Below are 132,680 nucleotides of genomic sequence, written 5' to 3'. Positions count from 1 at the left end.
GATCGGCCGTTGTCTGTGCAGGTGCTACTTGAAGACCGTCTCCATCGCTCGTCGGCCCACAAAGCTGTGAAGGCACTTAGCTTTCTTGAGGGCGACTGGCCTATGTGAACGCCTCTGACTCGCTCAAGCCCTCCGCACGCGTGGGCGAGCTCACCGCGGCTTTCCTCCTCCTCCTCCCTTTTTCTCTCTGTCTTATCTTTCTATTCCCTTTTTTTCCCGTCTCTCAGAGTAGGGTAGCCAACCAGAAACATTTCTGGTTAACATCCCAGCCTTTTCTCTCTATTTTCTTCTCCTCCTCGGAAGAAGTGACGGTAGAGAGCATCTGCGTTTTCTGCTGTTCCACTTTTCTGTAGCTTTTTAATATTGTGTGTACACAGTGATCGCATCGTCCTTCGGGATGGCGGGCACACGTCCCGTGCAGCTTCCCGTCGACGCAGTTGACCCAGCTGCTGCTCGGCCGGTTGGTGCCCTCTGTGCTACGGCCGTCACCGACGTGGAGCTTCCAGATTCGGCAGATGACTCCACGGTGACTGAGATGGATTCCGACAGTAGCAGCTTCACGCCTGTTGAATCGCGCCGCCTGAAAAGGAAGTTGTGCCGGACATCAACAGCTGGTGAGTCGACTACAAAGACTGTTGACAAACTTGGCGCGTTACGCCGGACATCAGCAGCGAGGGAGTTGCCTGCAGAGAATGTTGACGCACCTGACGGGTTCTCTGTGGCTTTCGTAGCCACAACGGAGACGGCTAATTTGAATACCATCAACAGACAGCGGCTGTCCCAATTCTTCGACCAGCTGATTCCGGGACAAGTCCAAGAGGTCAGAATCAACGCTTGGAAGAATGTCCTTACGGTAGATGTGAAATCTCGGGCGTCCGTGGACAAACTGAAAGAAATTGGAGTGTTAGGCGGTATGCCGGTCCGCCCCTATCTCTCTCACGGAAAACGGACTTCCGCTGGAGTTATTACAGACGTAGACCCTGAAATAACGGACAGCGACCTGCGGACACTCATCAAATCTACGGCCAAGATAGTCGACATTCATCGTTTCGGCCGATCACAGTGTGTTAAAGTAGTTTTTGAAGCCGACTCTATCCCATCCCACGTCAAGGTGGGCTATGTGCGGCATCCTGTCCGTCTGTATGTTCCCAAGCCTGTTCAATGCCACAAATGCAACAGGATTGGCCATGTGAGTGCTGTTTGCAGAAACGAAATATCCTGCCTTCGATGCGGCGGATCACACCAGCATGACACTTGCAAGACGGAGACAGTCAAGTGCACCAACTGCTTCGGCGCTCATGAGGCGACGGCTAAAGACTGTCCTAGGATGAAGAACGAGAGGCTTATCCTGAAGAAGATGGCAAAAGACAACTCAAGTCACCAAGAAGCGGCCGCGTCTATTCGTCGCCGCAAACGTCGTTCCCGACACCGACGCCCAGAGTCACACGTCACTAGTCTGTCTCAGCCGCCGTCACAGCAACTCTCAGCTCCGTTGCCTCAACGTATTGAGCCGCAGAACGATAAGACGCCGCCTGCTGCAGCGCCCCATATTACCACGGTGGTTCAGAAAGATGCGGGTACATTATCCACCTCCTCTGATGTGGAATGGCCTGCTCTGTCATCCAAAGTCGTCGAACCAACGCGTCCATCATTCCATGCCGGTCCAGCGGACAATAAGGACAAGCCGGAAGGCCAGCAGGTGAACGTTCTTCTGAAACAACTTTTACATTCCATGCGCACGCTGCTTTCAGGCCTTAGTACGCCAACAGCAAGGGTTGTTGTTAAGTTTTTGGATGCAATTGAGCCGCTCTTGGCGACACTGCAGTGATTCATTATGGCGCTACCACACAACCCCTCCTCTGTGTCGATGCACATACGTCGCAGTGTAGTGATGCAGTGGAATGCCCGAGGCCTGCGTGGTCGCCTAAGTGACTTCCGACAGCGCGTCCAGAAATACCGCTTCCCCGTAATTGTTATACGTGAGCCCAACATGCCTTCTGCTTTCCGCCTTTCTGGATATGTATTGCTGTGGTCTCGAGAAGCTGATGAAACCAGCAAGGTATTAGTGTGCATACGCCGAGATATTCCACACTACCGCCTTGTCCTCCAGCACCACAACACGAACCACTACATTTGCTTGACGTTAACGCTTAAAGGGCGGGTCTTCTCGATACTCGGCGGCTATATTCCACCCAGAGATCACATTGATTTCTCGTACCTGTCCTCAGCAATCCAGAGTTGCACAGCTCCCCATATTATTGTGGGCGACTTCAATGCTCATCACCCCCAATGGGGAAGTACAGTAATGAATAACCGAGGCAAAGCCTTGTCCGACTTTATGCACTCACAGGATTTCGTCAATATTAACGATGGCTCTCCTACGTTTCTGCGTGGCACGTCCTATAGTAGCTGCTTGGACCTGACGTTTGTTTCCTCACGACTACAGTCTTCTATTAGCTGGTTCAGTGATGTGGAAACACATGGCAGTGATCACATACCAACGTATATCTGCGTCAAGTGGTTCGCACCTACCACTTCGTCTCATGTGCGGTGCACTGACTGGCCCACTTTTAAGACATTCGTGGAGAATTCCTGTGCGAATCTCGAGTCACCAACGCAAATAGAAGACTTGATCACGTCCGCCCTCGGTGAGGCCACGCGGACCATATGTGCACCTTCACCGGGGTCTCCTATCGACGTGGAATTCGAGAGGTTGCGCGCAGTCCGACGGCGTGCTGAAAGGAAATATAGAAGGACGAAATCCACGTACGATCTCGCCCTTTGTCGCCGAGCTCAACGACAAATAAAGCGCCATCTCGAGAAAATAGGAAGGAAGCGCTGGAGAAAGTTCTGTTCATCACTGGATCCTCGCAAGCCGCTGTCACGTATTTGGCATGTAGTCAGGAGCCTACGTTTTCCCCCACAAGAAAGGTACCCTTTCAGTGCTCTGGCCCTTTACCAACGCCGCAATAATGTAGAGGTAGCGGACGACTTCTGCAAAATGATTGTGGGCACAACTCAACCAGCCTCAATCCAATTCGAAGTTTTTGCGCCACCTTCCTCAAGTGACCACTACGACTTGCTCTTTACGATGCCCGAATAAGAGGCTGCTCTTGCGTCGTGTCGGCATTCATCTGCTCCTGGCCCTGACGGGATCTCGTACTCGTCTCTGTCTCACCTTGGCAGGGCAGTCGCACTGCACTGCTCAATTATTACAACGACACATGGGTCTCCGGTATTGTTCCGCAGCAGTGGAAGATCAGCCGCCTGGTTGCTCTCTTGAAGCCTGGAAAGACTCCTTATGAGCTTACCTCATACCGCCCAGTTGCATTAGCCAGCTGTGTTGGCAAAGTTATGGAACGACTGGTCCTGGCGAGGCTCGAATGGTTTCTGGAAAGAAATGATCTTTATCCGAACATGATGACCGGCTTTCGGCGGGGTCGTTCTTCAATTGACAGCGTCATTGACCTCGTTACTACAGTGGAACATGAAAAACGTCAACGCCGACTCGTCGCCGCTGTTTTCTTAGATATCAAAGGGGCCTACGACAACATCCTTCATGAAGCCATTCTCGATGCCCTAGATGACTTGGGTATTGGCGGCCGGCTCTACCTGTGGATTGTGAGCTACCTCAGCGGCCGTTTCGTTTATATGTCCACGCCTGACGGAGACACTAACCGTCATCAGGTATGCCGTGGAGTTCCTCAGGGAGGAGTTCTCAGCCCAACATTATTTAATGTGGCACTGATTGGCCTGGTGAGCGAGCTTCCACATCACATCCACATCAGTGCATATGCAGATGACATCTGCATCTGGGCTTCTGGTACAACACGCCCACAACTACGTGCGAAATTACAACGGGCTGTGTCATCTACTTCACGATACATACGGCGTCAGGGTTTGCGCTTAGCTGCCGAAAAATGTGCTGTGGTTGCATTCACGCGCAAATCCGTCTGCCGCTACCCGATCTCCATTAACGGTGTCATAATTACTTATGTCTCCCACCACAGATTCTTGGGCATTATCATCGACCGCGGTTTGTCATGGACGAGGCATGCTAATATGTTGAAGCAAAAACTTAATCTGTTTTGCCATGTTCTTCGCTTCGCAACAGGCATGAAATGGGGCCCCACGGAAGGCTCATTACTAAGACTTTATCAGTCTCTTTTCGTAGGCTACATTCGATACAGCCTTCCGATACTCTCAAACTTGAGCATTTCCTGCTTACGGACATTAGAGAGCGTTCAAGCGCAGGCACTCAAAATATGCCTCGGGTTGCCACGGCGTGCCTCCAACAAAGGCACAATTGAGGAAGCCCACGTATGCCCATTACCGATATACCTGTCCCACGAACCACTTCGTGTGTATTTACGCTTACTGACACGACACCATTGCCATCCATTGACGTCGGTTCTACATGAGCGACCGGACAGCAGTTTCACAAGTGCACTCCGCTGCCATCTACCCCACATAACATCAGGCTATGCCCTTCCATATCACCCCGTCAAACCACCATGGGTGATGGTTCAACCTTCCGTATGCGTACATGTCCCCGGCATACTAAAGAAATCATTGGTTCCCGTCAGTGGACTACAACAACTTGCTCTCGCGTACATCTGGTCAGAATACCAGACATATGTTCATGTTTACACAGACGGCTCCGCGTCACCTAAGGCATCGACAGCAGCTGTGGTGATACCAGCCCAACAGATGACTCGAGCTTTCATACTAGACCATAATTCAACATCAACCGCTGCAGAGCTTGTGGCTATTCGGGAAGTGATTCGCCACATTTGCGGGGAAAGACCTCAAGAGTGGTGCATTTTCACGGACTCAAAACCCGCGCTGCAAATTTTGGGATGCTTCCTGCGCCAAACCGCATATCAGGTTCTGGCCCTGCAGATCACCGAGCTACTTTCATACGCTCAAGAAAAACACCACCGCATAGTGTTCCAATGGATCCCGGGACACTGTGGGCTCAACGGTAATGAGATGGCCGATGCTGCAGCAAGGCGCGCCCTCAGCAATGGCCTGCGAACTGTAGTGCCATTCTCCAGACCGGACATCACATGCCTCTTGTCGGAATTAATGAGGAGTGCGACGAGAAGATACTGGGCCCAGTCAGACGCTCGTCACGTCCGCCTTAAAAGCCTGGATCCCGATATGAAATTTCCCATTCTGCGTGGAATTCCACGCCCTCATACATGCCTGATACACAGACTGCGATTAGGCGTCGCCTTCACGCGCAAATATTTGCACATTATTGGACGGACAGATTCCCCGGACTGTTCAGTGTGTGGCGTTGTAGAGACTATAGAACATGTGCTCGTGGTGTGCCCTGAGTATGCGCGAGAAAGACTGACATTGGCAGATACATTGAGACATCTACACAATGGACCACTTTCGGAGGACCTCTTGCTAGGCGCGTGGCCACAGAGTTGGCAGACGACAGAGACAATGCGTGCACTTTCACGTTTCCTAGGTGACACGGGCCTGGACTCACGCCTGTGATACCAGTTGTGTAATGTGTCATTCACCTCGTTCCTCCCATTATCATCCCCCATTGTGACCCTTTTTTTTCCCCTCTTCCACTTCCCTTACGTAGAGTAGCAGGCCAGATGCTCCATTATCCGGCCGACCTCTCTACATTTTCCAATCATTAAAATACTTCTTCTCCTCCTCCCTCCTAGCATGAAAGAAGCCCGCGAATACAGCAAAGTGCCTCGAGCGGCCAGTCGCGCGGCAATTTCTGCGAGCAATAAATAGGCAACTTGCCTACAGGCACGTCTCTTGTGGCCCGCTACGGTGCTCTTGACGGCTTGAGACTGCCGGCAGTTCACATCTACAGGGCCATCCACTCAAGGGAAACAACTCGTTGGTATCATACGACTTCAACATGTCTTCTACGTTGTGAGGTAAAAAGTGCATAGGACACATAACCATTTATTTCTTAATGAAACCTAATTCTGCAAATCTTCCTTTCAAATTTCAGCTGTTAGAAGCACCTAAATACTAATGAGTTGGTTCTGCTAAGGGCAAACGGTCCTGTACTTTGCACATTGTCGTCGGAGCCGGACCTGGCACCATCAAGGGCTGCAAAGCTCTTCGCAGTGGTTCTCCGAACCACTGCGAAGAGCTCTGCAGCTATGCGGCACTAATTATAATTATTATATTTATAATTATACTTATATACATAGTATAATTATACTTATAATTATATTATTATAATTATACGGCACTAATATAGACTGGCAAATCACAGTAGCACAATGATGCGTTTGTCAAGGCGCTAGTAAATTGCGATCAATTCTTTCGGTAGACCTTCTGCGGGAGAGAATTCTCTACGTGTAGCATGCTTTTGAGCGCGAGATAATTACTATGGTGTTGCTGAATGCAGTATACGTTATTACTGTATGTTGAATTCGAGGAAATTTGTAAAATAGTGATATGCGTCGACAGTTGATGCGTCGACGCATCAGTATGTTGATGCGACGTGTCAGCAAAACTTCTGTCTTTCTCGTATAATTTTTTCCTGATTGCGACAGGCTACATAACTTTCGATTATAACATCCAGGACTAGCAAAGCGCAAAATATTGAGCGTTGGAAATTTTTATCGGGATGCAAGCACCCGCCGCAGAGCTGGAACTGCCATGCTGAGGCTCAGCGAGCCAATTCGCGTTCAATATACAGGGTGTTCAAAATTAAACTTTATGGATTTCTTAACGTTAAGCACTAGGAGGCACGCGAAAACCACCTGTGCAAGTAAGTTATGTGGCCAGGGGGACACAAAGTGAGATGATAATTATCGCTGTCAGCAGCCCAATTAACTAAATTGAAGAATTAACTTTTTGTTGACTGCACTAAGTGGGTATGTTTGTATTGAAAAGTTAGAGGCAGGTGTGTTTCTACACAGTATCAGTTGAAAGAATTCTTCTAGCCTGTCTGTGCTCCGAGACATCGGACTCCAAATTTTAATTGTCGTTCTCATGATTACGCATGCAAGAGAAGATCGGCGCAACGCTCCTCCCTGATGTGACGTGGCTGTTGCGTGTGGCGTTTAGTCTGACAACGGGGCGGAGGCATTGGCAAATATGATAACTGTCTGCAGTTTCGTGCTTCAATGCATAAAGCAGTGTTTTCTTTAAAAAGTGGAACAACAGTGCAATTTTACCGCAAGTTTGACGGCGGATATCTCGAAACCGGTGCCATCCTCAGAATTCGTTCTAAGTCGATATGCAGTACATACTCACTAGCTGCAATTCGTAGAGTAAAAGACGTGGCGTAAAGCAAATAAATATAAAGTTACTTTACGTAACTATGGCAATTATTCAATTCAACATTTTGATTTTCCTGTGAGTAACGTGCAATGAGCCGGTGGCGCCACAGTGCGGCAGCAGCGAACGCGTCTCGCGTGCTCAGTGCAGCAGTCGGCCCATGAGTCGAGCCGTGTCAGGTTGTTAGTGGAGCTTTGCAATGTCGCGTATGAATTGCTGCGTCGTAAACTGTGCTAATAGCTACAAGAGCTGCCCACCTGGAACGAAGTTTTTCGGTTTTCCGGCGCGATCATGCTTCACAGACCAGCGGGAATGCTGGATTCGCAGTGTACGCCGTGTGAAGTGATCGCGGACATCTACAAACTGCATGCTGTCGCTAGTTCGCTGTGAATTTACGCTCCACGCAAGTTAATCGATATTTTTACAGTGCAGGTGGAACCGAATGGCAGCCGGCAAAGTGGTAACGAGTCTGCAGTCTACATTTCGTACGCGGAAATAAAACAATCGATGGATCCAACTTCTCCCTCGTACGATCCTGCTGTTTTTCCGCCGACCTACCGCAATACTGCACGTGTGTTGTTACGCATAGACCAATGACTACGTATGGGTGCCCTAGTGCAAACTGACAAGTTTACAGATACACAAAAAGAGCTAGCAGTCAGTTGGGCGCAATTCAGGAAAAAAATATGCTATACGCGCTATGTATCAGCGGACTGCACAGTTCGAAAACGCGAACGGTAAGTAAGGAGCCCCGGAAGCATGGCACAATGCATCAGGGACTGCGCGAATTTTAGCATTTACACCAGGCTTCTTGACAGCTTTGTGCGTGCAAGCGAAGCCGCGCCACTCTTGTGTAGCGCTACGTGACGGCTTAGATACCACGTGCAAAGCTGGCACGTAACGTTAACGCAATGGTAGCCGTGTGCTAAAAAATAGCGCAACGTAACGGTTTCAGCTGCTACACAGCCAGATGCGTGTTGAATCCGTTCGGAAGGCACAGATGACTCTTCACGAGGCCAGGCCAAGACCGAAACAGAAAATCGGAAACCGCATGCTTCACCTCGATTACTCAAGCACTCGCACCGCCCGAGCAACGTCCACAAACGGAACTAAACCACAGCACAGAACACTTAGCGCAACTGCTGCGGCATCATTAATTGCAACGCCATTCGGAGATCGTACGTTTTACTTGCACCTATCGCACTCAGAAGTCAGATAGTTTTAATATCAGGCCACACCCCAGGTCGGACGCAAGTGTCATCGTTTACTCGGTAATAAGCAGGAAAAATAAGTATGCATACTAACCTCGATTGTGACGGCGTATGCCTCCAGGTTTACATTGGCCTGCTGTGCGCATTGCCCGTTCAAAACACTCAGTCGTACTACGTCCGCGCTTTCTTCAGTCACGTCGAAAACATTATTGCTTCGGTATAATTTATGTCCTTGCTCATTGTTTGAGGCCCTAACAAATATTGCACTGTTAACTTTCTTGAAACCTATCCCTTTTATCACACCTGTCGCCATTGCGCACACGCACTTTCACGCAATCTGCCGGCGTACCAGACGGAGAGATGGCAGTTCGTGGCACGCGGGCGGAAGCTCAAGTGGCCGTTCGTGGCGCACTGAATTGTTGCGCCAGCTGCAGGTGTTGCGCGTTCCCTATAAGTAATGGCCCCCCTCACTGAGTAAGTTAGATCAGAGGTTAAAGTTCTGCTATCTGCCACAGGCAATTTTTAATAATTTGGTGCAGCTAAAAAAATATACCCTGCATACCATACCTTCGTTGTTCCATCGACGTCATTCCTTCTCCGCAATTCTAGCATAACCATGATATCACCATTCAATCGTGAGTGTGCCGCCGTTGTCCCGTCATCGACGTCATTGCGTCGTAGTCATGGTGTCGTAGCCGCAATTGTCGCCATACACTCGTCAGACATTCAGTTGTCATACCGTCATCGTGATGCTCCACTTTTCTGAGACCCATGAGGAATATACAATACCGAATTGCTACTCCTTGGCTTTTTTTGCGATGTCACTAGTTTTTACTGCGGATAGTTGTTAAATCATACCCAGGAATTAGGGACATTTCGTTCAGTTTCCTTTTTTGCCACCACGTGGCGTAGCGACCTTAACAAAATTCGATAATCGCGCCATGACGCAGGCCATGATGCACAGCTAAAGAAAACACAATAAAAAGAACCACACCCCGAGACTGTCGCTTCCCCCTCGGTGCATGGAAACGAGTGTGTTTATGTATCAGCGTTATCTCCAAGACGGCCAACTACTTGCTCTACTAGCAATGAATCGACGATTTTGCTAGACACCAGCCCTGGCCAGACAGCTGGTGGTATTTCCGAAAAGAAGTCTGGCCGAGATAACGGCTCGCGCGAAGGTTCCGTTGAATGCGTTTTTATTAAGTGGCTTTTTGTTTTTCTGCACCATGGTGGCCACGGGCTTTGCGGATACGTTAGGCTTGATTCATGGGTTTCATGTAGAACCGGCGTGACCCATTGTTCAAGAAGCTCGGTCCTATCTTCGATGCCGGCTACTCAAATACATGTCAAATGCGGGAATACATTTATGAGAAAACCGCTGAACCGATTTGGATGACATTTGTTGCATTTGAGAAAGTTAAATTCGTGACTGTAGCAATTAGAGTTTTGATTTATACAATGGAATGTTTTACAGGAAATGCAGGAAATCGGTAAACTTCAAAAAAAAAGGAGTAGAAGCATGAAGTTTCCAAATCCGCAAGTCAGCTATGCAAAACAAATACGCATTTCTATAAACAGCACCATTGGAGAATCAAAGGCGAACAAACTTTATGCATGAGTTTACAACTTATGTGAATTTAAACTTATGTGAATTTGAAAAGGGTTTTGCAGATGCAACATTCACAAATTTGTGGTATATTTCAGGATGGCGTATGATATATCATTGCTGTCCGCTTTATGTGTATTATCAAGTGCAGCTTACAGAATTGCGATATCGTGTTTAGTTGCTGAGGTACAGTTCTACACGCCAAGTCTTCTTGAAATTTTGCGATGTTTTTTTTTTAATTTACACAAAGGAAGTAGAAAGCGTAAATAAAATATAGCTTCTGAAATCACTACATTTTAACGTTTTCTTTTAAATTCAACATACCTCATAAGACTTGGTGCAGTGGTTGCTGTGAAAAACGATTGCCGATGTCGTACCTGGGGCACTATCATCATCATCAGACTGGTTACGCCCACTGCAGGGCAAAGGCCTCTCCCATACTTCTCCAACTACCCCGGTCATGTACTAATTGTGGCCATGTTGTCCCTGCAAACTTCTTAATCTCATCCGCCCACCTAACTTTCTGCCGCCCTCTACTACGCTTCCCTTCCCTTGGAATCCATTCCGTAACTCTTAATGACCATCGGTTATCTTCCCTCCTCATTACGTGTCCTGCCCATGCCCCCCCCCCATTTATTTTTCTTGATTTCAACTAAGATATCATTAACTCGCGTTTGTTCCCTCACCCAATCTGCCCTTTTCCTATCCCTTAACGTTACACCTATCATTCTTCTTTCCATAGCTCGTTGCGTCGTCCTCAATTTAAGTAGAACCCTTTTCGTAAGCCTCCAGGTTTCGGCCCCGTACGTGAGTACTGGTAAGACACAGCTGTTATAAACTTTTCTCTTGAGGGATAATGGCAATCTGCTGTTCATGATCTGAGAATGCCTGCCAAACGCGCCCCAGCCCATTCTTATTCTTCTGATTATTTCAGTATCATGATCCGGATCCGCAGTCACTACCTGTCCTAAGTAGATGTATTCCCTTACCACTTCCAGTGCCTCACTACCTATCGTAAACTGCTGTTTTCTTCCGAGACTGTTAAACATTACTTTAGTTTTCTGCAGATTAATCTTTAGACCCACCCTTCGGCTTTGCCTCTCCAGGTCAGTGAGCATGCATTGCAGTTGGTCCCCTGAGTTACTAAGCCAGACAATATCATCAGCGAATCGCAAGTTACTAAGGTATTCTCCATTAACTCTTATCCCAAATTCTTCCCAATCCAGGTCTCTGAATACCTCCTGTAAACACGCTGTAAATAGCATTGGAGAGATTGTATCTCCCTGCCTGACGCCTTTCTTTATTGGGATTCTGTTGCTTTCTTTATGGAGGACTACGGTGGCTGTGGAGCCGCTATAGATATCTTTCAGTATTTTTACATACGGCTCGTCTACACCCTGATTCCGCAATGCCTCCATGAGTGCAAAGTGCAGCGGTGGCGTAGAGGTAGAACACCCGCCTCGCGTGCAAGAGGCCCGTGGTTCGAATCCCGGTGCCGCGCAATTTTCCACCGGATGTTTTTTAAAAATCCGCGTGTTGATAAAATTTCATAAAACAGGCCTGGAGTGTGGCCTGATCCCGGTGACCAGAACCGGTAACGCACTCCCTCACCAGAGCAGGATTGGCCACCCTGGTGCAGTACTTGGCCACAACCTCCTATATAAAAACAACAATCAAACCCCGGTCCACAGCAGCTGCGAAGCAACTGACCACGGCGGCGGTCAGACCTGCGACGCAGCAGAGGGTGCTAAGAATCCCTGGCTCCGGACAGGCCGCCATTGGAATATGAACCTGGCAACGTTTAACGCTAGAACGTTATCTAGTGAGGGGAGTCTAGCAGTGCTATTGGAGGAATTAGAGGGCAGTAAATGGGATATAATAGGGCTCAGTGAAGTTAGGAGGCCAAAAGAAGCATATACAGTGCTAAATGGCGGGCACGTCCTGTGCTACCGGGGCTTAGCGGAGAGACGAGAACTAGGAGACGGATTCCTGATTAATAAGAATATAGCTGGTAACATACAGGAATTCTATAGCATTAATGAGAGGGTGGCAGGCCTTGTGAAACTCAATAAGAGGTACAAAATGAAGGTTGTACAGGTCTACGTCCCTACATCCAGTCATGATGACCAGGAAGTCGAAGGCTTCTATGAAGACGTGGAATCGGCTATGAGTAAAGTCAAAACAAAATACACTATACTGATGAGCGACTTTAATGCCAAGGTAGGCAAGAAGCAGGCTGGAGACAAGACAGTGGGGGAATATGGTATAGGCACTAGGAATAGCAGGTGAGAGTTATTAGTAGAGTTTGCAGAACATAATAATATGCGGATAGTGAATACCTTCTTCAGCAAGCGGGATAGCCGAGAGTGAACGTGGAGGAGCCCGAACGGCGAGACTAGAAATGAAATAGACCTCATACTCTGCGCTAAACCTGGCATCATACAAGATATCATCATACAACGACAAACCCTTGCGTTACACTTGGGCGACACTTCAAAAACATGTTGCTGACGCAGACTTCTTGCAACGTCGGCCCACTGTTGCTGGTGGCAGCGCGTGCCTGACTTCATGTACTGTTTTAAGGCGTGGTAACAATTGGTCTACATACGAGACCGACAAGACGCTGACGCCGACGATTGGCCGACTATTCAGCCCTGTGTCACTGAGACCATTTGATCGTAGTAGACCGACAACGACGCAACCGACGGGTGCGAGTTGTCATATAGCGCGACGGGCTTTCGTGTCGACAGCACCGACAAAATCAGCGTGACGACCGTGATAGCCTGACCGAACCCTACGTGATCAGCCGTCGAACCGACAACGCGATAGCTGCAACTCATTCACTTGTAAATATAATTATTCGCGCTCAAAATGCGTCGACATGCCTTCGAAGTTGAAATGCACGAGCTTCAGTCCTCTCAAGCCGTGCACGTGAAGTTTGAGTCAATGTTGATCCTGTTTAACGAAGTTTGGGTTAGGCCTGACCCCGTCGAGTTCGTGCACCCGCTACCGATGGAGCTGAACTTAAAAAATAAGCAGTCAGGACGTAGGAACCCGCTCTTATAGTTAGGTTTTGGCCGTATAGCGATTTGATAACTACTCTTCACTTCGCACGGCACGTACACAATAAGCGGCAAGCGGCGACACAACGCTGTGCCAACATCTTGTACTTTGGTCACCGTACCCGAACGCTGCCGGTCGCATTCCCGTAGATGGTGGGTCTGTGTGTGTTGTTATGCTGACATTTCTTAATTCCAAAGAAGCATTGTTTATCTCTGCGTGAAACAGGAAAGGAGAGACAGTGCATTCGATACAGCAGCATAAACGCGCTCAGTTGCCAACGGTGTCAGCGATGGCATCCGTTGCGAGAGAACTACACGGCATATAAGTGGGGACTTATGCCGAGCACAGTTGTCTCTAATAATACTTTATAGCATGTGCAAACTGTAAGTATGATGAAGTTAAACAAAAGCGAGAATCAGTAGTAGCAGCCCGTAATATATGTGTGTCTGGATCACAGTTGCAGTTGTTTAAGGGACTCGGCCGCTTATACCGACTCGCCTGTATGTTTCGCTACGTTTTGAGATTATTTCACATCAGCGATGCGCCGTTTCTACAATAACCGAAGCTTACAGCGATCTGAGGCTGTAGAGATAAACAAATGCACCGCTTTGCCAAATCCCACGTGGAAGGCTGCGCTCGAAGGGTTCTTGAATATGCGAAATGTTTAGTGAATGTGTGAAAGGAATACAAAAAGCGATGTGCAATCGCAGACATCAGCGACAACGAACTCAAGGCAGCCGCGTCGGCAGACGGAACTCAGCGTGCCTTTATCGGGCGCGCTGTTACCACAACAGCGCACTCGGGCCTGTTCACCCACTATACTCGATGGGTGAACGACATGCTGCCCCGGAGAAACCATTAATAATTAATCGCGATTCACGAACCGCACAATCGACGTACACTCAACATGGGCGCAGGTACACAAATCAACCGGCGAAATCCCCGACACCCTTCCAAAACGTTTCCAGCGGCGTGCATCAGTGGGCAGCACAGGAACATGAAAGAGGCGGATTGCCCCTTCCCACGCTTAAGCTCCATCGCAATACTTCGCGTATGCTTTACCGCGTAATGCTGCTGTGCTGAGGCGAACCTGCCTTTCGGGAACCGGCATTATGCAACGTGCCGTGCTTTCTAATGGCGTTTTTCACTGGTCGATCTGGAGCGGCCGCCGAAATCCTCGAGCGAGCGCTCGGGTTTCACAAATCCGAATCGGCCAGCGGAGCGCAAAAACGCTCCGCGGGGATCACACAGGAAGTCTGCGTACACGTCGCACAAACCGGTTCCGGAAACCATGCCCCACTTCCGCTCTGTACATTTCCACGGCAACCAAACTCGCCGTCCTCCGTGCGTAATTTGACAGCGGCCATAGAGTTAGTTAGTAGAACAATTCTAGAGGAAAAGCTGGGCCGGAAAAGTGGGAACCTCTAGGGCGCCGCCCTGTTGCTACTGGTCAATGTGGCCAGCGCAATTACTATTGAAAGAGCTGAAAGCAAGTACAGGTCACCTTATGCTTTCTCATCTAAAAACGCATACCTGATGGCTTTATGAAGGTGGTACGTTAATATTAAGTTTACAGAAAGCGATCGCTAAGTCCGCGACTTATGTAAATCACGATGTACGCATTCTTGCAATAAAGGATGACGCGAATTTCGGTTTCGAATCTGTTTTTTGGATGCGTAGTAGTTTCGTACAGTTTAGGTTTGACATGCGATCGCGCGTCGACATCGGACGCTATGGCACACACACTCGTGCCTTGTGTGCCACCGAAGTGCTCTGGCATATACCTTCACATGTAAGTAAACAAATGTATCTCCTTGTTGAGAATATCACGCGAGTAGGCAGCTCTTGTGGTGCATCACAATCGTTTGAGAAGCGTCACAGTAGAGCATTTTTCTACATGCGGAACGGTGTTTTTATTTGCAGGTTTCCCTTCAGTAGGAAATTGCTGGACAGGCGGACCAGCGCACCGGAATTGTACTGGCGAAGCCGCAAGCAACTCAAAGAATCTGTTTAATTGTTGCACTTTGAACAATCATGCTTCTACAAAGGCCACAGCAGACAAACAGCCTGATGCCGAGTATTTCTGTGCCACGAAGTAATCAAGAGGCGAGTGCCTAATGCGGACGAAATCGAGTGCATCGAGACTTAGAACGGCAGAAAGCTCAGCTACTTGGTAAGGATTCATTATGCAAAACAGAGGTGAGGCGTGCAGACAGGACACAAGAGCAGAGAAATGGGCGGCGCTCGTGTTGTTTGCTTGTAAATACTCTACTCTTGTGTCCTGTCTGCACGCCTCACCTCCGTTTTGCATAACGAGTGCATCAACCCACATATTAATATCGTAGGCGTTTTATTAAATGTGCAATATTTTCAACACTTCCTTGCATGCCATTTCATATGGAATATCTTTTCTGGTCACAAATTTGTGCAGCGAATCTATTTGCATGATTGACTCCGGGCCTGCGGGAACGTTCACTTGCACTTGATGCTGAGTCTTTTACATGTATCCATAAACTGAAGATATGCACATCAGATCCCTGCGAGCATTTTCAAAATTCAATTATTTTAGACAACAGGCACATATGCAATACTGACATAATCCCGAGTACCACTAAGCAGCTGGGACACATTTTTGTTGACCATACTCGCAGGTAAAATAAGTAGATCATGTGGACAGCTCCAGCTCATTCTCCTTAAATCAGTGTGTACAAGGGGTATGCAAAGATAATTTTTTTCTCGCGCACCGATTATTTTGCTGTATAAGCAAGAGAACCCACCACGTTAGTGTAACGTATCTTGCACATCACACTAATATGTGCTTTAATTTACCAAGTGAGATGAGTTACTTTTATGGCTCATTCAGTCATATCACACTGCAAGCTGCATTCATCAATCTTCAATTGGATTTTGCAAATGTTTAATGAAACATGTTTCCCTTTTATGCAGATATGCAATGGCAAGCCCTTCCGTGTGTTCCAAAGGTAAAATTTAAGCTCTAAATTAAAGAAGACATTTTTAGTCAGAAACAAGCAAAAATGGTGAATGCAGAGTATCGAAGCCCAAGGTGCAGAAATTATGAGAAGTGTCGAATGATTTTAAGGAAAGAGTCATATTTGAAAATGCAAGACTCTTTAGTGGAGGTCAAGTAAGTCAATATAGGTAGAATACTCTGCAAAATTATGCGAGTGAGGGGATGTCAAACAATGGGTCAGGAAATGCGTTGTTTTTCTGCAAAACAAAAGCTGATTGCCATTACATAAGTCATTTTAGCATCATGAGACTGGTGCTTGATAAATTCAGAAATAAACCAAAAAACAAGACAAGCAAAAATAAAAAAACTATTTAATGATGCTCTCTCCACAGTGGGATAAATAAAAACAAACACATCACATCTAATGTGGACATATCAGACGTCTTGTGAAACACTAAAGGAAAAATTCAGTTTCGAGTTATGGAACTTGCCGCATAGTTGTGGGGGGCCTTGCACTAATAGTGATAGTTACCACTGCATTTAGAAATTGAAAGCATTCGTGCAGACAAGGATGATTCTTTATATTTTTGGCTACCACTTCAAATGCCTCCACCAAGTGTTACAATGCTGCACGCAGCCATACTAAGGATCTCGCAGCAACACCTGCAGGTAAAAAGCAGAAGCAGTCAAAGTCCTGGTGTGTACTGGACACTATGTTTGAAAATTTTTGGGCAAGAAGAGTGCAAGAAGCAGACATAACTGCATTGATTTCAATAATTTCCCATTTGAATGGCCTTTTCTTTTTGCTTAGACAATGCCTACGCCTAGTCACAGCAGCTCCCTTATACAGACTCCGCAAGCCAAGAGGCCGTGGAGGCAAATGCAGGTAAAAGGCAAGAAGCAATAGCACTGGTATCGACATTCATCTAATTTCTTTCTTTTTCTTTCGTTTAGGCAGCCAGCACACCTCGAACAGCCACCTTGACTGCGGGTGTGTCACCCTAGTCGCCAAGGAAACATTTGAGGGAAAGCGGCAGGCAACGTGAACAGCCACTTCTCCATGTAAACGATACCCTTTCTCTTGGATGACTCCTTCGCCACGCCAGCACACTTGTGCACAAAGATGCCGTGGAGGCACGTGCAGGTCAGAGGCAAGAAGCAGTGGCACTGGTGTCGACATTCACCCAATTTCTTTTTCTTACACTGAGGCAGCCAGCACACCTCGAACAGCCACCTTGACTGCGGGTGTGTCAGTAGATTCATGTTGTACATATGCTCATAATAAACTTCAGTAAACTTGAACTTGATAATAAACTTGAAGGCAAATGGGACATTGATGCATTGTATTTTTGAACATTTATTGTACACATACAATATATGTTACACTTTGCAGTGCTACAGAGCGTATTTTGAAGCTTCCCCCTATATTTTGCACCTTTAATTACTTATGTGTTGTGTGGCCCTCAATGCAGTTCATGTTGTAGCAGCTGCTTTGTCTGTGTATCGCACATTGGCTTAAGCTCGTGATATCCACATACTTCTCTCACATATACAAAATAAAGTTCTATGTAGTCCTCAGTGTTACAACAAAAAATGAAAGTAAACAATCCAATCGTGGAATTGTGTATAGGATTAGGGCGGTACGAAAAAATGTACCAACACCGTCCTCTAGACCCATTGCGTTAAGGTACCGTAACAAAGCGTATTATGCATAAAGTTCACACAACCAACTCTGATATTACTGCACACGCCAGGCGACGCGAGCTACATTTGTCATGACGCATTCGCGACTGCACCGGATGCCCTCCATATTATTCTCTTTAATCGTGCACACTGCACCGAGGCAAAAGGAAAATGATGGGCGCAGGTGCCTTTAAGGTATCTCGACCTTGCGAGGCTCTGCTGCGCGTGCCAGGGGAGCTGTCCGTGCGAACACTTCCTGGCACACACCTGCCTCGGCGGCCCCAACCTACGTACCGTTCTGCTTCGAGCTTTGATCCCCCCACTGTCCCTTGGGTGCCCTGGAGTTCCTGCGCCGCCTGCTTTATTATAATCTCAGGTGCTCTCCTGAGACTTCCGTTTATAGGTTACATGTGCCCTACCCCAACTGGATCAGTGCTTATAATAATAAAAAAGCCCGATCTATCGTCGCGACGATAGATCGCGAAAGCGGCTTTTGCAACATACCGCGCCCGTGCGAAGAGAATTACGGAACGCCAACGAGGAATCTGACCACAGCTTCGAGCTCGTAACCTCGTCGAGTGACACTCCTGCAACAGGCGTGACCGCTGAAAACCGCATACCACCGGAAACTTCAACAGGATCATCCCTCAGTTGCATAACTGCCACCTATACGGCCAACATGGACCACACCCGCACCGTCCCGCAACATAGAATAAAGAACCAACTTATAAAGCCCAAACACACGGCTGCACGCACACATCACGACAGTACAAGCGAGACGCCATGCTGCTACGCTGCTACTGTTGCCGGATTAAAACTGACTACTGTCACCAAGTCTAGCAAGCGTCTCAGGAGCTGGCAACCTCGGCGCGTAGCAACATGGCGGCGCTCTTGCGGTTCCCGATTTCAATGCATGGGCCCTATGGGTAGCTTGTCCTCTAGAGTCAGTATAGTAACTCTGACAGCGGCAGTCGCAGAGTCCGTCATTTCCATGTCGCGCCCGCAAGGATTGTGCGTGGACAACGTGCATAGAAGGCTTCGTGCAGCACCTGCGTCACCTCGTAATCGCTGTCGTCCGAGCTCTCATCGCTAAACGCGAGCACTGCAGCAGCACCGAACGCAGCCATTTTGCGAAGCAACACTGGCAACACAATGTTGTGCCAATGCCTCCTTTACTAGATGCCCGCCGCGTTGCTCACTTTCCCATTGTAGCGGCCATGGAGGAAGGAAACTGAGGAGAGGCCCTACACCCTCCGCGCGCTGGGAGAAAAGTGTAGAGGAAATGACGTAGTAAGTTATCTTTTTTTGCTGTTTTTTTTTTTTTTATTTCTTTGCTGTAGCGGCCACGCCTTTCGGGCCACAATGGCGGCTTTGTTATGGTTCTGTGCGCTCACACGTGTTGCTCCGTAGGTTTCGTACCGTGGCAAAGGCGCCGTGCGGGCAGGTTTGCGTAGCTCTCCATGTTTCGTTGCGCTGCGTTATCTGGACCGTGCTCTACCGGATGTTGCTGTGGCCAGGTGGGACAGGAGGAACTTAAGTTCGTGAAATGAACGCGCATGCAACGCTGTACGCAATGTATCGCGCCACGGCAATGGCAACGGACGAAGGAATATACGCGGGAAATTTCGCCCTCTTTGGCGGAATCATGCTAACGTGCTAACGATTGTTTAGTATTGCTGCGGAGCGCGCGGGTCCGAGCAGCACGGTTATATATATAAATAAGTGTGTGTGTGTGCGTGTGTGTGAATTAGTCACTTAAACAAAGGATAAAAGAATGCAAACCTAATTCAATTTTTTTAACTTGTAAACCAACTGTACCTTTTCCTCACATGCAAGTGCAACGCAGCCGGCCACGTATGAAATTGGTGCTAACTCTATGTCAGCTACTAGCTCACTCCACATAGTGATGAATTCAAGTTCACTCGAGAGCTCACTGGCCGCAGATGAGATGGCAGCTGGCAAGACAAGTTTCACCATCCTGCATGGGAAGTTTAACGGCTGCTTTCGCCAACCATGGCGAAACCATGTTCTTCAACCATGCTGCCCGCCGTTTAGGATCGCACGGAAATTCATGATATCGGATCGTTGGATCTTTCCTTGCATTGGTGCTGCACAGCGGCACACAGCAGTTGCGCGGCATGGCACTGTCTGTGCTAAAACGTGTGTTCGCACCGTACACGATCACACACGTGCGCAGATCCAGTAGGGCAGTCGAATATCATAAAGAAACCCGCTGCGACGCGTGAGACCCACCGGCTCTGCGGCGCTCGGGCGCTCTTCCTCCTGCAAAGAGTCCCGGAGCAGTGGCGCCCCGACGGCGGAAACTGTAAACTCTCGCATCACGCCCTCGCCCAGTAAAACCCATAGTAAAACCGGCGCGACGCGACGGGCCGCACCAAGTGCGTTTCCAATGAGCGGCCGTGGCCGGAGCAACGCCATGAGCAACGCCAACTTCCGGCTTCACTTTCGCTTCTCAAGGAGTGATGTCAGGGCCTCTCCAGAGTTTCCTTCCTTTGTGGTAGCGGCGGTTCCCTTAGTTGAAGTTAGTTCAGCTAAAATTCCGTGAGGCGGCGCTTGTTGCCTTTTCAACTTCCGGCGGATGTGGCAGCGGCGGCTGAATGCATCCGCCGGCGTTATCGCAGGCCTCCGAGATGGTGACAGATGCCACGTTAATCTCAGAGGCCGCAGCAAGTGATTGAAAGTTGCAGGCGTTCGCCATGAGAGGCGCTCGTTGCCTTTTCGCGGAGGAGAGAAAAGGGAGAGGGCCCGGAATTGAGCTACCGGACAACGCGGCAGGCATCTAGTAAAGGAGGCACTGGTTGTGCGCACCAGTTTCCTACAAGGAAACACTATGGTGCGTACCAACCGGGTCACCGGGTGCCGATTTCGCTTGAAGACGGAAGTGACGCTAGCTATTTCCGCCCGAATCCACGCCTCGGCGGCGGAGCAAGTGAGAGCGACCCGGCGCGGAGCGAGTTGATCCGAAACGACCAGTGGAACGCGCGAACCCGCTCCAGATCGACCAGTGAAATTCGGATTCGTTGCCGCGCAGTAAGAAATCCTGCTCCGAATCGACCAGTGAAAAACGCCATAAGCTTCGAAGCCAATCGCGAGGATTACAGAGGCGGAGTCAGTGCCATTGCTGACAGCGGCGAATTCCTTCATTAAAAACACAGCACCGAAAGGCCAGAACCTTAATAGGGAACGTCGAAGCAGCTAGGCCTCGCTTTGTCGCGGTGGTGGCTACGGCTGCCAGCGGATCTGCGTGCGAGCGCCGGTTCGAGGCGGCGAGATAATCAAAACGGTGGTGTTGGCTTTGATTATTGCCGTTTCCGACTTGCGGTCGCGGAAAAAAGTCAGGAAAATAGGACGGCGAAGGGTTCTTGCGTCTGAAATTTCAGACGTTCTTATACATTGACTTCATGCGGTACGTGGTGGTGCCGCGAAGCCGCCCGCCTTATCAGGCATGTCGCAAAAATCGGGCGTCCGGAAAAACTGTCGTTGACACTGGCAACTCCTCCAGCCGACGACACGGCGTCAAAGACAATTCGGTACGATTCCTCTCTTTTACTCGAGCCAGCATTAGGGCGACTTTTCTTCCTTTTCAATAAAATGACAGCTAATTTTCCCAGACAGAAGCACAAATTCCCCTAGTTTTGCCTGAGTATTTCCAGACTATTCAAAATCCCTGATAATTCCCGATTTTACCGGTTAGCAGACACCCTGTGTAACAACACAGATATTAACCAGCCTGATGATGAAGACTGTGCTCATCCTTTCCATGATCTTCAGGATGAACACACCGGCAATGTCGATATTCACATGCCCGGGAGTCGAACAAGTCCTTCGCATGGCCACTCTCACAAAAGGAACAAACGTCACCCAACCAACACCCTCCAGAGGGCAAAACGTTCAGCCCTCTGGGCCTGACAGACCCATTACAACTCAAACTGATAACACCACCAAGTCATGAAAGAAGGGAATGTACAGCATTGAGTATAAATATGTTGCTAAATACCAACAAAAATAAAGCATTTTCCAAACATTACATGCTAAAGACCAATGCTCCAATGAAAACTTTCAGAGCTGCAGCTATGTGCAGTCCTAACATTATAAAGGTACGCATTTGTCATGTTCACTACACTGGGTCTTAGTGGCTTTACGACTGAAAAAAACGGTTGGTCATCATGGCCACTCCGACTCACCTCAACTCACTCGGGCTCACACCTACTCCGATGTACTAAATTCGACTGGGACTTGCCTGGGCTCGCAGGTAGTCTGAGTGAGTCGACTCCTATCTGAGTTTGTTGACCTATGTCCCAAGAGAGATTTAATTCAAGAAAAGATCCGGTTGCCGAGGACTTATGGCGTTTTTCACTGGTCGATTCGGAGCAGAACTTCTTGCTCCGTGGCAACGAATCCGAATTTCAGTGGTCGATCTGGAGCGGGTTCGCGCGTTCCACTGGTCGTTTCGGATCAACTCGCTCCGCGTCGGATCGCTCTCACTTGCTCCGCCGCCGAGACGCGGATTCGGGCGGAAATAGCTCGCGTCACTTCCGTTTTCAAGCGAAATCGGTACCCGGTTGGTACGCACAACATTGTGTTGCTTCGCAAAATGGCTGCGTTCGGTGCTGCTGCAGCTGGCTGCAGCGCTCGCGTTAGCGATGAGAGCGCGGACGACAGCGATTACGAAGTGACGCAGGTGCTGCACGAAGACTTCTATGCACTTTGTCCATGCACAATCCTCGCGGGCGCGACATGGAAATGACGGACTATGCGACTGCCACGGTCAAATTACACACGGGGGACAGCGAGTTTGGTTGCCGTGGAAACGTACAGAACGGAAGTAGGGCATGGTTTTCGGAACCGGTTCGTGCGACGTGTACGCAGACTTCCTGCGTGATCCGCCGCGGAGCGTTTTTGCGCTCCGCTGGCCGATTCGGATTTGTGAAACCCGAGCGCTCGCTCGAGGATTTCGGCGGCCGCTCCAGATCGACCAGTGAAAAACGCCATTAGAGTGAAAACATCTCATCTGCTCGTTAATCTACATTTTCAGTAATGTTAGCCAGATAAGCCAATGCACTGAAGCTGAGCCAAGCCAAAAGCACCCTGCAGCTCAGGTAGCATGTGCTGTAACCCTCACGAGCCATGTCGCTTACAAATGACTTTTATTCTTATGTCACTGAGTGATGTTACGGTTGGCATGTATCACCCCGGGCAAAAAGTGTGCTCAAAAGACCCTGCTCAACCAAAATGGAAGATGGATTCCTAATTTGCTATGGTTCTCTTGAGGATGCCGGTCTGGCAGGCGCTCCGCAGTGATGACAGGCCCCTTTGTGTGCGACCAAGGGGAGAACGCTTTCCGCGAACAAACGCCGCCTACGATCCCCGACGCACGTGTAGCCGCCAGAGAAGCACGTGCGAACATCACCTGGGAGAAGGGCAACGCCGCCTGCGATCCCCGATGCACGTGTAGCCGCCGGCAGAGAGAAGCACGTGCAAACGTCACCTGGGACAGGGATCAGCAGCCCATCCACAGACTCATTGCCTGTCACGTGACGTTGACGTGAGCAAGATCCCGCCTACGATTTCCGGGGGCCTATTTAAGCAGCCACGCAATGTACTTTTGTCTCCACTCATTCTCTTCTGATTTTTCACCAACCGTTGAATAAACCGCGCATGTTTCGCACTAGAAATCGCCTCGTCCTTGCCTGGTCGCCATGGTCTACTGGACGCCTGCAGCCCGCCGACAACGCCACGCCGGTCGAGGTTGAAGAACCAGGCATCGCAACACTATCGGCAGCGGTGGGGTACGCTACCCTGGAGAATGCAACAGTGCATGGAAAGTACCAACAGGCTTTCTTTCTACCCCCATTCTTCGAGAACCATGTTTCAATGGGCATATAACATGAAAAACATTGTTTAGACAATTGGACTGAAATTTCTGGAAGTAATGAAAAATACATAAAATTATTTTTAATGTCTCTTAAAACAATTCTGGACCCTTAGCCTGTGAAAAATGCATAAAAGCGCTGATAAGATGACAAATCCTGATATTAATTTAGTAAGCATTAAAAAAATTTTGCATCAATAAACATGTGGCTATTTACTACTACTATAATTTATCTACATAGATGCCTTCAGAGTGCACATCTGTTGCTGTGGATGATGGTTTTACAGTACTTGCTGCTATAACAGTGGAACATGTCAATCACCACTAGATTTGCTGTGCAGCAGCAACAGAATTCCTTCAGTTTGACAAGAGCTTAGGGCTCTTCAAGGTGATCAAATTAATAGCTGTTGAAATATGGCTGCATGACATGGGCCTAATAAGCACAAGAAAATCAGCTTAAAGGGACACTAAAGGTTACTATGAAGTGATAAAGCAATGCTCTAGAACGTCTAAGGCGTCAATATAATCGCGAACAGAGCTTTAGTAACCAAGAAATTGAGGTAAATGCATGGCACGATTTGAGACCCCCCTGCGACATTCCGGTACTAGCCCGATGACGAAGGCACTCCTCATCATAATTTATGTCACTAGTACTCAACTACTTGCATTAAAAAAGATCATTTCATTAGGTTATAAGATGGAAGAAAATGCTACTTGTCTACTTCTGTTCGATTCTAAGAAAAAATAACATTTTGACGTTACCGTTAGGTAGTATGGGTGGTCGAAAGGTTTCGTTTTCGCTCCACTCTGCGCGCTCGACTCAGCGCCGCACGCGCTTCGGAGTTTCAGTTGTTTCGTTATCGCGTCGTGCTGCGCTGGTTCTGCTGGCTCGCGAAACTTGCATTTGGAACAAGCAACAATGCCCCGTCCATGCCATGTCGTGGGATGCGCGAACGGTCCGCGGAACTTGGCCAAGGGCAGTTGCAGCGGCGAATCCAACGTTATCACTGTGTGCCAACGAGTGAACCTCTCCGTTCGAAGTGGTTAAGTGCCGTACCTCTGCCACAGTGCGTTGGCAAAGAGCCGTAAAATCAAATAGTGTGCTCGCTGCACTTTCGTCGAGAGGATTACGAGTTCAACGCCGACTTACTGTGGAGTGCCTTTCAAAGCAATGCTTTCCCGTAGCGCTGTTCCGTCGGTCTTGCCGGCATTCTCCGAAGCGCAAGAACTGCCGGTCGAAGACGGGGTGGTGAGCGCGGCATTTTGTTTTCACGAAGGAAAAGCTACAAATGTGCGAATATGCAGAGCCATGACATACGGTTGCCGTCGTAGTAGTACGCAACGACGCCGGCAGTGCAAGCCCGTAGCAGCAGGTCAAGTTCATCAGCGCTTAAAGTCGCTGAAGTCGAGCCCAGCATCGCGAGCCAATGTTTCGTTGTCAGGGTCGTCCATTGCAACGAGCGTCAAAGTTGGCGTCATAAAATGAAGAACCAGCTTATCGTTGCGCGCTTTCCCTTCGCCTAGCCACCACAGTTCCGCTTTCGCGCTGCTGTCGGCTCTGTCTTGGCTCTGTTACAGTGGCTACAAGGGGGAAGTGTGAGCAGCGCGCCGCTCGCCGTATGCGGTCCACTGAGGCCTTTGAGGAGGATCCGACAGGCGGCGCTCGACGACGTTTGCACGTCAGTCGATGGGCAAGGCGCGGTGGCATACGCTGGCGTGAGCTGTGCTGCACGTGTTTCTCTCGGCTTTGCCGGCAGTTGTGTGAGTTATTTCTTGTGCGCTGTATGTGTGGTGATGCCCAGAAAACAGAGCCACTGTTTTGTGCCTGGGTGCACTACTGGCTACAAATCGTGCAAGATGAAACTGTCGCTGTTTGGTGTACCCAAGAATGAACTGGCGTTGGCGCAGTGGCAGCGGGCTATACCGCGTGCTGACAAACAACTCGAGAAGAACTCTGCGGTGTGCGAGCTTCATTTCGACACAAGGTACATTTCAAGGTACTTTGAGCACACAGTGAATGGAGAGCTCGTCCGAATCGAAAGAAGCAGGCCTCTGTTGCTTCCTGGAGCTGTGCCCACGCTTTTCCCAAACCTACCAAAGTATTTATCGAAGCAACTGCCGCCTGACAGGAAGCGGCCCGCAAAGCCTGAACCCACAGCTCCAGCCAAGAAGAAATGTGCAGAAGACAGTGCCGTTTCTGTGAGTGTGGGCTTCGAGGAGGTTCCGTACTGCACAGCTTCGTTTCAGGACCTCACTTTACCGTCGTGTTCGTGGGGCATGCACACGTTGAACCCTTCGCCGTTGACTGTGGCTTACAGTGTGTGCAAACCAGGGAAGGATAAACGGGTCCTATATGCAAGCAAGCTGGTTGTGTTTTCACAAGAAGCGAACTGTGTGAAACAAGATGTTTTTTTAAAGGGAGTGCGCCAGTCGGGGCTGTCATCCACCGATCCTACATCTCTTTTGAAAGAGGTCGACAGCATGGAAGTCTGTGTTGGAGCCGGCACAGTCGATGAATTTCCGTTTGCGTTGGGAAGCAAGAAATTTCACTTTTTTGACGCAATCATTTCAAGCATAAAGTGTCGTGGTGTAGCGCATGACAGTAGGCCATGTGTGATGTGCAAGCATCTAAGAAAAGCTCTTTTGAACCAGCGATCAAAAAAGCGTCGTAGCCAGAATTCAGCTCCCAGACTCTCAAGGAAGAAAAAACTTCAAACGCAAACTGTTCGGCGACTCAAGGCCAAGTTGTCAGTCTACACACAAACCATCAAGGATCTTGAGAGGCAGAGTGTAGAACTGGAAGAGAGCGTCCTGGAAGACAGATTAAAAGCTCTTCCACCTAAGCAAAGGCTCGCGGTACTGCAGTGTTTTCAGGCAGCTCGTCGCAAATCACTGAGAGGGATGAAATACAACCCAGATTGGCTACTCGAGTGCATTATAATGCGCATGAAGAGTCCAAGACTCTACGAGCACGTCAGAAGAGAGGGAATACTAACACTCCCGAACAGAACCTGCTTGAAGACATATATGCGGAAGTATAAGAGCGGGTTTGGCTTCAACTCCCTTGTGCTTGCAGGGATTGGCAAGAAAACGAAGACCATGGATGAATTCAGGTGCCACGGTGGCCTGATAATAGATGAGATGAAACTGTCGGAGTGTTTCAGTGTAGTTGGAGGGGGAAAGATTGAGGGACTTGTGGACTTAGGAAAATTCACCCCCGAAAGTGAGAAACATGTGCCTTGTGATCACGGTCTAGTGGTCATGTTTCAACCTCTAAGCGGTTCTTGGCATCAAATACTTGGTGTTTTTGCCTCAAGGGGCAATGTGAAGGCAGCTCTGTTGTCGAAAATCGTCCTAGAAGCTGTGATTCTTGCCGAAAAAGCTGGCCTGAAGGTTGATTTTGTGACAGCTGATGGCGCTTCATGGAACCGCTCTATGTGGCGCATATTTGGAATATCTGGTTCCTCGAGCTGTGTGAAGTCGTCGGTTGCTCATCCTGTTGATAAAGAAAGACGTCTTTTTTTTATGTCAGATTTTCCCCACTTGATAAAATGCGTAAGGAACGGTTTCCTGAAGTGCTTCTACAAAACTCCGGATGGTGCTGCCTACATTGAGCACATCAGGGTGGCACACGAGGAAGATAAATGTGCAGTCACCCTCAAGGTCATGCCAAAAATTAGTGCATGCCACGTGAAGCCCAATAATTTTGAGAAAATGAGGGTGAACTTAGCATTCCAACTTTTCAGCTCAGAAGTCGTTCGTGGCCTTTTCTTTTACAAGAATGAAATTCAAAGGAATTGGGGTGACCCAGCAGCAACTGAGGCATTTGTCAGCACAATGGCCAAGCTAATAGAGGCGATGACAGCACGTATTCCATCCGAAGCTCTAAGACTTGGGTCCATTCAAGAGAAAAACATCAAAGATTTCATCGAGTACCTTAACAAATGGGAAAGATCCTTGGCACCTTCCAGAGTAGGTTTTTTGTCAGCAAGCACAGCTGAAGGACTGAGGGTTACCCTCCATGCAACATTAGATCTGTTAAAGTATGTCCATGACAAGCTTGGGTACAAGTACTTGCTGACAAGCCGCCTTTGTCAGGATAGCCTGGAAAAACTGTTTGGCGTCATACGTCAGTTTTCCGGCTGTAATGACCACCCCAACGCAACCCAGTTCCTCATCACTGTTAATTGCCTAAGTTTTTATAACTTAGTGAAAGCGCCGAGCAGCGGAAACTGTGAAGGAGGCACCCTGCAGTTTTTGCTGGGTGAGAAGGAAGCAGGCGGTGAAGTGGATGAACTTCTTGACAGAGGACAGATAGAAGATGCTTCACAAAGGCTCCAGAAATCTGAGCTTCTCTCTGACCATGTGTACAATGAAAAAACGAGCGACAGCCGCCTGGTGTTTTACATTGCAGGGTATGTTGCACGAAAGACCATCCTGAAAACTCACTGCAAAGACTGTTTTGATCAGCTTCTCGTGAATCCGGAGAATGCTAACAAAGAACTCTCGACATTTACCAAATTTTGTGACAAAGGTGGTCTGCTCTACCCATCCCACGAACTTTTCTCGTTTGTAGAGGCGTTAGAACTCACCTTTTCTATGTGGTTTAGCAACAACCAACTGCACTATGACAGCCTTGATCAGCTGACATGCTGTCTCAGGAAGAACAATGTCTTGATTGGCTGTGAACTTCATGGGCTGAGTATTACCAACCACATCACCAAGTTTTTCCTGCTAACACGCCTTCATTTCTACATGAAATCCCTTAACAAAGAGAGGGAATCATCGCGGGAAAAAAAGAAGCACTTGAAACTGAGGCGGGTTACCTAAGGACTGTTTGGAAGAGGTTTCACTCCCAAGTACCAGGAAATCATTTTATTTTGCCGCTACCAGAGCAGCTTAGCAAAATAAAGCTTTATTCAGAAATTTTGCGCATTTGAACATGTGGTGCTTTGTCCGAGTACAGCAGAAATCAACCCGTCGCGAAATAATCTACGCTGTTGGGCGATCCAACATGGAAACGGTAAGTCTGCTTTCTCTTGACATTCTGCTCAATTTGGAATTAACTCAGTAATATTTCCGGCTCTCTTGTACAACCAAGTGTCCAGCAGAACCGATTTCTGTAATATAGTGAGAGCCATGGAAACATGACGAAAGAAAAACTGCGTCCGCCGCGTATAAAACACGCGTTTACCAACGCTGCAGCCGAAGAATCTGACGTGTATGCGCGCTGCAGCGCCATCTGCCCCTTTCCTTCCAAAGCGCTTCGCCTGCCCGGGCGCGCTCCTCACACTTCCCCCTTGTAGCCACTGTAGCTCTGTTTCTGGCCGCGCGTTTGCGTTTTCCGCAGAAAAGCCGCAGCGCCGTCTGCGAGCGCCGTTTTACTCACCGACGGCGCAACGTCACTATGAGACCATGACGTCACCACCCCTCGATCGCAGAACGGGAGATTTGAACTGCGCTAGAGGTACGTGGACGCTTCAGAACGCATTTCCTCTTAAAATAACGTCTCTTCTTCGCATGAAAAAAGCGTTTCTAGGTTTCTGGGATGGTATTTCAACAGTCCACGTTGACTTAATATTAACCTTTAGTGTCCCTTTAAGGTATAGAAAATGGCAGCAATCCTGGTACAATTTCAAACAGACCTCTGAAGTTATTGCCGGATGACATCTTGAGTGGTGATTATGTACATACATGACTAAAACAAAGCGGGTAATGAAATATATATGAGTTGGAAAGCATTGTGGAAATACATAGAAAAGTACTCTTTATCACTGGTTATTTTCTTTGGTAAAATTGCCTCAGCAAACCAGCGCTATGGAATGGCTTCTAAGAAAAGCCCCAATTTCCTCCTGAATATTGACTATAAAAATGATGCGATTTCTAGCCCCCATAATTAAAAAAAATAAACACAGAAAGAACACAAAATTAAGTGTCGTAAATATATAGTGCATCCATAACCTGCATATACTTGCACACTGAAGACACAATGACAATGAAGTAGCTTTGTGCCACCTGTCATGAACCCCCCTATTTCTTTATGTGCCACAGTGCAACACATTTTTTGTGACCCGGAGCCAGAACCAAACTTGATGACAAAAAAAAGTGAGAATTTATTTTTCATGTAGTCAGGAATATTGTGGTCGATATTGGGGCAACCGAAATGCAGCCCATTGTCAAGCACTATAATTAATTTCATGTCAGTCATATTTTATGGCGCACCTAAGCATATAAAGAATGCAAAAGAGAGTACTGTTACACAAACCTTTAGCAGCTTAAACCTCAATAACGAAAACAATGTAAACATGCCAACTCACATTCACTTGATTCACAAAGTGAGCTTTACAATGACTGCATGCCATGATTCATCTTGCAGAATCAGCCCAGCAAACACTGCTTAGCTGAAGCCTTCAGTCTTTCTAGCTAAATATTCTGCTATAGCAATGGCAACATGCTTGGTTCAACACCAATGACATGATTATGCTACTGTTGTATAATCTTGTTGCATACACCAAAAGTGTATTTTCTTATGTTGGAGAATCATAAAAAAAATTTACTACTGATTAGGCCTTGTGCATCACCATGAATTAGCAGAGTTTTTTTTTTTATTTGCTATAGCACAATTTCATAATGACTCATACTGGTGATTTACACAAAGCAACCAGCTGGTTATAGGCTACCTGAACTGATTTTTGGTTGTTACTGGTAATTCAGCAAGACATCCAATGTAAAAGCATTATTTATGGTTAAAAAGTTAAGCTCAAGTTCAAATATTTCCACACTATTAAATACACAAAAGCTATAATTTCCTTGCTCCAGTGCAACATTGCTTGCTACTTGTTATGCCATGTCACAAAACAAAAATGGAGAGGCAAACTTAGCATTTCCCCAGATTATAAGTAGCGTTAACATGAATGAATGCATGTCATCATTGTACTCTAAATCTGGTGAAACTGTGAAGTATGGAAAAAGAAAAAAATTATTTGAAGACTCAATCCCACAGAGCAGTCCACTCACATATACATGCACATGTGGCTATCCTAACACTGTTCATCAATTTGTACTTGTAGATACTTCAGAGAGAAAATACAAGCACCACTTCATACGTGCCAGTTTTTTAAGTATGAGGCCAAACACCCTTAAGTGTCAACAATAAACTTCAAACATAAACTGACACTTTTCAGTGGCTTTTCTCAAATGCACTGAATTTCTTGATATAAAATAGCCATTAAAACAAATTTAGTGTCTTTCTGACTTTGCCATCCATCAAAAACACAAACCAAGGCAAAAGGGTTTTAGCAAGCAAAAATTCACTGAGTATAAAACAGGCATCCAGAGACACAACATACTCAAACAACACATGTACCATGTTAACAAAAACCAATTTGAATACAGAACAAGGGGACAATAAAATGCTGTCTTTGCCGAAAGCAAGATCTTAACCTTCACAAAACCAAGCTAAAAACACCAGGTGAAAGTCAGTGAAAAACAGCAAGCTTGTCCTGCCATCACATTCACAGATGACACTAATTTAATGCTACACTAAAGATGGCTTTCTTCTTGGGTCTTCATGTTGCTTTACAGTAAATGCACGTCACTGCAGTAAATATAACCACAGATACCACCGCCCTTGGCACAGGTCAGCGATATAACGCAGGCAGCAGAAGTACAGCCCTAATATAGGCCCACTCATCGTCCATTTTCATATCCTGGGAAAAGCGCCTGCAGTGTTTTCAGCAGGGACTTGTTGACCAGAAGTGTGTATGTGTTACCCAGTTCCTGGCGGCATGTTGGGCAGCTGAACACCTCAGCCTTGAAGGATCTCTGTAGACAGCTCTGTAAGGTTGTGAACACATACAGAAAACCCACACCATAGTTACACAGAGCGAGAGCACAGTGCTTCCAATGCTAAAGAAAGCACCAGTGTCAATCTTTGCAGCTATAAAAATGTTAACAATATTTATATTTCCAATTCTTAGGACATCATAAAAGAGAATGTCTGTGAGTTATATACACCAAAAAGTAACCCAAAGGAAACCTATAAAGGATGGCAACTTTCCTTTTCATAACACTTTCTTGACCTTACGGATTTTAGCACAACCTGATTGGTCTCATGGCATTACACATAAGCAAAGAATCACACATTTAGAGAACTGCATAAGATCACGGTGACTGCCACTTGATGCACAAGCCAGGCATCTTGCAACACTTAAACAATGTTTTAATGTCATGCTAAAACAGGCAAGTTTGCTGGCCTATGCAGCAGGTTGAGTCACTCTGGTCATGTGTTATTCTTTTTCTCGCCATTCTTGATGTGATCATGGTAAGCTAAGCAAGTGGCATGCCTTGAGGGCATCATGTACAATGTAGTGTGCTTACTCAATTTGAACATAAACCTTTCTTCCAGAATAAACGAACTGCAACTGATAGTATGCTAAGATTGGGAATAAAAGTGAGGTTACACTAGCCACACTGTCTTTTCGCTTTGAATCAAGCCTGCCCTGCATAGGGTCTTTCCTGGATACTTCACTGCATGCAACCACTGTATCCTTTAGATGAGCGCACAGTCTGATAGGATGGGAAAAGCCAAGCGTGTAATGTTTCTGTGGTTAGCAGTGCATGCTCACTGCTCTCCACATACCTTATGTGACTAAATCAAAGTACCCCATTGATAGTCTTCCACGCAAATGCAGCAAGCAATTATTATTCAGGCAAAAGCAACAAGAAAGGACATGCTCTCAGGTTAGGGAAAGTCAGTGGGTCACCAGACTCTAAGCACTTGTAAGCAGACTCTGCCTGCAACTGGCTGGAACTTCAAGACTTGCACCAAACGTGATTTCAGAATCCCACCATGTCAACAGCAGGAGTAGGAGTGTCAATTACGAGGACTGTCCCATAAGTCCTAGGCCTAACACAGAAAAGTTTACACAGAGTCTAGAACTTTTATGGTAGACATGCCTTTCAAAAGTTGCTCCACAAAAACTCGCCCATGTGTAGCGCACACATCGATAGTGAACAGTAGGTGGCGATTTGTGCCGCCAAATCAAAATGGAGAATTTGAATGCACATGTAGTGATTTAATTATCCCTGAAAGGGCTAGCTCCGGCCCATCCATCAGGATATGGTTGAGGTGTTAAGAGAGGAGGCTCTTATAGCACAATAAAAAGGGGGCTGTCAGCATGCAATAAAACATTACCTGTGTGTGAGACAATGCAAAGGCAGATCACCGGCTGAACATCTGAACAATCGTGAAGCTGACAAGAGTATTGAAAATCATGGTACACTGCAGCCTTACCAAAAAAATTTATATGCACAAAGTTTCTGGGAGCCGATTCCCAAGATTGCTCACTCACAAGCACAAGCACATGTGGTGCACAATGTACAGATACAACCAGGAGCTAGCTGTTCAAGGTAGTTTCAGTAAACTTCAATGCACTGGCTGTCACTGTTGCTGAAATGTAGGTCTGCCGCTTCTGTCCTGAAAGTAAGTTTAGCCAAGTGATGGAAACGACCTTCCTCTCCAGAGCCAAAGAAGCCCAGACTGCTCCATCAGCAGACGATTTGATGGCTACTGCCTCCAGGGATTCTGAGGGCCTGTTGCTTATGGATTTTCTGCAGTAGGGGTGGATCATCAATGAAGAATACCATGCTGCCCTAATTCATTGCCTGTAGGACACCATCAAGGATAAACAACTCTACATACTTCAAGAAGGAATCATTCTTATCAAGGCAATGCTTCTTCACACGCACAGTTGTGGTCATCATCATCATCATCAGCAGCAGCAGCAGCAGCAGCAGCAGCAGCAGCAGCAGCAGCAGCAGCAGCAGCAGCAGCAGCAGCCTGGCTACGCCCACTGCATGGCAAAGGCCTCTCCCATACTTCTCCAACTACCGTGGTCATGTGCTAATTGTGGCCATGTTGTCCCTGGAAACTTCTTAATCTCATCCGCCCACCTAACTTTCTGCCGCCCCCTTCTACGCTTCCCTTCTCTTGGAATCCAGTCCGTAACCCTTAATGACCATCGGTTATCTTCCTCCTCATTACATGCCCTGCACATGCCCCATTTCTTTTTCTTGATTTCAACTACGACGTCATTAACTCGCGTTTGTTCCCTCACCCAATCTCCTCTTTTCTTATCCCCCCCCCCCCTTAACGTTACACCCATAATTCTTCTTTCCATAGCTCGTTGCGCCGTCCTCAATTTAAGTAGAACCCTTTTCGTAAGCCTCCAGGTGTCTGCCCCGTACGTGAGTACTGGCAAGACACAGCTGTTATACACTTTTCTCTTGACGGATAATGGTAACTTGCTGTTCATAATCTGAGAATGCCTGCCAAACGCACCCCACTTCCAGTGCCTCGCTACCTATCGTAAACTGCTGTTCTCTTCCGAGACTGTTAAACATTACTTTAGTTTTCTGCAGATTAATTTTTAGACCCACCCTTCTGCTTTGCCTCTGCAGGTCAGTGAGCATGCATTGCAATTGGTCCCCTGAGTTACTAAGCAAGGCAATATCATTAGCGAATCGCAAGTTACTAAGGTATTCTCCATTAACTTTTATCCCCAATCCTTCCCAATCCAGGTCTCTGAATACCTCCCGTAAACACGCTGCGAATAGCATTGGAGAGATCGTATCTGCCTGCCTGACGCCTTTCTTTATTGGGATTTTGTTGCTTTCTTTATGGAGGACACCAGGAGGACTACGGTGGCTGTGGAGCCGCTATAGATATCTTTCAGTATTTTTACATATGGCTCGTCTACACCCCGATTCCATAATGCCTCCATGACTTCTGAGGTTTCAATTGAATCAAACACTTTCTCGTAATCAATGAAAGCTATATGTAAGGGTTGGTTATATTCCGCACATTTCTCTATCGGAAATGTGCAGAAAGAGCCCTATTAAAGTATGTTTTACACTATTTTCTTGTGAATAAATCGCATTACGACTTTCTAATGCAAAAAATGTTTTTTGTTTAGGTTAGCATAAGACTATTTCTGTTCAACGCACTTTCAGACTACCGGGAATGACTCCAAAGCATCACTTTATCAGCATTATAAAAACATTATGTTATATATAGAAACAAAAGGCTGGAAAGCCTGCCAACATTTTATTGTGCCATTGTGTGTGTGTTAGTGTAGTGTGTAGCACTCCAGCTACTTGCTCAGCCAAGTGCTAGCAAACCTAATCTTCTCAATTTTCTTGTTTAGTCCTAAATACGTGTGACGCATTTACAGAAGAAAATATTTTGAAAACGGTGGTCTAAGCAAAGTTTGCCACTTGTTTTTGTTAGGCAGTAGCATTAATTCTCATTGATGGAGCAACCTCACTCATGCAATGTCCTTGCTACCCAAAGCAGGAGCAAAGAAACAAAGGGTTACACTGAATCGACAAACATGCAGAGGCGAGTTGCGTCCCGATGAAAGTAACCAAGATAAAACAAAATTATTTAGCAAAGGTGAGCACTGCAGCACAAGACTACATAACTTTGTTTTCCCCACTAATTTTGGCCGCCCTTGTATCAGACATTCCAGATCGTATTTCGCTGCAATACCGCTAAAGCAGTGCATGCTTTAACGCGCCACAGTGACCACGTAGTTTCCTGAGAATGGCATTAAACATCTTTCATGATTTGCTTAACACACCGGGCAGCAATAAAATTGGAAAGTCTGCGGCCGGCAGAGCAGGCAACCGAACACACAGCATGCACTGCACAGCCATACGCAGTATTACAGCGCAAATACAGTAGCTGAAGGTCAAATGCTGTAGTTCATCGCCAGAAAAAATGGCCAAAAAATAATTATGTGTACACCACGACAACGGAACTGCAACGAGGAAAGACCACCACTGTACACACACGACTACATACTGATGACTAGCAGACGACACCAGGTACAATTGACCCGAAGCATGGTCACGACTGCGACTCCGCTCATTTTCGCAGGGAATAGTATCCTAGAACATTCCGTATACAGTGAAAGCTCGCTGATACAATCTTCACAGGAACTGGAAGATAAAATGTACCATCCGAAAATCATATTCCCATATTTACTCGATTCTAAGGCGCCCTCATTTGTAATGTGCACCTATCTGGCGTAACCTAAAAAAAAGAAAAGTCCTTTACAGTACTGCGCACCTCAATATTTCATGCAGAAATACAACTTTATCTCCTTTGGCAAAACAGATCTACTCCCAGTGCACTAAAGTTGTGAGGAATAAAGAAAGTCGCAGTTTCGCCCAAAAGGCAAAGCATCGGTTGCAATAACAAATTAGTAGACAGCTATACGAAGTAAGGATAGTAGTTTTATCAGCCGTATAAACTTGTAAACATTCACTTACTATTTAAATTAGCAAGCATGGTGTGACGTGCGCACAAGCAAACATGCACATGTCTCACTCGATGACCGCGGAAATGCGCTATCAAAGTGCTGGAGTGAGGAAGTGTGGTAGCAGGAGTAAGCCTTCATGGTGCCTCTTGCTTCATTGTGAACTAAGCAGCGAGAACACAGCGCGGTGCACCTAGACGCGTAGACTCTGTCCGCATCACAGATCGCTTTCAAGATAGGGGCCACGTCGTACACAGCAGCTGCCGAAGTAGAATGCCTCTCCTTCTGTTTGCGCCAGTGCCATACGCAAGTTTCGGGAACTCAGAATGCCCGTGATGCAGCCCAATTTCTGTCCGTCGCCACACACGTGATCACTTTCTTTTTAATTGCGGTATCATGATGAACACAGCATGTCTTCACAGTCGGCACTTCTATGCTGATAGAGCAAACACATAAAATGGGAAGACAGACGGTAGACTTACCTAAGCACACATACTACATCCCATGGAAGAAACTAGGTCAGCTAGGCTCGAAGCACGTACGAGGCGGCCATTTTGAAATGGCGATGGCCGCCTCGCAGATTTAGGGTCATACTCGATTCTAACACGCATGCAATATTTGGACCCGTTTTATCAGGAAAAAAAGTGCATGTTAGATCCAAGTAAATACGGTACCTAAAGCAAGCTCCAGATGGGACGGTGGTCAAGAAGAGAAAAAAGAAACATAGTATCCCGAAAAACGTATTATGCAGAATCATATCAATGAGGTTGCACTGTACACTGTTCTACGAACCTGCCAACTCACATTTCAATACTCGAGTAGAACACATCAGCCAACAGCCTTCACGTAGCGAGCGCGCACATGGTGCGGCAGCGGAGTCTCCCCACTGACGTCACACATGAGATCTCACTGAAAGATCAATCCCGCTCAAAGATCTCGGTGCTGACAGCCTCCAAGATTGGGAGGTGCATGCCATCAACAGAGAGCGCGCACCATTCTTCCATCTCAGAGGTCATGCTCACTCTTCTTTAGCTGACAAAACACTCCAGGGGACGGCACTTTAGGCATGGTCGATTAACCTGAAGCAGCTGAACCAGTTCACGAGGTGCCACACACTGCCATTCGTTTCAGCAGTGCAGCAATGGCACCCTATGAACCGTGCCATTCACTTCAAGAGGTGCACGAAACATACAAGGCCAGTTCATGATTTTGCTGCACTCTTTCTACTGTCGAAGACAACTTGGTGCAGACATACAGGTAAGAAACAGCAGTGCAGCAGACAATGCAGTATACATGCGCAAGCGCCACTAAAACCCTGTTTACGTGCATCTGCTGTGTCTACACAAGCGCGGGTGTATTTACGCCTCAGAAGCCAATAACACAGTCAACTCTCATTACATCGGGCCCTCATAATCCGACAAAAAAATTTCCACTTTATCCGAAGTCTGTAACATCCAAGACGCCTCACTTCCGAAACTTTCGTCCCAATGTCTCACAACTTTATTGCAAAGAGTGAGTGACGAACATCCCCAAAGTGAAAAACAAACAAATAAAAAAGTCGCAGTTTCACCCGAAAGGCAAAGCATCGATTGCAATAGAAAATTAAGCAAGATAAGCGCGGCAGCAGCAGTGAGTGAATTGACCTTCGTACTGTCTCTCGCTTCAATGCAAACTAAACGTTGAAAGCAGAGCACATACGAAGCTACCAGCACTGGGTGCACTTAGTCCACATTGCAGATCGCTTTAAAGATAAGGCCTGTGCAGGCGCACACTTTGTTCACATCGCAGATCGCTTTCAATATATGGCGGCCACGCCATTAACAGCAGCCACAGGAGTAGAACCTTCCCCTCGTCTATGCTGTGCTATGCGCTCTCTCTCTCCTCCCGATCTTTCATCCCCCTCATCCCGCTCCCACGTGTAGGGTAGTAAACCAGTTGAGCTAAACTGGTTAACCTCCCTGCCTTTCCTTCTCCACTTTTTCCTTCCTTCCTTCCCCTCATCTTCCCTCGCCTGCCCTTTCCTCCCTCCCTCGTGAACAATCAGCAGGAATCGTCGGCTGACACTCACAAGTCAGTTGCCAGCCCATGTCGACACGGCAAAAGTCCGTTTTATACACGCAATTTTGACAAAAATTTCTGCTAATTATGTCCGCTGTATCCAATAAGCCGTTGTAGCACAGTCCGTTAAGAGCGAACTTCATTGCATTAATGAAATACGTAGAACAAACTAAGGCTGAAATATGATTCGTTCTATCCGAAAGTCTGTTGTATGCAGGCCCATTGTAACGAGCGTGGACTGTGCCAGCAGTTCAGGGCTTCTCAAGCTTACGCACTCCGTGCACATTAGTCAGAAAAAAACAGAACGCCTGCACCGTGTCTGCACCTTGACATTTGTTTCAAGTGTCATGCTGTGCCTGCACCAAAAAAATCGAGCTGCACAATTTCTGAACTTCTCGTGGACTACCGTGAACCGGTTCACTGTGGTACAAGCAAATCGAAGACCTTTTTTTTTCTTTTTCTTTTCTTTTTTAAGTCAGCACTACCGTTACAATCACTTAATGCAAGTTCGGTTGCTATTTTTTGCTCGTGGTGTGTCCACACAGAAGGTGTGTCTTGGAGACGTCGCATCTTTACTTTGTTTGTATGATTTCCCATGCCGTTTCCTGTGCCTTCGCGAGAACCAAGTGATGCGATGTAAAGTGGCTCGTTTGATATCCATGGCAATCTCCACCAATGAAGATTGCCAATGCAGTAACTCTTGCCGACTCTATATAGAGACGACATCACTCTTGCAGAAATCCAAGCAAATCTGATCGCCTCCAAGCATAGTATGAGGCAGGGCATTATTTGAGATTTTTTAAGCCACTCGAAGCCTAATAAATTTCAGACTGTTCGATTTTTCAGATTGTTTTTCAGTCCCCGCGAGGTATGGAAAATCGGTCAGCTACTGCATTTTTAAAAATAGCAAGAATCTTTCTATGTTGAATATTTTGCCACCAGATGCAGGTCTGGCATGCAGGCCATACACTTTTGGTCATTCATTAATATGTGATATTACTACCTCCTACTAATCAGTTTCAATGATTTCAATAATTGTGGCATTGTGACTGCTACTCATTTTCTGAGTGTTAACACCCTTTTGTCATTACTTTTGTTTCAGTGACGTTGAATTTTCATTTATTGAAGTTCTTTTTTTCTTTTTTCTTTTTCTCCACGTTTAACCTGTTTGTATAAGTGAACTTGCATTGAATATTTTCATACATGTGCCTGGCTGGGTGCTAATCATTTTTGTAATAAAGCTTTATCAATTGTATAAGTAAAAAGTAATGTTGATATGACATTGTGAGTCTCACTTGTGTGCTTTACCTAGTGCTTACTGAACTCACTTTTTTCATGTAGCCATCGCAGGATTTGTAATAATTCATAATGATCAAAATACAGATCTACTATTTTAAGCCCATTTTTCACATTTTGATGAGCGCCAGAACCATACGTAATACAAAATATACCTCACGAGTGTTTAATTTATATTTTGACGTTTACATGTTTACACATTAACAAAACATTTCAAACAAGCTTACCAACTACTTGCCGATAACTTTGGTAACTCTGGCATTAACGTACCTCAGCAGATACACCATCAAGGTACGTATTTGTAATGTTACTTGGAGAAATACATATCTATAGGATGTGGGACACAAAATGGTCATCTGGGCCAGTGAAAACACTTCAACCGTAGGATATCCAAATCTTGTCCCAATGTCCGTGCACAGTTTCAGATACAAATGGGACATTCACCGCACGTCCACTTTTGGATATCCTACCGCAGATGTCCCAAGGGTATCGCAGATGGACATGTTTTAGAAATCCTACCATGGATGTTCCAAGATATCGCACATGGACCGTTATTGGAATACCCATGAATATTTGCGAAGCGGTTTATTTTACCATAAAACGCATTCAAAAGTTGGCGGTGCATCGGCTTCTTATTCAATGCTATATCCGATATGGTGTTAAAGCTGGTACTGTTGTAAGTGGGTTCGACTGTACCACCAACTAGCCCCGTTCACTGCCCCTCTGCTTTAAGAAATAACTCACTTAAATTATTTCTTTTTGTTGTCAATGCTAAATAATACCAAGCTACTGGTCTGCTGAAAAACTCCTTTATGCCAACATGAGCACATCTTACAAACGTGAGAGTTTTGAGAAAACGTTTGCAGTGACCAGAAAACATATCCAGCCAGTGTAGACCTTTATAGAGACACCGATGCTTACCTGGCACAGGTTGTGGTTGCAGGGTGTTGTCACAGGATGGCAGACCAGTTCTTGGCAGCACACACATGTAAACACCGCCTGAACGCGATCTAGGAAAGCCACTCGGCCCATTGATGTCGCAGCCAAGCATTCACTCCAGAGCCGCTTGTTGCATTTATCTGCTTCTATTGTCTTGCGCACTGATGCTTCCAGTGCCCAGGAACTTCCAAGCTGGCCACTGCTGGCTCGTCGCTTCTTTGTAGTAGTAGCTGCATCTTCACCAGAGCTTGCTGCAAGTTCCACAAGGTATTCAGTGTAACACTATGTTTTGACAGTCAAACTAATGCATCCTAACTGTTCTTTCAGATTAGTTTTAACAGATAAAATGCAGTGCATACCATAGGCTACTGCTGTAATACCTTGCTCTCTGGTGACCAGAAGCAGTATTCTTGAATGATCTCTTTTATGAGATTTCACATGACTCGGCATTAGACGTGTCATCTATGATTGGCAGCCCTCCAGGCACTGTGTGGGAACAGTGTTGGTCATAAATGCTGATGCATTCGGTGCCAAGTCACAAAAAATCTCTTGAAAGGGATTGTATCCTCACAAGTGATTATTCGAGAACACCACCCCAGTAATTAGGGGTCACAGCAAACTGGTAGCAGCAGTAACAAATATTATTTGGGAACTCATCATATAGAACTCATCATCATATAGTTTGAGAACTCATCATCATCATCATCAGCCTATGTTATGCCCACTGCAGGACGAAGGCCTCTCCCTGCTATCTCCAATTACCCCTGTCCTGCGCCAACCGATTCCAACTAGCCCCTGCAAATTTACCTAATTTCTTCGCACCACCTAGTCTTCAGCCGTCCTCTACTGCGCTTCCCTTCTCTTGGTACCCATTCTGTCACCATAATGGTCCAACGGTTATTTAATGTTGAATTCCAATGGCGGAGTCGGAGTGGCCAACAGACTCCGTGAGCGAGCACTCGACTCTGGCGTAGAGCAACGCCTCCAAATCCGCGAGTGGAACACAACCTGCACCGCCGGAGCAAGGCGGAAGTGGAACTTGGTATCGCCGAGTTACCCAGGATGCCTTGCATGTTGTCATTTCCTCCCGCTGTTTGCTCCCACCGGTCACTTGTCTCTTCAGCACCGTTCACCTGGTGTTTTTTTAAAAGTGCGGAATGGATATCTCAACAAGCGTGCAGCAGCTTTTGCTTCCTCGCGAGTCGTGACCGGTGGCGCCTCCCAGCAGCCAAACGTGGTAAAGGAAATACACCACGCAGAGTTCCGGTCCACTCCGCCAATTTTGGCGGAGCATCCTTTTCTGCTACACGGAGTGACTCCCGCTCTGAATCCACTCAGACTCTCTTATTGGAACACCTTACTTCCGCCATCACTCTGTCATTGGAACAAACTTGCTCCGAAACGAGCAGAAAAACTTGCTCCGACTCCGCCATTGGAATTCAACATAATCTGCGCATTACATGACCTGCTCAGCGACATTTTTTTCTATGTCTATTAAAATATCGTCTATACCCGTTTGCTCTCTGATCCAAACCACTCTCTTTCTGTTTCTTAAAGTTATGCCTAGCATTCTTCGTTCCATCGCTCGTTGTGCGGTACCTATCTTGTTCTCAAGCTTCTTTGTCAGTCTCCAAGTCTCTGCCTCATATGCCAGCACCGGTAAAACGCACTAATTGTATACCTTCCTTTTCAATGATAACGGTAAGCTCCCAGTAAGGAGCTCACGATGTCTGCCATATGCGATCCAACCCATTTTTATTCTTTTGTGAATTTCCTTCTCATGGTCAGGGTTCCCTGTGATTAGTTAACCTAGGTAAACGTACTCCTTCACAGACTCTAGAGGCTGACTTGCAATGCTGAACTCTTGTTCCCTTGCCCGGTAATTTATCATTATCTTTGTCTTTTGCATAGCATTAATCTTCAACCCCACTCTTTACACTCTCCCTTTTAAGGTCCTCAATCATTTGTTGTAACTCGTCCGCAGTGTTGCTGAATAGAACAATGTCATCAGCAAACCGAAGGTTGCTGAGGTATTCACCATCGATCCTTACTCCTAAACCTTCCCAGTTTAATAGCTTGAATACTTCTTCCAAGCATACAGTGAATAGCATTGGAGAGATTGTGTCTCCGTGTCTGACCCCTTTCTTTATAGGTATCTTCCTACTTTTCTTGTGTAGAATTAAGGTGGCTGTGGAATCTCTGTAGATATTTTCCAGGGTATTTACGTAAGCAGTCTGTACTCCTTGATTACCTAATGCCTCTATGACTGCTGGTATCTCTACTGAATCAAATGCTTTTTTGTAATCTATGAAAGCCATATAAAGAGGCTCATTGTACTCTGCTGATTTCTTGATAACCTTATTAATGCATGGATGTGATTCATTGTAGAGTATCCCTTCCATACTACAACTAAGTGTGATGCATACAATTCTGTTTAACGTCGATACATGATGTCTCGAGAAGCACGGCGATGTATGGTGTTCATCAATGGAAGAGTGGTGATGCGAGATGTATGCGCAAACAACTACAGCACATGCATATCTAAATATATTTAAGCATTGTAATACCCCTTGTGTCACAATGACCCATACCCATTCCAGAAGGAAGGCCAAGAATGGGCCCATACTCAGAGGCACATACCCGATGGGCCAAGAGTGGTTAGTCCAAGTATAATAAATGTAAGAAAATCAAATATGCCATTGAAATTTTTAAGAGGTCTGTGCACTTCAGCGTTACCTATGAGCTCACATTATGCATACAGGTTTTATGTCGCAATGTTTTATGCCGCACAGAGGTGCGCTCATTGGAACTAGCTTATCGGTCATAATTTCTTAATGCAGTAGGCTCCCATTCATTCAACCCTTGTAGGGCTGCAAGATTTGGTCAAATTATCTGAAAGGTTAGATTAACAAACGGCAGCAAAATGAACTAATTAAACTTTCTTATTGCTTCAAGAAAACAGCAATGTCTTTTTGTTTCTTGCTCTTGCAGCGAGACTCAACCAGCATGAAAAAAAGAGTGCCAACATGTTTATGCACAGGCTCAACATGACATAACACAAAACAGGCGGCAATGGATTGCTTCACGGCTAGAAGGAGCATCAGCCACTAAAAGATAAAAATAAATTTACCTATAGAAAACAGCCTAACGTGTAGGAAAGCAATAGCATAGTCTGCTGAATTTCTTGTGTTTTCAAGCTTATTGTTCTAACTAATAAGCTTTCCTTCCATAGTAATGCACGGTTTCTCTCCAGGAATTTTCAGTGCATTTAAATTATATTTTATGTTGAATAATAATATTTGTTCAAATTAAATGAAAAGTCAAGCTAAGCAAGATCAAATTAATGGGAGTCAGCGGTATCAGAGGTTTTAGAATAGCATAACTTTTTATTCAAGTTGACTACAAACTTTTTTGAAAAGTAACCCTCAAATTGAATCGTATATGGAATATTTTTTGCATTTGTGAACAAAGTGAAATTTGAAGTTTGTGGGGGGTCATTTTGTCAAAAAATGAAGCTCGTTTACATTATCTAATACATACATGTAATGCCGTTTGCAACTGTATGTGTGGGTCAATTGAGGAATTGAGGTCAACCGCTCCTACTAAGACAGACCTCAAACGACAGCTGGAAAAGGTGTTCATGTTTGAGTTTCTGCGTAACAGAATTATCGTTTCTTGTGTATATTCAAATTACAATCCCGCATTATCATGCCTGTAGGTTGTGTGCAAGTCATACTTCACGAATTTTCGAACGCATTTGATTTTGAGGAATTCAATTAGTTGAGTAACGCCTATGCGCCATGCAGAGGGCCTGTGTGGTTAGGGACGATTTTCTCGGCCACGGATTCCAGTGCAGACACCAACGGCGGATTTTCTGCGACATGGAACCCTTAACGCTATGGCGCTAAAAATTAATTTTGGGGCTTTATGTGCCGAAACCACAACCTTATTATGAGCCACGCCGTAGTGAGGGACTCCGGCTTAATTTGGACCCCCTGGGGTTCTTTAACAAACATCCAATGCATAGTACATGGGTGTTCTTGCATTTTGCCACAATCTAAATGCAGCCGCCATGGCCAGGGTATGATTTTTCAATCTCATGCCTAGCAGTGCAACACCATAGCCACTAGGCCACCATGACGGAATTTTCAATATTCATACACTCGTGTTTGTATATAAGCTGCAGCATGTCGTGGCACATACGCAGTTACCCAGGAATTGTCTAGACCAAATATAGAAAATTAAAGAAATTCAAAGAAATTGCTCTGTATCGCAGTTTTCTACTTTAAGAGATCTGTGTTTTAGAGGTTCGTAAGAAGCTGACATTATATATAACAGGTTTTTGTCATGATTTGATGTCTCGTTAAGCAAAGCACAGATGCTCTCACTGGCACTATTTTTTCGGTTAACATTCAGTTTTGGTCAACTTCATAATCAAAGGACGCGAGAAAGAACAATACCTTTACACAAGGCCCTGATTCCACATTCAGAACTATGATACTGACAGGGTCAGCACCAGGGTTCATGGTATCAGATGAAGTGGAAGAATATCAGTGCTCTGCATACAATAATTCTGCATATGTAGATAAGTATGGAAGAGACTTAAGTTATTGCAGGAGTTTCTTCCTTTAACCCCATTTGCACTCTGTGTTATTCAGAGTTTTGGATGAGAAAGCCACCTGATTGGCCCTTCTCTTCCATTAGGTCCAACGTAAAATACGAGTTCTCCCACGCCATATACAGTTAAACCTTGATGTAGCAAAGTCAGTAAAATAAGTAATTTGTTTGGTTACACCAAAATTTCATTATATTAAAATTTGACCTTTTATAAAATAAGCACAGTCGCCAATGGATTTTTCTAACATGGAAGGGGCCACAACATTTTTCCAAATTATCAGGCAATTGGAAAAAAAAGTGAATGAGAAAAAAAAATTTTGTTACACTTGATAGCCAGCAACAAAAGATAGTTTTATGCCATATCGACAATATCCACATTGACGGTGCGAAGTGAAGCCAGCCACGCTTTTGCGCCCACTCTGCCCCTGTGGCTTATAGTGTTGCCCACAGTAGGACGATACTATCATGAAAAAGCACCTGCAGCAAGGAGCGAATGCTTCGTCTATCTCTCGCTTTAATGGTCTTCAGAGCTCAAGATTAAGCAACCTCGAGTACTAAAGACAGGGGAAGACAGGTCACACAATGCCACACCATCTCGGCCCTCCCACTCCTGGCACATGCAGCAGATTACCTCTAAAGTAGGGTGCACGGGCTGTGTATGTGCTCAGTCGTGTTGACAGCCATGCACACCTACAGCCACGCTAGAAAAGGAGTAACGCACAAAGACAGTGCATATGAAGACATCTTGGCTTAGGTGAAGGCCAATTTTAGGATTGAAATAATTGAAGTTTAGGCCCATAAAAATGCATGGGTGCTGGCCAGAACATTTGGTAGGGATCACATTAACCAAAAATCAAATTTACCGGAGTCAAATTTGCAAGTCTACTGTATAAAAGCAGACAGACAGGCACACAAGTGGCCGCTATTAAACATCTCCAGGCACCAGTGGACAGCAGATATGACCACCCAAATCTACTTCCACATGATCTCCTGGTTCTCCTGATAAACTTTTAGTTAACTCCTGTGCTGCCTTGAGAGTTCTTGGAAGCTCGTAGACAACTCTGAGGCTCCCCCGCAATCTGAAGAGTGAATGCAGCCTCGACGCAGTAGTAGCAGGTGCAATGTGTGCTGTCTGTAGCCCCATCCATTGGTAAGCAGAACTTGCAAGACACATGTGGTTTGCAAGCAATACACAAGGCGCTCTTTAGTAGGTTCCTAGTGGTGATGCATATTTTATGGACTTGCTCCATGCACATACCCACTAATCCCACAGAAAGCATGTGTAGCATGAAACGAACGCTAGTGGAGCGAAGAAAAGAGTATATACACTCAAACCTCATTATAACAAATGGAATATAATGAAATAATGGATATAACTAAGTAAATGAAATCCCCTTGAAAGCGCCATAGAGATCCATGTATTTAAAACCTCCGAAGTAAAACTGTCTGCCAAATGGACATAACAAACTAGAGTCATCTCCGAAACCAAAAAATACCAGACCGTTGTGCACAGAGTACATCGCTTTCAGCACGACTCAACACTCGTTCGCCGCTTTGTTTTCTAATTCCCGCATGCCTGCGTCAAATACATCTTTGAGCAACACTGGTCTTTCTCACCGCCGTGCATAGCTGCGGACCTACGCACAAGCAGCAGCTCACTATCGTACTTCTCCACTGACCTTCCGTGCATGCCTGGCTGCGCAGCTACGCGTGGTGGTGCAAAAGATTAGTGCAGTCACTTATGCGTGGCCGTGCAGGCAAGTGCAGCTTGGCGTGGCCTCTGAGATCTCCTCGGTGCAATTTAGAGGGTCCCGCGCAAGCCTGTGTGAGTCACACCATGCTGTGCAGCTAGATGCTGCGGTGCAAAGTATTAGTGCATTCACTTTTTTATTTCTCTATGGTATTTCTCCACTACCACACCGGCGCAACCTCGGTGGTCACGCCCAGGCCATGGGTCATGCATTCACTTCTCCCCCTCTCTTTGCGGCGCACCACTGGCTGGCAACTGGGTATGGCCTCCGAGATCGCACTGGCATCGGTGCGATCTCGGAGGCCACAAGCCGGCCGAGCCAAGCCGACGCGGTGAAATTCGCTTACCTCCTCGGTCACACAGAAAGCAGCTATCTAAAGGCTGTCACGTAAGATGCTAAGTCGCATGACACGCCTAAGATTCTTTTGTTGTTTTATTCAAATGTTATTGCATGCACGGCTCCACAGGCTGTAAGGCCGTCTTCTATTTATATGTTTACAATTGAGCCCCCATTGGGCCTACAGTCAAACCCGAACATAACGAACTCGGACAGAGTGAAATACAGTTGAACCTCTATGTAACAAACCTCTATGTAACGAACTTCTGGATTTTACGAAATTTTTCAGTTTCCCAACACATCCCCCTATGAAGCCCATGTATTCGCAACTCCAGCAATTCATGCGACACCTAGCGGCAGTAGGGAGAAACGCCATACGGAGGTCCAGTCGCCGTGTGTGCCGTAGATGCTGCTGTCGCGGACGGAAGAATGGAGCTGCTAGCAAAGAAAAAGCGAACGGCCAAGCAGTTATGCTGTGTTCCTCGGTGCGTGCCAGCGAGATGGAAGGACAGCGATATTTCCGTTCACGCATTTCCCTCCGAGTCGAAAGGCTGAAGCCGCAGAACCAGGTGGATCGCTAACATCCGCATCGGCAAGGCTGTGACGCTGACAGTGACTGTTTGCTCACGGCATTTTGCACGGGATAATTTCTCCTTACCAGGTGAGACACTATTGTGAGCTTGTGAACTCGAACCTAATGCATGACCATTGTGCGTGGCCATTATACATGTCGCTGTGTCACCTTATGTAAACACGTTTCACATTGCGAGCACTGGCGATTGGGCTATGCATTATTTGCTGCATATGTTAGCCGCAACGCGAAATTCGAGCACAGGTTCGAGACCTGTCACAGCGGTTTCTCCGAGGAACGTCTCCTCTGCACTCGTTAACCACATTGGCTGTAATTAGAGCTCATGTTCGACGCTTCACAGCGGTTTCTGCGAGGAACGTCACCTCTGCGCTCGTTGGCTACACCCGGCTGTAACTCGGGAGGCTTTTGATGCCCAGCACGTCTCGCGCAACTTATACGGGCGTCGGAGATTCAAATGTTTACGAATGATGTACTAGCAAGTTCGGGAAGTGTTGAGTGTAAACGTGCCACGTATGTGGCATGCTAAAGCGGAACAAATATCATGCGTGGCGCGGATGAACTTGCAGCACAGGCGCACTGCACACGGGCACTTCCCAGCGCGACTGATTACGAATTTGCCACTTGCACTTGAGAATCTCCGACACGCTCAAGAGTGGCCATATGACACTGGTATTTCGCACCGACGGCGAGCCTATCACGTTCATTGCAGAAGTTTGCCAGTTACGCGACAGCCACATGTCAATTTTACACGCGTTTGCTAGTTGCGAGGAAAATTTACGGCGTCCGCCGTCTACTGACGTGTCGCATATGTATGTGCAGTATTAGTACCTAAGCTAGCTTTATCTGTGTTATTAAATCATCCCCAAGTCAGTGGCAAAACTACTCCGGTCATGTGGTGGTGTTTGCACCTGTGTACTTCGCGTTATGAGCAGCTTTCAACTACGTTTTGCAGATGCTACATTCGGTGTACAACGTTGCATAGCCTTGCACACTCAAACCGTGCTTCATTTCCTTGAAAATGCTTTTTTATAAATATTGTGGCCTTGTTTCTGAGGTAAAAAGAAAAAAAATTCTGGGTGCAGCCCATATTGAGGCACAATAAAGCATAAACAATTCATTTATTTTTTCAGATGTAGCATGTCAAAGACAGCGGCTGAAAAAAATGCAATACCAACTGAAAACCTGCCTAGGACGTCATGTTATGATGAGAACAAGGATGCTCATATGAAAGAGCTTTCACTGGCAAGACTTCGCCGATGTGCGTATCGGTCAGCCAGAGTAAGTTAATTTGACTGCATGGTGCAGCACTTATATGCTTATGGTACATACACCATGTCTACAAGCATGCAATAGATGTCAACACCTTTTAATGCATTACAGAATGAATCAAGCAAAGAAACTGCTGCCTCCCCATTAGAAGCAAAGGTGTTGCTCCATGCACCTGTCAGCACAACCACCATGGTAAATTGGCTGCCTGCAAATTGTGCACACATTGCTTCACCACTAATTCCTTGGGATTAAACCCTGACATTGCAGGACGATCTCCCATCCCCTGACAGCAACAGCATGGACCAAATAAGTGACAAAGGAAATATGGTAATTTCTTTTTGTATATGTATGTGTTGTGGTAGCTGTCTTTACCTAGACGGTGGCATGCTTTCTGGATTTACATCGTAAAAGCATTGTAGCACGTGGTGTGTGATGGGTGCATATTAACTGCAACTTGTGCACACATTGCTTAACCACTGGTTTCTTGAACTGAACTCTATCTGACATTGCAGGACGATTTCCCATCCCCTAACAGCATAGACCAAAGCCTTGCAAACACATAAGGGACAAGGACATAGCAAATATGGCAATTTATTTTTTCTATATATTTGTGATGTGGTAGCTGTCTTTACCTAGCCGGCAGCATGTTTTCTGGATTAACTTTGTGAAAGGATTGTGGTGCGTGATGGGTGCAAATTAACTGATGCAGAAAGCCTGGCTTTCCTACTTCCAACATTGGATTTAACACATTGACGTGCATTATTGGAATGACAAAAAGAAGCTGCATCTCGCGTCAGATATGTCAGACATTATAACTCTTGCTTTTGTTTTGTGACAGGAATGTGCTTGCCAACCTGGCCCCCGGACATTAATGGCAGAGTACTCAAGAGAAGAAAAAGACGTGGCAAATTTCCTACTAGAAATGGCTTCAGGGACAAGGCTTACAGAAAGCAAGGCTGACCAAGTGACATCGGGTACTTTTCCACAGAAGTTTGTGAACACGATAAATAGTAGCAACATAAATACATTCACAGGCCTGCCATCATTCGATGTTCTGAATGCTCGTGTGACGTGCTACACAAAAATTCATCCACTTTCAGGACGGCACCAGTTATGTATAAAAACAATTGCATTGACATTGGTGAAATTGAAGCATAATATTTCCACTGCATTCTTGAGTCACCTTTTTAACTGTTCTCGAACTACATGTAGCAACATAATTGCAGAGACTGCTCAGTTGATGTCTGAAACTTTAAAAGTAACTGTGGCTGTGCCACCAAAAGATGATGTTGAACATTTGCCTGTCTGTTTTAAACACTTCAGTAATGTGCGTGTCATTGTAGATTGCACCGTAATTCCTATTAGCCAGCCCAACTGTTTGCGATGTGCATTACAGACCTACCCCTTCTATAAGAAAGGTTTCACGGTTAAATATATGGTGAATGTTACAACAAGTGGTCTTAGTGCCTACATAAGCCAAGGATATGGAGGCCGCACCTCAGACAAGGCCCTGTTTGAGCAAAGCTGCCTCGTCAAGCAACTAGACCCGATATCAGATGCCATAATGGCAGACTGTGGCTTTCTTATTGATGACATTTGTGCGGACAACTTAATTGAGTTAATCAGGCCTCCATTCAGAAAACAAAAGCAGATGTCAAAGGGTGATTCACTTAGGACACAAAAGATAGCATCAGCAAGAGCTTATGTAGAGCGTGCTATGCAGCGAATGAAAATATTTCGTGTTGTCAACAAGAATCCCATGGAGCATGGTGGGATTACTTGACGACATTGTCATAATAGCTGCAGGCATCACAAACCTTTCATCACCGATTTTAGCAACACATCGATTTTTGTGAGTCCTGTATCAATACATTTCCCAAACATATTATGTGCATCGTAAAAGTGGTTCGTGCTTTCCATACAAGGAATTTTAAAAAACTTTACAGGAGTGGAAGCGCCATGTTCCATACCAGCAGAGGTGAAGCCAGAGCTTGCCCTTATTTTACATTTGAAATAGACCTTCGTTGGGTTGTCCTCTTACAGATCAAGTGGTTTGACTCTGGTAATGTAATTGCTTGGCTAATTAGAAACTAAAAGCATGTTGTCCCTGTCAGAAGTATTATCTTCCTCTGAGTATTGATTACATTATTTCTGAAACAATTTACCAAGAATTTCAGGCTTCATCTTAAAACCAGTAACACTAAGATACACGTCAGCCAGTCTCTGTATGGCAAAATAAGTCACGTTAATGGGGCTGAGACATCAAATTTTTTGGCTTGCGCATTCTTTGTTTCAAACGTTTCTTATTGCTCCAGGAAGCATGGTGCACACTCGAATATTCTTATATTCTCAGTAAATAAGTTAATATTGCATTATTTATGTGAACAATTTTCAGTTTCGGTTTGTGGGCGCAGAGTTGGACAGTGATGTCAATGTCTAGAAAGCTTGGTCACGAGGGCCCACCAAGCTGTGACGCGCACACTGCTGCATCATCTGGTCTCGCACACACATTCTGTACCAGTGCAGGCAAACAAAACCACGCCGACAGTTGTCTGGGCTAGCTGCAGCAGCTCCAATTATGACTCTACGACTGACGCGGCTCATTGCCCTCTAGACTCAAGCCTCTCTAGGCTTGCCCGGTGCTGTGGGTCACCACTCATTGCACGTCACTTTAATGTAGTAATACGTCACTAAAATTTTCGTTGTGCTTCCAACACAGTGACATCGGTGTCAATCGCGGTAGCGATGGGTTTCGATCACGAGAACGAGCACTTAGGCACTCTTTGGAAGAGAATGAAAACATACTTTAAACTTTTCTGTGTCTAGCACTTCATGTTGAGTGTCTTTGCATACAGAGGAAGCCTACAGTATGCTTCTTATAGCCTCAAAATTTGGTGTCTCAACCCCTTTAAACTAGTGGGAAGTGTGAGGAAAGCACTTCTTTTCCTTCATTGAAAAATAATCTTTTATAGTGCCCCTCCTAAAATGGTGTTGTTGGTTCACTTTTGGCACATAAATTCCCCTCCAACAATTTTTTTATATTCCTTGTTTCCATTGTGTACTTCCTTACTATAGCCTGTTCTAATGTTTTGTTTGCATTTTTTTACATCTCCACAATCTTGTGTATTGTTGCAGCCCATTTGAACTTAACATGTGTTGCTACGTTGCCCGAGTTTATTTTTCTTTGTTAGGAAAACTTAATTGGTGCATGGCCTCGTAAGGGCTCCTCACCAGGCCCTATTGCAAATTTTGGTTATACACTGGTATATGTAAGGTGTCGTCTAGAAAGCCTTTTTTTCGAAGATTTTCAAATTAATTCACCCGATGTCACTTGGACAACCTTGGTTTCTGTAAGCCAAGTACCTGAAGCCATTTCTAACAGGAAATTTGCCACATCTTGGGAAATGGAAGAACCTGTCCTGTTACCATGCTGCCAGAAGGCAAGCGTTACTACCAGCAGACATTTTGTCTCTGCCTCGACTAGGGTGCGCAAGTGTTCTTTCCCTGCCTTCTCCAATACCAAAGCGAAAAGACCATGTCACATGAATGTGTCGTACCCCGCATTTTTAAAAAAATTCTTCACAATTCCAGTGGCACGTTTGCATATTCGGCATTAGGTGATTCACCTGAAGTCATGTGCCATGGCTGACGATATTGCAAGTAGCCTGTATTGCATAGAGGCATTTGTGCGTGTGACCTTGGCTCCATCAAAGCGTGGCGGCCTTGAGAGTAAGTGCGGTCTTCTGTTTGGAAATTCAGCATTTTTTATGCCACTCAGCCATTTCATACTTTTCAGACATGGTCGTTGCCATGTGATCTACATGCTGCACTTGTTTGCATTGGCCAAACCTGCAGACTTCAACTTCAACACACTTTTTGTAAATTAGCAATGCACATTCTTTTGCAACTTGTATTCTTCATTGAAGTGCTGATTTACGCTACGCATTCTGATGCAAGTTTTCATCTTATGGTATTCCGAGATATTTGCAGTTCACTTATGATCTGTGTGCATAGAGTTGTGGTTATTCTTCAATGACTGTTTGTTGTCCCTTGCCTTACTTGTATTTTTTCACAAAATAAACCACATGCACTCAATATTTTGTTCACTGTACTCTGTGTCAAGGTGTTTGCCTCATACGTTTTACTCAAGCCCATTTTTGTTGCACTTTTTAGCATATGAGGGTATATCTTGCCAAACAGAACACGAGAAGTAACATGGAACAGTGTCAAACCTGCATACGATGAGTATTTAAAAAGTTTGGCCACCAGAGTTGAGTACCCTGAAAGAATTGTTTGATTCAAATGACCCCTGCTGGTATATGTACCATAATTTATGCTTCTTCCCAATTTGTTGAATACAGTGCAAATGGCCGTCCTGGGAAGCATAACTAAACCACTGGTAATACAACATGGGGAGACACTTGTGCAGACTTAACATCAGTGAATGATAATTATTGACCTCCAGAGAGCATATAGAGCTGTCCTTACTATCAACATATCAATAAATGGAAAGTGACATAAAAGTTTAACATGCACTTAAAGCACTTAACAAACACTTAAAGGGGCACTGGAACACTTCCGACTGATCATAGTTACCTCACTACAAAAGGACATCGCCTGCTGCAAAAATTTTTCGAATCATTGAACTGTAAGCGGAATTAGTAGTTATTGCACTGATGCATTGCTTTCTCCTTTCGCCTCAGCTAGTGTGCTGGAAGCTACACGGTGCATGGCAAGGTAGCAAGATCCTGGTCAAGTTTTTTTTTTTTTTTTTTTTTTTTTTTTTTTTTACACATTGCTACTTGTGGTTCAGGCATGTGTGGCACTCTCTAAACGCGAGATGGACGCCTGGAGCTACATCACTTACAGAGACCAATAAATACACACGGCTGTCTGATGGTCCTGCGAACAGAGCTTGTGGTGGTCGTGGTATCTATATTATGCAGCATGCCAGTTTCAGGGCCCCTTTAAGAAGGGCACAAACAAAGACAACAAAAGTTGGTTTCATGAGTTCTGCCTGAGTCGCCACTGATATCACGCAGTTGCTCGTGCGCAAATTGTGAAACAATAACGTATGAGCCATAGGAGAACAGTCATGTCGGCAAAAAAAAAAAAAAAAGCAGGATATGTATTGTGATAGGTAACCTCAAGCGCCACAGCACAAGGTGAAGCTAAGTTGCAGTTTGGCACATAATAGGATCTCTTCTGCTTACAATGGTGCACGCACATGAACATTTCACTTTATACGATCTTTGCAATATGAACAGCATTGAAACGCAATGTAGAGATGAAACATTAAAGGGACTGACAACTACACCAAATGTTCCAGGATAAGGTGCCAGGAGAAACAGCCGAGATGTGCTTGCACTTTTGCGACAATCCAGCAGTGCACGAGCACTTTGCCTCCACGATCGATGGGTCCCGGAATGCGTCGGCGATTCTCACCACAATCTCGTGCGGGTCCGCTGTCACGCCGGAGGTTTGCACACACGTGCGACCACTTCTACTTAATTACTCACTGTACCACTGGTACCGACTAAAATGAGGTGCTCGGCGTCCACTACCCGTTCTCCCCCCACAAAACAGCGCGAATTAACATCGCAGTGCAACAAACTTAATATTTTCACCAAGGACAGCGTACGCGGGGACCTCCGTAAAGCTGCCATACTGCACAGTGTAGCCAGACCGGGCCAGGCTTCGCAGCGCCCCCTAATGTTGATTTGAGTTGCGAATAGGCGACCTCCATGTAACGAACGCGTTGCGGCGGTTGACCTTGATGTAACGAATTCACGGCGCAGGTCACCGAGCTGTATCTTGTAATGTTTTACCCAAAATTCGACCGCGCAGTGCGCAACTTTAATTAATATTGTTTAAGTAAGTTTTTATATCAAAAGGTAAAGTAGACCGCGAGCAGAACGCTTGCAATCGCAGCAAACAAGCAAACCTCGGTGATGATGATGATGCTGAGCGCCACTAGCGCCGCTCCGTGGCAAGCGTAGCAACTTTTAAGCTTTAATTTTGTAGCCTGACACTAAGTGGCACTACTATGACAAATTCTTTGCGGTGTCTTGCGGTCATGCTTGCGGCGCATTTATGATAAGCCTTCTTTGTCAGTGTGTTGACGTGCGTGTGCAGGTGTGCGTTTACGGTGTCGGCTCGTTGCGATGAGTTCCGCTGTGAGGAAACGCAAAGTTTTTGTCGCTTGAAGATAAGGTCTCGATTTTGAATGCGGTTACCGCCAGCGAAAAAAAGGATGTCGCTGCCCGCTTCAATATACCAGCCAGCTCCCTGTCAACCATTCTTGCTGCAGAACAAAGCATCCGCACTGTGATGGAGTCGGGCACAAGTGCCAAGAAGAAAGAAAATGAAGACGTTGACGTATGCTGATGTGGACAATGCCGTGTTTGCATGGTTTTTGGACAGACGAGCACAAAATGTGCCCATAAGTGGCCCAATTTTGCAGCAGAAAGCCATATATTTTGCTTGCATCCTGGGCCACGATGACTTCAAAGAGAGTAACAGCTGGCTACAAGGATTTAAAAGCCGGCACGGCGTCGTCGGAAAGGTGATATCTGGCCAGTCTGCCTCCGCAGACAGCGATGCTGCTGCCTCGTGGGTGGCCGAGGAGCTTCCCAGCATTTTCAGCCGCTATGAAGCTGCCGACATTTATAATGGTGATGAGACATTCTATATGATAGATGTTTTTAGATGAGATGTTTTATCAAATGTTACCGAGCCGCATGTTGTCGCTAAAGGAAGAAGACTGCCGCGGTGGAAAGCAAAGTAAACTCCGCGTGACGCTTTTGCTTTGCGCCAACACTGATGGCAGCGACAAGCGAATCCCATTGGCTATTGACCGCAATGCCCGGCCCAGATGTTTTAAAAGAACAAGGCGGATGCCAGTAAAATATGTGGCAAACTCCAAAGCGTGGATGTCGTGGGCAATTTTTTCCGACTGGCTAAAGGAGCTCAACCAAGATGTCAAGCGACAAGGCCACAGCATTTGCTTGCTGCTTGACAACTGCTCCGCGCACCATGTCGAAGGCCTACAGCTTTCGAACGTCGAGCTGCAGTATTTGCCACCTAACTGCACTTCTCTTATACAACCCTTAGACAAAGGGGTTATCAACAGCTTTAAATGCTGTTACCGCGTCGATTGATACAAAAGATGCTCCTGGACATCCGCCTTGAACGGCCGACAAAAGTGGATATCTACCAAGCAATCCAAATGCTTGCTGCATTGTGGCAAGAGGTCGGATCACAAGTGATCGCCAATTGCTTCACAAAGGCTCAGGTAAATCAGGCCATTCAAGCTACAGTCCCTGAAGACGAACCTTCAAGCCCACCCGAGGTCGCAGAAGCGTGGGATGAACTACGCATGAACGGTGGGGTGCCCGACGGTGTCAAACTGTGCGACTTTTTGTTCGTGGACAACGGCGCAGTGTCTACGGAAGAGATGACTGATGCGGCACTTGTGGAAACCGTTAAAGATAGCCTTGAAGGTGACGGTTTGTCAGAGCCTGATACGTTTTGTGCGGTGCCTACCGCAAGGGAACTGATGGACGCGGTGGACGTTCTGCACCGTTTCGTCGGCTCGCAGGACGATGAAGCAGCCCTGGATGCCTTAGTTTCCTTGGAGCGCCGAGTAGTGGCTTCGATCGGGCAAAAACAGCAAGCTAAAATTACGCAGTTTTTCTCTAGTAAATAAATTCTTTGAATGGCGAGTTCACTTCAATTGATATTTGTCACCTTTTTATTTAGTTTTCGCATGATTCTTACCAGTCTTAACCCGAAACTGCATGTAACGAAAACCTGGATATAACGAAAAATTGCGAACTTTTTTCAATTTCGTTATATCCAGGTTTGACTGTACGCTTTCTATTGAACACTCGAAGTTCTATCATTATGCACATAAAATGTATTTTGTATAATGAACCAGATATTGGATATATTGAACTCCGAGCGCGCGCAATCTGTCACCAAATAGCTGCAAACGAGCTCCTCCGCCAGCTCTGGTTAGTCTCCTACAGTCTCCGTGCAGCCACATCGTCCAGCCGCGCCTCCAGCCGGCCTTAATGCCCCTCCAGCTTCGCTTTGCAGCGCCTCTATTCGGCAGCCGCCTACAACGTGAACAACTAAGTGGGAGAAGCTGCGGATCTATAGCCCTTGAGGGAAGCTTCGAGCATCGGGTGTTGGGAGAAGAAGGCAGCCTACGAACTTTTCCACCTCCTCCATGCTTCCTTTGTTTACGTTTGCGAGTCGTGCTGTTGTAACTGCTTTCGCGACTCTGAAAGTGCCTGCATTTCTGTGTGCTTGCATTCCGGCACTCCATCCTGCAAGATGACGACGAAGAAGCCACTTTCAAACAAAGCTGAGCTAATTCTCCCTGTCAAAGTGGCGAGAAAAAGTCGGACGTTGCAGCGCATTTCAAGATTTCTAGGAGTACGCTAAGTACTATTTTCAAAAACAAGTCAATCATCAGACAAACATCACGTATAACGAATTTGGTGCTGAAGTTTGTTATAAGCGAGTTTGGTTATATCGAACTACTCCATATATCGAACAAATAGCGTTGAATCATGCTGTTCGTTATAACCGGGTTTGACTGTATATTGCAGTAAATGGCAACAATGGATATAACGAATTAACGGATATAAAGAAGTAATTTCCATTCCCCCTTCAACTTTGTTATAATGAGGCTCGAGTGTATCACAATGCACGTGCACAAATGTTGTAGGTGCTGCACCTCAATCAACACTGTGATATGGTGCATGAGATGACCCCGAAAATAAACAATAGGCGTTTGAGCACCTAAGACAAGCATTAGCTGCTCACTTGCACTAAGCCTTACGGCAGTGGTTGGAATTCTAGGCTTGAAAATGCATGACTCTTGTTCAGTTCCAGGTATACCTGCTTGGATATTGGCATGTGTACTTGCTTATCTTTCTTGGGTGACCGCGTTTCACCATCTAACAAATGTTATCACTCAGCACAGAACGCGCCTGCATGTATGTTTCTCAAATGTTATCGATGGTTCTCTCCGCTGTCTGTTGTTACCAAACCTTGTGTAATCTGATTGCATGTATGCGAAACGTGAAATGTGTAGAAATTTCTTGAAGACACACGGGCACCAGCGATTATTCTGGAACCTTCAATGACTCGGATATAAACAGAGACGCGCTTGCCCCGCAGACCAGATTTCGAAGAGTGCTGACTGTGTTCACCGCTGTCGTTGTGCTTTGAGTATAGCTGGCCTTTTGGGCATAGGTTTACCCAGCAAAAAGTTAGTTTCATCACTCAGAGTTTTTCGACTGTTTTTTTCATGATCACTACAATGTGACAATATATTTTCCGGTGCAAGACAGTAGTACTCCAACTACCCAAGTTTGAACGTCGTAGTATAGTGTAATGCTCAAAGTGCACACTTTAAACCATCTTTATGGGTAGGCAGGGTACGACAGATATATCCAAACTCAAGATTTGGCATAGAGGTAGCCATAGGACGGAAGATATCTGCAAAACTTGAAGGTAGCATAAGAATTGGCACAATCAGAATTCTTAAATATTTGCCAATTCATGGCCAAGTAACGAAAGATTTTATTTCAGTGTGGATTTCAGCACAGCAGTTATTCACAGCAGTTATTCATAGAATTTCTCTCACAAATACATCTCTTCACAGTCTTAGACGTCAGTCAATAAAGCTATAGTGTTGTCATGCTGGTATCCTCACCAGCGTTGTACTGTCATCCTACCATCATTGCCATGCGTCACCGCCGCCACTGCTGTTGTCACCATCATAACGCTGCTTTACACAGTAAATGACGATGCCAAAGTGTCCGTTTCCTTTTCTTTTTTTCTACCTCTAACATTACATTGCGCAGTACCTGAAGTGCCAGTGCGTAACTAAACAAATGATGAGGATCGACCCATTTCCAAGCTTTTAACTGCTGCTGGCATCAAAAAGAAAAAACAAAAATTTTATCTGTGGCAATGCTGGCTAACATTTCAACGATTACTTTGTATACAGTACAAGCAATGCTGCCAGAACATAGACAGCATGACAGCAAGAAAAAATTGCTTCTTAACCATTGTGACAAGTCAACACAACAAGTACACACAAGGTGGGGAGAAACTGTTGGACCAAAATAAAGAGAGCACACGTGACCCAGAAAGTCAGTGCACAACTGCCCCCACTGTGGTACATGTATGTCGCTGATGCCATAAACGCACACATTTAATATGATCACAAAGAATTCAGTCACAAAATTTCACAAAGTTGCAGTTAAACAACTTTCTCAAATATGCGATGAATTTGCCGACAGGCTTGCCGTAAGCTGGTGCCTCGAATAAAATATGAAACTCGCCACAACTTCAAGGTCTTTGGTGCACACTGCTTAGTATGTACTTTGAAGATCATCTCCTGGCTCCTTCTGACAAACTTATTCTTCAGTACTTGTAAGCTCTACAGTAATGAGTAGCTTTTCATCTCGCAGTCTGCCAGGAACACAACTCTTTGTGCTGCCAAGCATGCCGTTGAACTCGAAGTAAACCTCGCGGTATTCTGCCCAATTAGCAGTTGCCCTTAATGACCAGCATGGCTTATGTTATAGCTTAACCATACTGCCACTTGCGACAACACAGATGAGCATTGTCAACACTGCCAGGTCAATAAAGACACCTGCAATAAAGACACCTGCAATAAAGACACTGCAATAAAGACACTGCAATAAAGACACTGCAATAAAGACACCTGCAAGACACCTTTGGAGGGGGGTATGTTTTGCACTGGCCATCTGAATCTTGTGCACCGAGTCCAGCAGTTCTGCAACCTTGCATACACTTGATGTGCTTAGTACTTATCACAACTATCTTTTTCCTACATCATTGCGTTCGTTCTTAGGTACATCTCCGGGAACTGGCAATGAGACAGAGTCATTTTACTTCAGGTCACACTAACAACAGGCTGCGGACATAAGAGAATAAAGACAACCAGTAGGCTCACAAGCTAGATGGAGCATAATCTGTAAAAACAACTAAACTTGACCACTAATTCAGCTGTTAACTCAATTCAACTACCATTTGGTTTAAATTGAGACTGTCTATTCATACCTTTGCGCACATTTTCAAAAAGAAAATTACCTCTTGATCGTTTGCCTTTCCCTTTAGCAGCTGTAGCATCATTTTCTGAGCCAGAATTGTTAGCATCACCATCTTGAGACTCCAGGTAGCCTTCAGGATACTATAGGTAAAGCAGAAACATTCAGAATGAATTAGAGTAGAAAGATGCAGAAACAAAAGAGTAAGAACAAATTAACATAAAGAGGTTTCTGTGAAAATTTCTATGAGGTGCCCCACAATTCACCTGCAGAATCATGCAAGTTATGTCACAGAAAGACAGGCAGAAAGGAACATGCATAACTACTAACTTTACAAGCAAACACCCATAGGAATTCAAGTAGTATGTTTAATCCTATAACAGCATCTACAGGTCTGTATGAATCTGGCAGCACTATGCATAAGCACCAGCAGTTGATTATTTTACTAAAAAGTGACTCTACAGCCTTAACAGTTATATACCACATCAGGAGCTCCACATTTTAAACACAAAGATACAAATTGTTGCTTTAGCTAGCCTGTTCACACGTTTTAAAAATAAAACACTGAGTCTCAGCTACACAGTCTTCTAGTTAACTTCCAAAATGTCACTGTGACTATACTTCTGAATGAAAATGTCAGAAACTGCTTGATAGGTTGCATTTTGGAATGGAATGTTTTATTTAATGTATGTTTATTTGGTAGTTGACAGTTCAAATAATTAATAATGAAAAATCAAAACAACGGACAATAGCAGGAGCAATAACAATACGATCTGACAGCAGACAAGCCTGTTGCCAGAAATTTCAAGGACTGGGGGAACTTATGTTCTGGAAGCCACCTGCTTTTCTCTACAAATAGATTTTCAAACTAACCTGCATGCAAAGACCCAGTTTCTCAGCAGCTAGCTTGCCAGCTGCCGTCCAAGGAGCAGGACTCTTGTCATCTCTTCGAAGCAAGTAGCGCCAGACCAGGAAACCGGATTTTCCCTTTTCAGGCCAGTACTTCACCAGCTACAACCATAAAATTATAAATGTAAAACCATTAAGTGCAACAATCGCTTGTGCCAAGGGTGCAGCAAAAGGCTCAATAGTGGACCGATATACCTACTACAGGAATGGACTTTTTACAAGGTAAAAATGCCTTGTTCCATTGTGGCAAAAGCCAGAGTACCAAATGATTAAGCATGAAATCATATTGTCACAGTGCACTGACAGTGTAAACACCAATACAATGGAAGACAGTATTGCAGACTCATTCTTACATGCAGCCCACAATCCTAAACAATTGTGCATTGTAAACAGCCTGTAAATATAACCTTTCTTCTCCCTGTAATATCTTCATGAAAGTGCGGCATCACTTCTACAAAGCCCTGTTCAAAAGCATCTAACAGGCTTCGCTGCATTGACAAGTGTCGCCATTAGTACTATTGTACTTTTACTCGGCATGTTTCATTAGCACGTAAATGAATTAAGCACACGTACCAGTGTGAGATACACTCATTACTACCATAAATTTAATTTTAACAAGTGCAATAACAGAAGAAGGAAGATTCAAAATTTTTATTTATAAGCCCTGGGAAAACTCTCATGTAGAGGTGTGCAAATATCAAAATTTTTGTAATACAAATGAAGTATGAATACGTTGCTTCGAATATTGAATAATGATAGGCACATGCATTTATCAGCAAGTCTGGCAATTTTAATATGTTGGAACATCACAATTACATTGTCAACGGTGAAAAATTTGACTAGTAAGCGGCTGTACTAAAAGATTGTGTATTTGACTCATGTTAACTAAGGAAATTTCCCAGTAACTGTTTGTTCTTGTCAACTTTTGCCGTATTATATAGCATCAAGTGCCCATAAACTTGGAGGCATTTGACCCTGTGCCAGCCGTCACTCATCATATTTGCTGTCAAACAATAAGCTCAGGATTGGGGCATTGCTACCGAGTAGCAACTCGTACGACCGATACTCCCGGAATGAGCATTCTTATTGTAGTTGGATTCTTTTGCACAGTCTGGGCCGCCACCTTTCATTGCGCTTAAGCGCACCATCGCTGTCCGAAAACCCGTGCCCCTTGCTATTGAGAGGCTCGCTTTTCCGCACAGCTGATCTCTTCAGTGGCTGAGCGCACTTTACAGGCAAAATTTCACCGGCAGCATGAAATTTCGGTTGAAACTTGATTTAACGAAGTGATGACCACGTTCGAATTATTTTGTTAAGTTGGGAAGTTCGGAAAATCGAGCAAGATTTTTCGCTCCTCCGAAATCTAAAATTGTAACACAGCGACACTCAAAAGGTACTGCGGCATTGTATTTGCCGCTAACCCATGCCTGCGCATTTCCACCCCTCCACCCCTAGCGCCATCTGGTACAGAAGAATGCTAGTGACTGCCGAGTCCGTTGTTCCGTGCACGGGCGCAGCATGCAGCCTCATCAAAATAAAGCTAGGGCTGTGACTAGGGTGCCTAGATGTTTTAACGCAATAGCGTTAGAGCACACACTCAAAGAAAAACCCATCTGCATCAGAATTAGGAAGAAATCACAGCTTTCTTTACTCATTTATTTCTGGAAAACTTCGTTAAGTCGGGTTTAATGCAAGCTGGTTGCGTTCATTCGGGTTGATGACAACATTGAACCTTATAGGTACTTGCCGGGGAATGAAAATTTCTTCGTTATATTGGGAACTTCGTAAAATTGGGTTTCGTTAGATTGAGTTTTAACTATATTACAAAATTGAGCACAATATCAGACACATTCTTAAATTGGATAGAAACAAACACTAAGAATTGTTTGCCCCCGCACAGCCATCAATATATTCAATTTGTTTAGAACATTTGTATCAAACCAAATACTATTAGAAAATTTTCCAATTCCTAGGTAGTTTCTGAATCGAATATTAATTACATAATATTCGATGGTATTCGAAATTTTCATATATTTGCACACCCCTACTCTCATGTAATGGCAGTTCCCTCTGCCTACCCACTAAACATAGGCCCAGCTTTACTCCCAAAATACCAAACTCATGTTTCATAACAAACGATTAATGACACACCTTGTATACTCCGTCATAGCGGTAGCCATCTTCAGGACAATACTTGGAATGCTTTCGGCCTTTAAAGCTCCTGATCACTCGCACAGGCTTGCCTTCTCGCCAGTCTTTTGCTTCAGCACCATCTTTAGCATTTATTGGTGCTGCACAGTTTCGTGCAAGAGACCTAGGAGAGAAACAACATTCGCCTTGATTCCATTAAATCTAAACATAGCAAAGTTTGATTTATAGCTAATCCTTACAATGCTGTCTCATTACTTCAAATTCATGGTTTATCTAATATTGCTTCAAACGACACAAAATAAATTTACATATTAAAGACACTGCCAGTCTCATCAGTGATCACTGCGGGAAGGCCGCATACAATTTGCTGTTACAGTGGTCATAATATAGTTACGCAACACATAAATATAAAAATCTCAACAGAACAGAAATTAATACAGTCATTTAACTCATTAAAAATACTGATCAAATAAACACTATTACAGGACGCAACATAACTTTGCACAGCACTCAATAATAAACAGTAAGTATAACAAAGGAATAATGACACTGCTCAGCAAAGAAATGCAGCAAGTGTTTCAAACACCTCCTGGTCACAAAGATAAGTGAGAGGGAAAGAAACTAAGTATCTTTTTGAAAAGCCTGTCAATAATATTTGGGAAAATAATTGTGCTATACAGTTAGTACAGTCAAACCTGCTATAACGAAATCATATCTGACATGAAAATACCTTTTGTTATATAGAATATTCGTTTTAAGCATGTATTATTTGCACACTGATATTGGCGTTAAATTTTTTGGTTTAATTTTTTGGGTACAATAATAATAAGAATTCACAATAATAATAAGAAAATCATAAAAATTTATACTTCTGGTTCACGCAGCGCTCACCAGAAATAAGGACAACAGAGGACGACAAAGGAATGCAGTGAAGACATGCATTTTTGCTCTGTTCTCATTTGTGGTGAGCACTGCATGAACCACAAGATGAACACGTGCCAACTTGCTCAGTTTTTATTTCTAAAGCATTATCTTTGTATGTCACCTCAATTCTGCAACTTCTCAACTCTTTAAAAGGTTGCTTTGAGGGAAGTACAGTGAAATCCCAATAATTCTAAATATTTTAATTCAAATGGACAGATAATTCTAACTGCTCCATTAGTTGTGGCAAAGTCTTATGTATTTCAATGGAGAAATACTCCCACAAATTCAAACTCCAAAAACTGCAAAACGGTTATTTAAAACAAAGTTTCTCTCTTCCGTTGACCACTTTTTAGACAAACCTCAGCCAAAGGCAACATTTGATGCCATAATGTCACGTGCCAACTTTACTGCTCACTACCGCGCGCTCAACTACACCCCCTTCTAGTGCCCACTTGATCACGTAATCTTCAACATTGGACTGACGGGAGGACAACCTACATCCAAGCCATCATTCTTCTTGGCTCACCCTCGCACGCTTTTGCTCGTACTCAAAGCACGTGGCACACGATGTGCAAGCTTATCGCACTTGGACTTTATAGGGAACCTAGGCTTCTTCCAGCAAATGTTGTCGCATGCTGATGGAGCAAAGATAAGACTTTTTCAATGGAAACCCAGTGAAAGATTTGCATTTGAGTGCTGCACTACACAATTGATCGGGCAGGCACTACATTTAAAAGGGCTCTCTTTAGTTCGAACTATGTTTTATTTGTATAAATTTGAGGTCCCCCTTGGAGCTTGGATTCACAAGATCCTACTGCATAATTATCATAAGCTTTTGTTATAGGAAATACTTTTGGTACCAAAGACAATTCATTGTAAACTGGATTGTCTGCACCGTGAATTGTGAATATAGTCACCAACAGATTATTCACACATGCACGATTATTCGGACTGCTTCGCGGCACCGCCTCTGGCCCCATAGACATAATTTCGTACATCAGTGCATCATTCGATAATTTGGACGCCATCTGCACGAATCGAGCAGAAATTGTGATATTTTGGCTTTGATACATCGCTGGCATCAACACAGCACGATTGTTGGCCATGTTGCCAGCAGCTCCTTGAAAACGAAACTAGCAAAGCTTAGTTGATCTAGCACTGACTGCACCCAAACTGCTAGACAAGACAAGCCCGGCAAGCTTAATTGCAAAGCTGCACTGTCATGCGAGTTCTGCCAGTGTTGGTTCTGCACATGCAGTGTTTGTTCATTCACATGTTACAGCGAAACCTCATTATTTAGTAATTCCCATCAGACGCCACACCGCTATCAAAAAAGAAATAAATGTGATGTCAGAGTAAATCTTACCTACAGTATGCAGTAGTTAAACCTCGATATAACGAACTTCAATACAACAAAATTCTCAATATAACAAAGTATTTAACTTTTCATAACCTCTTGTGCAAAGAACACCATGTATTTAGAACCTCAACTTAAGGAACTGCATTTGTATGCAACTGCAATGTAATGAAATTTTGATTCCACCGCAAAGGAATGCTGAGACAATAAATGGAAACTCCCGTAGACGCAGATGGTCAAATGGTTGAATTACAAGCAGCTGCTTGCAAACGCACCTCACAAATCACGCGCTATGCAACAAGAACAACTACTGAAGTGAAGCAGCATCATGTTCCATATAAAGTGCAACTGCGATAAGATCCTATCACACACCGTGCACTTTGTGCTTTAGGTTCGAGTGAAAGTGTGCAAGGGTGAGACAAGAAAGATCGTGGCTTCTTGAGTGCCGCCTTCCCACACGAGCAAAGGGAAAGAGGGGAAGGGGAGCGATCTCACAGTAACGTGACGAAGCATGCGCGAGGGCGGGAGGGGGGGGGGGGGGGTGCGGAGGTAAGTTGGCGCACATCTCGGCCATGGCTGTTCATGGCTGTAAGCGCAGCTCAGCGTATACACATCTGCGCACCCTGCTTTACAGGTAATCTGCCTCATGTGGAAAGAGTGGACGTGCCAAGATGGCGTGGCATCATGTAAGCTCTTTACCGCGTGTTTAGTATTCGAGGTTGCGTAATGTTGAGTTTCAGTGACCCGATGGAGCGAGAGGCAGATGAAGCATACAGTTTCCGCTGCCGGCGCTTTTCACGATGGCGCTGTCTCAGTGCGGGCAACACTATTAGTCCCGTGGGGGCGGAGTGCATGCGAAAGCATGGCTGGCTTTGCTTAACTCGTGAAAACATCATCAACGTGCCTATGTGAAAACATTGTCAATGTGGCATGAAACTGTACCATTCGTCGCAGACTCCCAAATTCATCAAAATTGATTGTTTTCTCATTTATAGTTGTTTTTTAGATTGCCCGATAATTCGGAAAATTCTGCGTCCCCTTTCTGTGTAAGAAAAATCAATCGGCGACTGTACTTATTAGCATAAAAGGTCGAATTTAAATACAAAAAAATTTCGATAGAACAAAGCAAATTGCCTGATTTTACCTACTTCGTTGTATTGAGGTTTAACTGTATAAGGCTTGCTTGCCTTTTTTTTCCACAGCAGTGAAAAATTCCGTCTGTCTCGCATGACCATGTGATAAAAAAAAAATTATGGGGTTTTACGTGCCAAAACCACTTTCTGATTATGAGGCGCGCTGTAGTCGGGGACTCCGGAAATTTCGACCACCTGGGGTTCTTTAACGTGCACCTAAATCTAAGTACACGGGTGTTTTCGCATTTCGCCCCCATCGAAATGCGGCCGCCGTGGCCGGGATTCGATCCCGCGACCTCGTGCTCAGCAGCCCAACACCATAGCCACTGAGCAACCATGGCGGGTCATGTGATAGCGCAAAAGCAAGCAGCATTTTGAAATTTTGGCAGGGAACACAACAGCAGAGCAAACGGCTCATCCGGCTTTCCCTAACGCGCGTGTGCGCGTACACGCGCGTTTTCAGAGCAATCTGCTACTGAGCAAAACCGGCACCGCTCCACTGAAATGCAGTACCTACAGCCACGTGGTACCGATCATCCCGTGCATCTTGTGTGCAGCGTGTCACCTACTAAGCGCACGCTGTCATTGTGCCGGTATGCTTGCTGTATCACATGTGTGCGTTTTGTCAGCAAACTGCAGCATCTGTGCAGTCAGCTTTCTTCGTGACTGCACCACTCTTGGCTATGCACACGTGTAGCATGTATCTTGTTGAGCCAATGCAGTGACGGTGGGCTGCTTTTGTTTCTGCAAGCGATCAGCACTTGAAGTGGTCTCACTCAAACAGGCAGCAGTGAACAGTGGCACATTTGGGTTATCACCAATTAAAAGCTAGCAGTAAGCTTACAACGACGCTACACACCATGCCACACACGCTGCCTAGCAGATAGCTGAAGATGCTAATCGCGATAGGGTTGGGTGGCGATAAGTCATACTGGATGAGAGCAGCATTCCGGGCAAGTTGGTAATCCATTTAAGTAAGTCATACTGGCCCACCCGTTGATGGATATTTGTATTCTTTGCAGAGCCCGCCACCACGCCTCCATGCATTTCCAATCCTTATCGGTATAGGCTTTACCACAATTACAGCAAAGCCAGAATCATTGGTAGACGGTCTCCGCACTTACGTAAAAGGCGGAAGACCTTTCGAAGCACAACATGGCACACATTTTTGTTTTGCCATTTGTGGAATAAAGTCACTTGTTTTCTGGCCAATGCGATATTCCGAACACTCAATTATTTGAACTTTCAGTCAGTCCCTATTGAGCCTGAATTAATGGTCAATGACTGTATAAGAGACAATGCACTGAAAGTGGCGCTAGCTATTTTAATGAGAAAAAATAGGTGTAGGGCTGTCCAAAGTTAAATCAAATGACAATAATTCAGAAAGTACATGCTTCATGGACACATTCAGGACATCTCAAAGTAATGCAGTTGACTCTCGTTACAATGAACCCTGATAATCAGACGAAAAATGCCCATTTTTCCGAAGTCTGTAATATCAGAAACGCCTTACTTTGGAAACTTTGGTTGCGATGTATAACAACGTTATTGCAAAGAGTGAGTGACGAATGTTCAAATTAAAAAACAAACAAAGAAGTCGCAGTTTCGCCTGAAAGGTGAAGCATCTATTGCGATGCCAAATTTGTAGACAGCTATGCGAAGTAAGGATAGTAGTTTTATCGGCCGTATAAAGTTGTAAACATTAGCATACTAACTAAATTAACAAGCACCATGTCACGCGCACACAGGTAAACATGAACACATCTCGCTTGATGACCGGGGAAAGTCACTGTAAAAACGTTGGAGTGAGGAAGCATGGCAGCAACAGCGAGCAAATTTACCTTCCTGCTGTCTCTCGCTTCAACACAAACTAAACATCAAAAGCACAACACATACGAAGCTACCGGCACTGGGCACATTTTGTCCACATCGCAGATCGCTTTGAAGATGAGGCCCACGCAGGCGCGCACTTTGTCCGCATTGCAGATCGCTTTCAAGATACAGCGCCCGCGCTGTTAACAGCAGCCACCAGAGTAGCATCCCCCTCTCCCTTGCCTCCCTCAGTGCCTCGGGCGCAAAAGAAGACGGCATGTTTCCGACCTGCATTCCTCTCTCACGGACACGATATTGAGCAGCGATCGTCAGCTGACCCTCGCAAGTCAGTTGCCAGCCCGTGTCGACCTGGCAAAAGTCCATTTTATGTGCCGATTTTGACAAAATTGCCTCTAATTCGTCCGCTGTAGCCGATAGTCCATTGTAGCACGGTCTGTTAAAAACGAACTTCATTGCATTAATAAATAAGGTAGAGCTAAATAAGGTTGAAATATGGTCCGTTATATCCAAAAGTCTGTTGTACGTGGGCACATTGTAGCGAGCATAGACTGTATGAGTGTAGAAAGGCAAACCAGCACAGCAATTCAACAGTGCATGAGGGGCTCATTTAGTTCCGTGACAGCAAAGGACCTACGGTAGCTAAAAAGTTCCTGCATTAGAAAAAATACACAGCACACAATTGGCAATAACTTAATCAATCAATCAATCAATATTTATTTTTGACAAAACAAATACAAGATGGGTATAAGTACACATTCGGAGGTCCCGAAGTAACAACTGTCGGGGGACCTCCTAACAAAACATGAAAAGGGGATAGTAGGATCGTGGCAAACAGTGAGTCATGTCATATATTATACAGTTTCTACATCGGAAATAAAAGATAAGATAGAAATAAAAAATCTGTTAACAATATCACAGGTATATTCACAGAGTTAAAAAGAAGAAAAATAATTGAAGAAATCTTAAAAATAACATGCAACAATTCAAACGAGTATAAATGGCACGTAAAGCTAACAACGAGGAGAAGTATCAATTAAGGCAAAATTTAGTAACTCGGTGAGAAGGAAGCAGTAAAGAGCACAAGGCAGGAAAGATTCAAGATATGCAAATCGTAAACCATTGGCAAAATTTTGTTAAGGTCCACCACAGCAATGGCAGCAAAATTGCTACACAGCTGGGGCAGGCTATAATGTTGTTTGCTTCTATGAAGCTCCAGGACAGACTCAACCATGTGCCAGTGATGACACAAGTTCCATTACAGCTTTCAACAGGACTTCGTGGGAAACAAAGATGAAAAACACTTCTGCTATAGAAAATAGAGTGTGTGAGAGGTAACTTACATGTTCATGCGAGTCAACTTTTGGTCACAAGACTGCTCTGCAGTGCGCTTGTTTCCGGACAGGTCACGGCCACCACTGCCAGTATATAAGAACTGCTCACCATCGTCCTGTGGGACAATAGAGACAGTACAATTACAGCAAAAGCTCATTTATTCAAGTTCCACGGGGATGCTATGAAAATTCGAATTATAAAAACTTCGAACTAATGAAAGTCAGAAAAAAATCGCTCGGTTAAGGTGCTTATATAGTCCGACATAGCTTGAGCACACGCGCACACACGCTACACACACGTGAACAACACCGCCTATACTACGAAGCACTGGTGCAACCAACGTAACCAGACACATTGGCCGCGTCCAGTTGCAGACGCATTGTTTTATATGGCGTAGAGGAAAAAAAATGTAGCAATTTCGCCCGAAAAGCGAAGCATTGATTGCGATAGCAAATTAGTAGAAAGCTGTACGATGTAAGGATAGTAGTTTTATCGACTGTATAAATTAGTAAACATTCGCTTGCTAACTAAATTAACAAGTATGGCGTCACACACGCACAGGTAAACATGAACACATCTCGCTCAATGACCGCGGAAACTTGCTGAAAAATGCTGGAGTGAGGAATTACCGCAGTAGCAGTGAGCGAATTGACCTTCGTACAGCTCTCGCTTCAATGCAAACGAAACGTAGAAAGCAAATCACGTACAAAGCTACTGGCACTACAGGCACTCTGCAAACATCGCAGATCGCATTGAAGATGAGGCCCACGTGGGTGCGCACTTTGGCTACGTCGCAGATTGCTTTCAAGATACAGCGCCCACATGGCCGTGCCGTAAGCAGTAGCCGCCTACAGCTACCAGAGAATGCCCCCCATCTACCTCCCTCCGCCTCACCCCCGTGCCTCGCGCGCAATGGCAGAGGGCGCGCATCCGCCCCGCCTTCCTCGCTCATGCACGCGAGCTTGAGCAGCCTTTGCCGCCTCACCCTCGCACGCTTTTGCTTGCACATACAGCATACAGCGCGCGGCGACGCGTCTCTGGAGAGAGACGCAAATGCATCTCTCTCCAGTCAGACCTAAACAAAGGGCCGCAGATGAAAAAAGCAAAGCTGCGCGACCCACGCAGCGACGCCAGCGTCGCCAATGTGCTCTCGCGCACCAGCACTCTCCCCATCCATGATGACGCAGAGTTCGAATTATCGGTGGCGGTGCATATCTCAGTGTGAATTAGCAGGATGTGTTACATTTTGCTTTCAATGCATTGCTAGACAGACCGCGGCGGCTACTTCGTACCATCCAAAATTTTGAAGTAACGAGTTGTGAATTAACGAGCTTTTACTGTACAACACACATCCCCATATACTGTACAAACATAGCAACCACAACAGCTCCCTTTTGTACAATTACTGAAAAGCATTACAAAAACATGTTCAGCGTCTGTCTACAAGTACACTACCAGGTGCTGCACATACAACCCAAGCAACCACGGATATCCGTGGGATGTCGAGCATAATTCCTAATGTCCATCCACCTAAATATCCATCCCGGATGTGCATAAAATGTCCATATCCCGTTTGGATGTCCAGAGGACATCCTGTTTAGAACATCCCCTGGCTGCAGATAAATGGGCATGCCATGGGATATAAGTTAGGTCATGGAGCAATGTCCTAATAGGAAAAACATATAGTTGGAAGTTCTAAAGGTTCGTAATTCGTTTTAGATTTTCATGCATTTCATATATTTCATGTATTTATATCTCAGCATAACAGATCTCAAAGGCTATGCTTTCACAGGCTGCATGATTGATTACAGAAGCAAAATAAACATCATAGAAGCCATGCAGTGGTAGACAATCTCTAAGGCTATGCTTTTGCTACAATTTTGCTATATGAATCCTGCGGAAGTGATTTTGGGAGCTGGAAACACATAATAGCTAGACGCTTGGTTTTTGGATACCACCCATTCCCAAAACGAGTAGTTATTTCACTGACTAATTTTATAATAATAAGAATGCTTCAACAAAATAATTTAAATTTGCGTTGACGTATCAAAAAGCCTTGGCAAAGCATGCTGTTCGACAGTGTCCAGCAGTGATCTAATCCAAGTTACAGCCATCGTTTCATTGTTTTAATGGCAGCAAAGCACCGATGCAGTGTTGGTTCGTTTGCCATCTTCACAGCCTGCCTGAAGTCACTTGCTCAGCTATTCAGGTATGACAGCTACATCTACCTCTATTTGAGGCATAGGAGTATTGGAATGTGTTTTGTTCCCAGGTGCATTCAAGCCCTAAAGTGAGGGAAAAGCCGTACATGCGAAAGAAAGCGTCACTACAAACAAAGGCTATATATGAGGACTTCAGATCTCGTGCAGGCAGCTGACCAGTCAATGGCCACAAAAATCACAAGTTCAGAATGGTGCAGTGGTGCATGTACGCGGCACACATGCATTAACACGTGTTGTCATCCTACCCATGCGAACGTTTGTGTGCCTTGTGATGTTTGCCGCTGTACAGAGGCAGCATCGGAAGTTAATGCCAATGATTGAAGCACGACACGAACCCCGACCTCTGGCTTAGAAGCAAAATGCTGCAGCCACTCACAAGCGAAGCAGGTATTAAAGACTCTTATACAATTAAATTGAATGCATTTTGTTGGTAACAATCATTCACTGCTCTGCGGTTGCTAAGTGCAAGTACGTTAAAACCTCGTTAAACTGTACCCACTTAAACAGTAGTTTCGTTTTAAAAGTAGTAAAGTCAAATCCCCGACTCAGCGGCCATTGAACATAATGTGTTTTGTATCTGCATAAACCATACCAGCTTATTGCGTACGTATCGGTTAACAAGTAGTGTTTCAACTTTTTGTCGCACAAACACGGCGGTGCGTCGTCTCCATCGGGCGGCCCGGAAGAACAACAAGCCTCAGAGATCGGAACGGCCTCCAAGCACCCTGTGCGTTCGCACATGAGGCCACATCAACATCAACATCATTTTGGCGGCGTGCCAGAGAGCATTGTGGCGTCATGCATGCGAGGACTCGCATCATGCCGAAGCTCGAATAAAAAAAGACGCCGGATGCTCAGCATAGAAGAAAAATTAGACATCATTCATGCTACCGAACGTGACACGAAGAAGTTGGCGCTGGCACGCAACAGGGATCTGCTGTTTACAGTGTGTGGCATTTGGAATGCGAAGAAGTTGCGCGGCAGCGCAGCTGCGACTGCGAAGGGATGTCGACTACAAGGTTAGACTTTTCGCCATTGTTGCCTCTGTTGTTGCCGAAGTGTCGGCTAGCTACAGTGATGAGGACGACACGGAAAGAGACAGCATGGGCGATACAGGCCCGACAGTGGCAGAAGCTGCGCGCTACGTCAGCCTCATGAATGCAATCATCGCGACGAGAACCACGCCCCGCAATAAAAAGGCGTCCCGCGACTTCTGCAGCGCTACCGCGCTAACGCCAACACGGAATCTGCCATGTGACTGTTTGCCGAAGAGGGGGCTGGCTGAAAAGCTGGCTCGCAGCTTCAGTAAGTTTGAGGCCGCTGTCGTCGCTGCTAGGCCGCCGCGGCATCAAACAAAAATAACACTTTTGTTGCGCAAAGTGAATAAATACTGCATGTTTTTTTTCCCCCTTTCATCGCACTCTCTCTGAGTTATGTGTTTGACAGGTAAGTGGTCGATCTCATGCTATTTCGTTTAAACAGTACTACTGTTTAGTATGTATTTTTTCCGAGCTCCGGCCAACTACGGTTTAACGAGGTTTCACTGTACTGGCTATACTGCTATTAAATCCATCTGTGGTGGAAATTTCCATATATTATTTATGGATATGCATAATGGCTGTCCCAATATATCATTCTTGTAGCCAAAGCTGTAAACATTAGCAGTTTCAAATTTAATGCACTTTATTTCTTTCTTACTAAGCTTCCAAGTGACAAAAAATTCCTCGAACTAGCAGCAATGGCAGTGCTGTCTGTATTAAAACTCTCCATCCCAATGAGTTTGCAGGTGCGTCACATTTTATGTTTTTCATATCTTTGAAAATGCATTCTATTTCTGACATATTGTACATAACTGAGTTTGAATGATACCTCACATTATTCTGTGTAGGCTTATTTATGTCTGTATTAAGTAACCTTGTTTAATCAGCGCCAAACAAGACAAAGGACGACTAAGTTGGGATGGAGACAGTGTTTGTCTTTCTCCCACCTTTTTTGCCGTCCTTTGTCTAGCCCGTTCTCATACCTTGCTGTATTAGTTAAGCCTTGATGCTTACACTTCCACTACGCACTGTGCTGTCTTTTTGTCGTTTCTGCCAAGCATTTATTCTTGCTTGTAAGCTTTTTTTCTTTATTGTAAAGCATGTGCCTATAATGAATCTCCGTAAGGTTTGGCGGTATGAAAAAGTAAAGTATAATAATTATATAAGACCTCATTTAGTTGTATTGCCTTTCCCACAGTTGTTGGACTCTGTTCAACATGCTGAAAGGAGTTTCAATTTTGTTTTTTGTCTTCACGCTGTTCTAACTTCAGTCATCATATCTAGATCTGCAAAGTCTTTTTTTTTTATAAGCACTTATATTTGTTGCTATGAGCAGTATTCATGTGTGCGTTGTGAACTCTACAGCGCAAGGTGGCAGTAAAAGATTTATTGTATTTTGAAACTGGCGTGGGCCCTTTTTTTTTTTTTGCTTTGCAACAGAGCGGTGACAGTGAAATGCACTGTAGCACCCGACCGGTTGTTAAATAACAGTGGTTGGGTGCTTGAATGCGTTCCACTATCGCTGCTTCAAGGTGTGTGTGTATGTTCGTGGAAGCACACGCACGCGTACGTACACACACACACACGCGCGCGCGCACGCGCACACACACACACACACACACACACACACACACACGCACACATATACATACACATATTCAGTTAAAACTTGATCTAACGAAGCCAGATTTTATGAAGTTCACCATCTAATGAAGAAATTTCCATTCCCCGGCAGGTACCTATAGGGTTCAATGTTGTCATCAAACCAAACCGAACTAGCGAAACTAACTATGCCAAACTCAATTTAACAAAGTTTTCCTGAAATAATTTAGTAAAAAAGCGGTGACTTCTTTCTAATATTGACACAGATGGGTTTTTCTTCAAACGTGCGCCCTAAAAACTATCATGTTAAAACATCTAGGTGCCCTGGTCACAGCCTTAGCATTATTTTGACAAGGCTGCATGCCGCGTCCATGCATGGAACAGCGGACTCGACACCACCTCAGTAAGGGTGGTGGTGGTTGCTTTCGCTATTTCATGGTTTATGTGACAGATGGCTAGATTAGTGGCAAATACAATGACCCGGTAGCTTCTGCGTGTCGCTACGTTACAATTTTAGATTTTGAAGGACCGAAAAATTCCTATCCTGATTTTACAATCTTCCCAATTTAACGAAATAATTCGAGCGTGGTCATCACTTTGTTCAATAGAGTTTCAACTGCGCACATGACACACATACCATCCAAAATATGTCCGCCACAGGATCCCGTTTCGGATGTCCGATAGATGTACAAATTCGTTTTTGGATATCCATCGGACGTCTGATGGATGCCTGTTGGAGATTTGCGGACATCCATCGCATGTCTATTATATCGGAAACAGATATCCGTATCTCGTCCGATGGATATCCGTGGTTGCTCGGGACTGTAAATGCCACAGTAATGCCTCACAACCTGAAGCACTAATGAAAGTAATGACATTTACAATCAGCTCAGTGGTGATAAAATAATCAGGATGCGCAAGCGAGTGTAAAGCACGTCTACTTTGTATGAAGATTTGCATCTTGCACTGTTCCTACACTGCTAGGGAAGTCATGAAGCTCTCACCGCTGCAGACACTTATCAGTTACAAGCTGGCCATAACTGAAGCTTCCCCGCTGAATTTTTGCAAATAGTAACAAGGGTTCTGGATTCCTTCAGCAAATAAAGGCATTTTGGTGTATAAGCATTTGTTCTTTTCTTGAGACATCTGATAATTTGACATTCAGTTGATTCAGTCATTTTTTCAGAAACCGTGAAATCCGAATTTTCGAGGTTTTACTTTATAAAGGCTTTCACTAAGACTATACAGATGAATGAAGAATGCAATAAAAGAAGTTACCTGGTCGTCCTCATAGCCTCCTGAAAGAACAATAGAGTAAGCCCCATCTGACTCCCTGCCATGTATTCCTCCAACTGGTGGCCGATGGCAGCCAGATTCTGACACCTGCAAGCAAAAACCAATTAGTTCTCTCTGAATGACAAACGGTAACTTACAATGGATTGTTGTTCACAACACAAAGAAATCATAATCAGACCACACGTCTCGAAGATGATCATAATCATCCCTTTGACATTGAATGGCCAGCACTCGCGCTGTTGGCTGCTCAAACAGATGTCGCTATTGTCGCTACATGCGGCTGTATGTACTTGTATGTTGTAATAAAGTAGCATTTGTGATGTGTACGTCACCAGTGCCTCGCTCGCTGATTTGCTGCTCATTCCCTTGTCATGATACATTTAGCGACAAGGGTAAACAGTAGAGGTACAAAGAACGAAAAAACCTGTGATAGTACTTGTTTGTTCTCCTGCTGCTGCTTCCACAGCACCAGAGTCTGCACCTTCTACAGGCATGGCTTTTGCACCTGTTGCTCCGCACTTCCTGTTGTCCCCCAGACTGCTCACCACACCATTACGCACCAATAAGCAGAAGAATGTCACCTCATAATTCTATAAACTTCCTCAATTTCAAAAAGTGAAGCGAGTGCTTACAAGCAATACTTGTTTACCAACCAAGTGAAAGTCTAGCAATATTATTAAAGTCAACTTGAGCAACTAAGGGTACTGCAGCTGACCAATTTTTCAGATTTCTTCGATTATTTTAATTCTGCACTGCCATGTGCTCCACAAGTATAATGGCAACCAAAAATGTGGACCCCACATAATTGTTTGTTTTATTGCGATGTCAATCATATGGACACTGCAGGTGCATTTCTGCCATCGCCGCTGCTATTGCCGTGAGGTAACATATAAGGACCAAGGTCCATAACATCATCCACATGCGCCGTATGCTGTATGTGCAAGTGAAAGCATGCTAGGGTGAGCCGACGATGGCGGCTCAATCCCGCATGTGCAAGGGAAGTGAGGAAGAAGCACGCCATCTTCCGTCACGTGCAAGGCACTGAGGGGGGGGGGGGGGGGGATTCTACTCCAGTGGCTGCTGTGTACGGCGCCAGTTGCTGTGTATCAACAGCTCTCAACTTAATTTGTAACGAACGCGAACGTTTATACAGACAAGGACATGTGGCCAGTCCATCGTGTACATCTTGCGGCTGCTGCAAGACACTCTAGCATGTGATATTGGAGTGTCCCGCTTTCAGTGCGCAGCGTACGTGGCTAATGAGGGACTATCATCTCCTTGGCCTGTGGTGTACGACACTCGACGAATGTTTGTACCCCAGTGGTTGCACATCTCGACGTGATCAGGCTCATCACACTCTATTTACTTTTCTCGAATTAACTAACTTAGGTTCATGTTTGTAGCGTCGATACTATTTCTTCTATTTACCATTCTGCAGTTGCATGACCTTCAGTGATCAGCTGTACTGTGTGTGATCTGTACTGTGTATTCTACTTTATTATTTTAGATTTGTCCTGTTGCTCTTTCTTTCCTCTTTCCTCCCCTCCCTCCTATCTTCCATTTCTGTGTTGCTGTCACCTCCCTTGTGAAGAGTAGGGCGGCATTGTGCCCCTTCCAGTGGCAGTAGCCAGCCTGCTCCTCGCTTTCCCTTTCCTGTTAATTGTATGTGTTCAAAAGAAATAATAATATTTTGTGGGCTGTTAGCACTGCTGGAAATACACAGATGGGACACTCGCAACATCCACACTTCAACGCATCACAACACATCATAGAATATAAAATGCATGATTAATGATTATTTCAAGCAAATATTGCCACTAGAGCTAAAGCTGAAAAAAGGTAATGAGTTTACTGGCTGCTAGTGGACATGGGTTTTTAAATTACCATATGAATACCTAACACATAATGCTAAATTCACATTTGAAATTTGGATATTCACACACTACTGCTTTCTGAACAGCTTAAAAAATTACTCCAAGTACTTCTCACAGTTAGACTTAAGATAAACGACATCCTACTCTATGCTCATCAACAGTATACAATAGGACATTACTCGCAACCCATCACGCATGAAGGAATTTTTCGTACTCTTTTTTTTGCGTGCTCAAACAGCTTGAACAGTTGCTTTTTCTGAACACCAGCACTTGAAGAGACACAAGCACAGAAACTTTTGCACATGCACACATACAAATGCACACACAACACAGCAAGTGTAAGTGTTTCAGCAGATAGTCAAAAATGTGAATAGCACACTAATCATACTACCTCTCACCTTAATCACAGTACTAGTGAATACAGTAAAAATTCACTATAGCAAAGTTGAAAAGAGGAAGCCGAAATTGCTTTGTTATAACCATTGACAGTACTCGCAGCTAACATTGCCTGCCAGCACTAGGGAGAGGGGAGGTTGCAGTGATTACTGTCAGGTAAGCCAAAGCCGAAGCAAGAGACCAGTGCACACCACTGAAGGACCGCTAAAGATAGTTTTATGCCATGTCTTCATCAGCAAGACGACTGCTTTTTCTAATGCATCTATGTCATTGTCATGCAGGCAGAAGTAGCAGCACTAGAGGTCTTATCAGTATAGGAGAATCCTGTTAGTTCGAACTTGAAGGTGACCGGAAATTTATTCGAATAAAACAAAGTTTGAACTAAGGAGAGAGCCTATAAATATAGTGCCCAATTGATGAGAATTACACCTCAAGGCAAAGTTCACCATCAAAAGTTTCATAATCTCCTAAAGAACCCTATCCTCATCTCACCCCCGCGCATTGAAGCTCCCTTCTCCCCTTCTCTTTCGTGGTCGCCCATTCTCTTTTCAGGTTGCCAATTTGTGGCTTGGTAGTGTTGCCAAATCATGCATGCAGTGCCAGCGAAGCAATACTCGGATTATGATGAGCTGTGCTGAACAGCAGCCTAAGAGGTGGTAAACTGGGCCGCAGTAGACACAACATGGATGAGCCATGCATCCGCAAATGGAGACTGTTTTTACAATTATACGAGTGCTGTTGTATGAAATTATTTGTGTGGGCTATACAAGAGAAAATACAGTATCTTTTCTCCATCAACATGTGACTTCATGCGCCGCAAGAAGCCTCACCCCTCCTACCCTGCCTGCTCCTTTTAAGCCAGATCAGGAAGAGAGCGCACGCCGCACTAATTGCTTGGATTCAGCCTCTGCTCCCGGTGCGCCTTTTCTTGTCATTTTTATGACACGCTTGTCATTTTTATGACACGCAGTTCATGGAAGCAAGAAATTTTGTACGAAATAACCATTGCGCAGTTCTCGGAGTTCAATTTTGCGGGGGATTTCCCCTATACAAACACATAGGACCTTGCTGGGACTAACAGAGCAGTTCGAATTATCCATCAATTCGAATTAATAGATTCTGAATTATCGAGATTTCACTGTATATTGTGAGCATGCCCTCAAAATACTGCAGGCCTCTGCTTTCATAGAATGCTCGTTGCTGTTTGTGAGCAGACACTGCTGAAAAACAACAAACGCATTGCATGCAGCAACAAGCATTACATGAAGTAGTGCAGAGGCTGTATTTTGTAACAGTGCATTTCATTTTCTATTCTTATCATTTGTCAGAGCGAGTGGCCAATCCCAGTGACCATGGAGGTGCAGCTTCATTTAAGCTAATAACGAAGACCGAAAAGAATGGAAAACAAAATTGACGATTATCAAAAGTTTACTATGCAAATTCAATGCAGATGTAATCTACGTGAAGCGATCACTAAAATGCTACAAACTAAATCCAATGCATACAAATGTCTTTATTGTCAAGCAACATAACATGTTCTCTCATGCAATGTTTATGTTTATGCACAACATTCACAAGCTATGACGAAATGCAAATAGCAGCTCACGTGAATGCACACTGATAATGCACAGAGTTCAAGAGCGTACAGGAGTGCGCGGTGTTGGTAAGGCGGGGTAGCACAGCAGCAGGGGTAGCACAGCAGCAGCAGTAGAGTGCAAGTGTGGGTACCAACTTGACAGAGCAACCGATTTGCCACTTTGCTAGGCAGCCGACAGCTCACAGGAGTTTTGAACTGTTGCGTCAGACGTTACTAGCATCGTTGCATGCAACCAGATTTTGGCCAAAAAGGCGTGAAATAATCAGTAAATCTTAATTATAAACTAAAAAAAGTCCATTATATCCATTTCTAAGAAAGAAGCCTGAGAAGGCGTTTTGGTGTTGACAAAGTCCGCATGCGCTATTTCCGGAAGCAGCACAAGGTCCTCGCTACAAATCGGACGTCACACCTATTGCAGGCCAAAGATTGGAATGTTTCTTTGTGTGAAAAAAGTCTGAATATATCAGGAACCTGCGAAAGAAGGCTGCACCATTTGGGACAAAATGATCAGGACGCACGCACAGCCATGGCAAGAAAGCATGGCATCATGTCCACACGGGTCATGCAGCACAATGAACTGTTTGAGAAGGTACACGTTGCGTTGCCAATAACTGCCTCCTTGCTACGAGGAGAAGATCCTCACTTTTCCCAGATTTGTGATACGCCTGTGGCGGGACACAGTTTATCTTCTCACAAATCAAAAATGCGAATCAGACACCGATAAACTTGGACATGCAAATGAGCAGGAGGTCGAGAAAAAAGGGCAACGACAGCATGCTTGTCAAACAACCAGTGTCTAAAAGCAGTGTTTCACTGTGATGCTAGTGATAACAGCAGATGGCCAGGAAGCTGCCACAATACATTAGCTTGAATAGAAAGACTATAGCAAAGACCAACTTCCCAACAGGCATACACATGAGAGTCCAAGAAAAAGGTTAAATGTCTGCTGCTTTAAGACATCTGATTGAGTTCCAACAATCTGGGGATGGCGACCTGGCCTTGTCTCTCCTTGAGATTGACAGTTTTTGTGGCCAGCTGGAAGAAACATACGCTGCACAATACAGGAGCTGTGAACTGAGATTGCGATCATTTCAGGTGGGCTCACTTCAGTGCTGCAGCCCCTGGATGTGTATGTGAACAAGCCATTTAAGGATAACACGCGATACTGGTACACATCCTGGATGACCAAGGAAGGATGTGCCCTGATGCCGACTGATAAGGTTAAGTGGCTGTCCATCGAGCTGGTGAGTTCCTGGATCTTGGATGCATTGCACTCACTACCAGCTGACTTGATCGCATAAAGCTTCAAAAAGACTGGCATTGCAAATGTGCTGAATGGCAGCAAGGACAAGCTGTTGTGGGACCATGATGTGGAAGAATCAGACAGTGACCTGGACAACGGGTCTGGTGAGTCCAATGCAAAGTGCAATAAAGAAGCTTTCACAGTTTGTAAATAGTGGACATGTATATTTACTCCAGAGGTAAGTTATCCAATACATTTATAAAATCATTACCGTCTTACATTTCAATTTTTGCTCTCGTAAAAGTTCCCATAAAGTTTACCTCACATGCTAAACACACTTAGCATGGTTTCCCGGAAAAAAGAAAGTGGATTCATTATGCGATTATATCCAATAAACCTCAGTATAACGAACTTCAACATAACAAAATTCTTGAAGTAACAAAGTATTTAACATTTCATAAGTTCATGCCCACAGAACCCCATGTATTTTTAACCTGAAATAATCAAGTGTGTCTATCCATGATTTCAATATAGCAAAAGTTTACTGCTCACGCGAAGACAGAGACAATAAATTGCGGGCATCAGTGGGCAAATGGTTGACTTACATACGGTTGTTTGCGAATGCACCTTTCAAATCACACACCACGTGGCAGAGAACAGCCACCGAAGAGGAACAGCATATTTGCTGGCAAGCCGGTCATGGCCTCCAAGATGTGCCGCCAGATCGGCCGCATCCAGAAGGCCATCACATGGTGACTGCGCTGTTGAGCAGAGGCACTAGGGGGCACACCTGTCAGCACATCATATCGCATACAAGTGCATTCTATGTAGTATGGTACAGTCGCCGACTGATAATTTGGACTTGACGAGGACCATCAAAACATCCGAATAACCTGAAGTCTGAAATACTGTATCACCCACAAAATTAGTACATTTATTCCACAAGTGGCCAAGAAAGGTATGCCATATTCTCAGATCATTTCTTTCAAGGATACCTTCAGTTTGACACGACCAGCGCCAGACGCATTAGAGTCTACAAGAGATGACAATCTTATCACAGTGCGGAAACACTGCTGCTCATGACTAGCAGCACAAAATATTGCGAAAGTGAAAGTAAGTTCGAAAGTGATCACCCGAGAATATGGCCCAGTTTGGCCAACATGCACATATGCTTGCCTTTGGCCTAACTAGTCCATAGCTGCGATTTGCTAGCGATGCCTTTTATGTAGGGGTGTGCGAATATCAAAATTTTTAAATACGAATACTTAGCTTCAACTATTGAATCGAATATCGAATAATGATATGGACATGCATTTATTGCAAGTTGAGTTAATTGGTTATGCTGGAACATTGCAATCGCATTGTCAATGTTAAAGACTAGATTAGGAAGAGAAAGAAGTGCCCTGAGCTTACTCGTGCTCTGGGCCTCTCGCTGTTATGCATTTTTTTACGTTCTTGCCATTTTCGTGAGAGTCATTTCATCAACGATGAGCAAGAAGATGTTCCCACGACCACCTGAACAAGGTCAGTCGTCTACTTCATCGCTTATTTTTGGACGACGTGCCTTTGGAAGCTCGGACAAGCTCGATTCCTGGGAGAGCTCAACGCCAGAAGCCATGGACTCTGACGAGTACACCGTAGTCATGGGCCGTCGTATGAAGAAGACACGCCGTATGTCGACTGAGACGACTCCATCGAATCAGAGTGAGCAGGAATCCATGGTTTCTTACGTGTCGCTCTCGGCGTCACACAGCATGAACTCCCTCAGCAGGCAGTTTCTAACCGAATATTTTGAAAGTGCGGCCCCTGGGCAAATTAATGAGATCAGTATCAACGCTCACAAAAACATCCTGACAATAGATGTGAAAAATTCTGCAATACTTGAAAAGTTAAAGACCATTCCACAGTTGGCGCAATCCCCGTCCGCTCCTTTATTACTTACGGGAAGGAGACAACAACTGGAGTGATTTCCGATGTGGAGCTTGAAATCAAGCATGCGGACCTCAAGAGTCTTTTGAGGTCATCGGTGCGCATTCTTGAGATTCACCGCTTGGGGCACTCCCGATGTATCAAGTTAACGTTTGCTTCTTCGACATTACCAGCGTCTGTCAAAGTGGGCTACGTTATACACCGAGTACGACCATTCGTTCCGAGGCCTATTCAGTGCCGGAAATGTCACAAGATAGGACACGTGAGCGCTGTTTGTAGAAGCAAAGCCGCCTGCTCGCATTGCAGCGGAGAGCATGATACCACCGACTGTGAGGCGTCCTCATTTAAATGTCCCAACTGTACTGGCTCTCACGAAGCGACTTCGAAGGAATGCCCGAAGATGAAACAGGAGGTTCGTATTCTTCGAAAAATGGCAAGAGACCAATCTTCACGTAAAGAGGCTGCTCAATCTGTTCACCAAAGTGACCAATGCTCGCGACAGAAGCATCACAAAACAATTTCAGGAGAACTACCTAGCATGGCACAGCTACCACGACCACCTCTGCCTGTGCGTGCATCGAGGACGGTAACGGCGTTTACTGATAATTCAAGGTCGACGAGAGCACGTGGCAAACATCCACCTCCACCGGCTGATACAGACACGGAATGGCCATTGCTGCCCTCTAGGCCCACGGCCATGCCAGCGGGCACTAGCAGTCCTCTGCGCCATGAAGCCAAGAATTATAGGGCCAATGAAACCGGTGACACTACGGGCAAGCAAGGAGATGAACACAATGAGAAGGAGAGTGTACAAAATATGCTGAAGCACTTAGTAGAATCAATGCGCGTGATTCTCGGTGGTCTCGAGACTCCGGCTGCTAAAAGTGCCCTACAAGTGCTCACTGTGCTAGAGCCGCTTATCGCAGCTCTTTACATGCTATAAAGATTTTGGTTGGCGCTTGTGCTGTTCACGCAGGGGAGGCCCACACCAGCTTCGTCCTAACGCCTCCATTTTTAAGTTCACTCAAATTGGTGACGACAGACTTGAGGCGAAACCTGATCGTGGCTTCATGGATGACATTTGTGAATGTTTATCATCAGAGTGTTGAACTTGCTTTCACCTTTGCGCATCCCTCTTGCTATGTCATCATGATCCCTCATCACATCTTTATGTCCCCGTTCCCCCTCCCCCTGTGCAGAGTAGCAGGCTAGAGCACCTTAACTCAGGCCGACCTCTCTGCCTTCTTTCAATTAAATTATCTCTCTCTCTCAGATTAGTAAGCCGTTATGCTAAAACATTGTGTATTTGGCACATGTTAACTTGGAAAATTTAGTAATTCCCACTAGCTGTCCTGACCAGGCTGTGCCTTAATATACAACATCAAATATTCGTAAACTCGGAGGCATTTGACCCTATGCCTGTTGTCATTCATCGCACTTGCTGTCAAGCAATAAGCTCACAATTGGGGCTGGTGCTGCAAAAAAAAAAAATTCGACAATTACAATACTCCCTAATATTAAATTTGAGCGCAGCTTTATACGTGTTTCCATTTTGCAATATACTGGCTGGCGTGGACAATCTGTCTCATGCAGCATGTTGCAAACAAAGCAAAGTAGCGCAACTGCCTCGTTAATTGGGAGATCACGAGAGGCCGCGCGTAGGTGATGCATGGGCACGATTCAGAGCAGCCGCTGCAGACAGACCTCCGCTCATGAAGTGCTGTTTCCATACAGACGACGCGTGCTGCTCTGGCACCGTCTAATAGCCATCGTTGCTGCAAAGCCCCCATCTTGTGCGGCACCACACTTTTCTTTTCTTCTCACGCTTTTGCCATACCCTCCTCCTCCACTTTCCTCCTCATGCTCTCTTGGCTATCACCACCTTTTATCTCCCACTGCGCTCTGCGTTCATTTTCATCTTTCGCTGTGCTCGTTCGCTCGCTCGGTTATGAAGGACAACGCCGACGCTCGCCACAGGAACGGGTGCCTAAGAGCTGCGCTCTTGGCTGCAGATAGCGAATGCACGCTCGCTGTCCACAAACCTGTGTCCCTTGCTACTGAAAGGCTGGCCTTCCAGCAAAGCTAAGGCGTTTAGAGGCTACGTATGCTTTACAGGCGAAATTTCGCTAGCAGCACAAAATTCAGCACAAGCTCGCCTCTAAATTCTCAGATTCTATAGAAACAAATTCTAAGAACCGTGCTTGCTCCGGCACTGCAGCACTATATTCGGTTTGATTCGAATATTCGGATCCAATCAAATATTCAAACATGTTGGAATACCAATTTTTAAATAGAATAAGAATATTAAAAATGTATTATTCAATAATAATCAAACTTTTTTAATATTTGCACGCCCCTACTTTTATGTTATTCCTCCTCATGCTTTTCGCGCTTCGTCAGTGGTAAAGAGCAACACTCTGTGCGCATTATAAAATGGATGAGCTGGTCATGAATGGTGGATGATAAGAGTGAACAGAACTCGCACGTCAAATCGCACAAATCACAAATGCAGCCTTTATCAACGTTACTAGAATTCCTAGTAATGTTGGCCTTTATGACTTACTGGCTTGGCTTGTCCTGCGGTTGGGGTGCGGCCGGGGAGTACTAGTTTGACTGGGCTTCACCAGTTTTGGTTTCGAGGAAGCACCAGCAAAATGGCCAACGACTTAGCAAAAAAAAAATACTGCTATTTCTGCTCGACTCGGTGGCCAAATTAGCATACAGCTGTGCTGTCGGAGCGCGAATTATCGCACGACGCGCTGTAAGGCATCCAAAATTTCCATCATCCTAATACATTAAGTCTATGTGACTTGTGGCGGCGCCGCGAAGCTGTCTCAATAATCAAACATGTCCGAATTCTCGATCTCCGAATAACCAGCCAGCAACTGTAAGTAATATAGTATTTCCGTATTCCATACGTGCCTTACATCAGCACCCATTTGGTGTTTTCATTGTTGCCAATTCTCCCTGCATTGTGTGGCAAGTAACAAGTGTGAGTAGTAGAGGCGGTAGTACCCTCTCAATTGAGGACAAAGCTATAGTATCTCGCAAGTGATCTTGATCGGTGAGAAAACTAATGTCGATGCTAGTTTCGGGATACCACAGAGCTCCCTCTCCATGACCTTGAAGTCAGAAGACATTATCCTCCACTCACTGAAGAAGGGGACAAATTCCCAGTGAAAGCAATTAAAAGGTTGGAGCTGACCGATTACATTCACCGCAAACAAAAGTGTTCATCGAGTGCACTGCTCCTGCAACAAGTTATCGATAAAAAGTCAACGACCAATTTTTCGGACACCCGATTTTTCAGACATGCCTGATAATCTGGACACCTTTGCAGCAGCCATCATGAACCATTAGGGCCAATTAATAAGGACGTCTGCCATTTTGCACGCCGACACCCTTCACCATCTAATTCTTTCGACTTTTGCTGTGACCGCAGGTTCCAAACAGCATTAATCGAAGCCACCACTGCCACCATTTTGATTATATTGCAGCTTCAAACCAGCACTTTAGCACGCCGATCCGCTGGTATCCGTAGCAATTTTTGTTTGGCCACATGGTGTTTGGTACGTGGTCATGTGATTGTTTTGTGCTAGCGTGCACTCTGCAATGCTAGGCCTAGCCGCTTTGACATTCGCTAACAAAATTCCTGTTGTTCCGTGCCATGTTTTTCACTGAAAGGATTTGGCACTGTTGACAATGGCACCAACTCTGCCTGTGTCATCCTCGCAGATGGCTTCAAAGCACAGAAGAATTGCCTGATGCCAGTTCCCAAAAGTCAGCTTCACGGTGTTATGTGTTCAGTGGTGGTGTTAATACAGTGGTGTTACCTGGTCAAGCATGTGCAGTGTATTGCGGTGAAACATACTAAGAGCAGAAATATGCCGTTGTAATGGGACATATTATGTGTTCCTTAATTATTACATGCATGCCCCCCGTTGTCTTCTTCCACAGTACAAGCACCGATACGCCTAATAACTGTGCTGGCAGCCATTCAGAGCTATTTCGAACGCGACTGACGATTAGAGTTCTTGAGGGCAGTAAAAAGAATGCATTCATTTTTTCAGACTGCCCGATTTTTTGGACGTTTTCGCAATCCCTAGGGAGTCAGAATAATCAAATTCAACAAAATTGATTTATTTTTTATCAAAATTAGTCTTTTCAGACTGCCTGATTATCAGACATTATTCATTGCCCCATCCGTGTAAAAAAAACGGTTGGCGACATTACATAAAAGGTTGAATTTCAAGTAGTAATGAAGATTTTACCGATTTGGCCATATTGAGGTTCAAATAAAAATGAAGCTTGAATGCTGATCAGCTGCAGCAAAATGAAAGCTTCTTTTTTTTTTCCTTTTCTTTCTTTTCTTAATTTTTTTTTAATTATTATTTTTAGGTGGCATAAATTAGTCCAAGATCAATAGTACTTGCTACCCGGCTTTCTGCCCAATTTTGTAGCACGGTGAGCAGATATCCATTTGCAACTGCTGCCGAATGCAAATGTGCCCATAAAGCTATCTGTAGGATAAGGTGGAGAAAAATGAAGCAATCTGCTTCTGGCTACACCATTTTTCCTCCTTGGAGTCAATACACAACTTTCATTAATTGAAAATGTGCTTCAGAATGCAACTATCCGAGTATACAAGTCTGTCATATCATTCATTTCAGATTTCACAGATTATTACATAATGTGGAAAAAGATAACTGGGTCCAAAAAAACTGCAGCTTTTTTTTACCAAGCATCGCAGACACATTACAAAAAATAATATGGCTTCCTCATCATGAATTTGACTCCTGCTTCTATCACCAGCTTTTGTGCATTAAGCCCTTCTCCTTTATCATCAGAAAACTGAGGAGGGTTTCAAGGTGAACCTGAGGATAGAGCAAGGGATTCTAAGACGAAGAGGAAGAAATGAAAACAGCAGCCACATATAGAAATGGCAGAAATATGTAGATATATATTACAGGCAGAAGAAAGCTTTTACTTGCTGAGAACAACTGAGAACACAACTGAGAACAATATGCAATCTCATCTGCTCATGCTATATTTTTCTTTAAAGCTTCACAAAAGTCACATGAAAATCCCATCACAGAATAGCATACCGTATAGACTTGTGTAAGGCCTGCACTTTTTTTTTTCTCTATCTCGACTAGGTGTGGTTCTTACAGGGGACTGCCTGTCTAAGGGCCACTCCGATGCACACGCGGGGCATTGGGGCACCGAATGCAATTGCTTCTCCGGTGGAAATTCTTTTCCCCAAATTTTTGGCTGCAAAGTTGGGGGTGTTGCCCTTATGTGGGCGCAGCCCTTATACGAGTCTATATGGTAAATCAAGCCAGAAATGGTGCCTGATGTGTGGCTTACATTGAAAATTAGAAAATGTGTTTCTTTAAAATAAACAGACAAAAGCAGCTCCGAGCTGCACTAATCATAATCCAGCTACACAACTCACCTGAAGCCTGAATTTCCACAGAGAACCAACAGGCACATTAGGAAGGGCCCCAAAGTGGTTGGCTGGCACCAACGTGCACTCACGCGTACGTCCCACACAGGCCATGCCACGGCCCCAGTCGCGTTTGCCTTCACCAACAATTGAGGGCAGCCGGGACTTGCGCCGAGACTCCTTCAAAGCTTCCCCAGGCCGAACAACCTCTGTTGGATCATGCTTGCAGTCTGGGCAGAACCTGGGAAGCATGCACAACTCTAACCATCATGCAATGTCAACAAATAGAAGTCAAGTATCAATTTAATATGCTTCTACTGAAGATAATTTTTTATGCAATTTTTATTTACATTTTAGAGAACGTTTTCACTAAAGACTATGCATTATTTTTCTTGATTAAGCAAAGCAATGTTGAACCACATAATGAAGAATGAAGCCTCTGCACATCAGATATGCTTGGACTTGAAGGAGGGTACACGCAGAAGCGGTGAGTGAATTTCACTGTAGTGCTGTACGCTGCCCAGAAACTCAACAACCTTTGCACTGCACGCATTCCATTCATGTCTGGGTGGACACTCAAGAACACATAAGCAGGATCAAACACGAGTTAATTATGATGATGATGATGATGATACATGAAGGGTTTTTTTGGCATAAGGACCAGGAATAGTTAATTAAGCATGAGCTGTGAATTGAGAAAAGCTGAATTAGCAGTGACCGTTCAGCCAACTTTCATGGTCAAAAGAAAGTGACTATACTCTGTTTCATGCATTGTGGACAATACTACAAGGGCCGAGAGACTTTTCTTACCGCTTGCATCCCCAACCAAAAAGTAGTTCATCACATATTAAAGAAAAATATATGTGCAAGCCATGTAATTTAATGCGACATTAAGTCTCATACCTTTATATCACAAAATATGATGCAATTATTACATGAAAGTGCCACAGGTCTTAACATACTTACTGCTGAATGAGCACAATGACAGGTTTCTGCGAGCAGTGGCCACAGCACACAAATTGCGCTTATGACCAAAACGTAGTACACCACATACTGGGAACACAACGTTACAGAAATAAATAGTACGCAACTTCACATAACTTAACGTAAACAAGTTGTAATATGCGAAGTAGTCTGTAGAAAGCGTGGCAGATCAAAAACAACTGCACTGCAAAACATGCAAAGTGATAGTTCTATGACTGCACAACTTGAGAAGCTACCATAGCATTGCCTGCAAAGTATGGAACCGAGTATGAGGATTCATACAGTTGTCTATCAAAATTACTAAAGAGAACTCCAGCACTAAGATCATACAGCTTCCATGGGAATGATGGTTAGTACAGTAGACTTCCGTTAATTCCATTCCATTTAATTCAGTTTTTCCATTAATTCTATCTCAACTGAGGGTGCCTGACCTCTATGGTGACCCAAATAGCGACCCCTACAATGGCAGTGTCTGTCTCGGCAGAGCTTAGGGGACAGTGACTGCATTAAACACACATCAACACACATCAACCTCCCATCAAAAGCACCTAACTTTGGCCTGCCCTAGGATGATGTTCAAGCAATAACGGTAGCTCAAAATGTCTGATTACAGTATTTACCCGATCCTAACTAGCACTTTTTTTTTGTCCATGAAAATGAGCCAAACACTGTGCTTTCATGCTTTGCCTCATAGCAAATGCATTGCGGCGAAGCTGACTTTAAGAAACCGGCCACCACTGCGCAATACACATTAGACCCCTGCCCATTTTTCTTGCCAAGAACTCGTGTGCATAACAGATTTCTACTTTGTTCAGGAGCTTTAAAGTTATCTCTACGTTAAGTTTCCTACTTTGGACACATAAAAAGCAGGCGCATGTTTGATTCGGGAGTGTGTTAGAATGGGACAAATATTGCCAAATGAATCGGCGATGTGTTCTGAAGTTTTCTCTTTTTTTTTACATCTTGTTTAGTTTGACTCGTCAGATAATGCGATCAGTTTTGTTGGTCCCGTCAGAGTCGAATTGAGAGAAGTCGACTGTACATGGGTATGGTCTGATCATGCTAGTGGCTTCAGACATTCTTGTTTTTTATTGACTATGATTTATGTGCCTTTATTGGCCTATATTTTGAAGTAATCCTATTTTTCTGAACACAGAAGACAATAAGTGCACAATCATTGCAAACTACTGCATTTGTAATGAAATATTTTGTTCAAAATGATCTATTTGCAAAGTCACAATGCCATTTGAAGCCAGAAGGACGAAGTTTAGACAAATCCACATATACTAACCACCATTTTTCATGCTGGCTGAACTGCCATACTCGCAGCTCCCATAGACACTAGTGCCAGAGTTCCCTCTAGTAATTCCCTCTGTGAAAATTAACAAAAGCACAGTGAATAAGGCACCAGATGTGCTTTCACACACTTCTTGCTCAGGCTGATATCAGCACTACAAAGATAACTGCAGGCCTGCCATATAAGGTTGAGTACGCTAATAACAATCCCAGTTATAAAGAACTCTTATATTACAAACACCACACTGTGACCATCAGAGTTTGCCAGCAGGCAATGACACTATGCACAGCAGGCAATGGCACAGCAGGCGATATGTAGACCCAGAACGCTGTTGTAACACTCACAAGCAGAACTCACGTGCACAGGATAAATCCGTGCACCTGCTCTTGTGCTGCATTCTTTGCTTGCTTTGCCAGCATGGGCCCCACTAAGGCACAATCTTCTGGGCACAAAGATGATAACAAAGCCAACTTAACTTGCCCAGCCATTGAATAGCAGTTTGAAGCTTCACTTCATTTTTGTCATTTTCATCCTATATGGCTGTCAGGCAGTGGTGAACATTACTTCTACAACTTATCTTCAGTACATTTAACTGCCTGATGACAAAAATTGGGAGTCACTGCCCCGAATTATGAGTGCTTTCAACTGCAAACACTTGCATGTCATCCTTGAAGCAGCGGATCTTCACTAGAAGCCTCAGTGATGAATACTTCTCAACATCAGTAATATGTTGCCTACATTGCACTTATGCTGTGTTATGCTAACAAATTGCCAAGTTGGTGACTAAAACTGGGTTTACTGAAATATTTCTGAGCATTGTTTCTGTACTCCATAGCCATCTCTCATAGATGCAAGCTGTATGCTTTTTTTTTATTGTATGCACTGAAATGCTATAAAAATACCTGTAAATGATGGATACAAGAATTTTCTACAATATATGTGTATGCATTTTTTTTTTCTCTCTTACAATGTTCCGGTTAATATGAGTTATTGGGTGCCTGCCAGGCACGGCCCTTCAAGCCCTACGTGGCTTAAGCATCCTGTACGTTATAACTGATACTTTATTTTTAGCAATAAATTATTATCATCATAATCACCATCATCATAACCATCATCATCATCATCATCATTATTATTATTATTATTATTATTATTATTATTATTATTATTATTATTATTATTATTATTATTATTATTATTATTATTATTATTTGTCTTCTCTGAATGGCCTTTATTAAAAACCTCAATTATCAGTCTGCACTGAATAATAAAATTTCCATTATCAATACCTTTTCAACATAAACTTTCATGCTTTGCTTCCTCTTCAAGCAATCACACAGTATAAATGCACAGTGATATCCTTATAACTGGGCTCAACTGTATTCCAGGGTGTCTACCAAGTTGACATTATCAAATTCCCCGAGTTTTCCAGGTTCTCCCTGAGTGCCTTTGCGAAATTTTCTGAGTGACACAGAACTTTGTTTTGTGTCAGGACGGGCTGACACCATGTCGCCCAATGCTGTCACACTCTAGTAAGCCTGTCAACAAAAAAAAAAAACGACTTAATCCAGTTTGAATAGTAAGGAGTAGTGCTTACCTTATTCAAAATGGAAAACTAAAGGGAGGTGTTAGTATAATGGACAGTGAATAATATCCTTAGAAAAAATGGTAAAGCCCATGGCAAATCAAGTCGAACATTCTCAAATACGAATAAAACGAGATGCATGCAGAACCAAAATTTTCAAAAATGAGCTATTTCTATCTCCTGATAGCAAGTTCATTGGTATTAGGTCCAAACTTTGTCACAAGTGAGATTCTCTCAGCAGCTGGAAAGTCAACCTCAACTGTCCCGATGTACGCTCAGCCCACACACGATGCCTCAAGTGTTGCATTTCCCTGCTTTAAAGAGTTTATTTTGGTTTGGATGAGGGTCACCTGCATCTCGGCATCAGCCAACACTTTGTTTGCTTTTTTGAGCTCAAGCTCCTTCAAAGAAGAAGCGGCACAGTTCTTTTCCCAATCATTCCTCAATGCGACGGCTTGGTGCAGGTTGAGGCATCTCTTATTTATGCCTCTCTTTCTGTTCTCGTCCTCGTTCCGATGCGTGTTCACCCCACAGACTATCTGAAGCATCCTCTTGGTCAGTTGTACAGTCAACGTCCGATTTTTCGGACTTCCAAGGGGCCGCGAAAACGTCCGAAAAAATGAATGCATGTTTTTTATTGCATTTAAAGCCTCAAACTACCACAGGCACGTCCGAAAAAGCACTGAAGGCCTACCAGTACACTTACTATGCATATCGGTGCTCGTACTGTGACAGGAGACGGCGGGTGAATGCTTGTTTAATCAAGGAATACGTACTGTGTCCCGTGACAATTGCCCCTTCCGACGCCTAAGCTTCACCACAAGATTTCACGCATGCTTCACCACGTTAACTTTGCTGCAATGAGGCGAAGCTGCCTTTCTGGAACCGGCATTAAGCAACACGCTGTGCTTTCTAAGCTTGGAATCCAATCGCGAGGATTACAGAGGCAGAGTCGGTGCCATTGCAGACAGCAGCGAATTCTTTCAGTGAAAAACACGGCACCGAATGGCAAGAACCTTAACAGCGAACGTTGAAGCAGCTAGGCCATGCGTTGCCGTGGTGTTAGCTATGGCTGCCAGTGGATCTGCGTGCGAGAGTCCCGGCTTGAGGCAGCGGGATAATCAAAACGGATGTGTTGGCTTTGATTAACGCTGTTTTGGACCTGTGGTCGCGGCAAAAAGTGTGGAAAACCGGATAGCAAAGGGTTCCTACGTCCGAAATGTCTGACATTCTTAATAGATTGACTCTATCGGGTACGTGGTGGTACCACAAAGCCATTCGCATTATCAGGCATGTCCCAAAAATCGGTCGTTGACTGTACACTGGAAACTCCTACGGCCGACGACATGGCGTCAAAGACAATTCATTACGATTCCGTTCTTTTACTCAAGCCCGCATTAGGGCGACTTTCGTTGCCTTCCACTAAAATGACACTAATTTTCCCTGATAGAAGCACAAATTCCCCAAGTTTTTCCTGAATATTACCAGACTATTCAAAATCCCTGAGAATTCTCGGTTGGCAGACACCCTGTATTCACATATTTATCTGCTTCTACAATGGTGACAAGAAAAAATCCGTGGACTAAAGGTGGTGGAAGCAAACTGTTGGTCCAGTTGGCATCCCTTCCATTACATACCAGTGCTCTTCCTCTGGCAGTTCTTCTAAAGGTGGCTCGAGGCAGCCCAAGTGAAAAGCCCGGTCACATTCGTCACAAAGCAACTGCCGCTCAGGCTCCTTTTTACTCCCACAACGACAGCAAGCACAGTGGCGGCAGCGGCGCTCTGGTCGATCACCACAGTGTGTGCAGTCAGGCTGCCGTCGACCTGGACCACATAACACAATAAACTGCATTCTATCGAAACTAAATTACAGATGACACATTTATCAGCTCGCCAGCGCTTGTTGTCGCATTGCCAGCTTTGCATCACAATCATAAATATGATTAATATTAATCCATTGAAGGCCTTCAAGCTCAGTTGGTTCTCAGCCATATTTGTTTGTTTCTTTGTGTGTGAGAGAGTGTTTTTGTTTGGGGGGGAGAGGCTTTTGATGAACCTACCTTGCCAAGTATATTTTGGAGCAGTTAGCACAGCTGTTCACAAACTTAGCTCATGGAATATTGTCGTAGTTATTACTAAATACAAAAGGTGGCAGTTGAAGCACCCCTACTCTTTAACCCAAAAAAGGCAGAGTTTCCTACAATAATTACTAGAGGGAACTCTGGGTAGTATGATACGTAGTACATGGTTCTGTCAGATACTCATGCTCATCGATTAAGACATTCTTGTGGCTTCATTTATTAAGCTTTTATCTTCCTTCATTGTCCAAAATTTCAGAGCAGTCTATACTTTTCCAAGTGCAGAAGACTCTACGAACACGCACAATCACTACTAATTGCAGCAGTTCAGCCTATTGAGGTGGCCAAAGAAGGCCATGTGTGCTCTGAGCACTATCATACAGCTGAAAATTTGTCATTCTTATCTGAAATGAAACTTTATCATTCCAGAATGATCACATCACACAGTTTCCTTAAAGGGACACTGAAGGCAAATACAGTCAAACCACGATATAAGAACCTCGATTTAATGAAATTCACAATGTAATTAACTATTTTCATTCACCAATCTTAGTTCCATTAAAAACTGAGCATTCTCTTTTTGCAATTTAACAAATTTCGTGATGTGGTTTCAATTTACTGAAGTTTACGGCTATTTCAAGCACGTACTTGGAGCCTGAATGGCTGCTAAATCTAGCAAAAACACTATCAAAACGTCAGCTGAGGAAAAAATTAGTTGCAAATGTCATCTCGCATGAAAAGTTCGAGCGGCAAAAACACCGTCGAAGTGTGCGCTCCGGGACGCAGTATGCAAGAAAGACCATTGCACATTTTTCATGTAACAGCTGTGGGGCACGTGGAAGCTCAGAGCGCTGAAAGAAATGCGAGAGATTATTAATTCAGCGCAAGGAGAGTGGGGAAGAGGTGACTGTGTGGTAACGTGATCAACAGGGTGTCTACCAAGTTGGAATTTTCAAGTTCCTCGAGTTTTCTAGGTTTTCCCTGAGCAACACAGAACTTTATTTCATGTCAAGACAGGCTGACACCACATCGCCCGATGCTGTCACTCTCAAGTAAGCATTTAAAAAAATTTTTTAAAATAAGAACTTAGTCCAGTTTGAATAGTAAATAATGTTTCTTTTATTCAAAATAGGAAACTGAAGGTAGGAGATAGTAAAATGCATGCACTGCAAATAAAATATAATAAAAAAGAAAAATGATAAAGCCCATTGTAAATCAAGTCAAAGATATTCAAATACGAGTAAAAAGAGGTGCATACAGAAGCAAATATTTCCGAAAATGAGCTATTTCTATCAAGTGATAGCAGATCATTGGTATTAGGCCTGAACTTTGTCACAAGTGAGATTTCTTTCTCGACAGTTGGAAAGTGTACCGCAACTATCTTCACATATTCTTAGCCCATGCATAATGCCTCCATTTTGTGTTTCACTGCTTTCAAGAGTTTATTTTGGCTTGGATGAGGGTCACCTGCATCATCGCGTCAGCCAACACTTTGCTTTTTGAGCTCAAGCTCCTTCAAAGAAGAGGCGGCACAGTTCCTTTCCCGACGATTCCTCAATGTGACGGTCATTTCTGTTCTCATTCCACCGCGCGTTTGTCCCACGGACCATTTGAAGCATCCTCTTGGTCAGTTGTACAGTCAACAGCCGATTTTTCGTACTCTCTCGGGGCCATGAAAGCGTCCGAAAAATCAAATCGAGCAGTCAGAAAAAATGAATGCATGTTTTTTTACTGCCCTTAAGGGCTCAAATCCTCACAGGCACATCTGAAAAAGCCCTGAAGGCCTGCCAGTACACTTACTAGGCATATCGGTGCTCGTACAGTGACAGGAGATGGCAGGTGCACGTGTGTATAATTATGGAATATGTACTATGTCCCGTGACCATAGGTTGGCACACTCACTCATGAGTGCACTCACCCACACTAACTTGCACTCATTTCAAAGGCATGAGTGTGAGTGGAGATGAGTGCAAGAGCGAGTGAGTGCCAGTGAGTGTGAACATGACTGAGTGCAGTGAGTGTGAATGGAAGTGAGTGCGAACGAGATTCAGTGCCTGTGAGTGCAGGTGGAAGTGGGTGTAAACATGGTGAGTGCCTGTGAGTGTGAACGTGAGTGAGTGCGAGTACAGGTGAGTGTGAACGTTAGTGACTGCTTGTGAGTGTGAGTGGAAATTAGTGTGAACGTGAGTGTGAGTGCAGGTGAGTGTGAATGTGGGTGAGTGGAGGTGAGCGTGAATGTAAGTTAGCGAGTACAGGTGAGTGTGAATGTGAGTGAGTGCTTGTGAGTTGAGGTGAGTCTGAATAAGAGTGTGAATGATGGTATGAATGTAAGTGAGTGCTCGTGAGTGTTAGTAGATATACGAAGGTGAGTGAGTGAGCGTGAGTAGACATCAGTATGAACGTGGGTGAGTATACCACAGCTAGCACAACAATTGAAGAAGTTTAAAGTTCCATTCAAGAATGGAACGCGATAGCATAAACGTGCTATGTTTGCATCGGAAATTATGGGAGGCTGTTGTTGGCGGGAGCCTATCGAAGAGGAAGTGGACGCAGCATCGAAGGCATGAGCATGTGCCACGTCCGAACTCTTTTTTTCTTCATACAAAACCCGGTTTAGGAGCATGCGCACCATCAACTGACAGTGGCTGAATGGGTTAACATGCTGGTCTCGCAACCCATAGTTCCTGGGGTCAAATTCCCGGCCCGCAATTTTATTTTCAGGTTATCGTCTATTTATTACCTTTATCGGAAATTTTCGCTCACGGCCAACAGCACCGGCAATGCCGACACCGGATTTTCTGTGAAACAAGCTTCTAAACGCTATCGCGTTAAAAAAGCAACAATCTGTCTTATATATCGTTATCTGAACCATCAAAAGTTAACGTCCCATGTCAAGGTCACCGCTCGTGCATTGCCACTCACATTACCATGATATGCACGTGCATTATTTCTATGAATATGCGATTATTTGCAGGTGCTAGAAAGCGCGACTTGACTTGATTATTCAAATATACTTTAGTGCTCGAAGCATCAGTTGATATGAATGAGCAAAACAATCATCTGTTCTCATTGATGGAAGTGGAACAGCTTCCAATAGATGTAAAGTTGGGAGGCATGTGAGTGAGGAGACTAAATTGGTCTTTAAGCAACACTTACTTGTTCTGTGTGGATTCAAATCAGCCATGTCACTACGAGTAAATTTCTCATTGAAAATTCACTGTTCGCAAAAATTTTTTTATTGGGGTGCGTATTTACACGTCACGCCCGTTTCTCTTTTCTCGGCAGTTGACTGTCACTTTCCAATGTACATTAGTGCTAACGCGATGCATTTGAGTGTTCAAGAAGACAAGCCCAATTGTTATGGTGCGCCTTCATTCATCACTTACATAGTTTATTGTTACGTAAAGGCTTTTTTAGTGTAATGCACGTTAAACAACTCTTTCAATTGTCTCGAATACACGGGTGACTACTCGCTTGTGCGCCAAGCGTACGCTAGCTCAGCTAATGAGTAGTCATGTCTTGTGCAATAAATGAACAACTAAACAAGAAGTGCAACTGTTAGAGCGAGCGTAAAGCACAGTCAAACTCGGGCATGGGAAGACCTTTGCAGGCGGCGCCAGAGGGATGCCTCTTCGCCTTTAGGGAGGCGCCGACGAGTCGCCTAGACACGACTGTTGGAAGTCATGCGAGCTGTATGTGCGCGTGCGTGCATGTATAACAGCAGCGCCTACTCTTCCTTCGGACGGGCACCTCTTCTCCCCATCTGCCAGCGCAACAAGTTGGCGCCGGGTGCTTGCAAGTGTGCACATGAGACGGTTATGCCCATTTATTGTCCAATTTTGCACCTGCGTTCCTGATTGAACCAAACCGTGCTAGGGTGACCTGGAATACTGGTAGGGTGAAGCTTTTCAGGAGAACTGCCACGCTGCCGTGCTGCTTTGGTGCACCCTCGGGCTTTCTCTGCTGTGGAAGCTGCACCAAAGCGGCGGTTGTCTGCTACGCGCTTGATATTTTGGTCGCTGTTAGGCAACATTGCGATAATTTCACTCCTATAGTATACTACGTAACTGCAAGATAATACTGCAGCGACTCACCGCCCAGCTAGAGAACGCGTTTGTGTGCTGTAAATACAGGGATTTTGTATATTTCCTTTTATGCTTGCAGGTTTTTCACCGCAATGGTCCGTACTTATGGGGCTGTTTCAGGCACACATTCAGTGCACACTTCATTGTGAGCAGAAGCATTTAGTTAGATGTGGCATGACGAACGTAAATGTGCTGCAAAATAGAATAATCATGAGATCACGAGCCTAATCAGGAGAACGAAGCAGATATAAATGGCTTGCTCATGCTAACGCTTTGCGCCTTTCATTTACTTTCCTTTATTTCAGGCGTTGGATTTGCTTTACAAGACTGCCTTCTGCGCTCTGCTGTTTCATTCTTAACATGAAAGTAAATTTAGCAACTTATTCAGTTTGCTCGCCGGTTCGTACATAGCAACTATACTTGCTGATCAATTAATACGTAGTTGTAATTACATAATGAATATAGTCAACTTATTATAAGGACGTAAACTTCCCACGTTTTACTGCCATTGAAGGCAATAGCAGTACTGATATTTAATGTTAATAGAAATATTTGCAGTGCATCAAGGGTTGTACTTTAATGCAAACACACATAACAGCGTCATGCGCAATAAATGCTTGCTAGTTTACGTAGCAATCCTACCTTAGGCAATAAATTATGCTTACAACTATCCCACTGGCGGGTCATTTGCATACGATAGCATGAGACAAGTTACATGTTGATGACTTATGAGAGGACTCGCGGAATATATAACAAGGCTGTTGTAACAGTTGAACTTTTACATAACAGATGCGTAAATGGCTGACGAGAAATAGTTATATATTCATTTCAATCTAGAAAAATAAATTTGTGCATAAATGGAAAATTTCCTAAATGGAGGAGGGGCCGGACAAATGCAGATGACGCAGATGTAAGATTCAATGTTTCTGTCGGGTTGACCGGTTGTCTCCGCATCATATAACCTCCAGACCTCTCTTCTTTTGCTCTTCTCATTGACCTATCATATGTAAAGTAAAGCCCCTGCACCTTTTTAGTCATACGGCGTAATCTTAGTAATGTCGTCTCCGCATTACATCACCACTTCCAGTCTCCTAACCTCTCTCGCTTATCATATTGAGCTATTATACGGCGTAATGTCGTCCCCACATTGCATCACCGCTCCCGGTATTTCTTTACTTTCTCTCTTCTCTTCCGTAGTTATGCACCTCTGCCGCATTGCTAGGCATTGCATCAATGCAACAATTCAGAGCCAAGTGTACTCACTACACTTCTTGATAAAGATGCTGCAGGTGGTGCAAGCCAGATAAATGTGGCCTGATCGAAAGGCTAATAGAAGAAGGCAACCTGACCGGTGCAGAACCGGATCACGCCGAAAGCGTGTCTAAAAAAAAGTGATGAAAGGCTCATTTTTTACATTTGCAGCTATGTGACTAGGAAGATTGTTCTGAAAACAAAGTGTGAACACTCTTGCGATATTCTATTAACCAAGAAAGAATACGCTAGTCAGCTGAGCGCAGCTGATTACACACGTCTAGCTGCGGGACAAGGGAGGCTTGCTGTACCTGTCTGGCCATCTCCTTAGATTTATCAGAGATTTTGAAAAGCTTGTCACAAGCTGCAGTGTTTCAGTACTCGGGAGCTTCATCATGAAAGCGTGATGGACATTACTGAACTCATCAGAAAAAAACGGGAAGTTGCGGTCAGGTGCCCCATTCGCGCGCATTCACTTGCTGGTGAAATTATTGCTTTCTATGTAACTACTCGTCTCCATTTTTTTTCGAAGTCTTTGGAACGCGCAAAGGCTAACCGCCATGAATCTTCAAAACATGTGTAGTTAAGCTGCTGTATGTGAGAGAGAGTTATTTGAATCTGTTTAAAACATTCTCATCTATTGCACTTTTTAGGGTGAAGCAATCCCAGCACCTCGGATGAATACATTATATTGATGTACAGTGATCCATGTAGAAAGACACAAGGTCGATGCATGACTGACCCCTGCATACCCTGAAACGTGCAGTCTGTAGCTGCTTATAATGAATATTTGTCGTCTCATGTTATATTTTTGTCAGGCACGAAACACAGGAGATCTCTGTACTTGTTGATTATATCATTTACATAGAGCAGGTTTGTATTCCTGAACAATTTTCTAAAGTGATTGAAATAACACTTTTACGTTTGTACATTGCTTGCCGTATTTTTGATTCGGCAGTTACTTAATTTATACAGCAAAAATGCTGGTATCTATGCCGTTAATTTTATCTGAATATCTGTAAAGTCTATTACTGTGGGACACCTTTTGTGTAAAACCTTGTGGAATAAAGTTTACCTGGCATTGCTTTTATTTCTAATGTCCGCATTTAATACACGCTTCGTCTAAGCTCGTTGCTGCGCGCTATCTCTGAAGTGAAATAAGCTAACACAATTGCAGCGGTACGGCCGTCTCTACTCTTTATCTTGTTTCCCTTAAGCTCTCTTTCGGTGCTCTTTGCATAGCAAAGTACTGGTCAAGGCTAACAAATTGTCGAACGAAAACATTTGAATATGGCTGTAAACCACTGGCAACCGTGACTGGAAAGCTCGTAGTGGTGAGCGAAACTGTCACTGCACCTAAGTACTGCAGTTGACTGCGTGAGTAAATTAGTTTTTTTGTCACTCTTAATTATTGCATGCCCTTTTGCCCGCTTACGCACGCAAATAACTTTGTTTTCGTTCTCTCCTTGTGTGTGTGACTTGTGTGTGTGCGAGTGCATGCCAGTGAGTGTGAGTGGAGATGAATGCGAGTGCAGGCCAGTGAGTGTGTGTGGAGATGAGTGTGAGCGGAGATGAGTGTGAGTGAGTGCTTGTGAGTGGAGGTGAGCGTGAACGTGAGTGAGTTTGGGGCCTGGAAAAATTATGGTGAGTGAGTATTCTCCCACACTGCCGACCTATACTCGTGACAACTGCCCTTCCCACGCTTGTTAGGCTTCACCGCGTAACATCGCTGTGCTGAGGCAAAGCTGCCTCACTGGCAGCTTGCAACACGCTATGCTAAGCTTGGAAGCCAATCACGAAGATTACAGAGGCAGAGGAGGTGACATTATTGACAGCGGCGAATTCTTTCAATGAAAAAGACACCACCGAACGGCAAGAACCTTAACCCTTTGAAGGTTTTTGCCGTACATGTATGGCGGCGGTTTTCTGTGCCGCAAGGTCTTTGCCGTACGGGTACGGTTCCGACCCTCCGTTTGAAATTTCGCGCCATAATGACGATGCGTGCTCACCCGGAGGTGCTGCCACCTCTTAGCACTTACAAAATGCGTTTGAAATTGGTGCTACCTTCTTGGGGAGATAAACAGAGCTGATTGCTAGCTTCAGCACGTCGCTCAGACTGCGGCAACGCCCCTTTGGCGGTTTCGGTTTCGCCACGTGATCGCAACGGAGGAGCACGAAACGTCATTTTTTTCTTTGTCGGCACTCTCTTGCAGGGCGGTGGAAGTTGATTTCTATTTTGATCGCGCTGCTCTTAGCTTGCTTATCAGCGCCGTTCACAAGGTATTCTCGCTCTCAGTGGCAACGCGCTTTCGCGGTTTCGGTTCCGCTGCGTGGTCGCAACAGAGGCGCGCGAAACGTAGTTTTTCTCTTTGTCGGCACGCTCTCGCAGGGGCAGCGGAAGTTGATTTCTATCTTGATTGGCACTGCTCTTAGCTTGTTTATCACCACCGCTCATGAGGTATTCTCACTCTTCGCGGCAACGCGCTTACGCGAGAGGGTGCCTCAGACCTCTGCCCAAGGCAGCCGCACGCAGAGATGTCATGCGTGCGCCAACACAACTCCTCGCTCCAAGAGAACAGACACGCATTTTAGGTGTGCAGACTGCGATAAGGTGCTGTGCGTAGACCTGTGTTTCAAGGTGTACCACGCTCGGAAATACTATTGAACATTTTGCAGTTCTGAGTGATGCCGACACCAAAATACTGTTCCTAATTATTTTTTACTATTTATTCCCGACTTTATACATTTTGTACATTCAAGATCCGCAATAAAGTAATTTGACCACCTGGGAAAGTTTTTTTCAAAATAATTCAACCCTCAAAGGGTTAATAACAAACGTCGAAGCAGCTAAGCCTAGCATTGCCACGGTGGTGGCTACGGCTGCCAGCGGATCTGTGTGCGAGAGCGCTGGTTCGAGGCAGAGAGATAATCAAAACGGCGGTGTCGACTTTCATTAATGCCATTTCGGACCTGCGGTCACGACAAAAAGTCCGGAAAATCGGACAGCGAAGGGTTCTCGCATCTGAAATGTCAGACGTTCTTATGCATTAACTCTATGGGGCATATGGTGGTTCCGCGAAGCTGTCCACGTTATCGGGCATTCCACAAAAATCGGGCGTCCGGAAACCCGGTCGCTGAATGCACACTGGCAACTCCTCCAGCCGATGACACGGCGTTAAAGACAATTCGTTACAATTCCTCTCTTTTACTCGAGCCAGCAGTAAGGTGACTTTCGCTCCCTTTCAATAATATGACAGCTAACTTTCCCTGATTGAAGCACAAATTCCCTAAGTTTTCCCCAAGTTTTTCCAGACTAATCAATATCCGTGAGAATTCCCGGTTTTCCCGGTTGGTAGGCACCCTGGATCAAGCCTGCACTAGAGGAGAGAGGGGGCAGAGGGCAGGTGGTGGGGGACACACGCCTATCCACTCTCTGCCCTACACACACGTTTCCTCTCCTCTCCTCTACCCTTGCTGTAGCTGTGCATTGCTGTCCTTATGCGGGTTACGCGCCGTATCTTGGAAGTAATCTTTGGCAAGTGCAAAGGCCAAGCTGAGGTGGTTGATGCCTCAATGCACATTTTGTTCCTGCACATATAGTGTTGGCGGTCGCGTAATTTCAAGTTTCCGAGGCACGGTGCAAAGCATTCACTCGCATTGTGGCAGTGAGTGTTCTTGATCATAGAGAGAGATCTTTGCTTGAGGACGTGCAACACTTATAAAACTACGAACCTTGCTTTGTGTAGTTTGTCTCTTTGCTATTGCCATCAATGTTCCACCTTTCTGGCAAAACTGCAACATTTCTTTTTTTTTTTTCAGAACAAGTATCTCTTTTCCCATTTTTCCTTTTTTTTTTTCAGGACGAATATCTATCTTTTCACACTTTTGTTTTTAATTTGAGGGCACCATCTGATGACGACTGCGGGCACTAAGAGTGTTCAGCCATGGCGTCCAAGATTTACAGCACCACACAACGCAATACGCTAATCACGGACGCTGTGAGCCACATTAATGCATTGCTCTCAGTGCCACCTGCACTACGTGCGCTAGCGCTTTTAACCACGCTATTGTGGCTCGACCTTCTTGTGGTGTTTATAAGTCATTACTGACAAGATGCTGTCTACCAGGAATATTCTGGGAATAAGTGAAATGATTCTTACTGATGAAACTTTAAAACCTCGAATTAACGAAACTTGCAACTTAACGAAGTTTTTTGCTGCAAGTACAAACATTGTTATATCAAGATACGACTATATTAGGTCAAGGTAAAGTGATAGATTAGTGCTCAAGAATGTCTACGGCATCAATGGTATCACGAACAGAGCTTTAGTAATTGAGAAATTGAGGTAAGTGAAAGACACAATTAGAGACTCCCCCGAGACATTCAAGTACTAGCCTGATGACAAAGGCACTAATTATAATTCTGAGACTAGTGCTCAACCACTTGTAATAAAAAGATCATTGTATTGCATTATAAGACGAAAGAAAATGCTACTTGTCCAGTTCTATTTTATTTTTAGAAAAAAGAACTCATTGATGCTACCCTTGACAACAATATGGGTGATTGCAAGGTTTCGTTTTCTCCACTCTACACCAACTGCTCTTTCACGATTCAGTCGTTTGGTTATCATGCAGTTCTGCGCTGCTTTTGCTGGCACACAAAACTCGCACAAAATGCAAATAGCACAGAATGCCATGTCCATGTGATGTTGCAGGACTCCCAAATGGTTCACGCCACTTGACCAAGAGCAGATGCAGCGACGAATCTAAAACTGTCTTGGCTTGGTTTCTCCATGGCCGCACGTTCGCATTTTTCACAAAAAAAAGAACATAGCACAGTCTGTCTGGCACTGTTTTACCCATCAACAACAGTTAAGGAGGGTGATGGCATGTGCAACGTCACCACTCCCCACTCGGGGCAGGAGAATTTCATTGCGCTAAAGGTATGCGGACCATTCAGATGTGATTTTCTCGTAAACCAAGTCTTTTCTTGACACAAAACAAGCCCTGCAAGGTTTCTGGAATGGTATTTTAATAGCCCACATCGACTTTGTATTTGCTTTTAGTATCTCTTTAATTTAACTTTTAGAGAACATTCAGTAATCTCATTATTTCATGACTTGGCAACAATGTGGTATGGTGTTTGTAATATGGCTTGGTTTTACAACAGTTATGCAGTCCCATTAAATCTTTTAAGTGTTGGAAGGCATACTTTCTAGCTTAGAGCTGTAAAACTCTAGAGCCATTTCAGCACTGTATTTGTGGAGAAGGAGGGCAGTTAAGGGGCTAAATCTTGCCTGCTTGTAACTATCATGTCAAGGCTTATTCTTGAAATAACCACTGTTAACAATGTCTTTCTTGCGTAGCGCACATGTTGCGAGGTTCACGTCAGAAAAAAAAAATAGTGTTGTTCATTGTTTTGCTCTTTCTTTTTTATTTCTGCTTTGTTGCTCGAAATAAACTGTGCATTTCCATTGATGCAGGCAAAAACTCACAGGAAATAAGCATGCAAGAATGCGCATTAAAGAAAAGAACTAATGGAAAGGCTGTTGGCTATGCAAGCTGCCGGTGGTGTATGGCTAGCGCTCATCTGTGCTGTGGAGGTGCGCGGAGCTTAAAATGTACAATGAAGTTTGACATCTGAATTATATTATTAATGAGATGTTTGCAATCAAGTGTAGCCCATTGGTCGTTTCATTTACGTATTTTAATATAACTTACTTGAAGCCACTTAACCCCTGCTACTTATGTGATGAAGAGCCCAACTCATCTCGCATGTCGGCACATACAAGTTGTTGGTTTTGTACCCAGTGTTCTTCAGAATATAATTCTTTTTTTTCTAGAAAAACAGTCTACATATTTAGTCACACCTGACTTATTGATACGAAAGCATCAAATGGTCCACTAAGTAAAAAAGCCAGCACCGTCTGTAGCAGCGAAACAGCACCTAAATTCCCGTTGGCTGCAACACCACGTCACGAGCCCACCTCGACAGAGCAGAGCGGGTGAATCGGAACACCTGCTGCTGCAGTAGCACGTCAGATGATGCGTGAAGAGAGAGGGCATCGCCACAACGTCACATCACCAGCGCGCCTCGACAGAGCAGATATGGCGACGCAATGCTGCGTGCAGACGCCATTCTCCGATTGCTTTTGTTATCTGTGCATTCCTTGTCCGCGCAAGCTCTCGCCTGCATTGTGACTGCACCTCAGTAAGGCCAAATCGAAAAGCGCCAAGCATATCAACGCACTCACTTGCCCGTGAGGAGTTCATAACTTGAAGAACCGCTCAGCGGCATTCAGTTGGACATTAATTTTGCATTCACAACTCGTAAGAAGTGCTTAGGTGTCCTCAAATTTTTTCTTTTTATATGACCTTTCAACTGCCCATGGTGAAAGCTTACCTTACCTTCATGTGGAGAAAAACTAGATCGCAGACACTCTGGTAATCTGGCGCACTAATGGAATTTTGAAGGGGAGCGTCACTGCACCACATCAGTGCATTGTACGAAAGTTGTCATACACAAAATAGGAGAAAGGCTGCTACTGTAAGAGTTCTAGCTTCTTTTCATCAATGTTGTTTCGTGAGCATAGGATGGGGACATTGGCCACATAACACCCTTGACCCAATGTGCCTGATGCACCAGCTTTTGCCTTTGCCACTCCTCACTTCATAATCTGTTCGTCTGTCTGGCCTGTTCTGCACAAGAATAACCATGCAACCACTTGCTTTGTGTGCTTGGTTGCTCCCTTTGTCTCCTTGTGTATGTATAAGGGGCTTTTCTAATGCCGTGTGATCTCCTTTCCACATGCAGGGAGCAAGCAACAGAAAAAGAAAGAGTACAATGCAGAAGGCCAGAAATGGAGAAGGGCAAAATTTTTTTGACAAACAAAAATGAAGATACCTCACTGCTATGAGCTGCCCACAACGAGTAACATGAAAAGATGAAAACATTGGTTTGGGGGAATAAACAAGGAAATGAGATGCTGACCGCACAAGCTGAAGGCTTGAAACAAAGCAACATGAGCATGTGCATAATGCAAGAAGCACAAACGAGCAATTAAAGAATACAAAAATCAGGGCCACAATGGGCCGCATTGTTCACTGTGGGCTAAAAAGCACTGCTGCTTATATAAATGCACAAAGGTGTAAACATAATGCTATCATTTTTTTTTCTCTGCTTTTGTCAAAGAAAGAAAAAGTTGATCCAGCTTTGCCTGCTTTGCCCCAACAACAGCAAAAATTTATACTCTTATGCAACAAGTAGCAAGACTGCTTTCATTATGCAACTGGCATAGCAGTGCTATTGACGCAATTTATTTGCACAGAAATGCCAGCCACATTGGACGAGAGTAGTACCTGAGTCCATTTATTATACTACTGGTCACAAAACTTCAGGCCAAGTTTGCTATAGGGACAGCAGCTGCCACTAGGGACGCCAGTGCAGATGAGAAGGCTACGATTGCTGGTGTTGTGGCCTTGTTTTGGCAGTTTAGAATAGTTTAGATGGGCTTAGGACCAATCGCACTAGGCCGACACAATGCCTATTTTGGTTTGCCAACTTCCTGTGACAGCTGTGTGGCGCCGACAGTCATGTAGGCAGCAGTGGCATCGTCGGTAAACAAGTCAGGTGATTTTGTTGCTACACTGCAATGTCACAACGGCCCCCTGTTCCGTCACAGCTGACATGGAATTTTCGCCACTGATTTCTACATGTGCTGCTCGCTTCATTTTTTTTTTTTTTACTCATTCTCCACAAGACATTTAGCATATTCGCAGCAAGAAACAGTTAGAGTGCAGCTTTCTGCATTTCAATACCATTTATCCAATGGTGCATTTATTCGCACCAGCATGTACGGCCACACTTAGTTGTTCGCTTCAAGCACAGCGTAAACTGTGCAATGCTGACACAAAATACGGACGAAATATGGCAAGGCATGCTGATTTACGAATATGAGCACTGTCGCATCCCACTACCTGAGACGAGCTGCATGATATGAGTGATCGGCAGCTTCAGCTAGAGGCGCCTTTGAAAACAGCGCCCGAGAGACAGGGGGAGGGGGTTAGAACTATTCATCATGCATGCAGCGTGCTTAATGAAGTAGTATTGCCAAAGTAAACCTTGCGCGCTTAAGTGTTCAGTTAGAGAGCGCGTGGCTTTCTTTGAAGACATCAATGCCTGCTCTATACTCACATAACTGAGCTAGGCACACTGCAGTATTGTGGGGGCTGTCACTTGTTGCCCATTTGGCATAGGAGGCAAACAAATATGATAGCATAATAATACCGCAACCCCTTCTATAGGTTGTGAACAATACATACAGAGCTACCACTATATGTAGTCGCCTTTCATTCATGGAAGCACCGGCAAATGTGACCGGTGGCCTTTGATCGACAATGGTAGCGTACTGATGTTGGCATTACGTAGTGTCGCCGCTTCCCGATTCTTGCGTGCGTACCATACAACACTTCAAATCACTATGGCCAGAAATAAACTATAGAAGCAGTGCCCATTCTAAGTGCTTATCCTTTAGCTCAGGTCCATCGGTAGTGAGAGCACGAACTCGTCTGCTGAACTAGGCCTAACATTCGCGGAACAAGATCGACACAGCTTCAAACTCTATTTGTACGGATGGAAAAGGCTGAAAATTGTGCATTTCAACTGCATAAGCACATTCAGCTCACTGAGCGCAATTAAATATAGGGTGTCCCAGCTAACATTAGCCAAACTGTTGAAAGAAAAAAAACACGGTTTGACTGACCGAACACTGTAGGTCTCAACCGTATTTTGCATAATGTTTTTCCTTGCCCTCCCCCTCCCCCCTTTTTTTTACGGGCTGGCTAACGTTAACTGGGACACTCAGTGTGTGTGTAGAAGTATATATATATATATATATATGACAGGTGCTGCGGTAATCGTGTTGGCTGCGCAATGTTTTCTCTCTGCGGTTGATTTCACATAGGTTGGCAGCTCGTTTAGTTGGCCCCTTTATTGCTGGAACACTACTGCTGCACACAACAGGTGTTCAGCATTGTTCTTCAAGCTCCTCAGGACCGTTTAAGCTTCTCTACACATGCTAAAAGGCAGAAAGAGAGCACAAAGCCACTACAAGAATCATACAAACAGTCCAGCCAGCTAATATGCCGCTTGCCGAGTGCCCATTCAACGTGCCCCCTCTGAACCAGTGGCGCCACCACACTGTCACTGTTCACCGCATATGAAGCTCTCCCATGGCATGACGGAGAAGTTTTGTGACCATTCAAAAAGTATCAACGGACTCTGGTAAAACTAACACAACTGCTTTTTCCATGAGGGCCTTGTTGGGCTGGGTAATTAGCGATAAAATGCTCATGCAAACGTAATATGCAAGACAGCGAATACACAAGATTGTGCTACAACATGCCTAAATTAATGAGCTGTTGAACGTGTTCGTCATTTGTCTTGGCCAAAATGAAATACTAACTTTTTCTTTTGCTATTTTGGTACTCACGTTTAACATGGGACTGCTCAAAATTTTGACGGTCTGCAGCGTTGACAGCTGGATGCGGCTCAATGGCAAAAAGTTCGTCACAGAACATGAGACGGCAATTTTCCAAAGGTGTTTTTGATGCCCTGCAGTAAAACAGAGCACAAAAGCAACACAAGCAGTCTATAGGTTTTCTTTTAGGTATAAATGCACCAGGGTGAAGCAAATTGTACACATCACCCTGCATGTTCTGTCGTAATTTAGCACACTTGGGCAAGCTCCTCAGTCTACCTTCAACCTCATTTAATAGACCAAGCAGAACATGCCACAATTGAAACACACAAATGTCAAACCAGAGTGCTGGCTAGCACAGTTCTGCATCTGTTCAATATCTGCTCCTTCTGCAGGTGCTATGTGACTGTGACACACATTATGAAGAACAAAAGGTTTGGAAAATAAGCACAAGAGTGCAAATGAAAACTTGTTTGTTTGTGCCTCCTACTTATGCCACTTCAGACCAGTTTAGTCAGTGTCAAATCACTGCAAGGAAGATTACAAACTTCATGCTCCTATGTAAAAAGCAACTGCCAGCAGCTAAAGAAATTAACCAATAGCCTGCTGTGGCTACTTGAACTTATAAGAGGACAACAAATGGAAAATTAAAGAAACAGGGCATCACTCACCCAATAAATATGGTGGCCCACAGCTCTTTCTGGGTGCGAGTCGACTTCTTGGAAGTCACCAGGCAGTCATACCAAAAGCCCAATGAGGATGGCTCTTCGACATTGAAATTGACCATGAGTCTATCACCAATGCTCACATCTACAAAGGGGATCACCTTCTTGGCTCGTGGCCGGAGACAGTTCAGATTTAGTGCAACCACTTCATCTTCATAGCTGTGTAAAACATTTTTTTTAAACAAGTCATTAGTACACATTTGCTGCAACAATACTTCATAACTACACCTATGACTAACATAAAAACACAAGCACTACTTGCCCCTAAATATATGAAACATTCTATAGTGACTTGTGCTCCTGCATTACTACACAACAGCTGAACTTCACAAGGTTCACACAGTTGGTGAAGCACTAATACTAGTTTCTCAGAAAATTATTAGAGGCTGCACACGTAGCACTGAAAGTGTATTTTAAATGATAAATAAAAAAAACCTAATACAACACATTTCCGTTATTTCAACTCCAATTAAGTCGATCCCCACTAAAGGTCCAGGCCAGCACCCATGCATTTCTATAGGCCTAAACTCATTATTTCAATCCTAAAATTGTCCTTTGCCAGTTAATTTGAACTTGTCCATTCAGCATGCTGCGCCTGACCCCTACGGTGAACCCAATAGCAACCTCTTTACTGGCAGTGTCGGTCTCGGCAGCGCTTAGGGGATAGTGAATGCATTTAAAAATGTAAAAAAATCTCGTCAAAAACGCCTATTTTTGGCCTGCCTGCCATAAGAAGCCTTTTTGTTTAATTAAATTCTGATGTACTGCATGCCAAACCCAGGATATGATTATGAGTCATGCCATAGTGGAGAACTCAGGAATAATTTTGACCACCTGGGGTCCTTTAACGAGCACTCAATGCACGGTACACATTGTATTTCATTACATCAAAATGCTGCCACTGCTGCCGGGATTCGATCCCATGCCCTCAGACATAGCAGCACAATGCCGAAGCCACAGTGCAACCATGGCGGGTAGAAGTTTCTCAAGCAATTAAGGTAGCTCACAATGTCCGATTATGGTATTTACCCTATTCTAACAAGTCATCATCATCATTATCAGCCTATTTTATGTCAACTGCAGGACGAAAGCCTCTCCCTGCCATCTCCAATTACCCCTGTCCTGCGCCAACCGATTCCAACTAGCACCTGCAAATTTCCTAATTTCGTCGCACCACCTAGTCTTCTGCCGTCCTCTACTGCGCTTCTCTTATCCTGGTATCCATTTTGTAACCCTAATGGTCCAACGGTTATTTAATCTGCGCATTACATGACCTGCCCCGTGCCATTTCTTTCTTTTAATGTCCATTAGAATATTGTCTATACCCGTTTGCTCTCTGATCCAAACCATTCTCTTTCTGTCTCTTAAAGTTATGCCTAGCATTCTTCGTTCCATTGCTCATTGCACGGTCCTTAACTTGTTCTCAAGCTTCTTTGTCAGTCTCCAAGTCTGCCCCATATGTCAGCACCAGTAAAATACACTAATTGTATACCTTCCTTTTCAATGATAATGGTAAGCTCTCAGTCAGGAGCTCACGCTGTCTGCCGTATGCGATCCAACCCATTTTTATTCTCTGAATTACCTTCTTATGGGCAGGGTTCACTGTGATTAGATGACCAAGGTAAACGTACTCCATCACAGACTCTAAAGGCTTGCTTCCGATCTTGAACTCCTGTTCCCTTGCCCAGTTATTTATCATCTTTGTCTTCTGCATATTAATCTTCAACCCCACTCTTACACTCTCCCTTTTAAGGTCCTCAATCATTTGTTGTGACTCATCCGCAGTGTTGCTGAATAGAACAATGTCATCGGCAAACCGAAGGTTGCTGAGGTATTAACGTCAATCCTTACTCCTAAGCCTTCCCAGTTTAATAGCTTGAACACTTCTTCCATGCACGCAGTGAATAGCATTGGAGAGGTTGTGTCTCCTTGTCTGACCCCTTTCTTTATAGGTATCTTCCTACTTTTCTTGTGTAGAATTAAGTTGGCTGTGGAATCTCTGTAGATATTTTCCAGGGTATTTACGTAAGCGGTCTGTATTCCTTGATTACGCAATGCCTCTATGACTGCTAGTATCTCTACTGAATCAAATGTTTTTTCGTAATCTATGAAAGCCATATAGAGAGGCTCATTGTACTCTGTGGATTTCTCGATAACCTGATTAATGACATGCATGTGAAAAAGTCTTTTTTTTAAAGAAAATTGAACCGAAACTTTGCAGCGTTCGTATACTTTGCTGCATAACACGGCTCTATGGCGGCAAAGCTTATCTACAAACCGTGCGGCGAAGCTGACTTGGGAAATCGGCTGCCACTGTGCAACGCGTATTACTCTTGCCCATATTTCTTGCTAAAAAATCAGGTGTATGCTAGATTTCTACTTTAAGGACTTTCTATGTTAGTTTTGACTTTGGACACATAGAAAGTGGGGATCGCGCTTGATTCGGGGGCTTGCTAGAATCTGTCAAGTACTTCCAAATAAATCAGCAATGTGTTTTGAAGTTTTTTCTGCATCTTGGCTAATTCCACCCGTCGGATAATTAGATCAATTTGGTCACTTCAGTCAGGGTCGATCTAACAGAAGTCAACTGTAGTAAATAAAGTTTTACTGCAATCTAATAAAAAAGCTAATCACGAAGGAATTTCTGCTGGTTACATATACCTTAAGGTAAGGCAAAAAGGGTGAAATCATGTTTAAAGGAAAAGGAACAAATACAAGGATACCATTTTTCAACAATGAGCATAGCAGAATAAAAGGCTTGCTGTTCACTTGTTTGCATTTCATTATGCTAAGCATAACATAGGCATGTCCTCCCCATGAATGATCTGAAAGCTTTACATGCTTCAAGTAGCCTAAGAAAAAAATTTGTTTGCACAAAATGGCAATTTTTTTCGCCTTTTGTTCCTTTGTGAGCTCAATAAGTGAAGGCACTATGAGAAGACACACTTCAGGACACTAAAAGCATTATTTGAAAGGCTGATCTTACAGGAAGTTATCAACTACCTCTGAAAGGATGTGCAAGCTGGCTGGTAGGTAGTATGTTAAAATATACCGCTCTGCTTGGCTTTATCAAAATGTGTCCTTTCTTTTAAGGTTCATTAAGTTCTGCTAGACATTTAGAAGAAACACATTAACTATGGTGTAAAGGCACAATAAACTTTTTTTTGCTGAAGTGCACAATAGTACGTCATCATGGCATACTGTCTAACATAGCCAAAATGTTTCAGCACAGATTTCCACAAAATTTATAGGAATATCCAAATCTTTATTTTGACAAACAGTCATGCAAATCAGCTCAAGTAGCTTAGGCTTAGCCCCAACGTCCAATAGATGTACCGTGGCTATGCTTTTTAAACATATACTAGCTCCACATAACAAAGCCAACTTATAAATGACAATTGTAATTGTTGTAAATATACAATAGATGTCTACAAGGGCAATACCTCTGCTACTTGTGCATCACTGCATAATCATAGTTCTGTCAGATAATCAATGTTTCTTTCTTGGCCCTCAAGTCTACAATGGCAATGCACAAGTTCACCCATTCAGCACATGCTCTGACAATTTCAACAAAATTTTCAGAAACTAATAAAGCAAGAAAAGCTCCAAGCACTATTCATTCAGGCAGCTCTTATTTCCAATTTAACTAGTGTTAGCAGCCAAATTATGCCTATTTGAAATTAAGTAACCCAGTTTTAATTTACTTGTATGATAAATTGACAAAATTAGACCATGTGAAAGAGAAAAGCCAAGCATCTACTAATAAAAAAAAATGTTTAAATCACAGGTCAAACCCCAAAAGAAAAAACAATCAGTGGCGATCAAAAAAAAAACAGAAACTTACTCATCATACTGAACGTGGTAAAGTAAGCCATCATCTGCAATAGCATTTGTTGGATCTGCTCTTTTTAATTCCACAGATGGTTCATTGGCTGCAGAACGAGCAGGCAAAAGCTGCGACTCTGCTGTTTTTGGTTTTGAAGCTTCCAATACGCTCTCGCTCTCGCAGCCATTCACCACATTAGTTTCTTCCCCTGAGTCTGCGGGTGTAGACGTGCATCCACCTTGGGTAATTTTGACAACTTTGGCTTCAAACCAAGCTCCATTTGTCAAATCTCGAGCATCCACCAGATCGCCCACCTGCATGTCAACATGTGTCACCATTATTACAAATTGTTGAAGTGTTTCTATCGCAAAAGCATGCTCACTCATGGTGCATAGCAAGAGAACATTTCACAGTAGCAATGAGCTACTGTTAAAAAGTAATAAATAATGAGTTTTTAGTTGCCACTTCAGTGTTCTGGATCAAAACACTGCAGCATGTGCTTTCATTTCTTTCATAAGTCACAATACCACACTGTGTCAGTCCTATCTCCCATTATACATGGGCATTTCAACATTGCACCCTCTAGTGTACCTTCTCCACAAGTAAAGCAACTGCTTTGCTTTCTGTAGCAGCTTTTAGCAAGGGCAGGTACCTATTACGATACCTACTAGCAAGATACCTAATACACTGCAAATTTGACAGATTTCAATGCAATTTTTCCTCTATTCCAGAAAAGGGATTTTTCAATCCAGTGTTCATCCAGAAAAGACCATCTCATCTCACGATGATCTCATGAAGACCAGAGTTGGATTGGACAATGGTAAGACTAGATTTCTGGTCCCCCTTTTTCATAAAACTTTATCATCAATCACACAAACACGCTAGATTAGGGACTTATAACAGGCAGTATTGCAGGCTTAGCAGTAATAAGCGCAGAAGCAGTTCTTATACCTCTACAGTTACGGTATTCAACAAATCTCAGCCTTTTGTGTTTACAGGCTAAATTCATTGTATACTTCCTGAACACTGTCATTGTCATAACATTCAGACTGCAGTCTTACTGTGGGTAAACTGTGTTCCCTATAGGTCTTTCTCTTTATAGCTAAATTAAGGGCCTAAACACTTGGTTCTGATGAAACAGCATAGACATTTATCTTCCTCAAAGTGACTTTCATATGTAGACATACATGCATTATGGTTTCTTTTTCTTGTTCATTTTACACAAAGACAAAAATTAAAAAGATCTACCGAAGCAGAAGGGGGACTGCAAAGTACTGGAACACCAATTACTGACGTGAGCAGTTGTACTATCAGGGTCAAATGAAACGTGAACAGCAGAGCGAGTGGCCCAAGCATAAGTGAAGGTATAGTGCACGCCGTCCAGCCATCACCACTGACAGGTGTGCACATTCAGTTTGGCCACAGTGCGCAAGTTTGCCGACTGAAAGAATGAATGTGGCGTACAAACGCCAAACCGCATGAGCAAATCTATCTCTAATGATGACAGTGCAAACTGCACCACGCACACTACTGTTCATTTGATGCCGATAGCTCTTATGGTTTCCACGAAGCGTGCGACAACACTCGCCGTAAACTGCAATAGTTTAGCTTCTGTTTATTTTATTTTCTCCCTCCCAAACATAAGAACCAGAAAACAAGAGAAAATATCTCACTACAGGGGGACCACGTAGCGCGGCCAAACCGGATGTGCGCGCCTGTCAATGATGATGACTGGACAGCGCACACTATACCTTTATTTAAGTTTGGGCCACGCGCCCCGCTGTTCAAGTTTCATTTGACGCTGATAGTACGTCTGCCACGATGATCTACAGGAATAATTTTTCCCATTAATAGCACTGAAGCATCAATTTACGCCATTCTGCAAATTCAGGCAAGCCAATATGATTGCCAGTCAAACAAACATCAAAAACAAAATTAATTTCACCTTTCAATGAGCATGCTAATAAAAATACTTAAAATAAGCGAAACCAAATGTGTGCACAGCTGTTTTTGGAGTGTACATAAAATGTAAAACTTTGCAAACGAGTGTTGCCATATTCACGATGATCATCTACTTGCCATGCCCAAACCTAGTGAGGGGCCATTGAAGACAAGAATAAAGTAAGGACGTGGTGCCACACTAGGGTTAATAAACAAGATGAACTTTTATGGTATGGAATTACAATTATGTTGCAAGCTCTACTGAATGAACAGAAATAGAATTCAATTATGAGGTTAATGAATGCTTGTTGAATACTAGTGGAATAAAACAAAAAAGAAAATGATGCTTGAGCATTGACTGCAAAATTGAATGACATGCAGTACCTTTAGAAAAATCTCAGTGATTCATACATAATTCCTCACGTGTACAGTCATGGACAATGAAACACAGACAAGTTAGGGCCAACAAAACGCATTATTTAGGCTCAAGGAGAATGTGTTCGGAGGCTAGTTGGTAAGACATTTCGGCTTGTATGCTTAGTGCGATTCCTATCCCACCTTTCACTACCAGATAAGTAGGGGTGCGAGATCATGCTCTCAGCTGTTACTTGAAAGGGGCGTTTCTACTTTATAATTGCTTGTTCCTGTTTCATTTGTGCATTAATGAATGTGCACACTGCATTCTAATAAAATTTATAGTGCATTAACCCTACTGACCCTTTTAGAGAATTATATTTTGAACCATTTAAGAAGTACACAGTTGACAATTAAAACTCCTTACATGGCCAGTGAATTAATATATGAATACTATATAATTTACAGAACAAACTTATCTGCTAGCACTTGGTAACAGCACAATGAAATAGCTTGCACTCTCTATCCTACACCCTTATATGCAACTATGTAAAGGCTTAAGGCAAATAACGAATTACCTCTCAAGTAGAAAATAATTATACAGATTAGAATCATTATTTCTCACTGCGGGTACACTTTTCAGTGCAAATTACACAGGGACACCACACACTAGTGCTGTGTCGTGTGGTCTCCCTACCGCCCCGTGCAAGTTTGCACTGAAACATTAAACAATAACTCACTTAGTTTACCCTACTTCTAAGCAATACTCACCTTGGACATGGCAAGAGCTATTTTTAAAATAAAAAACAGGCAACATGTCCTGTGCTTGGATGCACATGTGCAGTAACCTTCAACCTTACACCATTAAAAAACATAGCAAAGAATAAAAACCATTTTTTTTTTCAACATTCCATACACTTTGAACAAGCTCACACCCTACATTCTTAGCAGTCTTTCCTCGCTACTTGAAGAACAAATATACCGACCTTGTAGTACAGGCTTTGCATGAAGCATGGAGATCCAACAGGTGGTTTGCTTGGTTCCTAAAGAAAATTGCAGAATTATTCATTTATCACGGCAGCAAAAGCACATTAAGCCTATAAGAAACCCTGAAACAACTTCTAACATGGTAAACAAACCTGCTTAGTCATTGGACTTTAGCGTCATGAACATCAGAGCCAAATATTACTCCTGTACTTTTATATATGCTCCTATGCACTTAGATCACAATCATTCAGTCAGATTTTTCAAGGCACCATGACTAAGCAGTGGCTGCAGCAAAAGGGAAAACAAATCTCATCACTGAGAGAGGTTGTGCTGTGGTAGCTTGATAATTGCCTGCAGTGAGGGTGTCAAAGATGAGTGCCATACAAAACAAGCACAGAAGAGAACACACAAATTATCCTGCCACTCCCAGGACCATTGCCAGGCTGGCCTGTTCAGTTAAATGCGGCAGCGGTTCTCTCTTCAAGCCACCTCCACAGTACTATATGGTGGTGGACCAAACTACCACTAAGCAAATATTATGGCATAGGCTATGCTGATACCAGAGCTAAGAGCATAATGAACAGAGCGTGGCAGACATCTTTCCATACAGACACAGCAGCATAGCTTGAGGCACAGTAGCGACAAAGAAAAGGAAAAGAAGGCTACAAGAGCATGGCAGCAGCCTCCGATTGCTGACAACTTCATTTATACATACACACAGCATATTCACGAGTTTTTTCTTGCAAAAAATTAACGAGGAGGCAACCTTTAATACGAGACACATTCAACACTTTTCATAAAAGGCATTGCAGAGCCCCTTTAAGACACTTTGTACCAAATTGTGCGCACTGTGCATTTGACCATATGCACAGATAAAAATAGAAAGCTTGGAGAGAAGTTACTAATGTTTGGCTTTTTTTTCACATCATTTACATGACAACCAGCACTGGATGAGTGCCAATTTGTGCATTTTGATGAAACAACAATGTCAAAACAAGCCATGATGGCTTCCAGGATGGCTGTGACAAGTGAGCCACTTTTATTATTCTTTTATACAGTTCTGCCCATATATTCCAAGCATAAAAACTTTTATTTCTAATGTAAAGAGTACAACAAAAACAAAGGACAGCCAACTGCATCCTCGCTCTCCATCAGCAGACTTCCAGCAATTGTGGTGCTATGTACATAAATATTTTTGTACATGTGTTGGTAAAAATAAAGATCGGTATATCAAGGTTTTAATATTTATTTATCTTAGGTACAAGTCAGTACTTTTCAATAAAAAATAATGGTTTTTTTTTCCAGAATAAGAAATGGCATCCAAAAGGGTTAACATCAGTTATCAGAAAGCTGCATCACAAAGCAAATGTTTACGCAAGCCCAAGCTATAGGGAAGCACACATGGTTTAAAACAGTTCCATGAAAAACCATGCTACCATTTTTATTAAAGGAAAGTTCATGCACAAGTATGGGGTAATGCATTAAATATAGTACTGAATAGCCGCAAAAATAAAATATGGTAACCTTGAATATATCCACACTATTCTGCCAAAATAATGTTCACGACCCCCCCCCCCCCCCAGCTTACCTTATCACAAAATAAGCAAAAATTTGTGCCCTACACAATGTCATTTTTCCTCCTACAATGTATAGCGGTCGGCCTAGTAATTACAGTATGAAGCTTCAAGGACTCAAGAGCTCTAAAGATAACCTAAATACATGATCATTTAATGTGACCAGTTCAATACACACCTAGAGTACAGCAGCTTCAGGCATAAAGTTATATCACATAATTTAAAGGTGGTGGTCCCATGGTAAAATAAACCAGTCATTCCAGTATAGCGGACACTAAGAACACATCATGGCTATGCCACTGAAAGCTGAGTACATCACTTATCGCCCTGAATACACCTGTTTTTGTCAGATCAGTAAAGCTAAGCAGCACTGTGCTCGACAAGTATTTACCGTGTTCATAGCGAGTTTTGTCAACAAAAAAACAAGAAGTGTTCATGGTCATTCAAGCACCTAACGAAACATTTTTAAGGACTAAAGCAATATTATGTCTGACAGTTTGAAAACAAAATGCCATCTTCAACAAGAGTAACATTTTCTGTCTGTGGTGAGTGAAACTTTGGGATGAGGTGTCCAAACAAAATCCACTATACCCCATTTCAAACGTAGCAGGTAACACTGCAAAGGCTTCCTTAGAAAGACTTTTTTCACTGCATGCATTTGCGGCTAAAAAAATGGTGCATCACATATAAAAGAAAGATGTAGGTATGCGTCGCATAATTTGACATAACATTAGGATTCATACTTACATGTTGCAGAATATGGCGTAATTATTATATAGAAGATGCCACAGATTTGAACCTTATTAAAGGGACACTAAAGGCAAATATTAAGTCAAGCTAAAGTGGTGGATTAGTCCTCGAGAATCTCTAAGGCGTCAATATTACCGCAAACAGGGCCTTAATTATCGAGAAATTGAAGTAAATGCAGGACATGATTAGAGACTCCCCCGGGGCACTCAAGTACTTGCCTGATGACGAAAGCACTCCTCAGTTAAATTCTGTCACTAGTACTCAACCACTTGTTGCGGAAAACATCCTTGTATTGTATTATAAGACGAAATAAAATGCTACTTGTGCAGTGCTATCTCATTCTTTAGAAAAAAAAAGAACTAATTGAAATTACCCTTGACAACGATGCGGGCAGTCGAAGGGTTTCATTTTCGCTCGACTCCGCGCCGCCCACGCTTTCGCGTTTCAGTAGTTTCGTTATCGCGTAGTGCTGTGCTGGTTTTGCTGGCTCGCAAAACTCGCACAAATGGCAGGTAGCAGATAATTCAACTTTCATGTGATGTCGTGGGGTGCCCAAACGGTCTACGCCACTTGACCAAAAAGCAGCTGCAGCAGCGAATCCACCACTCTGTCTTGGCTCAGTACCACCCTCTGTCAGGCGCCGCTTTACTCCCTGATGGCAGCAACGGGCGATGATGGCGTATGCAACGTCACCACTTCCCGGTCAGGTGGCAGGAGATTTGAATTGCAATAAAGGTATACGGACCCTTCAGATGCAATTTTCTCATAAACTAAGTCTTTTCTTGGCACGAAACAAGCGTTGCGAGGTTTCTGGAATGGTATTTAAACAGTCCACGCCGACTTAGTATTTGCCTTTAGTGTCCTTTTAACAGTGAACGAGCAGAGTGACACGTTTCTATGACCATCAGCCTCAGCACACCTCTTTCGCCTGCGACCTATACATACTCGAACTGTCCATAATAGAAGCACAAACTTGAACAAAGAATGCATGAACTCACATAACCTTACATGCACAGGTTGTAGTTGTAGTATATAAAGTAGTTATCCTATAGAAAGTGTCGCATATCAAAAACAACTGCCACGAAAAATGCGTGGGACGAGACTTCTCCCCCACAACTTGTACAGCTGTTCGCGGCATTGCCTGCTAAGTAGGAAACAGAGTACAGTAGATACTCACTATAACGAAGTTGAAGAGAGAGGGTCAGCTACTTCTTTATAACCATTACTATGTTATAATGATTGTTCACCATTACGGCCAACATCTGCCGCTGTGGGGGTTGAGAGGCAGTTACCATCTGATAGCGCAGCACTGAAGGACCGCATAAAAAATTTTAATAGTGTATGTGTCATTTTATTCTTCCAACATACACACACCCTGGAAAATTGTATAAGCACCATATCTTTAACACAGCTGTGGGCCTAAGACGACTTCGCAACAAAGAAGTTCATGATGGCTTTCTGCTGTGAAATGATCACTAAGCCTTCATTCTGAATTAAAATAAATATTATATCCACTTATGAATCATTTTAGCTTTGTTGAAGTCAGATTTTAAATACCTGGCATCTATGGGAGTTTCAAGGGAAATTATATAAACTTTGTTTATTTCATTACTTCGCTATAACCCATTTTGTTATAATGAGGTTCAACTCATTTGCAGCACTTGGTTCATAGCTGAAGAAAAACATAGCTTAAAACTGATAAACCCATAAAATACAATGAGACAAAGGCTATAGCCATCCCCTACGTCCCACTCTCTTTCTCTTGTCCGTTTTAAACAATGTTTTTATTGAACATCCGCTAAGCTTGGCTGTGAATTATATTTAATCATTTTTTTTAGGAACTTGATGGCAGGGAGGGAGTTGGCAGGCAGTTTACTTGGGAACACTGAGTGATTATGGCTTAACTCCGTTCTGCAGCGGAATAGTTTGGGTACAACAGGTCGACATAACTGCTTTGCTCAATGCGCAACAGTTACGATGACCATCGCAGATTTCCCTTCCCTCCCTCCCTTAAGCCCTAATAAGCATTACTTAATCTGAACTTCAATGCAAAAGTGGGGAAAAAGCAGGCTGGCGAACAAGCGATTGGCAACAATGGCACCAATTCTAGGAATGCTAGAGGAGAGATGCTAGTAGAATTCACAGAAAGGAATAAGCTTCGAATAATGAACACCTTTTTCAGGAAGCGTAGCAACAGAAAGTGGACCTGGAAAAGCTCTAATGGTGAAACAAGAAATGAAATTGACTTCATACTTTATGCTGATCCCAGCATAGTGCAGAATGTAGAAGTGATAGGTAGGGTAAAGTGCAGTGATCATAGGTTAGTGAGGGCTAGGATTCACCTCAATTTGAAGAGAGAAAGAGCAAAATTGGTCAAGGAGAAACAGGTCAACCTAGAGGCAGTAAGGGTAAAACCAGACAAATTCAGGCTGGTACTTGCAAACAAATATGCAGCCTTAGAACAGAGAGATGATGATGACATAGAGCTAGTGAATGAAACCCTAACTACGCTAGCTTCAGAAGTAGCAATTGAAGTGGGAAGCAAGGCACCAAGGCAACTAGTAGGCAAGCTCTCCCAAGTAACAAAAGAGCTAATAAAGAAACGACAATGAATGAAAGTGTCCAACTCAAGAGATAAGATAGAACTCGCAGAACTGTCAAAACTGATCAACAAGACAAAAATAAGTGATATTCGAAATTATAAATTGAGAAAGACTGAAGAAGCCGTAAAAAATGGACGCAGCCTGAAATCAGTGAGAAAGAAACTTGGCATAGGACAAACTAAGATGCATGCACAGAAAGATAAGCAGGGTAATATCAGCAATCTCGAAGATATAGTAAAAGAAACGGAAGAATTCTATACTGACCTGTACAGTACCTAGAGGAGTCGGGATATCTCCATTAAAAACAGTAATGAACAGGATACAGAAACTCCTCCTATAACCAGTGATGAGGTCAGAAGGGCCTTGCAGGACATGAAACAAGGAAGTTCGGCAGGAGAAGATGGAATAACACTCTATTTAATCAAAGATGGAGAAGACATAATGCTTGGAAAACTGGCGGCTCGCTATACGAAGTGTCTATCGACTGCAAGGGTCCCAGAAAACTGGAAGAATGCAAACATTATACTAATCCACAAAAAGGGAGACGTTAAAGAATTGAAAAATTATAGGCCCATTAGCTTACTCCCAGTATTATATAAAATATTTACCAAAATAATCTCCAATAGAATAAGGGCAACACTGGACTTTATACCCCAGTCGCACAGGCACTTTGAAAGTCCTTTGAACCAAAGATCCTTTACTTCAAGGGAGAATGCACACTGTCACACAGGCACAGCAAAGGAGCCCTACTGGAAGGGAGCTTTTTGTCAAAGGAGTGCGCGTTTGTCCTTTCAAACCTCAAGGGAATACTTTCGAGCCTAGAGGGCATCTGACAGCAGAAAAAATAATCTCTAAAAATATGGAAGTTCAACTTTTACCTCTTCAGTACGAGCTTATAAGTACTTAATACTGTTACTGAAGTACTAAACACGTTCGGGACACCTGCAATCTTCATCATGAAAACGCCGGCACAGCAACGCCGGCACGGCCAGTCGTCAGCAGCAACATCGACACAACATGGGTTCCATGTGCGATTTGGTTCTTTGGTTAGCGGCTGCTAGGCATCCCAGTCTCCTTGGCTTTTTTCTGCGCGTCTTCTTCCCTTGTCACTTTTGTTTTGTAGTTCTTTACCACGTTTACGCGGACCTACTGCTGCCTAGCCACAACGAATGAAACAAAGCACCTGAAGCAAAGGCAACAACAAATAATCGACGCCAACGTGCGGTGTACGAAACGGTACACATGGTGGCCATCATTACAATAAATACATCTGTTTGTCGTAAAGTAATGCCTTTACTACGTGTGCATTTTGTTTGACGTTTCTATGTATTAGGAAAAATAAATGTTGATGAAAAAAATGTGACAAATTTATTATAAGACGCATTTGGTTTTAATTATTTTTGAGGCAATGGCAGTGCTAAGGACACATTGCAGTTTCTGTTAAAAGCTTCAACGGAGACTATCTGGAGACCATGTAGCACCGACATGTATCCCTTGAACTAATGTGCTTCTGAAAGCTCAATGCTCCCTAACTTCAAAGGACCTTAGGCATGCTCGTGTCACTGGGGTATAAGTCAACCACGGGTACAGGCTGGCTTCAGGAAGGAATACCATGCAATGGATCACATCCATGTCATTAATCAGGTTATCAAGAAATCCGCAGAGTACAATAAGCCCCTCTATATGGCTTTCATAGATTACGAAAAGGCATTTGATTCAGTAGAGATACCAGCAGTCATAGAGGCATTACGTAATCAAGGAGTACAGAACACTTATGTAAATACCTTGGAAAATATCTACAGAGGTTCTATAGCAACCTTAATTCTACACAAGAAAAGCAGGACGATACCTATAAAGAAAGGGGCCAGACAGGGAGACACAATCTCTCAAATGCTGTTCACTGCGTGCTTGGAAGAAATATTCAAGCTATTAAACTGGGACGGCTTAGGAGTAAGGATCGACGGCGAATATCTCAGCAACCTTCGGTTTTCCGATGACATTGTTTATTCAGCAACAATGCAGACGAGTTACAACGAATGATTGAGGACCTTAACAGAAAGAGTGTAAGAGTGACGAAGATTAGTATGCAGACGACAAAGATAATGATGAATAGCCGGGCAAGGGAACAAGAGTTCAGGATCGCCAATTTAGCCTCTAGAGTCTGAAGGAGTATGTTTACCTAGGTCAATTAATCGCAGGGAACCCTGGATCATGAGAAGGAAATTCATAGAAGAATAAAAATGGGTTCGATCGCTTACGGCAGACACTGTGAGCTCCTAACTGGAAGTTTAGCATTATCATTGAAAAGGAAGGTGTACAATCAGTGCATTTTACCAGTGCTGACATAGGGGGCAGAGACTTGGATACGGACAAAGAAGCTTGAGAACAAGTTAAGCACCGCGTAAAGAGCGATGGAATGAAGTTTGCTAGGCATAACATTAAGAGACAGAAAGAGAGCGGTTTGGATCAGAGAACAAACAGGTATAGACAATATTCTAATTGACATCAAGAGAAAAAAATGGAGCTGGGCAGGTCATGTAATGCGCCGGTTAAATAACCGTTGGACCATTAGGGTTACAGAATGGGTACAAGAGAAGGGAAACGCAATCGAGGGCGGCAGAAGGCTAGGTGGAGCGATGAAATTAGGAAATTCACGTGCGCTAGTTGGAATCGGTTTGCGCAGGACAGGGGTAATTGGAGATCGCAGGGAGAGGCCTTCGTCCTGCAGTGGACATAAAACAGGCTGATGATGATGATAAATTTGAACTCTCAAGAGTACAAGAGCAGACAACACCTGTGGAAACCGCAAGGCTGTAAACCGTGGACTGTGGAGATAAGATGAAAGGGACTGTTGCCTCCTATAAAAGCGGCAGCTCTGGCTTATCCCCTGTGACATACAAAAAGAGAAGTATGGAGGAGAATGGAAGGGCCATATTGACAGCATGTGCGCTACTTCCAACACAGCTACGGTGTGACCTTTGTCCGCTACACTGGACTTACTAGTACTCACATCAGTGGTTTGTGCTCTCTCATGACAACCACTTCCAATATTAAGAAAACAGTACAGCAGTATTCTTCATAGTTTTGGCCAATGCTGCTGTCGGTATAGGCATATCAGTCACTGCTGCACAGACCACATTAAAATTTTTGCACACCACTTTTACTTTTAGCATAATAAGAACAACTAGTACCATTACAGCAGTATTTCCAACTTTGCTAGCACAACCAATGTGTATGTCCAGAGAGCCATCACAGAAACTAATGAAAGGCTAGTGTGCGTCAAGCCACAAAATAAAGCACTGCAGAGGGACACAACACAAACATAATCTGACCATATGCGATAGAATATCCCTTCAATCGGCCAAATGTTATGTCCCAAGTTATAAAACCCAGTCTATGCAATAAGATAAATGTAAAAAAGCTTTTTTTTTCTTTTTCCAATATCTCTAAACTCTGCTGCCTACTTTAGGAGACGATTTTCCCTTAGAATATGAGTCACTGTCCGTTAGTGAGCAGCATATGCTGCTGAAAAAAATTAACAACAGACAAGCATGTCACCCAACAGAACATTTAAAAAAATGCACAATGCAAAAAAATGCATTGAAGGAGAGGACTATTGTTCTAGGCATAGAAACTATCCTAACAGCACAGTGGTTGCGCTTCTGACTTTTACTATTATGTCTGACTTTCAGAACACAAGGCAGTCTTGCAAAAAGAGACTGCGATTTTCAGTTTCATCACCTCTTATCTACACTCGTAATTTACCAGAACATGAAAGCTTATTTCCAAAGTTTTCCTGCAGTGTCTTTAGACAATACAGGGAAGCTTTAAGATAGTACTGCGATAGGAATGTTTCAAATCGCAACTCACCTTCAAATTCTCTTTGAGTGAAGTCGAAGAGCTTGCAGAAGATGTGCTCGTGGAATCTGATGGAACAACCCTGACTAGCAGCTGAATAATATCATTCAACCCAACGTCATAATCAAATAAAGTATAGCCATCTTCCAGCTGAAACAAAGGTAAACAAACCAATCACAGCAATGAAGCATAAATTTATGACACGTCACCTTAACACCAACAATTGTGCACATTAGTAAGATTAAATGTACAAGCAAACAAATGCCTTACTTCACCCACAAAAATCTCCTTAACATACTAAAGTCACATGTTATTTGTAAAATGGCCCATCAACTGAAGAGACTAGCAAAGCTGTGGGATGAACAGAATTATGTTACGTCAATACAATAACTGAATGTAACCTTTCCGCAAGCACTACTGACTGCTAAGATGCAGTGCATTCAAGTGCAATACACAACTGCTGCACTGAGATACCTTTCGAAGTACCATATAAAAACTTGAATAACAACGGAACATGCAGCCACATATAGCAAAATGTTCAGAAATCAATAGCCCTCACCACTAATAGAAAAGCTAAACGCTCGCTACAGAGACAGAAATCATACATGTCAACATTTCGTTCTATTGTAAAAATTGTCAGCGCTAGAAGTCCAATCTTCACACAAACTTGTTCGTGAACTTTTTCCAACTATGACTAAAATCATTCTGCCCAATCTATTCTGTTATTCGGGAAAATGCTGTAAAGCAAATTGTATCTCAGCGAAAATATGCAGAGGCACTACTAATTTGCACACCCCAATTCGACGCAACGCAGTGTCCGTACGCAGCGAAATGCTAAGTGCAAATTATGCGCGGATCGTCTTAAGACAAAAGCCTACACCAATTGGTCATCCCGCACATATCCGAGCTCAAACTGCAGCGGAAACTTACCTGTTTGCCTCGATAGAAGAGTCTCTGCAACGCTGTTTCGACGTCGAATTCATCGCGAACACGAAGACGCAGTTCTTCCACCTTAGTGATCTTCGATAGGCCATCAATGCGCACCGACTTACCGCCGTCCATGGTTCGCACTTGGATCCACATCGTCGCAAATACTGCTCCTGCGAGCTCAGGTCTCGTAAACAGACAATTTACGTTGAGTTACTTGAGTAACAGTGGTTCTGACTGGTTAGATGAAGAAAGAGGAAAACTCGAATCTCGTGCGAGCTGAGCTAGGGCGTGCTGACCCACTGACAACGCACGATCACTTCTAAAGTGACTGCTGCGTTTGAAGGTTTCGGCAATTTGGCGGGAAAAGCTGCGCGCTGGCGCGCTGGCTTCGGATGGATACACAAGGGTTGCTGGCGCTACTATCAATGGAGCGTTCGCTTTTTCGGTACGTTGAGGCAATAGTTGAGGTAGGTTGAAGGCGTGAACATAAGCGGGAATGTGATGGACGCAAGAATTATTTGACAAAGTTCGATAGCTTTCTGCAATCACTTGATTTTGAATGGTGTCGATACCTTCTCATGGCGCCGGATGCGCCTGCTTTTTGGACTTGTATCCGCGTTCGAGAACCTGTCCCAACTGCTCCACCTGAACGTTCCATTTACCTTACTATGCCGACCATGCTTCGGCTTCTTTCAATATAATGCGTAAGTGCCTGTCACACGCTAATCTCGAATGTGACTGCCCCAGTCGAGCTTTCTGTAAAGGCGGTACGCTGTCATGTGCCTTTTTTATGTCTACGGCGACGGATTGGATGATGGTGCGCGGTATTCCGTGGGTGCCTCCATGAATGGGAATTAAGGAGGCTGCCGTGAGTTTCAAATCGTTTGGGAATTCCTTTTGGCAGAGTGATATACTTTGGCATTGTCCATGGTCCAAGTATGTGAGTCGTGGTCATTCATTCTTTTAGATTTGAGAGCACTGTCTGGCTTTGGTGTGTTCAGAAATTCACCATTTTCACAGATGCTGATAATGAACTCCAGAAGGCGGAGAAGGTCTGATTGATGCATGGAGGAAAGCAAAAAAAACTGAGAGGCCCTGACATCATTCTCTGTGAAGCTAATGACATCTTCGACTGGTCGTTTCTGAGCGTTCTCGCAGGCGGCGTTGTCTTCGGCTGGTTGAAAGAGGGTGCGCAGCCTGAGCTGGTTCTTCTCGAACGCTCTCCTCCATCTTCGAACGCTCCGAGCTCTGTCGTCAGAGCAGTCGTCGAGATCGGAACTTCTCCCGCAACGTCTTCACAGCACAGCGTCGCTGCAGTTTGCGACGGTCCACCGCAACTTGGGCCACTGCGTGCTGGCGTCTCGACGAACGTTCGTCCCACGGCGCGTCCGCCGGCTTTTCCGGCAGCGCCGGGACAATGCCTCCTTTACTATAAAAGGTGGCGTTGGATTAGCTGTGCCTGTAGTCACGTTGTTGCTCTCTGTTGCAGCCGAGCGCGTACGCAGCAGTTTCTCTCCGGCTCCGAAATGGGTAGGCCACGTGTCATACGTACTCCTGAGGAGCAGGCAGCTTTCGATCAGAACCGCGAGCAGAACCGGGAACGAGCTCGTCTACGCCGTGCCGATGCTGCAGCCTGGCACAAGAACAGGCTCGTGTAGCCGAGCGCAAGCAGCTACTGCGTACCGAGTATACGGCAGCCCACCAAGCGTTAAGAAACCGTCTGGATTAACCCAGTGATAAACACCGGGTCGGCATGTTTCAACTTCGCTGGTTAACCATCTGTACGAAGTGCTTGGGCGGCGATTTTTTTTTTGTGTCCCTTTTTTGCAACGTTCCATTTAATTTTCCATTGTTTTCACCGTCGCCTTGGACGCCCCCCAGTTACCGCTGAAAACAGCCATTCAGCAGGACGCCCAATTGGCCGAAGGCCGTCCATCGGGCGGCGCTCGGCGGATCGCTGGGAGCCGATTATGTCGGCATGAAGAGCTTGGGCCGTAAAAAAAGTCGACCTATGTTGCTGAGCCCGTCGGCGCTGGCTCGGCCACGGATGCTGACACGGATGCGTATAAAGCCGAGCGCGAAAGTTTTCAATAGGTGAAGCGCCAATAGTGACGGCACACAAGAAGAAATACAGACAGGACAAGGCGCTACTTGCAACTGTTTATTGAAATCACAGGTGGCTGATTATATAGCCATGAGGCTATATAATCAGCCACCAATCAGCCGCGAAAGTTTTGGCTGGCCAGAGAAGTCGGCTTCACGCTGGCGCGACGCTGCTGGCCTGATTCAAACTTTTATTAGAAGGGATGGCTCGTGGCCTAGATAGGGGTTGGGGATCAGGTGAAAGGAAGAATACCTGCCTCCTTCGCAAAGGACAGCAAAGCGTTGATTCTTCTGGTGGCATCTGCTTGAGGTGCGACCCAGTCTTCGTACGATGCCACATGATCATGTAGGATGCTGCCGCCGAGAACGAAATACAGGGGCGCTGCGAGCGCCACTCGCATAAGCACCCTACACTCGCGTGACGTCAGTGCATGGATTAGCGCCTGTCGTCTGCTGCAGTTCGGGCGGTGTCCGAGCGCATTCTGCAATTTTTTCGTTTGTTCACTCTCGTTCCCTCTGCTTGTATACTTATAGCGGTAGTCTCAAACATATTATTACGTCTTCGTTCGCGAAAATTTATTAGAATAGCTTATTTCTTAGATGACAATACAGTTCTCAAAGGCAACGCTACAGTGCCAGCCGAAGGAGCGCAGACCAATCCAATGCGGGTTTTTCACGCGCGGATCGATAACCTCAAAAACATAGCATATAAAAATTCAGTTATGATACCATACCTGCCGCGGTGCAACAAGCATGCTACAAATGCTGGCTGTATATAACTTCTACAACAGTTACAGATTTGCTTACGATGAGTAATTCGTGGTATATCGAATTTTTGCATTTCTTCACAGAAACGCTCGGAAGTAGCACGAGGACTTAACTAACACTGCAGTTTGGATTCTACCTGCACCAATTGCTTCCTTAACTACTTCTCAAAATTAGGCGGTTCTTCATGTGTTTATTTTAAGTGGCGGTAATTTGAAGTAAAGCTAATTGAAGCTTGCAGCTGTTTGCGGAATACGAAAAGGTATGTACCAGTATATATTCCCTTTTCCGTGCTACACGTTCCACTCACTTGAGCAATTTACTAATGTTTGTTGCTTGAGGAATATACATGACCAATCTGTTTGGCGAACTGACACAGGCTGCTCGGCCCAAATTTTTCAGTAAAATATGTCTTTTGGACCGTATGGCTGTAGTCAGAAAGTAGCCGAAGCGTCATTCATTAGTAGTATGGGACATACTGAAGATATAATTCCCCGTTGGAGGGTCAAAAATCAAGTGAAATATGTAAGGCTTGTGGTGTCTTCCTTATAAAGGTTCGCGAGGTTCTCTTTTATGTGCTGACCAAGCGAACGGGTCTCCGTTTGTATAATTAAACAACGCTGGATGGAGACATGGTGAGGCAGAAGGTGCTTGAATTTTCGTTTTATAGGCAGACTAAGCTGCACGGTAGTACCTCGAATATACTTTAGGCATTGCAATTGGCCGGCGCTGTAAAAAACTGCTTCATGGTTTCAATTCGTAGTTGTAATGAACTGATGGGTTTCGCGAACAATGCGTGCCTCGCCATAACGACAGTCGGTTGCCATCGTTGCGTGAGGGGGGTTCCTAATTGTCGATAAAGGCTACTGAGGGCCACCATGAAACATTTCATCGCTTGCAATTGATTGGCTTTCGATCTTATAACCACGAAACTTTTCTTTCAGGCGATTTCTGCTGTGGTATTTGTGAATTAACTATGTAAATACTCTACATGGCGCGCCGTCGTGTTCGAAGCCATGAGGAATTCGTTTTATGGGGTCCTGTTTCAGAGAGCGGTGAAAGTAGCAACAAACTCTTTCATACGAAATGTGCGCCTAACTCTTTCTTTTACGCATTAATAAAGTGGCCATATTTGACTGGAACAACTTGCCCGAGTAATAAGAATCATGATGACAGTTTCGCTGGGTGGTGTATTTCTAAGACGGACAGCATGCTGATACCAAATACCAAGATTTTTCTTCCAGGTAAAATGCAATGTCCCTCATAGCTAAGTGCTAAGGAAGGTTAATTGTTTAGCGAAGCATCATACACAACTTCGCGTGTTGAATTTGCAGACACTCTTTTTACGCCAAATTTATGGACACACATGGCGCATATATGCACTGCAAAACCAGTAGACCCCTTCAACGCTGCACAGCTAGCGATATACAAGGCGCAAATTTTCTCGACTCACGCGCTTTCGAAGAAGGAACTGCGGTTCAGACATGGCAGTAGAAAGAAGCCGATATATCCTTTAATAAGTACCGGCTCGAGCCACCTATAGCCGAGCGAGCCGGAGCGAGCGACGTCCTGGCCGTGACGCCACACGCGAGAGGATGCCACTCCAAATTCTCGCGGTGCCTGAACAGATGACGCCTGCCGGCGCCGAGTTCTTGTGCGCCTGGAGCAAAGGGGGTAAAGTATCACCTCGAGAAGCCCCGATTTAAGAGCATGGCGTCCAATCCCACTTCTGAACTGCGATTACAAGCTCATAGCGAAGTGTGTGTATGCGACTCACTCCAGTACTCAACGCTGTTTTGGGTCCACATCAGGCATGTTGTGCCTAGGGACGTTCCACTCAGCTTCACGGTTTAGCACTCAGGGGCTTTCTCCTGTGGGCAAATGCCAGGAAACTTCCAGGTATTCTCTGCTCCTTCGATCAGGAGAAGGCTTTCGATATCATTAGCCATAGGTTCCGGGTTCTGGCAGAGGCTGGCTTTAGCGCGGGCTTTTAGCAGATGGTCCAAGCTTTGTATTATCGACCGACTTCTGCTCTTCTCATACAGGATCGCTTCTCGGAGGCATTCATTGTGGGACATGGTGTACGGCATGAGGATCCTCTCTCGCTTGCCCTCCCTCGCTTGCCCTCTACGTGCTCGCTTTTGGAATGCTTGTGCAGAGGTCATCCTTTGACAGTAGAATTGGCAAATTTCTACTTCCAGCAGGTTCCCCTCCGGTTGCACTATTTGCCTATGTGGATGACTTGTCTATTGTGGTCCTGGACGAGGAATCAGCTTGCACAGTCTTGGATGTCATGGAAAGTTACTGCGCGGCGAGTGGTGCAAGGTTGAATAGGTCGAAAAGTGGAGCCATGTACTTGAGCTCCACTCCGTCCAGTCCGCAGTCCGTTCATGGCCTTCCCGTGAAAACGCGGTTGCGCATTCTAGGTTTCCAATTCGATCCAGATGGTCTGTCTCCTGAAAACTGGCAGCAAGCTAAGGAGAAGCTTGAAACTAGGATTCAGGAATTCAGCGCGTTAATTGTCATGTCCATTGACGGCTCGAGCGACAAATCTTCGCTCACTTCTGTTTTCCTTTCTTAAGTACGTGGCGTGTGTGTCTCCTGTTCCAACCCGAACCAAGTTTATCTTGGAGAGGGTCCTCTTTCGTTTCCTCTGGAAAGGGACAACTGGTTGTGTAGCTCGGCAGGTGCTTAAGTTGCCCAAGGATAAGGGAGGACTCGGAATTCCCGACCTGGGCATCATGGCTACTGCACTACACATCAGGGGGACCCAGGTCGCTCTTAACTCGGATATGCTCCTTACTCGAAGCTTTACTTCCTTTTTTCTTAGTACCCGACTCCATTTGTTTTCGAAAAGCACATTTTCCCACTGTGTGACTCCCTCAGTCCGCCATTGATGCGGCCGCCGCCAACTCTCTGGTATGCCTCCGCAAGGTACGTTCACCTCGGCATCGGTGTGGTTTCAACTACATTCCAAGAACTAGTGAATATCCCTGCCCAAAGTCTCACCCCGCATTGCCAAAGGTACGATCTGTCAATCCACAGGCCAAGGTGGAAGCTCATTACGGCTAGTTTCCTCTACGCACTGTGAGCTACGTTCATGTACCGCCTGGCGCGAGGGTGCCTGCCGTTGATTTGCAGGCCCTTCACAGCCATCCCGGCTCGTGGAGTGTGCGCTTTTTGTGGTGGTCGTGAGGATTCGGTTCATATCTTAACGCAGTGTTTGCTTTCCGCAGCTC

At 44.4% G+C, this 132,680-nt stretch overlaps 1 protein-coding gene and 1 long non-coding RNA gene across 3 annotated transcripts; one reads left to right on the top strand and one right to left on the bottom strand.

Annotated features, from left to right (window-relative positions):
• The first annotated feature begins 14,559 nt into the window (after positions 1-14,559).
• Positions 14,560-17,407, top strand: LOC142587601 (uncharacterized). 2 transcript variants are annotated; one of them, XR_012829588.1, is made up of 4 exons: positions 14,560-14,950; positions 15,082-15,331; positions 16,105-17,015; positions 17,084-17,406. It is a non-coding gene; the product is annotated as an uncharacterized LOC142587601 (long non-coding RNA). The 2 variants fall into 2 exon arrangements; XR_012829587.1 differs by lacking the exon at positions 14,560-14,950 and having other exon boundaries at positions 14,968-15,331; positions 17,084-17,407.
• Positions 17,408-29,798: 12,391 nt separating this feature from the next.
• LOC142587585 (E3 ubiquitin-protein ligase UHRF1-like) lies at positions 29,799-126,975 on the bottom strand. The gene is made up of 15 exons (XM_075698715.1): positions 126,574-126,975; positions 125,656-125,793; positions 116,858-116,914; positions 113,595-113,890; positions 109,697-109,909; positions 109,038-109,159; positions 93,770-93,956; positions 88,276-88,507; positions 75,764-75,868; positions 69,630-69,736; positions 63,043-63,205; positions 60,856-60,993; positions 60,026-60,125; positions 40,304-40,572; positions 29,799-31,541 (listed from the first exon to the last, which is right to left on the bottom strand). The coding sequence occupies exons 1-15, from the start codon at positions 126,724-126,726 to the stop codon at positions 31,395-31,397; spliced, it is 2,427 nt and encodes an 808-aa protein (XP_075554830.1). The 5' UTR covers positions 126,727-126,975; the 3' UTR covers positions 29,799-31,394.
• Positions 126,976-132,680: the final 5,705 nt, after the last annotated feature.

This window comes from Dermacentor variabilis, chromosome 1, assembly GCF_050947875.1.
Source record: "Dermacentor variabilis isolate Ectoservices chromosome 1, ASM5094787v1, whole genome shotgun sequence".
Taxonomy (NCBI): Eukaryota; Metazoa; Arthropoda; class Arachnida; order Ixodida; family Ixodidae; genus Dermacentor; species Dermacentor variabilis.
This window is presented reverse-complemented; position numbering and strand designations above follow the sequence as displayed.

Excerpts from the sequence above, each read along its gene's own strand:
- LOC142587585 (XM_075698715.1), bottom strand. The coding sequence starts at position 126,726 with ATGTGGATCCAAGTGCGAACCATGGACGGCGGTAAGTCGGTGCGCATT. Across the intron at positions 109,910-113,594 it reads TACCACGTTCAGTATGATGA|CTATGAAGATGAAGTGGTTG; the intron begins GTAAGTTTCTGT and ends TGTTTTACACAG. Across the intron at positions 31,542-40,303 it reads GCAACCACAACCTGTGCCAG|AGCTGTCTACAGAGATCCTT; the intron begins GTAAGCATCGGT and ends ACAACCTTACAG.